This window comes from Talpa europaea (assembly GCF_964194135.1).
Source record: "Talpa europaea genome assembly, chromosome: 9".
Classification (NCBI taxonomy): domain Eukaryota; kingdom Metazoa; phylum Chordata; class Mammalia; order Eulipotyphla; family Talpidae; genus Talpa; species Talpa europaea.
The window spans coordinates 21,688,442-21,831,799 of record NC_140076.1 but is presented as its reverse complement, the minus strand read 5'-3'; the positions used below and the strand labels follow the sequence as shown (position 1 = coordinate 21,831,799).

The following is a 143,358-nucleotide window of genomic DNA, read 5'->3' as shown; positions in this document are numbered from 1 at the left end:
GACAACGTCACAGCACTGCACTCAACCCGCTGCACCACCAGGGAGGCTCAATTTAATATTTTTTAATGAAATAATGGGTGGCTTAGAAGAAACAATGGAGGAAAAAAATTAATAATTTTTTTAAACATTTATTTATGCATACAAGAGCTGGGGTATGGCCAGAGGTGCGGGAGGTGAGAGGATTCACCAGAGACAGAGTGGGGAACAGAACAGGCAGACTGACTGAGATACACTGCTGAGGGGAGCAGTGGGCGAGTCAGGAGAAGTCTACTGTGCCATGTGGGCAGCTCCCTGGCCGGGGATCAAACTAATTCATCAGTGGCTGTGGATAGCCTCATAGGTTGCTTCTTAATCCCTTGCGCCACCGGGGAAGGCCCCCCAAAATTTAATAATCTTAACGTAATGTAGGAAAGGCCTTTGACAAGACACTCAGAAGCCAAAAGCCACTGATATATTTAACTACATAAAAATCAGAAACTTCTTCACACAGAAACCACTGTTAACAAAGCCAAAAGACAGACCAAAAAAGTAGGAGAGATATCTAGTGTCTCAGAGATAAAGCATTAATCTCACACTTATATAAAAAGTTCTTACAAATCAATAAGAAGATCAATAACACAATAAAAAAATCAGCAAAGGATATAAATACAGTCCACAACGAAGGAAATAGCTCTTAAACATTTGAAAAAACACTCAACCTCACACATAATATGACAAATGCAGAATAAAACTAGCTGCTGTACCTTTTACTGATCAGATTGGCAAAAATCAAAAAGTTTACCAGTACACTGTGTGGGTAAAGATAGGACACAGAATCTCACACATTGCTACTGTTACAGTGTCTACAGAGGAGCAAGCAATTTGGCAACATCTACAAAAATCGCAAATGCATCATTACAGCAATTACATTCTTATATTGGAATTACAGTCTTATATTGCTTAAGTATATTTCATCAACAATGAACCACACATCTGACCATGGCCCCTATAGATTGCATTATATAGCCTCAGTGCCAGTAGGTTATACCATCTAGTTTCTGTGCTTACACTTTCATTACAATAAAATTACCTAAGGACACTTTTCTCAGAACATAACCCCATCATTAAGAGACACATGAGCGTGTACAAAAGGGCAAATATGAACATGGATGAATGTGCAAACTTTTCCCCTGTATTATTGTTTGAAATAGTTAGAAGAGAGGGGGCAGGAAATGAAAGAACAGTGATTGCTTATATTGTTTATCATAAATTGTGGCATATGCATGCATGAGCTCCTAAGTAACCTTTAAGAAGAATCCCACTTCTGAGCATATACCTCCCAGAATTGAGAACAGAGGTTCACACAGCAACTTGTCACCACTGTTCATGCAGCACCATTCAAAATAGCTAAAAAGTAGAAATAACCCAAACATGCATCAACTGCTAAATGGATAAACAGAAGTGCAATCTAATCTATGCAATGGAATATTATTCAGCAATAAAAAGGAATGAAGAGCATGCTACGAGGTGAACCTTGAAAACATTATGCTAAGTGAAAGAATCCAGACACAAAAGGCCCCATACTGTATGATTCCATTTATATGAAACATCAAGATCAGACAGATCCCATAGAGACAGAAAATAGATTAGTAGTCAGAGGCTGAGGGAAGAAGGGAATGGGAAGTGACTGCTAATAGGTGTGGAGTTCCTTTGGGGGTGATGGAAATGTTTCAAAATTAGAGAATGGAGATGGTGGACAACTTTGTGAATATATTAAAAACCACTGAATTTTACCTTTAAAAGGGTGAATTTTATGGTATATGATATATGAATTATACTTTTTTTTTAATGAGAGGCTCGTTCTGTTTTGCTAGGGGGTGGTCGCCAAGATAGAATGTAAAGTGATAAAACAAAGCCTGGAACCCTGTGGTTGATATGGCATTGCTTGGGGACAAAAGAGGAGCAAAGTGTTTTATAAAAATACGTGAATCCATGTTCACCTTTCTGTGCCGAGACTATCCCGAGAGGACCCACAAGAAACTGGGAACACTGCCTCATGGCAGTGACTGTGGTGACTGAGTGACTGGGGTGGGATGGGAGGGGGACTTTTCACTGCAGATACCCTTGAACCAGAAGAATTTATTACCATTTAAAGATTAAATTGAATTAAATCTTTTAAATGAAAGTGACCCTTCTGTCTGTCAGAGGTGGGCCAGAAGTAATTATAATGAATGCAGGGCTGGCACTGATGGCCGAGAGAGACAAAGCCCAGGGGCAGAGGTGTCCACCATGCTGGGCCTGACTGGTCCCCTGCAGCAAGGAAAGGGCCAGAGATGGGCAGGGGAAGGTGCTAGCAAAGTCCAAGAGAATCCACATGAGGAGAAGCGCCAGGAGACAGTGGGAAGGACTGGGGCACACAGAAGGGTCCTGTGCTTTGTCTTGGAGACAAGAGCCGGTAGCTTAGAGTGCGGGCATAGCTGTGGCCCAGGGAGAGGCAGGGAGAAATTGGGTAGGGGGAGGGGGTCCATTTGCTGAGCCAGTGGAGTCAATAATATGCAAATATTGTTTGAAAATGAACAATGATGTAAAAAAATTAAAAATTAATATAAAAATTAAATTAAAAATTAAAAAATAATAATATGCATGTGCCCACCCTTAGCAGGGCACAGGGTACAGGGAGGGATGAAACATAGCCCCTGCTTTCCAGAGCCTCTAATCCACTGATTGCTGAGGGCTGTGATCTGCTTATAGCTTGCCTGCCTATAGCTGCTAATAGGTATGGAGTTCCTTTGGGGAGTGATGGAAATGTTCCAGAACTGGAGAATGGAGATGGACAACTTGACAGAGCTAACAAAATCCCCATCCAGGGAGCTGATCCACATGGTGCAGCAGACCTCTCCCGTCTCACCCGCTGCTCCCCTCAGCAGTGTATTTCAGTAGATCCACCTGTTCTGCTCCCCACTCTGTCTCAGGTGAATCTTCTCCCCTCCCCACCTCTGGACTACACCCCAGTTCTTCTACAAAATAAATAAACATTAAAAAAAAAAAACCTTCCCACTGTCCCAGTGCCACTGACCACTTGGGGAACAGCCACGCAGCACTATTGTCCTTTGTGTTTTTGTTTCTGCTTCTGCCAAAAGCCTTATTATTTCTAGTTGGCCCAGGGCTTGGGAGAGGTTTCAGGGAGTAAAAAGCTGCCTAGCGCTGGAGGGGACCACTCAGGTAGAAGGCCTGGCATCAGGGTGGGTGCACAGGGCCCCCACACACACAGGGCTGCTGGGCTCCGGAGGCTCCTAGCCATGCTGAGAGTGCTCCTTGGCAGAGATGTTCAGCAGCTGGGGCTGTGGCAGGCCAAGGGGTTGCCACTTGTTACTGAGTTTCACCTCCACCTAGACTTGACCCTCTAGGAAGTCACAGAAACGGGGCTCTGGGCTGGTACAAGACTCCACAGCCTGCAAGCCCTGAAAGCTGTTACCACCCCAGGCCTGTCAGCACACAGGAGGGAACCCAGCGCCCTTAGTAGTCAGGAGAGGGCTGCAGGGCAGGAGCTGTGCTGTGGGCGGTCATCAACCTCAACCACATAGTAGGGAAGGAGCGGAGGGAGGGACAGTGTCTAGGGAATGGCCGTGATCCCTTCCTCCTCCCTGCCCACATTCTCACTTGCCCATCCACCCTCCCAAAGGACAAAGGAGGCCATGGAATGTCTCCACTGCTCGCAGGGCAGGCAGAGAAGGGGATTGGAGAGGCAGGCAGATGTCCAGAACATTCTCGGCCTTGTCTCTGAGCTCCAACACTCAGGCTTCTTCCTGGAACAGGAGCAAAGGCAAGCCCAGAAGGCTAGAGCCACCGGGGCTGATTCCACAGCACGCCAGCCTGGGAAGCCCGCCTTCCCCATCAGCCTGGTCACCGTGACCACAGTGACACCGCCACCCCTCCTCCGGCACTAGGACCCAGTCTCCTGACTTTTGGGACCTTTTCAAAGTCAGGAGGCAGAAAGCAAATGGCTCTCTCTGATCCCCCTGTCAATCCTCTATCTGGGCCCAGGACTTATTTTCAAACCAACCAAGCGTCAGAAAGTCACACATCAGGCTTATCTCTCCTGCCACTCATATCCGAAAGACTTTTTCCGTCCCAGTCATTCCCAGACAAATAGAATCCCTCCCCACCCCAAATACTAATAAATGTCTGAGCTCTGGGAGTAGCACCCGGCCCTGGAGAGCCCCCAGCCAACCCCCACTGTGCCCGGATAAGATAGCAGGTCCATCAGCCTCTGACTCTTCAGGCCTGGAAGAGGGGAGGATTCTATGAATGCAAACAAGTCGCCGCCCTCCCCTGGCCTGCACCCGGGACTGCCAGGCACCTGCCTCCGCCCAGCTACTCAAAGTTCCTCTCCTTCTCTGTCTACTACACGCAAAGGGACTGGGGCTGAGTTTGGGCATCTTTGACTTATGTTGTTCATTGCAAAGCTATAAGTGCGCTGACCCTGGGCCTGAGGCTTCCACTGCCTGTAAAAACCCCTCCCTCTCTGAGCTGCTTTGCCTGGACACTGTCAAGTGGCATCGGTTTGGCACCTGCCAGCAGGGAGCAAGTTTTGAATGTGGTTTCTGGTTGCAACCCTCCTCTGCTGGTGTTAGCCACGGGGCAGTCGTTTCTCCATTCTATCATGACTGTTTTAACAAACAGTCATCATTCAAGGCACAGTCCCCGGGCATTGTTTGGGGCCTGGAGACACCAGAGGGAAGAAAACAGGCAAACAGGCGAGGATGCTGCTGTCAGGGCGGGTACTCTGTGATGGGAGAGGCAGAAACCCACAAGGGGAAGACAATGTGACAAGATGGAGAAGCCTGAAGGGTAGGGGCGGGGAGCAGGGAGGGCAGGAGAGCAAAATACGTGGTCAGGGAGAGATCTTGGAGCCGGTGGCATTTGAAATAGGACCTTCAGCAGGTACCAGGATCTCATTTCCCATCCATCTTCCTGGAGATGGTACCCCAGCCAGAGGGGGAGCAGACAGATCTGAGGGCCAGAGGGCAGGGAGGAGAGGGCAGCCAGAGTACATGGTCTCAGCAGGAAGGCACCATGTGTCCTCCTCCCCCTCCCAGGCCTCAGCACTGCCCTACAAATGCCACCACCCCTGACTGACAGCAGGAAATTGGCCCCCACAAGCACATCTCAGGAGGACTGATAAACACTCATGGGATGGGGGCGGGAGGACTGGTGGAGTCCTACTAACACAAGCCCCTCTTCCTACTAGCCTGGGCCTCCCTTCTGCCTCTAGGGGAGATTCGGGGGTGCAGTCATGAGCCCACTGCCAGCTCCTCTGTCTTCATAAATGTGGGCACTCCTTTGTCCTTCTACCAACTAAAGTTTTTCATCCTTCAAGACCTCCTAGCTAGCATCAGCACCTCCTCCCAAAAGTCTGCGCGGATCCTCCCAGCCAGATGCCGGCTCCACTGCCGAGCACTTACTGTATGCCAAGTCCAATGCTCAACACTTCCATTTTTTCCAAACAAGGAAACAAACCATAATCTGCCCTGCACACAGTGAGTGTGAAGTGGGCCTTGAAGATAGCCAAACGCATCCATCTCTGACTTCTTGGGCTCAGTTACCATCCAAGGTCAGTAAGGAGACCAGCAATGCTGGGAGCAGTTCTCCATTTCTATAGGGCGATGGGGCATCGCCTGTCATGCCAGGGGCGCCAGCGGGTTGGAAGTGTACAGTGTTCACCTGCTCAAGTTCCTGAGGCACTTACAGGGCGCAAGCTGGGGCAGCCTTGGCCTCGACCTCCAGCTCCCCTGGGGAACGCTCCTGGGACTGAGCAGAAGGTGTAACTGTAAATAGCTAACACCAGGGCCCCATGCCCAGGTTGGTCACAATGTTCCGAGTCCACCGCGGTGAGGATGTCTTCTGCCGCTGGGAAGCTGCAACAGCCACATGAACTGTAGCCACGGGGGTCAGCATCTCCCAAGAGGAATCAAGCGCTGAGCCAGAGGGGCCTTCCCACTCTTAGCTCCAGAGGATGCCAGCTCCTGAGCTGCCGTGTTGCCTCTCCCAATGCTAAACATTTCATATGGTGCACTGGAGCTCAGCAATCCTCATTCCCGGAGAAGTAGAAGTTGTACCCACTCCACAGAAAAGAAAAGTAAGGCGCAGAGAAGTTAAATGACTCGCCTAAGGACCCACAGCTAGTAAGTAGGGTGAGATCTTACCTCTGAACCAGGCCCAACTGACTAAGCTTCACTACAGTGTTTTCCCACCTTGTTCTCTTGTCAGCTCACGGAGCCTCTGACACAGACCTGCTGATCGGCCCCAGGTGTGACAGGCAGCAGTACCTGCATCCTGGTAGATGCAGGTTTTCCCGGGCAGGGTCCTGTCTCACATCGCCTCCAGCCCACGGCCACAGAGGTACACAATGGGGGTTATCCATTGCGCCTTTGTGGTCTCAGCCCAACAGGTCTCAGGGCAGAGACTTCGGACTCCACCCTCTTGCCTTTCCCTGCCTCTACTCATCAAGCAGGAGCACCTGCCTGCTAAGCGTTCCTCCTGGCTTCACACTCTCCCGACAGTCTTTCCAAAATCTCTATGAGCCTTTGCATTCTAAGCAGACACGATTGTATCAGATTTCCGCGTCTTTCCAGCGGCTCAGCTCTACCCAAGTTTGATGAACTGATCTCAGTTAGATAAATCGCATCAGCTGTCGGCTTTGCTGAGACTCGGGGAATGACATTTCCCGTTTGCTTGGGTTTAATGCGAAGGCGCCGTTCCTGCGGTAAACCTTCAAGGCCAGGTGAGGCAAATAAAGAGTTTTATACAAATGGCCCTGGTCTGCCAATCCAGGGCATTCTGGCTGGCGTCTCGCTCCCCGTGGTTTCTGGAAGGCAGGGAGCCCGCAAACAGCAGACCGCGGAGGGCGCCTGGGATGAAGCCGCTCTCTTGACTTGATGGTAATTGGCAGTATTTCCATGCATTTCCATGCGGGATTATGCCATAAATTTACTTGGCTCCAAACAGGGTTGCTCACAGCAAGGAATGCAGGGGAGGAATAGATGGGGGGAGGATGGGAGGGGTGTGCCCCCAGATCTAGGGCTAAGACCTTAGGACACCTCTAGCCCTTTCACCCCAAAGCTGGCCTTCTCCCAGCCCCCAGGCAGTGGTTACTGGCTGACTCCCTGGCAGGGAGACCTGAGTTTCTGCAGCCAGAGCAGGCCTCAGCAGCAGAATTAGCCCAGTGGAACAAGAAGGGGTGGGGGCTCCAGCAGCAGGGACAGTAGCAGCATCTTCCAAACCTCAGACTGGACCCAGAGCATGGTCCTAGGAATGGGGACACTGCTGTCCCCGGAACTGCTCAGCCGACCTGGGTGGACTTTACAAAGCTGTCCTTGCCACAGGAACCCCGAGCTGGGGACACTGGGGTGGCAAAGCAACGAGGACAGCTGTGGGTTGAAAGCATGTTTCCCTGCAATTTGAGTCCATTAGGAATAATGACTTGTAAGGAGGGGAGGAATAATCTTCTTAATAGGGACCCCTGGAGATGAAGTGGACACGTGAGCACAGACACACCAGCACCACACACACTCACTCACGGACACCTTGCTCATTCATAGTCACCAAAACCCACCTGCACAAGCACGCTGCTCACATATCACAGTCACCTACACACTCACAGACAGGCACTCACAAGCACAAAGACACTCTCCCAGGTACCTACACCCACAAATGTGGCAAGGACCTGTGTTTGATTTGTATGAGTTTGGGTTTTTTTATGAATATCTTTTGCAAAACTAATTAAGAGGGATTGAAGCCCAGAGCAGAGCTAATGAGCTATTCAAATACCCTGGCATCCGCCCCATTGACGGGGTTCATGGAGCTATACTCGGAGAGAAGAGACGCCCCTCCAGGGCTCTCTCTACCGCAGAAAGACTCAACACAGTCCTGCAGCCTCCTCCAAGAGTGCTCCAGCAGAGATTGGGGGTCAGGGGGAGGGGACACCATGTGGAAGGGGTTTTGCTTTTGAGTTTGATTCTCAAATTTCAGCATCCGGAGTGCCTGGAGGGCTGGGCCCACTCCCTGGGTTTGAGTCACAAGACTGGACTGGCACCTGAAGACTTAAATTTCTTTTATCACTACTTTTTTTAATTGAAATGACATCTGTTTACAACACCATATACAGTTTAGGGGACTAGGTTCACCACTTCGGGTGCATGTTACCATACCATGTCCATTACCAAAACACCCATAATCTCCCATCACAACCCATAGGTCCCTTCCCCCTCATTGGCTCCCACCCCTCCTGCCCTATCCCTCAAGTAGCCTCAATTCTGTAGTCAGATTTCTAGGGTTTGTTTTGGTTTGGTTTTGTCTATTCTTTTATTTCTTTATATTCTACATATGACTGAACTCACCCTGGAGAACCTGTCCCTTAGAAGTATCCCACTGCAGCCGTGTCTCTGAGAAGTATCTGCCTGGGTGCAGGTAAACAAGAAATTGGTGGGGAGACAGCAAGGACCCAGATCTTCCTTGGACAAGAGGACACCCATCGCCCTAAGGAGGATTAAAACCCATGCAGGAATCCAGCAAGAAGACCCCCGATCTGCACCCTGCTGTCCTGTGCTCATGCAGCAGCCAAGCTTAGCACATCTGAACTCACCCAGCCCTGGCAGCCTGGGGTTCCCCATTTGACAGACGAGGAGACTAAGGTGCAGAGAGGTGAAGCCATGTGCCTAAGGTCACCCAGGGGGAGCAGGGGTCCCAACTCAGATCTCCGGTCTTCTCTCCAAGAAGCTTCCTCCTTGTCCCATAGGAAGGAGACGAAGCACCAACCTGGGAGGATCCCAAGACTGTAGGTTTCGCAGCACCTTATGGCTCACAAAAGGGCTACATGCGCACTGAGCTCTTCTGCTTTGTCCTTCTAAGACTCAGAACTGACAAGAAAAGACCAACTATGGCCACAGCCCCACCGTGGGGTCACATCAGGGCAGGGAGAGAGGAGGTGCTGTGTCAGCACAGTCTCCCCAGCAAACCCTGGCCATTTGCCCTCCAAGTCTCCATCTTGCCTTGTATTTACTGGTGCTGCCTGCAACACGTGTAACACACCGACCTCGCAGAACTGAACAGCTGCCTGCAGAATGCCAGCATTGCCAGGGCCAGCAGATCAGATGAACAGAGGCTGGGACATTCTGCATCTCCCTCTGGTGCATGTCAGTTGCCCATGAACTCACTGGGGACAGCAGGCAAGGGAGACTCAACGGGCCTCTCCCTTCTTGCCTGCCTGGCAGCCCTGCCTCCAGACTCAGCCTGGGACCCAGATTCTTCCATTTATAATTTATCATTATTGATTGATCAAGTCAATGAGTGCAGTGAACTGGGGCAAGAGGCGGGAAAAAATTTGAGCCCCATGAACATGTCATAGCCCACACAAGTCCAGCTGTGCTCCAAATATGGCCGGTCTTTGAGCCCCAGACTTCTGAACATGGAGGCCCCCAAATAAAAATTTTTGTTTATTATTTATTGAACACCTACTATCTACCAACCCTCTCACCCACAGCATCATTTGCTTTATTACCTCTAATTTATAAGAAAGGTAACAGACACAGACGGAGGCACTGAGCCAGGATTTGAACATAGGGCAGTCTCACTTTGAAGCCTGTATTTTCTACTTTTTTGCACTTTCCCCGTGAATTGTCTTCCTTGAGAACTCCTATTCATCCTTCAAAACCCAACATTACCCCTCTCCCAGATCTACTCACCCCAATTGATTCCCTCCAGTTTTTATTTCCTGTTCCCATAAGTCCCTGTATCCAGGGCTCTTTACCATGGCCCAGAAGGTCCCAACAATCTGGAGCCCACCACTTTTTCAGCCTCTCTTTAATGCATCCCTCTCCCCAGGCTTCATGCAGTTTTTTTTAAGGATCTTGCTCTGTTGTAGATCAGTCTTCACACATACTGTTCCCTCTGCCAGTAAAACCCTACCTGCCCTTCCCCAATACCCCTTTAGCTGGCCACTTCCTACTCATTCTTTAGGTCTCAATGTCACTTCTTGAAAGAAGCCTTTACCCTAGGCCCCCCAGGTTAAATCAGGACCCTATGTTGGTCTTAACACATCAGGATTCTGTGTGAGACCCTGACTTCTTTGTGTTCATAGCAACTACCAAAAAGTATAATGGTGGAGTTAGTAAGATAATTATTTGTCTCTTCTCTGTCTTTCCCACATGATAATCAGCTCCATGAGTGTAGGGTCTTTGTCTACCTTGTTCCTCAATGTATCCACAAGCTCAAAAAATTATTTCAAATAACAGTTACTAAACAGAAAAGTACCTGACATCAGAAACACTCTCCAACTACGGGTGATTTCCACCACCACCTCCTGACTCAACCGGCAAGCAACTCCTCACCAAACACACCTGCCATCCTACACAGGTGCTTAGTGACATGCAAACGTCCCTGCACCCGGACTCTCACAGGTACAAGTGGCACCCATGTCACACCCAGGCACACGGAGCCACGGGGTCACACACAGGCAGAGAGAACAACATAGCCCCACCAGCCCACACTAACACTTACAAGCAGAGACAGTGACGACAGCCACAGTGTCCCATGTACACATTCTCACATGTACAGTCACACAGTCACAGCCCCAGTCACACAGACACTAGCACACATGTAGCATACAGCATCACTCACACAGTCTCACACCCCTAGACACTGTCACACACACACACACAGGAAGGCACACCCCACCCCATTGCTCCCCTTCCTGCCCATGTACACACAACCACACACGCACACACTCACACACACCCCACAACAGTGATGTCTGGAGAGGGCTTCTAAAAGCCTCAGGGACAACGCTTCTCAGCAAATGAATCTCTTTTCAGGGTCTCCCAGAAGCCTCTGCTCCCTTCTATCACCCTCTACCCCTTCTCTTGGCATCTGCCCACCCATCTCACCCATCCCAGCTTCTGCACATTCAAGGCTGGAGCAGGTGTGAACGGCATGGCCAAAGCAGGCAAGGACCACTCCACAGAACTGTTTACTACTCACAACCACTGGTAATTATTTGCTCTCCTCCTTTTTTTATGCATTTCCATATAAAATTACTCTCTCTGATTCTTGGGAAGAATTTAAATGAGAAAATCGCACAATGAAGCCGGCTGGGTAATGAGAAGCCATTGTCATTTCTCAGGTTCTGAGTGATTCTCACCCCAGAAAACAGGAACTTGATTGTATAGAGAAGCCTGATTCCGGTGGCTCTGAAGAACTGGGATCAGAAAGGGACCCACGTGTGTGGGAGTGTGGTTGCACGTGTGTGAACTTCTTGCTGAATGTGCGTCTGCAAGCGTGGCGCTGTGTTGTATGTGTCTTGGTGTGAATGAGTGCCTGTGTGTGTGTCAATTCCATGTCCCTATTGCTGCATAACAAACAACCCTCAAAAATTAGTGGCTTAAAACGAAACTCATTTTCGCATTGCTCATGATTTTGTAGATCAGAAGCCAGGGCTAGGCTTACTGGGTAAGAGTCCTGTTCCATGGAGTCTGAACAGAAATAGTTATAGTGGAAGATGGACATTCTGGTGGGTTCAGAGTAGCTTCACTTACAAGTGTTGCATTGGCCGGAATGAGCAGGCTAGGTTCTTGCCAGAACATTCAACAAGAAAGCTACATGTAGCCCCTCCTGCAGGACAGACTCCGGGTAGCTCAGCGCACCCAGAGAGTTTCCTAATGGCGTGTAAACTGCAAGGATTCTTCTGGGCTGGCTTCAGAAATTTCAGAACCACATTCTATTGGCCCTGCCAGATACAAAGGAAGGGAATGAGATTCCACAGCCCTCAGCAGGAGAAGTGGTGTAAGTTTTGCAGCCATTTCTAGTGCATCTGTGTATCACATTCCAGAAGCATTGCAGGGCAGAGGAAAGTCACTGCGTTTAAAAGAGGCGGGGAGGTGTATTTGAATCCCAAAGTCTCAGAGTGCAAGCTGCATGGCCTGGGGCAGCCTGCCTCCACTGAGCCTCAGGATCCTGTTGTTGTTATAAAGTTCAGACAACAGCCAAATGCTGTTGTTATAAAGTTCAGACAACAGCATTAGTGAGCATATACCATGTGCCAGGCAGGGCACTCCACCCCGCCCTGTCCTGGGTCACACACCTCAGGGGACTTGTGGGGTGGGGCTAGGGATAGAGGGAGTAAGAGAGACACAGACACTTCTCTGAGGCCCAGACAGCCTCTTGCAGTCACATCAAGACCCCAACCCCCAGCAGCCTGCCTCCCGCCAGCTTCCTGATGATGCTGTCTATCCTCTATCCCGTGCCAAGGCCCAAGGTGAGCCCTAGAGCCTCCACCATCTGCTCCAGCTGGGCTGGCTAGAGGCGGCTTCATCAGCTCAGGGGCGTCCCTGGCTAACAATGGCGTTAATTTTTCATTTGTTTGTTTGATTTTCCACAGTGAATGAGAAATGTTGGAACAACATCTGGAACCGCCCCAGGCTGAGGCACGCAGAGCGGCAGTGGCAACAGTGACAGCTCCAAATACAACACTCGCCACAAACATACACAAACTGTGGACATGAAGGCACATCTGCACACACACACGTATGTCTACGTGCACGCAGGTGCACGTACACATTCAGAGCACCAGGTCTGGGCCAGCGCCTGGGAAGACCACAGCCCCAAGGTGGCCCCTGAGTCCTCAGCCCAGTCCTGGTGATGTGACTGTGATTGTGTGTGTAAGTGTGTCCCTCTAAGGCTGAGGGTGGGCTGCAGGGTAGCCACATTATGAGCCTCATCCCCCCAAACACCCTTAGTTTCCAATTGGATCTGCAGTCCCTACTGCCTGCTGAGTCCAAGCTCAGTGACAATCAGTACACCCCGCCCCCGGCAATACCACCCTCCCATTCCAGGTCTACACCTGCCACCCTCCCACCACGCCATGTAGGCCAGCCTTCATGCCACCTCTACCTACCTCATTCTCACCTCCTGTCCTGGCTCCACCTTCCTACACATCACCATCTAAGAACTCCCCCAGGCTGAGGGCTGTAGTGGTGCTCAGATAAGCACCAGTACCCTCCCCTCCTGTTAGGGGGAGCTACGTCCCCAAACTACAGAAGAATAGGAAGAAAGACTGCTTGCATTCATAATTCCAGTCATTGAATGTCCTTCCTTTAGATGAAGAAGGACAGTGCAAGACTGTGGGTCCTGCTCACTGTCAGGGTACAAACTTACCAGTTCAGGTCCCTACATCATTTTTGCTGTAAGACACAACAAAGGCCTTCAAAGCACATGGTCTCTCCAGCCTCAGGTTAAGACCTGGATTCCCTTGGTCTGCCAGCAATTGTGCTGACAGTGGACTATAATAGTTATCCTAACTAACATTTAGTGAGCACTTACTATGTGCCAGGCATCCTGCTAAGCACTTTATAGGCATTGTCCTATTGAGTTCTTACAGCCTCCCTATAAGGTAGGTGTTATTTTACCCAGTTTGGGGTAAGAAAATGAAGCTTAAAGATTAGGTAACTTGCCCATGGATGCCCAGCTAATTAGTGGCAGAGCCAGGGTTCAAATAGAAATTTTGTACAACTTCAGTATCAGAACCCCACATCCTCACCAAGACACACAGGTGTGATAGTGTCTGTGGTCAGGGAACAAGTGCTGAGCGTGACTGAATGGTCTGCCCTCTGTTGCCAGCAGCTGAGCACTGCAGATACCAAAAGGATGGAAGCTAACCAATGCCGACAAGAACAAAAAGGTCCAAGCTTAGTGTAGATTCTGTCTTCCCAAACTCGGTCATCCTGCACTATCTTGATCTCTGCTTCAAATCCTGTTGTCCCCAACTAAACTCTAAACCTCTGGGACACATGCATGTTTTATGCATTTCCATGGAGATTCTATGTCCTCTTTTTCACCCACATTTTGCATGGTTGTCCACTAGTTGGTTAGGTGGATGGTGAGTGAGTTGTTTGCATGGGTCATTGGTTGTTAGCTTGAATGGTGGAATGATCAATTACTTGAATGTGGATGAACTGGTTGGATGGGGTTGGCATGTAGGATGAGATTGTGGGGGTGAGGGGTGCTGATCCCTGAGTGGGAAACTTAATATAGGAATTCTAATGGGGGTTCTCTTAGGCTAGAACAACTCTCCCCAGGAGAGAAAATAGAACCCTGAAGTGCTTCTGCCTTCCTGTCTTCCCTCACCCTGCCCAGCCAGGTCAGGGCTTACAGGAGGATCCGGTTGATTCTCCTTCCCTATCCTTGGCCCTAAATGGCCCAACGAGAAGAAACCAGTCACTAGGAGGGCATTGAGAAGCCTGACATGGTCACCCCTGGAAACACATGGCTACCTGAGTGCCCTTGGTTGAATGAGTGGGCACTGAGTGGTCCTGAAGGCTGGGGTGCCACAACCGAGACAGCAGGGAGCCCATCACTTACAACAGTTCGACTCATGCTGCCCGCAAAAAAAGGTCATGTGCTCCGATATGAGTAATTAATTTTCTCCAAGCCGTGTTGAAAAGGTTAACCTGATTTATGGTACGCAATTGAGTGTAGAATGGGTTGTGTATCTTGTAAAAGGCCCATTCCAGCGTCTGCATCTATAGACTCGCCTGCGGCTGGGCATCAGCAGGGAGCTGGCCCTACCTTTGCCATTATGCAGAATTCACATGAAATCCAAAAAAGGAGCCCCACTTGGCTATGAAGCTGCTTCCTGTCCTCCAAATCCTAGCGAGGGGTCACTGGAGTATGCAAAAGCGGATGTCTTCTGCTCCTGTCACAACCCCCCATGCAATTAAAGTCTTGATCTTAATCTCCGCATCATTCAGGGTCCCAAAAAGAAAAACCCTGTACTGAGCTTGAATTCTGAGTTCAAGGTCAGGCTTCTTCACTATCTTTCTGGCCTTGGTGCTAGGCTACACAGTCTCCCAGCTTCTAAGATGGGGTAAGGATGCATTGCCTCTCGCCTTCCTGATGACTCACTAGCTGTGTGAGCCTGAACAAGATACCTAACCTCTCTGTGCCTCAGTTTCCTCATCTCAATACACATGTCAATAGTAATAGTACCTATCTCATAAACTTGTTGTGAGAATTGCATGAGTTAATAATTGTAAGATCTCAGGACAGTGTTGAGTTCATAGCAAATGGTATGTAAGGTTTATTAAATAAATGAATAAAGTCTTGCGATGAGAGATGACCAGGGGCTGAGATGTCTAGATGTCCTCAGGAGGGGGGTCAGACAAAGCCAGAGCCTGGGCAGCATGGTCACCAGAGCCTTGGCTCTCAGCTGAGGACCCTGATAGTCCTGGGCCCCCAGAATGTATTGCACTCTGGTGGGCATATAGCATGAAGATGGAAAACAGGATGTTATGACTGGGGGAATTTTTTCTTTCTCATGTCAGACTGTGCTCACCCAAATACAAACTCTGCTCCCCAGATCTGGCCTGGAGTCTGCCCATCAAACCCAAAGATGCTAGTCTAGCACCACCTAGTGGAAAGACTGAGGTCAGCATGGGGGTGTCTTCTGAGCCCCTACTTGGGGAGGGAAAAGGAGTAGAGGTGCTTACCTTTGCAGATCCGTGGTAGGTAGGTCTATACATATGTATCATGTGTGTGATTCTGAATGTCTGTGTGATTACTGAGTTAGTATGTATGAGGAACTTAGACCAGTGTTTGACATGTAGAAAGCATTTAATAAATGTTTGTTGTCATTATTCTCATATGTGTACATGAACATCTAGACAGCTGAGTGTTTATATAGTTGTGGGTGTACAGATATTTACATGCCTGTATCTGTATTTAGGATTGGTACTGACTATCTCCATTCTGCAGATGAAGAACCTGAGGCACAAAGTTAGGTAACTTGCCCAAGGTCAAAGTTAGCCAGAGGTAGAGCTGGGATTCAAACCCAGGTGGTCTGCCCCCAGTAGAGCAGGAATGGCAGCCAACATGGACGCGTTTTGTAAATAAGTATCACTATTAGTAGCTCCAGGTCTGCAGCTGCTAGAGACACTGGCTGCTCCAGACTCTCCCAACCAAGAGTCTATGCCCAGGTGAATAGTGAAGGTGAGATAGTTTCTGTCACAAAGGCTTGAGCAGAAGACCATCCCCGTTCTTTGTGGAATAAAAAGGTGAAGGGAAGGATGCAACTGAGCTGAGTTGTCAGAGACACTTAGGGTTAATTTGGTGTGTGCAGAAAATAAATCTGGGTGTGGAACTGAGAGCCAGAGCAGGGGGTCGAGAACGCGGGAACATCTGTGCATCTCGCTGTCATCTCGAATTTCATATTTACTTCTCTTGATGAGATTTCGTCATGCTCGATTACAATTCATAGACTCATGTTTCCAGATTTTATGCATCAAAATGCTCTGATTTACAGAGTCACCCTAAGCCTGACACTGGCCTCTCCCAAAGTGCTGTTTCTGAGCATGGGCTCTGAAGCTTGTCCTGGGGTCACCCGGAGGCTTCTTTCTGGGTACAGTGGCCTCTGGAGAGCCTCAGGAGGAATGCAGCCTGGCTGGCAAGAACACCAAACATCCACCTGTGGTCATGCCAGGGTGCAAAGGTTGTGGGGTGGCCACCTAGAAGCCAAGGACATACCCACGCTGACCCTACCTTCCAGCCCTCCTCCTGCCCCTCCGGGACCCTCCCATCTGGCTGTGAGACACTCTCCCTTGCTAGTCTTGAGAAAGCAAGTGTTGCTTCTAACCAATAGAACGTGGCAAAGTGACAGGATGTCACTTCTGTGATTACATTACATAAGATGGTTCTCTTGGTTAGAAGTGAGTCACAGGTCCTCAAGGAGAGGAGATTATACAAGAACATGAATTCCAAGAGGGGGATTATAGAAGCCACCTCGGCGAGTGCCTGCCACACCAGTCCTCACAGGGGCCTGTGACACTGGTGACACCACCGGCAGTTTACGACAAGAGGAGGCTGAGGCTTATCAACATCAAGGACATTGTTCAAGGTCACACAAGTAGAAAAACACTGGTCTAGGACCTGAACCCTTGTCTGTTTCCTTCTGCAACCTGAGTGCTTCCCCACAGGACAAAACCATAAAAGAGTAATCAGGTGTAAGCCCAAACCCACCTACTTGGCAAGAAATCCCTGAGGGACGTTCACATATAAACTATGTAGCACCTCAGCCTCCTCTAGGAGAAAAACCCCAGAGCTCCAGGGTAGGGGCTCTCATTGTGGCCAAGCCTATACATGGCAAATCCCCAAGCCCAGGAGGCATTTTCACCCCATTCTCAGGCTGGCATCTTGACCATGACGGCAAAGATGGACCCCTGTTAATTTTGCTGACTAGCCTTCCTCTTGCCAGCTCCTCCCAGAAACAAGATTACAAATCTATCCCTTGGCTCCTGCCTGCCCATCTGCATTTTGAGTCTCCTAGCATTCCCCTTGTCCTCTCCTGGAAAGGTTTGAGGAAATTTATGAAGGCAGGTTGCCTTGAAAGAATTGAGGGTAAGATACCTCTACTGCACACCTATTTTGTGCCTTGACACACTGATTATTTAATCCTCTCAACAACCTTCCAAGGTAGTTATTATTTCCAGGCTATGTAGAAGAAAACTGAATCTCAGGGAAAGCAACTTGACCAAAGTCATATCTAGTATATGAAAGAATTGGGGTTCACCCAGGTCTGTCTGGTCACAAGCCAGTGTACATCCCCCCAGTCAGCTCTCTTTGAAGTTCCTCTCATCTCCTTCTTGGCCTCTCCATCCAGTTTCTGGACTCCTGGTCTTTCTAACCTATTTAGGACAAGGATCAATGCTATTCTGATTTGTGGGATTCCCTCTCCCAAACCCGCCCTCCCATAAACTCGTCCATCATCGGCAGGAGCCGGAGGAGTGTCTCCATGGGACAGAATTCTTTCATGCAATACCAGAAGCCAACCAACACAAGCAGTTTATAACTGAGTCCTGGCTACCTATCATGCATCGCTGGTCTCTGACCATGGTGTTAATCTGTTATTTTTCCAATTCTCAAAGTTCAACTAAAGACTCTACTCGAACCTCACAAATGGCACAGATGTCTGTCTTGCAGCCTCCAGCACATCCGGTCTTTGGAATCTCTGCCAATCTGCCAAATCACCTGCCCGGGTCCCTGTTTGGGATCCTGATTCCGGGTGAGTTGTCTGTTTCTATGGGATCCAAGCTTCGCCTTCAGTTCCCTTCATGCCCCAAAGGGACCTACAGCACCTGTTGGCTGCTGAACTCGCAACACTTTAGCCATTGACACCTTACCACGTTTGCCCCGGGACTGGCAACTCACCTGGCTCTAGTTGACTCCATCTTGGCCATCTCCTGTGTTTTTCATCTCTTGCTTCATTTTCCCTCCCTGATCTCCTCAAATGCATTCTTATGGATCTTATCCAGTCCATATCCCTACTTCTAGCTGCTTTTTCAAAAGAGATCACCTCTCTTTGCTACACTATCCATTGCCACTATCACACTACATCCCTACCACTGCCCCCATCACCACCATTGTCATCAACAAGCTGTCACTTTCATCACAACCCCCCAAAACCATCAACACCATCACCTCTAATTCCACCATGACCTATCACCACCCCGCTTTCCTAGCATCACCTCTAATAGCATAATCCCAACACAATTCACTTTTTCATCATCCCCACTCTTACTATATCCATCACTACCATCCCCACTGCCATTGTCACTTACCAAAACCTTTATTAATCACTTAATCAGGGCTCAGATGTCTTAATTGGGAACTGAACTAAGTTAGGAAGGCATAGGTTCTATTCTCGGATTATTCATGGGCTAATGCTAATTTGTCAGGACCAAGATTGATTTGCTCGCTCTTTGCTGTCCTTATCTCCTTTGCCAACACTTCTGCAGTGCACTTCTAAGAAAATGCCTGTCCTTTCTGATGCCCAGTCACTGTCGGCCTCGTACCTTTCTGGGAAACACCATACTTCCTCCTTCCCAGAGTCTCCTCTATCTGAGTTGGAGGCCATTTCTCTACCAGGCCCTCCTGATCCCGGCTGCTACTACCACTTCCAGTCTTTCCTGGAACCCAGGAAAAGCTGTGCCTCTACCCCCACCCTGGGCAGCTAAGAGGCTGGCATTGATTACCAGCCCTATAATTACCCTGCAGGCACTAGCAGGGATTTCAAGGCTGATTGACTTCAAATGAGAAATCCATGGGGATGCAGGGAGGGCGGGGACCCTTTGCTGGAGAAGGGGTAGGGAGGAAGCTGCCCTCACCTGCATGGGCCTCTGTGTTCAGAGCCACAGCTTTAGCAAGGGACTATGTACCTGCTGTGCCAGTGCCTGGAGGCCTCCCCTGGAGGCTGTGGGATCGAAACAAGTCAGGTCCCCTGCCCTCAGGCACATAACCTTAGAAAGGCTGAGAGAAGAGGAGAGACGCTGGCGACACCTCTGGGAGCAGACACTGAGGGCCCCTCCTTCCTGGACGCACAGGGGAAAGCTAGAGAGCTAGGGTGACAGCTTGGGGGTGTGCGGCAGTTCAGCATGCCACTTAAGGCATTAAAAGAAACTGTTTCTGAACCCGGGGGATTCAGAGGTGCGGCCCCACTGGGAAATGCCTTCTGAAATGAGACACATACATAAACATACTCTGATCTCACGCCTATTTATAAGCCTGTGAATTTACTCCAGGCACCTGCACGCACACACACCCCTACGCTCATGAATTCAGATCCACAAGTTCAGAGGCAGAATCATCACAAAAGGAAGGGCGCACACACGCCAGGCCTACCTCTCTCTCACACACACACGAGCACATTCTACACTCTCATACGTCATCTTCACGCACATGTGTGCACACCTCTTCAAACACATTCTCACATACTCAGAAGTCAAATACCCAGAGAAAAAGAGATGTCACCCACGCACTCATGTGCTCCTTGAGAAATTGCGGAAAGAGGTGAACCACTTGTTCTTTTCTCCTGCTCCCCCTCGCAGAAGGGTTTTCATTTAAGAGTTGCCTGAGCCCAAGCTTTCAGATTACAGTCTAGACTATATAGGTTTCCTAAAGATAAGGCTGAGAAATTGATTTCAATTACCAAAGTGGAGAGGCTGCACTTCTCAGCCTCCAGAGCGAAGCATTAACCCTGGAGATCCGGGAGCTGGCGAAGCGGAGAGCTCCTCAGCTGGCACACGCAAGCCCAAGAACGGGTGCTAGAGTTCACGTGTGCACACCCGCATGCAAAGTCTGCCTCGCACATGCACACAGCTTGGGCAATGAGCCCAGGTCTTTGAGTCAGGAGCCCTGGGCCCTTGCCTCAGCTCTGCAAGATGCTGCGTGTGATCTTGGAAACACACCTTCCCCTCCTAGCTTCTCTTTGACTGCATTCCTGCTCCCAAGTGAGGCTCCTGGGGCCTCAGTCTCTCTCCTGGATGAGTACCCATCTCTGTCCAGACTCCAACTCCCCCAGGAGACTGAGGCAGGCACTCAGGTGCCTTCAAGCCCTGCCTCTTCTCCACGCTGCCTCAAGGCTGGGGCAGAGGTCCCACACGCCAGAAGCCAACCGGGCCTGTGTTTATCAGACATGAACAGCATCAGCTGCAGCAGCAGGCACTCTGGAATCTCAGTGGCTTCAAGGGCTTTTTCTCTTATACACAAAATCCTGTGTGCGTTCATTTTCTATTACTACCACAGCAAGTTCCCGCAGAATTAGTAGCTTTAAAAAATACCATTTAGGGCCTCCCCGGTGGCGCAGCGGTTGAGCGCTGGGTTGCAAAGCTGCCCGCGGCCTCTGCAGCGCCGGTTCGATCCCTGGCTGCTCCCCAGCCACCGGAGGAGGGTCCCACATGGCGCAGACCTCTCCTGCCGCCCGCTGCTCCCCTCAGCAGTGTACTTCGCTTCTGCCTGCTCTGCTCCTCGCTCTGGCTCTGGTGAATTCTCTCACCCTCCCGCGCTTCTGACTGTACCCAGTGCATGTATAAACAAGCAAACAAACAAATAAATAAATAAATAAAACATGCCTCTATAAAAAAAAAATAATAATTTAAAATAAATAAATAAATAAATAAAAAATACCATTTATTATCCCATGATAGACAAGATGTCCAAGCTGGGTTTGGCTGGGTCCTCTACTTAGGGTACCACAAGGCCAAAATCAAGGTATTGGCCAGAAGGGCTCTTACTGAATTCTGGGTAGAATTCTGAGAAATTCTAGGGAGAATTCTGAGAAATTCTGGGGAGATTGCTTCCAAGTTCATTCAGGCTGTTAGTGGATTATAAGACTGAGATCCCCATCTCTGTGCATCTGTGTGTGGCCAGGAGCCATTTTCAGCTTTTAGAGGCTGCCCACGCCCCTTGCTCCATGACCTCTTCCATCTTCAAAGCCAGCAATGGCACATCAAGTTCTTCCCACACTTCAAATCTAATTCCCCTCCCTCTTCTGCTTTTAAGGACTCACATGATTGCATTGAATTTACCCAGATAATCTAGGATAATCTCTTTATCTAAGGTCATCTAATTGGTAATTGTTGTTGTATCTGCAAAGTCCCTTTCACTGTGTAATTGAATATATTCATAGATATCACATCAGAAGACAAAGGTCGGGTCTCCCTGGTGGCGCAAGGGGTTAAGCACCGCACTATGAAGCAATCCGCAGCCTCTGAAGCACGAGTTCGATCCCCGGCTGGCCAGGGAGCAACCCACATGGCCCAGCAGGCCTCTCCTGTCTCACCCGCTGCTCCTCAGCAGTGTATTTCAGTCAATCTGCCTGTTCTGTTCCCCACTCTGTCTCTGGTGAATCCTCTCACCCCCCTCATCTCTGGCCTGTACCCCAGCTCTTGTATGCACAAATAAATAAATCTTTTAAAAAAAAAAAGGTCAAAGGTCATGGGGATTAAAATTCCACCTACCCCAGTCAGTCACTCGGCTCTCCTCCAGCGGGGAAGCAGGGGTCCAGGCTCCCCTGTAATACAGTCCTGCCCTCCTCAGGCTGTGGCACCCATTGTCGCCATGCAAGGCTGGGTAATTTCAAGGGTTGTCTCCAAGTGCATCCTGGAAGTCACTTGCATCAGTTCTGCCTACATCTCATTGGCTAGAACCAGTCATGTGGCCCAACCGAGCTGCAGGGAAGGCTGGGAAGCATACTGCAGCACACAGCTGTTCTCTCCCAGGGGCCAAGCTCCAAGTACTCAAAAGGCAGGGCCGTGGGAGGTAGAGACAGCCTGCTATGCTGTTTTTTATGGAGAAGCTGCAGGAATCTGCATCTCAGAACCTCGGCCTGGGGGTCTCCTTTCCAAGGCCTCTGGGGGGAGAGGGGAGGGGTTCTGCCATGAGCTGACACCCACTGACACGATCTGATGCATTGAGTTCAGGAAACGGAATGTGAAGGACTCGCAAGCTCAGAGCAATATCCAGAACACAAGACAGGATTGTGAGGCGCTCCTCAGGAGCTTCTAAAGTGGAGTTTCTGCCAAGTTCCTGAGGCGCCACCCCTGGGGAATCCAGTGGGACCTCCTCAGAGTCAGTCTAGGGGATGGTTCCATCAGCCATGCCCACTTCTCTCCTACCCACCCTTCCCCACACCCCCGTGCTCTCCCAGAGTCTTAATGAGCTTGGCCTCTGGTCTCTCCCACCCTCCCCCCACCCCTCGTGGAGGACCAGCACGAGGGCCCACGTCCCACAGCACCATGTGGACCAAATGTAGCTGACAAGGGAAATGCTTCCCTACAAACCCAGGGCTGACATTCTTTAGTAGAAGGACAGGGAGAAAAGAATGCCCAGTCTTCTTCCACCGTGGCCTGCCTGATTTTCCAGGGACATGACCATCTCAAGGAGACAAGCACCAGGATCACCACAGTGACTGCGCATGACCAAATAAGCTAGAAAACTCAAACCATCACCCAACCTGCATAGCTGAGTACAACCCATAGAGCTCTGGGGAAAACCAGGACTGTAAGCCTTGGATAGGAGCATGCAGGACCAGGAGCATGGCAGTGGCAGCTTGAAGCCAGTCAGGGCACGTGATTGGGGAAACGGAGGCAAGATTAAGACATAGAAAACCTGTTTGGAGGGTTAGGTGACCTGGGAGTGAAACCTCCAGCTTTAAGGTTCCTGGGTGGCTGTGATGGGGGAATATAATGGAGGCATCCAATGATGAGAAGACCCCGGTGGTGGTTATATTTGCAAATGGAAAGTGAAATAGGTTATCAGAGGAAAGTTAGAGCAACAGGCAAGAGACTTGCCAACAGCACTTAGGCCAGAAGATGTTTTTTTGCTGCCTAAATCAACTGAATATTTTAAAATCTTTTTCCACGGCTGCAGAAGATGTTCCAAGGCAAATCAGGAGTCGTTGCCTTGGGAAGACTCTGTACAATCACAGTTAGACAAGGGAATAAAAACCACAGGAATAAAAAAGACAGAAATGACGTGCTCTAGGCAGGGGAAGCAAATAGTCTGTATTTAAAGGAACAGTCTTGGCTTCTGCACCTCTGAGCCCCTAGTCCCTTCCCATCCCAAGAAAGTAAAGTCTGAGACAGAGGTTTACACACAGTAGTGTATTTTGGGGAAGTATCGTTGGGATAGAAATGGGCTGGAAAGAAAAATGAAAATCCAGTACAATGGTGCAGTAGCCACTGCTACAGGCAGCTTGGACTCAGCCCTGCCCAGACCCTCTGAGGAAAGGCACTGTGTAGAACACAAGGAATGATTCATCTGGAGGTGGAAGGAGGGAATATTTATCCACCAGCTCCTGATCCCCACTACTCAAGGGTTGCCCCAACAGTAGTGTCCTGGTATATCAGCTTGGGGGCAGGAGAGTCCTGATTCTTAGCAGTGGCCAATCCCCATGGTGTAAATACTACCACTGAGGCTGATTTAAGCTGCAGTGGTTTAACACCTGACTAGAAAATTCAGTGGTTTAACACCTGAATATACACAAGCGGCTCTCACGGGCTGGATGAGGTAGCTCCAGGGTATCACCCACCCACTCTCTCAGGTTGCACATGTTTGGGCACTGAGTTTGGCCACAGGAACCTGGAGCCTCAGACTGGGAGACCCTGGGGCAGGCTGGTGATGTGGCTGGTGCCCTGCACCAGGCATTGTCACTTTGCTTCCTAGGGGGTGCCAGCATTGGTCTCACTGAATTGAGTGCCCCCCAGGGTGGTACGGAAGGTCATCCTGCAAACAGTCAACTCTCCCCACTCACAGTTCCCTCAAATTTCCACCCCTGAGTCCCCATAAGGCCGGGAGGGATGGTGGGCAGTCCACAGGCCTCCCAGCCAGGCCTCCCAGCCCAGTCCACACCCAGTCCACAGGCCTCCCAGCCAGAGTGGAACTACACTGCTTCTCCTCCATCCAGGCCCCAAAACCCCTGAGAATGGCTTCTGCCCATCTACATCTGTGAGCAGATGAACCCTAGAGGTTGCCTACCACCTTGCAGTTAGGTAAAAGCCCAGAGATAGGGCAGGACTCACATTAGGAAAAGCCAGTAGCAAGGGTCACATCCAAGCCAGGGGTTGTAGAGGCCGACATTTGAACACCAGTCAAGACAGAAGGTAGCAGGAGCCAGGTGAACAACAAATACTCAAGTGTCAACTGCCAAGTTCGTAGACAACAGGGGCGCCTGGGATAGCAGAGAGGAAGGTCAGGGGGCTATATCTGAACCAGCCATAAAATTCTGGCACCAGCATCTTCAAGTGTGTGAACACATGTGTGCATGCATCTTCTCTGCTGCACTAAGGGTTGCTTTTCAGGAGCCCAAAAGAAGAGATGGCGTGGACTATGGAGTCTAGACTCTTCCTTCTGAAGAAAGGAGGGGGACCACATGGACCCTCCTAGTGAGGGACCTCCCTCCTGTAGTCATAGGGTGATAGAGCCGAGAAAGCTCTCCTGACCGGAAAGGTCACATTTTAACGGCACAGACTCAGACCCAGGAGAGGCATTTTCAGGCAGGTCTTGCTGCTTATCACTCCCCCAGCATCCACGGCCAGGTGCCTGCTTGGGATGCATGTGGACGGGCAGCAAAGGACGGGACATTTCTGATCGGAACAAGCTCCAGCTAGGGCCAGATGCCAGGGACCCCTCCAAAGTCTCATCTCCATCTTTCATCTCCAACTCTGCCTGCCCAACACGCTGAGTCTCAGTGGACGCTGCTCGCTGCCCTCCGAGGGGAGGTGGGGGAGGCGAAGGGAGAGCACAGAGCCGGGAGCATGAGTATTCCCTTTCCGCTCCTCTGCGCCTTAATTAAGTGCTTCCATTCCCTCCTTCCTCTCCACACAGGCCGGAAGAGATAAGGCATTGATCCCCTCCCAGGGGAGGGGGGAGCCGGCTGGAGGCCTGCAATTCTCTTTGTGGGACAAGACAGATGGCTTATTAGTGAGTCCTTAATTGTGTGGATTGTAACTTGGAGAAGTTCAAAAAGGAAAGAAAAGGCATCTGAGCTGGGGGCTGCCTGGAGTCCATTCCTCCCCTCAAGGAGGGTTCAGCTCTAGCTACACCCTTGACAGAAGAGCTGCGCCTTGGTCAGTCCAGCCCAGCACCTCCAAGGGAGAAGCTAGAACTCAGGAAGTTTCTGGATCAAGGACAAGGAAACCATCTCAGGGAACCAGAATGACATTCCATGTTGCCCAGTACAGCCAAGGGTACGGTCCTGAGTGCAGAGCCCAAAGCCCTGGGCTTAGGGTCCAGCTGCCACTGGGCCTTGGTCTCCCTTTTCATCAAATGAGAAGACTGACCTGCATCCACGGTGTTGAAACTATGTGTGAAGATGGTGGCCAGGAGAGGTAAATGGAGAAATCAGAGCTCCACCCTCTTCCAGGTCCATTTATCTCTCTTTGGGTCCTGGAATTTCATGTAAGCTCTGAACATGAGGCACATTATTCGGCTTCTTTGTCTCAAATGCTTCAGCTGTAAAATGGGTATACTAGGATAGTCATGCACTAATGGTTCCCCGTACAGAGCAGGAACTCAGTCATTTTTACTTCTTTTTAAAACAGGCAGCCGAGGCCTCCCTGGTGGCCTTGGGGTTAAGTCTCAGCACTATCACGCTATCTCCACTGCGGCCTGCGTTGGATCCCCGGCCAGGGAGCTGACCCATATACGGCGTAGCAGACCTCTCCTGTCTTCTCCACAGCTCCCCTTATCAGTGTATTTCAGTAGATTCGCCTATTCTGCTCCCCACTCTGTCTCTGGTGAATCCTCTCGCCCCCCGCACCTCTGGCCTCCACCCCAGTTCTTCTATGCCAAATTATAAAATAGACAGCCAAGATATGGAAACAACCAAATGCCCCAGAACAGATAAGTGGATCGAGAAGATGTGGTACATAGATACAACAGAATACTACTCAGTGATCAAAAAAGATAAATTCATGCCATTTGGATGGAGCTGGAAGCGATTATTCTAAGGGAAGTGAGCCAGAAGGAGAAAGATAAATACCGGATGGTTTCACTTGTATGTGGAATCTAGAGAAACCAAACAAAGGATCAGACAAAGACAAACTGTAAGACTGACCTGTGAAAGCACACCAATCTGAGACACTCAGGAGGGGAGCCGGGAGCAGAGAATGGCCGGGGGAGAGAGCGAGATGGCGTGTGGTGGAGGACTGTGGGTACTCTGGGGATGGGGAGCCTATGGTGACGCCACCCCAGGGGAGAAACCCTATATTGCAGAAAAATAAATAAGGATTTAAAAAAAAAAAAAGAGGCAGTTTTTTTTTTCTTAAACAAACAAACAAAAAAGATCAGATTGAACCACAAACAGCTCCAGGTCAGGTTATTGGCCCTATCTTCAGGGTAGCTTAGAGACTTAGGGAAGTTAATTATCTTGGCAACAGACACACAGCTGCCCCTTAGCAGCCCAGGGGTAAGCGCTCCTGAGCCCTCCCCTTCTGGGGTCCATAGAGAGGGGTGGTGGTCTCCCACAGGTGACTGACTCACACCACTCCCCAAGCACACACTGACCACACCCAGCCAGAGAGGAGACACTTCCCTTAGTATGTTTGCACCCCACTCCCATCCCCCACCCCCCCACCCCTTCACACACACACCCCCCATCCCCCCCACCCCTTCACACACACACCCCCCACCCCCCCCACCCCATGGAAGCTTGGTCTCTTCCTGACCCTCCCTGGTAGCCCAGGAGGGCAGGTGCCCTGACTAGGAGGAGCTGGAGAAAGCGGGTTCCCAAATCTCTGGCTGGTTTCAAAAAACTGGAGCCCAAAGCACCAAATGTTCTTTCTCAAATGCAGATGTTGAGAATCAAGACCACAGTTTCCTGCAGGGGTTTTCCAACCAAGTGCCATAGCACCCCAGGGCCGTTGAAAGGAGTTTTGAGGGTCACCCAGTATGTAAGAGTTCACAACCAGGGCTCCCCCACCTTCCCCCTCCCCCACCCCTGCTGGCCGCTCTCCAACCAGAACATCTCCACTTTCCCTACTTTCTTTGGGGGTGTCCAGATGAGATTTCACTTTCTTTTTAAAAGTTTAAAAATTCTCACTTTGTGGATTTCTCAGAGCAGGAAGTTAGAGAGTTAGGTTCCAGCCCCAGCTCTGTGCTATGGCCTTTGCACACCCTCCCTCTCTGGGTACAGACTGGACAAGGAAGTGTGTCTCCACCAGGCACTTCCACCTGTGGTCTGTGCCAGCTGGAAAAAACGGGGCTGCACCATGGAGAGGGGTGGGACCAGGTGTGGGGGGGACATCACATAGCCTGCAGCCCCCATGTGCTTCTCCCCAAAGTAACAGGAGGACTAATAAAGCCTGGCCTGGCGCTGTTTTCTTCCTCCTCTCTCTCTGGAAATATTGATACCGGTTTGCCAAGCAGGAAAAACAACTCTTCTCTGCTTACAGCGGGAGGAGGACAAGGAAAATGAGCCTGCTCATTAGCAAGACTGGCCAGAGTTGGCTCCCCCTTGTCCCCCTGTTCTTGGAAACTGGGAGTAAATCACAGATGAGAGATATTCATCTGTTTGCATTTAATTTGAGGCTGAAGTTCTTGGCTCTTGACAATGAAAGCTGCATTCCAACGTGCAGGACCAGGAGGGGGTAGGGGGTGGAGGAGTGATTACTACCTGCAAGGCGCAGTAATTATAAATCAAGGGCTTCTCTGTAATATCTGGGTCCCTTCACTGTTTCCTTGGTGATTAAAGCAGCACGGATAAGTCAGGGCAGGGTGGCTGATTTAAAGGGGCATTGGTGAGAACTGGCACTTCCCAGTCCTCTGGGAAAATCTATCTCCCATCAGTTACAGGATACAAAGCCCTTTATCAAGTGCCTACCATAAGCTAACCCTGAGCGCAGAGCATTAGAGACTTTATCTTCATAAATCCCCCAACAGCCCTGGAGGGAACATGGGGAGAGTGAAAGCTCCATTTTACATCTGTGGAAACTGAGGCTCAGAGAAGTTTCGTCATTTGCTCAAATCACAAAACTTGAGCCAGAGTCAAAGCAGACCTGCCTCACTCCAAATTCTACAGCTTCCCCCTGGTTCCTAAGTCTCCAGATAAGAACAAATGGTTCCTACCTGAGTGCTTCCTGCTGCTCTGGGTGTTTTGATCATCTTGTTTATTCCTTTTAGTGATCTATGAGGCGAGGGCTAGTCCCCATTTTACAGATGACAAACCTGAAGCAAAAGAAATGAAATCAACTCCACGATCACACACCTGTTAGAAAAGGAGCTTGAGTCATCTCCAGTTGACTCAGTTGGCTACTTCCCTTCAATGACTGTCCGGCAGCCAGAGGGCTGAGAAGGCTGAGCTGGAGCCCGGGGCAACCGAACCACAGTGGAGAGGAGGCAGCTGCCCTGGGTGGCCCTACCCAGGGCAGAGTTTGTGGGGCTTGACTGTGCAAGCATTTCTGGCAGAGTCAGAAAAGCGAAGGGCTTGGGGCCACCTTAAGTCCTGCCCAAGGTGACAGCGGGAAGAGCAAGGACTCCACAGTAGGAATCCATAGAGAGGACCCACAGAGCAGCAACTGAGGGGAGCAGAGGAGACACAGAGCAGCCCCCTAGGTTATGTTAGCGGGCAGAATGAGGAGCACCTGGAGCCCCCAAACCTTGCATACTCTAAATGGGTTCTGCCATCCTCAGTGCATAAGACCTTCAATAGAAAAGAACTTTAATAGAATTAGTGTGCAAGAGCGAGAAGAAAATAACAAATATAGTTTTCCAATAAAACACCCAAAGTTACCCATGCCCTGGTGGGTAAATGCCCAGCCAAGTAGGGTTGGCCCAAAGCAGGGCCGCTCAGGCCCGAAAGCCTGCCCCAGGTCTAAGGCACCTTCCGGTGGGGACCCATAGCAAAGGGGCAGAAGGGGCCAGGCAAGTCTGGAAGGAAAGGAGCAAAATCAAAGTACAAGCCAAAGTATAGGCTGCTATTGTCGGCCTCCCCACGGTCTCTTGCTCACGTCTCTTTCAAGTCCCTGGTGCAAGTCACATGTCTCTGCCCCACAAGGCTCCTTCAAGTCTTCTCTTTGCAGTGGTGCAGCTTCCCCTCAATTCTCAGCTCAGCCCTTCACTGAGTGAGGCAGGAACAAGGGCCCTCCCCTTTTTAGATTACACTGTTACAATTACAGAGCCTTATTCAGACTGCAGCAAGCCCTTCCCCAGCCCCCAGGGGTCAGTCCTCACAGCCACACCCACCTGTCCCCTACAGCCTGTCAGCTGCTCTGCTGGGGGCGGGAAAGATTTGACACTGAACCAATGGGGATTACTATCTGGGACAACATGCAAAGTTTTGAATTGAAACCCGCTTGATACCTAAAAATGACTTTTTTTTTTTTTAAGATTTGTTTATTTATACAAGCACTGGGTACAGTCAGAAGCACGGGAGGGTGAGAGAATTCACCAGAGCCAGAGGGGAGAGCAGAGCAGGCAGACTGATGAAGTACACTGCTGAGGGGAGCAGCGGGCGGCAGGAGAGGTCTGCGCACCATGTGGGACCCTCGCCTGGCGGCCGGGGATGGAACCTGTGCTGCAGAGGCTGCGGGCAGCTTCTCAACCCAGTGCTCAACCGCTGCACCACCAGGGAGGCCCCTAAAAATGACTTTTAATATGAACGTGTTGCTTAAAGTTGAGCCATTGAACTACAGGAGTAAAATTTAAAAGAACAACGGGAGACACCAATAAATTTGTATTTTGCTTACATTCCCATGAATTGCAATTTGCAATTTTTCAATATATTGGATTGTGGGATGAGGTATCTGAAATTACAGAGAAAAATTCTAAGGTCCAGCCCAGAGCAGAATTAAGGAAAGGATTTGTCCGCTAATGGAGCTGTGCAGATGAGCGTGAGCCCCTGGTCCAGGCTGGGAGCTCACACTTCAGGAGAAGCAAGTGTAAAGCTCTGAGAGCCTTGTGAGTAGCAGCACTCCAGGGGGCCCAGGGAGCCTGTACTGTCCCCACACTGGCCTGGCTCTGTCCTTGAGACCACTTGTCCCCCTCACAAGCCACAGGAGGCTGAGATAAAATAATTCTGGAACTTATTCTGCAGACAATTGTAAATCACTGAAAATATTTAAGCAAGAAAGTAGCTGGGACTTCACTTACTTGAGACCCCAGGAGTCAAGAGGGCAGAGAAGGAGTCTTAGGCTCTCCAGGGCATGACTTCTGGCTATATCTGGGGCACAACCACCCATCTACCCAGCCTCTGGCTCCAGGTTATATGCCTTTCCAGCTTCTCACTTTGAATGGGTCTCGATCACCCCAGGAACAGGCCCCAAGCCTTCAAGGGTGCCGTTCCTGATGCAGTTGTCCTTTCTTCTTCCAGCCCGAGACCTCCCTGGCCCAAACACCAGCATCTCCCCAAATGCCTGAGATGCCGTGTCTGCCTGGGCCTCAGGAGAGCCAGTCAGAAACCCAGTGAACCAGGAAGGTGGGAGGTCTCCCAGGTCCCAAATCCCAGATCCCTTGAGGCTCTAAGGAGAGCAAGGTAACCTTTGCATCTCCCCCCCCCCCACCCCGGGCCTGTTCACAAAGATGAGCAGAGAGTATTCCACACAGACATGTGCTCCAGCTGGCTCCCACCCACCTGACTTCAGATCTCAAGTCACCACCAGTTCCAGATTGGATCCACCTCTTGCTGTAGCTCCAGCTTCTGCTCTAGAACCAGGCTCGGGAGCCAGGCTTCTTGGATTCAAATCCTCACCTACTACTTAGTAGCTGTGTGACTTTAGGCAAGTTACTTAACCTCTCTGGTCAAACAGGCTCACCTGGTAGGCCACAGTGAGACTGAGAGTTAACAGAACAGTGGCTCCCTGGCACATCTGCTCTCCATAACTTCTTGCCCCTGGTTCTAGTGCTGATTCCAGACCTCACCTGCCTTCCTGGTTTTCTGGGCTCAGAGGGCTGATTTATTGCCCTCACCCCCCTCTCTCTCTCTCCAAGGCGGATTGCTTTGAATGCGATCTGTAATCTCCCAAAAGGCCCCAGAGGGACCCATCGGCTCCTTCTAAGGAGCATTAACTCAAACAGTAACCAGCTCTCCGTGCCTGCCAGGAGGCCAGGTCCTTGGGGAGCCCTCAGACTGCTGAAGGGGAGCTAGCAGCTAGGAGCTCCAGCCCAGGAGTGAGGCTGCAAGGTGGCCATCCCCACCATCCCATGCATGTCCAGGAGGCTGCTACCTCAGAGGCCCTGCCCTGCTGCCAGGTGAGTCCAGGGGCAGGGGAGAGGGGATGGCTGCAGGGCCCCTGGACAGGCACCACATGTGGCTCAAGCTTCCTCTCTTCCTGGGGTTGGGAGCAGCCCTCAACCTCCCAGCAAATGGATTCCCTATGGGTTAGACCACAACTTCTGCCCAGGACACCCTGCTTCTTGTCCTTCCCATGGGGTGAAAATTTAGAGTCCCCCAGTAACTAGTTCACTGAGGTCCTCCCAGAGCTCGGGGAGGGCTTGCTGGAGTAAGGAGCTGCTCACAGGAGTGAGATGCTGCTGGAGCCTGGAGCCAGCCCTCAGGGTAACAACAGGAGCTGGGCCCAGGGTGGGGCAGTGGGGTGTGGGGAGACCACCAGCTGCCAGAGCTGCCTCAGAAGTTCTCACTCTCAGCTGCAGACACTGTCCACAGCCCCAACCCCCAGGTGCTGAGATTCGTCTGGGCCCCCAGAGAGTGGGGATGATCCAGGAGAGAGGGCTGGGGCCTGGGGAGAGAAAGAAAAGTTTCTGCCATGTTGTTAACAAACAGGTACTCCTAAGGTCAGAGTTGGGGCTCCCCCCAGACTGGGCTCCTGAGGACAGAGTTCAGCATCTTTTCACACAGAGCACCTCTGGAGCCCTATCTCCAGACATTCCCCAAATCTGGGACTCTCTATGGAATGTTCCGGCCATTCCCCCATCCTCACCACCAAGCCTCTCTCCACTCCACCCCTGCCCCTTCTCTCAATCTGAACAGCCTCTGGAGTTCACTGGGAAGAGCCAGGGCTGATGGGAGTGAGGAGCCTCATCCACCCCATCCTATTCTAGCTCTGGCAGAAGAGAAGGGGGTGCTGTGATGCCTCGGGGCTCATGGGGGGGCTTTCAAAATCCCCTTCCCCTCTCTCCTATCTCCCCTGTCTACTGCCTCCTCCCCTCTGCATTTAACCAAGAGCAAGTCCCTGTGCAAAAGTACAACAAACCTCTCTCTTCACCTCTCCTGCCTCCTGTTACAGACCTGCAACTTGGAAGCGTATAGACTGGATTCTGATGGGAGTGGTCAAGGGGGCAGCCAGTATCTAGTTACACCAAGGAGTGCCCACTGTGTCCTGGCTGGAGACAAGACTTGGCAGTGGACCCTTGGCTGTCCGCTCAGCCTGGCCACTGTCCTGCTGTCCATTCCCACAGGCGAGCCACAGGGCTCAGGAAATGGAGCATAATGAACCCCCATCACGAATTCTACCCTCAGTAAGACCCGGAATCAAAGGGTGAAATAGTAGCAAACATCGGGACCCTCACATGGGCCACCCCAGGTCCCATTCGCTCCTCCCAACAAGCCTCTGGGTTCATGCCTGATTCTTATCACTCCTGTGTTACAACCGAGGCACAGAAAGTTCAGGCAGCTTCCCAAGGCAAAGGGCTAAGGAAGGCAGCATCAGGTTGGGGGTGCAGTCCCCATCTATGAAGTTCTGACTGAGCTTTCCAGGGCTTTTACAGCCTTAGCATCACTGATTCCGCAAACCTCCCTGTGCGGTGAGCGCTACTATGTCACTATAAAACAATGAAAGAGCTGAGGCGGAGGTTAAGGAACAAATTCCTATGTAAACTCCTAGAAGGCAGATATTTCTCAGTAATTCACTTCTATATCCCCAGGCTCCAAAACCTCCAAAATGGAAACGCTCAAAAAAATATTTCTTGTGCGAATGAATGAATGAACAAAAAAAACAAATGAACAATTGCTTCTAGGCTCAGGCCGTGGCCCCTTACAAGCTTGACAAATGATCTCCATCAGCCCCAACCTCCCCCAGCAGCCCCTGAGGCTGGAACACAGAGGCCCAGCCTATAACCCCAGAAGGTCTAGGAAACCAGGACACCTAGGTGTAGCTGTGGCCTCCATGAGATCTGATGAGTGCAGGGGAGACAGAAGAACATGCAGTCCCATCAGTGCCTTCAAGTCAATGCAGCAAGAAGTATTGAAAGCTGGCCCCTGAGCCCAGCTTGCTTGAGACTGGTCTGGGGCCGGGGGGGTGATCCACCAGTAGGGAGACCTATTATGCTGTCTGCCAGCCTGTCCACCAGCTCATAGGCCAGAGTCAGCCAACCCCTTGCCCAGCTCTCCACAGTGAGAGGTCACAGTCTGAACCTAGAAGCCCCCTCCAGCTAATCCCCCAGTATATGCAGACCCCCTGACCTCTTACTCCATGCCTGAGTGGGGGAACCCACTGGGCCAAGAAGGGATTGAGCCCTAGGGAGGAGAGAGAATAGAGAAAAATAAATGATTCCCTGCCCCGCCCCCTCCCGATAGGCACAGATGCAGGTTGCCACTCAAAAAGCAATCTCTCCAAACGTTTAAAAACTGCCTGCAATTTATATCTTGTGCTTGACAGAGCATCTCCAAGTCATTTCCTGGCGCAGAGAAGTATAGACTCCTGGGCCCAGGGGGCTTCTCCCCCCAAACTAGGTCACTAGGTTGGGTACCCCCATAGGGGAGGGGAGGGAACAGATAAAGAAACCCCCTTTGAGCCCCTTCCCACCTGGGAGGGAGTCAGAGGGAGATCCCGAAGGCCAATAGCTGCAACCACAGCCAAGAATCTCCCAAAGGACAGAGCCACAAACAGCTCTGTGAGTAAGCTCCCACTCGCCGCGGGAAGCAAGTGATTCTAATGCAGTGTGTCCTGTGCACTAAGACAGAGAGCATGGGGACCAGTGGCCTCGGGGCAGGGGGGTGTCAGCCTTCTCAGACTGACACAGAGGAAGTAATCTCCAAAGGAGGCACAGCTTGGGCCAAAGCACAGAGGTGTAAAAGAACCTGAACTGGAGCCTGCAAGGCCAGAGGGGCAGTAGGAGGCAGCTGGATGGGCAGGGATTGGGGCTCCTTGGCCCGGGGGCACTAGTTGTGCCTCTCATCATGTGTCCATTGGGTCTTCAAGGACTTCAAGGGATATTAATGAAGGAACAAAGAGAGACAGAGACAACCGGAAGAGGAGAGAGGCCACTCAGGAAAGAGGTAGGTCTCAGAGCAAGCTGGAGACCTGAGAGCTGGAATGTCCCTTCCTCCCTTGCCTCCCACCAGGGGCTAGGGAAGCCTTCACCCCTTATCTCCTTCCATCCTCCCCTCTAACGACACCCCCTGCATGCTCACCTTTGCCTGTCTGAAAGTTCCCTCCCCAGAACCTTTGCCCCTGCTGTTTCCTGCCTCGAATGCCCTTCCTGTGGCCCTTGGGATGGCAGTCCCTTCTCCTGACAGGGTGCCCATTCAAGGGGCCTGGAGGGCCTCCTCTGACCTCAGTATGGAACCCCTCCCCAGGCCCCACCACCCTTTCCATTGTCTTCAGGGCATTTACCATCTGAAATTAGCTTATTATAGTTTCCGTCATTATTCTTTGTCACCTGCCCAGAATGTTAAACTCCATGGGCCCAGAGCCTTTGGCTCATTCCCAGAGACAGCCCAAGCACCATGAACAGTGCCTGGTGCATAGTAAGCATTCAGTGAATACCTGCCCGCTGCACAGGCCTCACACAGCACCTGAGACACAGGCTCCCTGGGCAGGGTGGGGCTTTTCTGCCCGCACACTCCAGTCCCACTGCTATCTGTGTAGTTCCTTGTGCAATTAATCATGTTCTGTCAGTGAAACTCTCTGTGTTGTCATTGGAGGCTGCATCTCATTCATCTCTGTCTTGCCCCAGGGCCCTGCACATAGTAGGTTCTCAATCAGGGGTTCCCTGTCATTAGTCCTCCCCACCTCCCCCCTGCATGAGTGATGGGCTCCGCAGCAGACACACCTGAGGGCTGATGAGACGCCCCCTGCCACTACCCCTGTTGGCCCCTTTGAGCAAAGGGGAGGAGCTATGGGGGTGGCAGTTCAAAGAGGACACTCCTTGGCAAGGACTCACCACCTTGCCCAAGTGAAAATTCCCGGCTTGGGCAGGAAAGTAACTGTGCAGCCAGAATGACACAGGAGGTCTTGGTCTCCAAAGGACCAGCTTCCAGCTCAGGAGACAGCTTCGCCACTCAGGAGCTGGGTGACTCTGGCAAAACAACTCACTGCTCTGAACCCAGGTCTCAGGTCAGAAGAAACTCGGTGTTACATGGACACAGAGTGCCTCGCACACACTTAGCATCTGGTCAGGCTGATAACGCTAGCAATAAAGATAATAGCAGGACCAGCTAACGGAGATCAAGCCCGGCTCAGTGCTGACCACTTTCAGTGCTGTATTTAGTCTTCACAAAAGTCCTGACCTGGGGTCTCCCCGGTGGCGCAGCAGTTAAGTGCTGGGTTGTGAAGCTGCCCACAGCCTCTGCAGCGCCAGTTCGATCCCCAGCTGCTCCAGGGATACCAGAGGAGGGTCCCACATGGCACACAGACCTCTCCTGCCGCCCGCTGCTCCCCTCAGCAGTGTACTTCGGTCCTTCTGCCTGCTCTGCTCCCCGCTCTGGCTCTGGTGAATTCTCTCGCCCTCCTGTGCTTCTGACTGTATCCAGTGCTTGCATGCATAAATAAATAAACAAATAAATAAATAAATAAATCTTAAAAAAAAAAAAAAAGTCCTGACCTGGGTACCTGGGTACTTCTGAGGAACACCATGTTGCAGGTGAGCGCAGGGGGATCCTGAGAGGTTAAGTGACTTGCCCAGGGTCACTGAGCTGACAAGCAGCAGAGACAAGCTGGAAGCCAAAGAGTCTGGCTTAGGAGGCCACCCTATTACTATGGCTAAAACACCACCTAACTGAAGTAAAGCCGAGCTTTGCCTCTCCCAGCCTCAATCTCCCTGTCCATAAAATGGGTGCAGTGACTCTGCCTGCCCAGAGGGATGTCAAGAGGGGTGGGCTGGGCCGGAGAGCACCCTCCACACCCTCCACAGCCCCGCGGTGGCCTCTCCCTCTGCGCCCGGGGAGGGGGTGCAGCACGCTCCAAGCAAGCGCTCTAAGCAGAAAGCCGCCTGGAGAACAGAGCCAGCTGATAAAACAAGTATCGGCTGCTCATTTGGTAAATGGGATTTGGTTAGAAAGATGAACGCTGCCACTTCTGGCTAATGTGTCATGTAAATTCTAATGATAATACAGCTCCCGCGCCCGCGCCCGCCCCGCGCCCGCCGCCTCTGCTGCTGCCGCTCAATTATCTCCCGAGGCTCCTGGCAGAATCCATGCTTCACTGGGATCCGCGCCCCAGCCTGCCTCCCCAGCCGCAAATAATGAAAACCCGCCTCGTCCGCGAGATTGCTCACTTACATTTTCTATTAATTTTTTCCTTTCAGAGGAAAAATGAGAGGAGCTAGGGAAGAAGGCGGGAGATGGGGGTGGGGCCGAACTGCAGCCTTTCGAGGCCCTCGAGGCCCACGAGGCCGTGATCCCAGAGTGGACACGCAGACGGCCTGGGGAAGACACGGCCCCGTCGTGGCCTCCCTTGGCTATGGGGTCCTGAGACAGAGGGAACTCGCAGGTTAGAGGTTCAGCGGGTAGAACCAGGCCCTTGGGTGGGGGAAGAGGCACTGGGCTAGGGTTGGCGCTGGAGTGCCCACCCTCCACTCGCTTGCTGTGTGGCTTTGGGCAAATATCTGGTGGTGACGGGGCTGCCCCTAGAGAAAAGGTGTGGGGGTGAGAGGGACCCTCACTCTGTATTCTACACACTTCTGTTTTGTTTTTTATAGTGAGGATGTACTTCATTTGTAACAATAACAATGACTTAAAGTGCAAGAAAGGTGTAAGCTTTGTGGACTAATTCAAAATTAAGTCTAAGGGCCTCCCCAATGGCACAGTGGGTTGAGGGCGGGGCTGTGAAGCTGTCCGCAGCCTCCGCAGCATGGGTTCGATTCCCGGCTGGGCAGGGAGATACCCACATGGTGAGGCAGACCTCTCCTGTCTCGCCTGCTGCTCCCCTCAGCAGTGTATTTCAGTCAATCTGCCTATTCTGCTCCCCACTCTGCCTCTGGTGAATCCTCTCACCCCTATACCTCTGGCCTGTACCCCAGTTCTTGTATGCATAAATAAATCTTTAAAAATAAATAAATAAAATAAAAATTAAGCCTATCTGAGAGAAGTTTCCTTTGTCCTTCCTTTTTCTGGCCCAGTAACAATCCCTGCCAGGAAGTCCTCTGACACCAAACGTAAATCCTTCAAATACAAGGCTCATTCCTGGGCTGTCTCCAGGTGAGAGGGAGAAGCAGGCAGAATTCTCTGCCCAGGCCCAGCCTAAGGCTCTGGCCAGTGCTGCCTGCACCCACTGCCCTGGGAGCCGGCCCTGGGCCCCATGGAGTAGAGAGGAGGGAGACAGATTCAGTCTTGCCCCACCCTGAGGAGAGCGCCCCACTTCTAAAGAGGGATTTTCCTGGCAGAGGCAGCAGCCCCTTCAGCTCCTAGGACGCGTGGGATGCCTTCAGGCCCAACATATGTGGGATCTTCTAAAACAGGGACAGGGAAGGAGGAAAAATAAAGTCTGTTCCCCCAGATCTGTTGCCTCAACATGCAGAGGCCTCCAGAAATGCTTCCCACAAGAGGCAATGGAGGTCCATATTCAGAGACAAAGTCCCAGTGCACAGATGGGTAAACTGAGACCCACTGGGTGAGAAAGGATGGGCTCTGGCTCACCCTGCATGGTAGGTTAGAGGCAAAACCAGGACTGAAACTGGAAAGCCCTGGCTTGGAACATGAGGAGGAAACCACTGGCCTCCTCCATCCAGGGGATGAGAGAAGAGAGGTGGGGAGACCAGTAGTTGTACAGACAACAGCTGGAGAAGCTGGTACTGGGTTAAAAAAGGAAGAAGGGCTGCCCAGGCTGGCACACTAGGGGGCCATTTCAGGGCTCCCCTGTCCCAGCTGGTAGATGGTAGACATGACAGGTACTGCTCAAAAATCTTCTTCCTTCCTGCCTGGTGGTAGTATTGCACTTCCTGTAGTTGGAAATGAGGCACGCTACTATTCTGGCCACTTCTGTTAGTAGTGTGGCCACTCCTGGGCCGGAGCATTTAAGTGCCATCATATATTCCAGAGCTGTCTTGTCCTCTGCCCAACAAGTGGCAAATCCAAGATGGCAGCTGCTCTGTCGGCCAAGGGAGCAAGATAGAGTGGCAATGATGAACAGAGACTGTTGACTCTTTCTGGACATGGAGCAGAAATGAGAAAAAATCTGCTGCTTTTATCCACAGAGTCTCGGGGCTATTCGTTAAGACAGTCCAACATGGCCTGTGCTAACTGGTAGGTAATATATGAGTTTTGGAACCAGATGGTGGGGATTCAAATCCCACCCAATCCACTGACTCTCTGAATGACCTCAGGCAAGTCCTTTTCCCTCTGGCATAGAGGACCTTTTTAAATATAGAGGACCCAGGCATGAGATTCCCTCCAGCTCCCAGAATTCCAGGGACTCTCTAGCCTTATCTTAAAAATCTCCCCACCATGACCAAGGTCGCACAAGTTCCTGATGGCACCAGGAATACAGCACGTCCCTGAGGATTCTCGGAGGGACATCTTTCTGAGGCAACGGGGATTTCGAACCTTGCCCTCATGGAAATGATCCAGGAACTTTAATCATGCAGATTTCTTACCCTGATTCCCAGAAATTCCCTTGTGGTGGGTCTGAGGCAGCACCTCTGAGGCCATGTTTGGGAAGTCCCAGGCCAGCAGATCTTCCATAGATCTCCCCAAATCTGGCAAGAGGAAGGCTGGACTAAATAGGCCAAATCTAGCCTGGACCCCCAAAGAGCCCGCTGCCCTTCCTTTGTACGGGAGACACTGCCTCCACCAGGGCCCGAAGGGCCCCTCCTCAGGCGGTCCTGGCTATATTTTAGATAAAAGCGAAATGGGTACTCAATAATGCAGCTGGAACCCAGCTCACCTGCACTGCCACATGTCTCCCCAGCGGGTGCCAGCTGGATGAATCTAGCCAGGAGGCTGGCTCCTCCCACCATTTCCCTCCCTGCTCCTCCCCAGTTCCCCACTGGGCCAAGGGAAGAAAAACAACAAAGTGTGAATTTCTGATTAAAACCCAGCCTCTGCTTATCACTCTAGCTGTTCTTGCAGGAGTGGGGACAGATCCACTGGTGTGTGCATGCTCATGTGTGTTCAGGGTGTGTGTGTGTGTGTGTGTGTGTGTGTGTGTGTCACTGGTGGAGGATGCCCAAGAAGGGATATATGTGAGCGTCCCTGTGTCCCCTGGAGCCTGGGGTATAAAAGTGTGTGCCCATCTTGGGTGAGTGTATGTATCTGCGTGTATCTGTGCGTACAGAGCCCTGTGTGTGAGAGTGTGTGTGTGTGTGTGTGTGTGTGTGTGTGTGTATGCATGGATATGCTTAGGAGGGTGTGTGACAGTGAATGCATTCAGACACACACCTTCATACAGAAAAGCTGCTGGTTAAACTAATACCCTTAGTTTGCAGTAGTGGGTTAATAAAAAAAAAAATTGATTCTGGGGGAAAATCTTAAAAAAAATACAAACACCTTCACAGTGCCAACATTTTATTTCAACTCAAAGCATCTAAGTTTTTGCCTTTTTAATTATCTCTAGTGCAGGACCAAAGTCTTCCCTTTTTCTGGGTCTGCTGATGGGGGCTCTGTCATCCTTCTTGGGTAAACTAAACCCACAACACATCACTCTTGACTTCCAATTTCAATTTCTCTAAAGTGGAGCAAAAACTTAAAAGACACTCCTAAAGTGATATATGAGTGCCAAATCTTCTAGATTTCTACAATTTTGTTTCCAATCTTCTCTTACAGTTGCTTATCCACACCTAATTTGACAGCAATTTTTTTAGCAATTCACCTATACAGTCTTTCTAAAGATTCAATTTCATTTTCTAGAAAGGACAACTTTTTGTGTGTTCACAATATTTCGGTTGACTTATTTAATGAAGTTACACAACCTTAATAACAAATGCCACTGGCATAAACAAACTTGGCAGTGAAACTGATGAAACTGACCCTTTCTAAGTCCTTGATTTAGCCTGTGAGAGCAGAAGCCCTAATCTGTTAGAGAGTAGACTCTCCAAGGGGGCAAGGCATTTGTGTGTGTGTGTGTGTGTGTGTGTGCGCGCGTGCGTGCGCACGCACGCACGCTCCCACCCTGGCCGGTGTGAGTACATCTGAGTGCCCCAGCCCAGACCACTGGGAACCATGGTTATCCACTCAGTCATCTGTCCACAGCAGATGACAGTGATGGGATTAGGGCTGGGGCCTCTTCTTGAGTGATCTGCATACTGGCTGTTGGTGAAGTGAGCTGTGTCCCGGGCAGCAAGACATAGCTAGGGACAGTGCTGAGCCAGCAGGTCCTGAGTATCCACTCACTACCATTTCTTGCACTCTCCCAACAACCTATAAGACTTGAGCTTTCACCCCACAAAATGAAATAGACTCTGACAAGTGAGGGACTTCCCCTGCAGATGGGGTACAGTCTGCTGTAAACACAGGACTCTCAGGCCACCACTGGCCAGAACACCTCCCCAAAAGGTGTGATGCCACAGGCCTCCTCTGAAGCACTGTTGATCCATCATGGATACAGCTCCTCATGGGCTTCTGTAGAGCTGGGTGGAGGGTGGGTTAATAGGGAGGCACACTAGTGGTGCCAGAAGATGGGGAGGGAGGGTGCTGGGGGAAAGCTGGCACCCACTACTAACCAGACCAGGCCTTATCGGGGCAAAGTCTCTGGGTTCTTCAAAGTCACCCATATCTGGGCCTCCCCGGTGGCGCAGTGGTTGAACGCTGGGTTGTGAAGCTGCCCGCAGCCTCTGCAGCGCCAGTTCGATCCCCAGCCGCTGGGTGAGGGTCCCACATGGCCTGCAGACCTCTCCTGCCGCCCACTGCTCCCCTCAGCAGTGTACTTCGTCACTCTGCCTGTTCTACTCTCCCACTCTGGCTCTGGTGAATTCTCTCACCCTCCCACGCCTCTGACTGTACCCAGTGCTTGTATAAATAAATAAATAAATCTTTAAAAAAAAAAAAAACAAAGTCACCCACATCCACCTGGACATGACGCTCTCGTCATCCTCAGGAGGGAGGAGAAGAAATTTATCTCCTTATTTTACAGATAAGGAAACAGAGCCCAGAGAGGCCCCTTTAGCAGCGAGTGGGGATTCGCATGACCCCCCAACATCTCTGCTCTCTACCACCCCTATGCTCAATACCTGATAATTAATAAGTGCACAATAAAATGCATACTACAGATCTGGGTGGCCAGATGAACAACACAACATTTTGTGTAGTATATGCCGAATGCTGAACGGAGTATACTTATTTCATATTCAAAAATATTAGGCATCCTGTATTTTTATTGGTTAAATCTGGAATCCTATGATGACCCCCCTCCCACTGACCCACTTAAAAGACACCCAGGGAGACACTGGGAAAGGAGTGTCAGGCCCCACCCTGCCAGAAAAAGAGGTGGCCCAATGGAGAGGCCTTGGGAGGACCTAGGGGGGCCCTCACTCAGCCCGGCCTGAGCTCCTGGGTGTTCCTGCACCAGGGGTATTACTCATCAGCATTTAAAATAAGAGCACATGAAAATGCTGTGATACATGCACATGTCCAGGGAAATGCAGCCGTTTTATTATTATTATTATTATTATTATTATTACAATTCAGGTGGTAAAATTAAGGCAGAGAGAAAGAAAATGACTAGTTCAAGGCCACCAGGAACCAGTAGCAGATCAGACAGATGTCCATGCCCAGGCTTCCTATGTCCTGGCCCTGGGCACTGCCACTGTCCAGCTGCTATCTGGTTTTGTGACAAAGAGGCCGCAGCTGGCTGGGCCGTGGGGCTCAGAGATCTATCGTGAAGTTCTCCATCTCTGAGCAGCTGCTTCCTCCAGCACCCTGGGGCACAGGCAGCAACTAAGAGCCTGTGAGGGGTCTAAACTCACCCACTGCTCCCTCCTGAGTCCCCCTGTGATCTGAGAGTGTTTCCCAGCCCCCAACTCTGGATAGTCTGGATCTGTGCTGGGCTAAGGGAGCAGGGAGTGCACTTACTCCACCCAACAGCTCCAGGAGGCCAAGCCTGTGGCTCCTGGAGGGGAGGGGCCTCTCACACCTAGGTCACTGCCGGTTGCAACTGCCAGGAGAAACAGGTCCTTCTGAGCCTCTCCTGGGGTTGGGGAGCAACTGAGAGAGGGAATGTGGTGGCCCCACAAGAGACCAGCACAGCTCCTGCTGTGCCCTGCCTGAGGCTCCACAGGCGCGAGAACTCTGCCCGCCCACTGCCCCCCCTCTCTCCCCACCCCGAGCTCCCCATCTGTAACCCTAGGAGCTGCTGACAGTTCCCATCTGCTCCTCCCTGACTTCCTGGGGAAAGGGAGGGATGAGGGCAAGCCAAGAAAGGTGGAGCAGAGAGAGGAAAGTAGGTTTCTGATGTTTAGCTGCTCCCATCTCATGCAGAAGGACTACTAGTCGCTCCAGCCTACACAGGTGCCCCCTGTCCTGCTGCCAGGGACCTTCTCTGACCTGCACCTGTGGCACCACTGCTAAAGGTAGGAGGATCTTTAAGAGAAAAATTACAGCTACTTGCTGTCCTGCCTGGACTCCCAGACCTAACCACTGGAAATCTTTAGCTCCCAGAGGGACTTCCTCAAGAAAAGAAAGGACAGGGCCTCCCCGGTGGCACAGCGGTTGAGCGCTGGGTTGCGAAGCTGCCCGCGGCCTCTGCGGCACCGGTTCGATCCCCGGCTGCTCCCCGGCCACTGGAGGAGGGTCCCACATGGCGCGCAGACCTCTCCTGCCGCCCGCTGCTCCCCTCAGCAGTGTACTTCGGTCCTTCTGCCTGCTCTGCTCCCCGCTCTGGATCTGGTGAATTCTCTCACCCACCCGCGCTTCTGACTGTACCCAGTGCATGTATAAACAAAACAAACAAACCAGCAAACAAGTAAATAAAGCATGCCTCTATAAAAAAAAAAAAAAAGAAAAAAGAAAAGAAAGGACAAACCTTTCTCCCAATCCAGGAATTCCTAAGGTGCCTCCTCTGGGCAACCCACCCAACCTTCTTCCCTCTTTTTGTTCTGGGGGCGGGGGTGGGGTAGGGGGGAGCTTGAAGACCTGGGCCCAGGCCACAGCCTCAGCCCTTCCCGCCCAGCCCCCTCCTGGCACTTCCAGCTCCACTCCTGCTCGCCAATGCTGCCATCTAGAGGCAAGATTGAGCACTGCCGGGACTGGTGCGGGGGGGGGGGGGGGTGTCCAGGAGCCTCAGGGGCTCCGCACTCCCAAGCCCACTGCGAAGAATGGACCCAGGAAGGCCACGAGCAGACACTTTGTCCTGAAGGCACTGGGGGAGGTTATCTCATCCACCCCCTGCTTCCAGGCAGCTGTGCGGCCATGAGCTGTTTCCTGGCCCCTTGTCCACTGAGCAACCCCCTTCAGGAAACCCAGGCCCAAGAAGAGAACACTGAGTGCTGGGCACTCCTTGTATGTCCCCTCCTCAGAGACTCAGGCAGCGGCCGTTTGGGTGATGCTGCTCCGTGTTGCGAAGGACACAGACGCAGGTGGGCAGAGACCTCCTGCACCTCAACATGAGCAGTTTCCTGCTTTCATTTCCTGGGGCTCACTTGAGCGTCTGGAAGCTTTGCTAATGCATCATCCCTATGCTGGAGGAGCCCCTTTTGTCCAGGCAACCCAGAAACATCTCAGACTCTGCCCTTGCCCTGAGCATGCTCCCCAGGGGGGTGGGAGGAGCAGGACTCCTGGCCTGTTCCACTCATCAGGAAGTTACCCCCAAAGCATGAGCCATGAGGTCCTTGTGAGAAGTCATCACCTGTGACAGGAATATCCACAGAGTCATCCACGCCAGGCTGCACCCCCTGGAGTTCCAGCTCCTGTACTGGGGAGCTGCCAGTGAAGAGCGGGGAGAGGCCGCCACGCTCCAGTCCTCTCCTCCAGAGGACCAGCCTCTCCCAGGGCGTCTGTGCCCATCCCAGTCAGCTGACGAAGCTAGAGAACCCGCAGGGCCTGACTCACTAGAGGTGCTAGGCCTGTTTGAAGAATGAGGAAGTAAATGAATTCGGGGCTGCCTCCACCCAGGGCCAGTGAAGCTCTAGAGTAGAGGAGACCAAGAGACAAGCATTCTGGTCCCTGTTCTACTTCTCATTTGCTGTGTGACCCAAGGCAAGATTCTGCTCTCTGGGCCTCAGTTTCATGTGTGCATAAAGGGGAACTGGACTAGCCAGGATGCCTCAAAAGCAGGCAAAAGGAAGGGACTTGGTATAAGGCAGGAGGCCTAAATCCACTCAACCACCCTGACTCCCTTGCCCTTTGCAGCCTGGGTGGAAGGTGCAGCCATGAGCTGGTGCCCATGCAGACTCAGGAATCGCTGACCTCCACACTGTGTGTGACGAAGCACAATTGTGTGTACACGCAAGCTTGTACTCAGGTGCATGAAGTCACATGCACACACACGTGCATGCACAAGCACCGTGTACACACACCCGCATCTGCACACCACACACTCCAATGCACGCCCCCTGCTCAGCCCTGCAGAGCCTCAGGAACAAGTTTAGGGACGCACTGAAGTTATGAAATTGATTTCTCTGAGAACAGTTGGAATTAGTTTTAATTATCTTTATCTTTCTTCCAATTGTGCTCTCAGCCTTCTCCTTGCTGTTTAATCCATCGCTATCGACTTCCCCCGCAGGCGCCAGGGAGGGGAGTTGCGGGTGGGGTGGGCAGTGTATTTGTTTTCAGAAAAAATAAACAACAGCGACAACCACCCCTCCTAACCTCTTCCTCTGCACCAGCCTCTCCCAGGCAGTCGGCAGGGCTTTCTGCACCCAGATGCATGTGCACGCGAGCACCCCACAGCCAGACCTCATTTTCCAAGGACGCCCACTCTGGAAACCCTTCCTGACCAAGGCATGGGGGAACTGAGCTGTGATGTGTTCAGATTTCAACATCTCACAAGGTCGACCTTTGGTGGCTGAGCTTCATTCAGGAGTCTCAGATCCCTACTGAAAGCATCTCTCCACCTCACTCTCCAGGCTCCTTTCCTGAGCCCAGCCCCAGCACACAGGGCCTACCCGGTCAGGGCCTGGGTCTGACTCATCTCTGAGACTCAATATTTATTGAGTAGGTAATCAATAAATATTTAATGATGAATGAGTGGAGTGAGTGAGTGAATGAATGAAAAGCCTCTTTCATTCTTTCAACCAACGCTGAGCACCAGTAATGCTTCAGCCACTGGAGATATAGAAATTAACATGGACTCATTCATTCTAGGGGACCTCCCCACCTCGGGGGTTCAATGGTGGGCGGGTGTCCCCTACTGAGCTAGAATAAAGGGGATACCTGGGAAAGAAAAAGACAAAGGCAAATAGGCAAATCATTTTTTTTCAGGTGGGGTTGATTTCCTCTTCCTGTTCTACCTAGACCTGGGGGGACTGATCGACAGGATGCCCTGTTCTTTGGGGTTCCCCTGACTGTGCCTCAGCCTGAGCTCATTCCACAGCAGGCACCTGAGAGACCGTGCTGCCCTGAGTGTGTATGTGGAGGGGGATGTAGGCCCCCCTCCATGGACTGCTTCCCCTGGAGCCCATGAGGGGGCGGGGGGCCATCCCTCACCAGCGAGGTGCCAGCACTAAGTGCCCTGCAGCGCTAATATTTTATGATTAAAAACCATTAAGGTTTAGCCCGTGAAAATCTGAGGGACACAAAATCAATGGCCCAATATTGCTTCCCCCGGTAAGTTGTGTAAATATTGTGTCTTTTATTGTTTGGCCGATGGCAAAAGCAGAGATACAGGTACAGATTATACTAACGAATCCCCACCCATCCCAGCCCTGATCTGGTGGAATTAGCTAGGGGAGGCTTGGAGAGGTCTGGAGAAACCTGGGGAGCCCGACAAAAGGAGGTCCAGGTCAGCCCTCTGCAGGTCACCCCATAACCTTCCCCTCCTGCAGAGCCTCTCCCAGGCAGTGCAGACCCAAGTGGCCCAGGCTCCTCCTCCTCCCCATGCAGTCCCCCCACACTATCACACAGACATGCTTGCACACAGACACACACATCACATGGTGACGTGTCTCCTGACAGCCCGTCCATCACTGTGCTCCACCATCTGCTTGCATTTGCATATTTAATCAAGAGCTGTCTTTTCTCCTCTGGGGGTTCAGATGAAGGTGGGGAGGATGATTCCAGGGTTGCTCCTGTCTCTATGAGGAAGGGTATGATAAGGGGGTATCTCTCTTGTTGGAGCTGGGGTGACTGTAGAATACCTGGGGTTCCTCCTTCCTCTCTGGGTAATGCCAGGTTCTCCCCCTGACCCTGGCAGGGGACCCTCCTAGCAATAGAATGATAGTCTCTCCACCTTATTCTGGTCTGGGGTGCTGCCTCCTCCGTACTCTGTCCCTCTCAAGGAAAAGTCATGAATGACCCTGGGATTAGACACCTCAAGCCTTGTCCCTGCTTCCCGTGCAGGTGAGGGACCCACTAGCAGTGCCAGAGAAGCAGCCCTGGAGGACACTGCCCAACACATTCCTTCCTTCTGCCCCTATAAGGTGCCAGAATAGAGAACCACAAAACTGCTGCAGGGAGACAAGAGCCAGCTGAGGGGGGCAGCCGGGCTGATGTGGTGGGGGGAGATGCTCGACCCCTGTGGCCAGAAGCAGCACAGGAGACCTGAGGAGGAACAACTGGGCTGATGTTGGGGAAGAACAGCTGGTCTGTGGGGGGAGAATGGCTGAGCAGATGGGGAGGGACACCTGGACTGATGTGAGAGCAGAACCACTGGTCTGAAAAGGTAGAACATCTGGTTGACATGGGAAACATCTGGACCAATATAGGGCAACAGGAGGCAGATGTGAAAGATAAGAGCTCACGCTGGGAAGCAGCTGCGCTGCTGTGGAAGGTCATCTTTGCTCACCAGGGGAAACAGCCAGGCTTCCCGAGTGGTGGGCTGACGGGGGTACAACTGGGCTGAGAGGGGAACAGCTGTGCTGAGGGGAAGAGCAGCTGGGTTGAGGGGGAGACAGCTAGGCTGAGAAGGGAGAGTTGGGCTGAGGGGGGACACTTGAGCTAAGGGGGGGACACTTGGGTTGAGGGGGAACACAGGCTGAGGAGGCAGTTGGGCTGAGGTGGAGGACAGCTGGGCTGAGGTGGAGAGAGCAGAGCCACAGGGCAGTGTCAGTGAGATCCAGGCTGAGACCTTGGACAGAAACCCCTGTCTTCAGTCTCTGACCTAAGCCCGGCTTTCCAGAAATGCCTCAGGAAGGCCCTACCACAGAGTCACCTGGTGCCTCCAGCCATGGTCAGGGGAGGTCACAGGTGAGAAAATCCTCCCCCTGCCCTCCCCGACTTCTTCCTCTACCAGCCCCAGAACTGGGGTGGGAGGATAGATAATGGGGGGCATTCGGGTGTTGCCTACCCCTCCTCCACTCCGGAGACTCCCCGAAGACTGTGAAAGACCTTCAATTCCAGAGCCACATGGTGTCAGAAAGCAACCACAGACAGAGCCCACCCAGGCACCCTGCTGGAGCGCACTCAGCAAAAGGCCCAAGAACCCGGCCTCTGAAGGGACGGGGAGCCCCTCGTGCCAGGCCCTGTGCCGGTGCCACTCTGCTTAATCCCCCAGTAATCCTGTCTGTCAGGTGATCTTATGAGCACCATTTTTCAGACAGGGAAACAGGATCAAGTTAAGTACCTGCCCACAGCCAGACAGAGGTAGTCGGGGGCAGAGAAGGGACCAAACGCGGCTAGCCAGCTCCAGGCTCGTGGCAAGGCTGCAGTTCCAACACCTTTTGAGAACATGTCCCAAGGAGCAACACTCCGAGCCCAGCTCACTGCTGCCCTGCTTCCTGACTCATCCTACCCTTCCCTATTGGAGAAAATCAGTTCCCTGGCCACTCTCTGCCCTGACCTGGAAGACCCCAGCTGCATGATGCAGCAGCACTAGTGGCATGCAAGGAGGTCTAGGGCACACAGAGGAAGAGGCCGGGGCCAGCAGGGACGTGCTGGAGGGCGGCTGTGCTCAGGCAGGCTCCGGGAGGAGCACACATCCACTTCAGCCTCAGGACTCTGCCTTTTCCAGCCTGAGATGCCCCATACAGATGGCCACGCTGCTACCACAGGGGGAACGTCTGTGCGTACAGATGCATCGGACCTGTGACCTACAAACATAAAGGCTACATGTAATGTACTCAAGAACCTGATGGACTGGGTTCAAACTCCAGCTCTGCCGCTCCAGAGCTGTGTGACCTTGGGCAAGGCGCTTAGCTTCTCCGTGCCCAGGTCTCGCACCTAAAACTGAGACTACCTCCAAAGATTGCTGTGACGGTTTTAAAAGCTTATAAGTGGAAAGAGCCTCGCCTAGGACAGGTGTGTGACCAGGGCTGTGTTACACGCATAGGACATGCTTCATGTCTGACCTACGGTCTGCTGGTGCATCCATCACCCCGCTTGAAGCAAGGTCGCCTGATGGTAGGCACCAAGGTCCACTCTCCTGTCCAGCCCAGTGCCTGCCCTGGACACAGCAGGGAGGGTGTTCAGCCCTAATTACAGAGGGCTGAACAGAGGGAGCCGCCGTGGATGCAGGAGCATATGAGTGTGTCGACACTGTGCAAGGGTACGTGTGTGTTATGTATGGGGGTGGCAATTGCTTGTGTATGGTTGGTAGAAGCAAGCACACCTGCCAGCATCACCACACATCTGTGTCCACGAATAGAGGCCGTCGTGGGGTACGTGGGGCTTGGCTGTGGGTGCTGGTAGGGACTGGCTCTGTCTACAGAGTGCAAGTCTGTGAGTGGGTATTTATGTGTCAGTGCTGAGCGTGCGCCAGCACTGTGCAAGTGTGCCTGTGGCTGTGTGCGGCTATGTGTGTCAGCACAGTGAGTCTATAAGTAAATCAGAGCCATGAGTTTCTCTGCATTGGCACCGGAGGATGCATGTGTTGGGGGTGGGAGTGTGTGTGGTGTGTCGGTGTGGGGCGTTGTGTAGATGTGTGCCGATGGCAGGTTCATGTGTGTGACCATGTCCTTGTGTGTGGGCATCCATTGTGAGGATGTATAAGTGTCAGCCTGTGTGTGCATGCAGCAGTGCTGTGCCCGCGTTGAGTGTATACATGGGTCAATGTCAAGTATGTACGTGAGTGTGGGTGTGTAGACATGGGTCAGCTTTGGGTGCATATGTGTGTCAAGTCCCCCCTACCTCCCCCTGTCCTTTCATCTAGAAGGAGATAAGGACCCTGGTTCTGAGCCTGCAGCCCCAGGGCCCCTAGCGCCTGCACCCGCCCAGTCCCTGCCCCCACCCCAACCTCTCCCTGACTGGCACCCGAGTTAATAAGTGTTGCTTTTCTCCTATTCTACTCAGGCCTGTGATGGAAAATCCTCGGGCTGGAAGTGAGCCCCGAATCGATAGTCCATTCCATTTAACAGGGTGGCTGTCACCATAACGAGATAAAAGTGGATTAGCTTCTGCGCTGCCGCCGCGTCCACAGGGAGCCCATCTGTTCCCTGCACAGCCAGCCCGACTCAGAGCAGCCGCAGCCCAACTGGACCTGGCCACGGGGGCTCTGGCCAAGGCCTGAGATGGGCAGCGTGGCAGTCAGAGATGGCTCAAAACTGGGATCTGGATGGGGCTTGGGAGGAGGCTCAGGATGGGGTCTCCAGAGGTTCAGGGAGTTCAGGATGAACTTGGGACCAGGAGGAGCCCAGAGTGAAATGAGGGCCAGCTGTGGGCCCCTGTATCCAGGCTGAAGCCAGTGAATCCTCTGAGAAGCCTGACCCCTCCCAGAACAATGTCTGCCAAGGCTTAAATGGCCTGGCCCGGCCTGGCCTGGCCTGGACACCCCGGAAGCCACAGATAGACCTGAATCATTTTTTAAAAGGCCCTGCCCACAGGGGGTTGAGCACAGCACTATGAAGCAATCTGCAGCCTCTGTAGCATGAGTTCGATCCCTGGCTGGCCAGGGAGCAACACACATGGCGTAGCAGACCTCTCCTGTCTCGCCCGCTGCTCCCCTCAGCAGTGTACTTCAGTCAGTCTGACTGTTTTGTTCCCTGCTCTGTCTCTGGTGAATTCTCTCATCCCCTTGCACCTCTGGCCTGTACCCCCCAGCTCTTGTATGCATAAATAAATCTTTAAATAAGTAAATAAATAAACAAATAAATAAATAGGCCCTCCCACTCCCTGAAGGCCTGAAGGATACAAACGCCTCCCTTTGCAGCAAGAAGGATACAAGGTTGGACACTAGGAAGAACTTCCCAATCATGATGGACACGTTCATAAGCAGATGCCCAAATGTTTACCTTTTCAGAATTTGTTCTAACATTTGCTGAGTTTCTAATTCTAAGTGTCAGGAAAAAACTAAAATGGAGAAAACTCAAACCTTGCTCAATTTTTTTTTAACATTCTATAGGGCATTCCGCCAGTATATTTTCTCAGCTGGTCTGCTTTTTAACTTTGGGTTTTTTTTTTGTCAGTTTGTTATAGGACAGGGGGGAACCACCCTGTTACAAGTTCTCACCATCTTGTCTGTGGTTTCTTCCCTTATTTCCTTGGGAAGGCCCATCTCTCCTGAGGCAACCACCTTTATTTCTTCTAGATATTTTATGATAGCATTTCTTATTCTAACATTTTTAGCCACTTAGAGTGGGCATGTAGCAGGTATCTTTATTTTTCCCAAACAGTTAACCATTCATTGGCATTCATGACTAAACTATCTTTTTTTTTTTAATTCTAATTTGAAATGCCACTTTTATTACTTATCAGGGTCCTATTTTGGGCATTCTGGTAATTTGTTAATTCTGTGCCAACCAATACCAGATTTATTAGAGCAACTTGGTGGTCTAATTTGATGTCTGGGAATATGTTACTCTTTAACCTCAAAGCATCGGTATTATTTAATAGTTGTGAAATGCAGAGCTTTGTCCAGTGAAGGTACCAGAAAAGCTTGGTATTTGAAACCTCTGGCATCTGCTTTTGAAATGTAAATTGTACAAGCTGCTTGTATTCAGCTTTTCTGGAGGGGGATCCAGGGTCACTAGGAAGCCCTCCCTTTGCAGCTTAATGGACTAAGAATTGAAGCACTGAGGATTCTTGTACAACCCCAAAAAGAATGGGGTCAGAGGCGGGCATCTCAATGCTCCCCCAGGTCACTGCCTTGGTTGGTTGCCCTAGAAGCCAACTCTGAGATGGGCTTTAAGGGCAAGCTGTTTCTTTGGGAGGTGTACTAGGAAATCCCTGCAGGGTGGGGAGTGAGATGGGAGGCTGAGAAGCCAGATACTACAATAGGGACAGGGAGCTTCATTGCAGGGTCACTGTGGGCCCCGTTACCCTCCCCACAGGGGAAGGGGTGGAGGCATTTCTACACCAGCTCTCTGCAGTCATTGGTCCAGGAGCCTTTGCTTCCCCAGCACTTCCCGCCCACTCGCCAGTGGAAGAATCAGGCTGCAGCCCCAGAGAAATGCTGCAGAGATGAGGAAGTTAGACAGGTACCCGCAAGGATGGGAGAGTCCAAGAGGGTCACCTGGCCAGTGTATTGGCCAGTGAGGGAGGAAACAGATGCCGTGGCCTAGTAAGAGAGAAGAGACCCAGACGAGGGCAAGGGTAACAAGTGGGGAGGCGAGGGGGAGGGGAGAGCGCTTTAGGAAGAAGGGACAGAGCCTGAGAACAGTGAAAGGTCGATGCAAGAGGCCGGAATGCAAAAGCCCACCAGGAAGCCCACCTGGGGGCAGGAATGCAGAAGCCTGCCTAGAAAGTTCAGAAAATGAACCCCTCCCCGCCCTAGAATCTTTTCCTGCCCTGCAAACCCAGTCCCCACCTGACCGCTCCTCACCCTATAAAAGCCTGCTTCCCCCTGGCAACTTGCATGGCTTTACCGACCCCCACCTTGGGTCTGTGAATCCCGCCCAGGGCGCAATAAATTCTCACCCCCCTTCAAGAAATTTACCAACCGAACCTTTCAGACAGGTGGCTAGAGAGTATGGGAGGGAGGAGACTGGGGCAGTCCTCAGATTTCTGGCCTGGAAGACAGGATGGATGGTGGAGCAAGGCCCCCCCCCCCATGGGGAACTCAGAGGAAGACCAGGTTCTGTCTTTGGCGCACAGGAGAGACGATGGGGGCAGGCAGATAGGCCTGAGAGTCTGGGGCAGAGGGAGGAAGAGGAGAGTAGAGTCACCACAAAGCTAGGGAAGCCAGGGGGTGTGGGTGAGGCAGGTCACAGGAGCCAGGGCAGGACCAAGATGCTCTGTGTGGAGCCCCAGGGGACATTCCACAAATGTGCCACCGCCCTGCGAAGACTGGTGGACTCCCCTTTCCAGTGGCTGGGAGGCCCCTCCCATCCTTTTGGGGTGGGAAGTGGGACAAGGTATGGAGGGTGGGAGGGAACAGGGTGATGTGGATTCCAAAGGAGCCGACAGCTGTCAAATAATAAAAAACCTCATATGTTAATAATTCTTACAATTTTGCCAAAGACTTAATGGCTGGCCTGTCAAGAGCGGTGACAGAAGCTATTATGGAAACAAGACGGGAGTATTTTGGAGGCACCGTCGACAGCACAGCCCTTGCAGGGCCTCCAGGACCCGGAGGAAAATGGCTGGGCCTCCTGCCCGCGGCTCCCAGCACAACCACATGCTCCGCCAAAGAGGAGCTGGGTCATTGCGATTCAGGCCATTGACTGCGGATTGATCACCTCTGAGGACATTTTAATTAACCGTCAGGTCCCAGAACTGCCCCCTCCTTCCTCATCCCCACACCCTTCCTGGTCTGTAGCCACCTCCACCCTCAACACACAAATAAGAAGCCATCAGACAACAGAGGCATGGGGGTGGGAGGGGGGGTTCCGGGTTGTGGGAGGGACAGGTAAGGGGTCCTGGGACCCCTGCCGTCTGGCCTGGCTGATCTTAGATCTAAGGAAGTCTTGCATTTGTCACAGACTCAAGTCTGGGGACTTGACAGATCTGTGGCTGATGGACTAAATGAACTAGCACTAATCGCTTGGTTTTGAAATGCCTTCATTTTTCACATATAAAATGGGAACAATAGCAGAAAAAGTAAATAAAACATGTGCAGACTTGCTATGAGAGCTTCGAGATCTCAGAATCTCTGAAGCACCTTCTGCTGAATCTTGTGTAACTCCTCACTAGCTGCAAGATGGCATCGAGCCCTCCACTCTCCCTTTGGGGACGGAGAGGCAGAGGGCAGGCTGGTGGGGCAGAGCTAGGATTTGAGCCCCTGGTCTCCTCTCCAACACCAGACCCTGCCTTACTATAAGGAACTCTGAATATAAGAGATTTTTCTAAGGCTGTCGTGAGAGGTGCCACTTCTCAGTTCCCACCTAGTGCCAAGAGTTATGCAACATCAGAGCTCCTCAAACTTGACTGTGCACCAGGAACCCCTGGGCATCCTGTTGAAATGCAGATGCAGGTTCAGCAGTTCTGGGGAGACACATGAGATTCGTCTTTAACAAGCTCCCAGGAGATACAGATGCTGCCAGTCCAAAGACAGTACTTGGACTATCAAGGCGCTAAATGCTTCAACTCACCTCATTGCTGCAACATCCCTATGAAATAGGCACTACCTCTATTATCCTTGTTTTAATGAAGAAACAGGGAGATGGAGTAACTTGACCAGGTCACAGAGCTGAATGGAAGAACCAGGTGACCTGGCATTAGTCTGCCCCCTTCGGACTGCGCGCCTCCATCTGTCTAGCTCCCCAGCCTTGGCCTGCAAAGCCACACCCTGGGGAGAGGCAACAGACAGCAGGCAGAGTTGGAAGGAGTCAGGGGTCTCCAAGAGAAACCCTGGTCTCTGCGAAGAGGAACCTACACATCTGAGGCTACTCACACTCTTTCCTTCTCTTCTCCTGCCCAGAAGGGTCTTTGCCTCCCAGCCCCTCCCCATTTATCGTAACAACTGAGAAAGATCCCAAAATCTGGCTGGTCAAATGGGGAAGGCAGGGACATGGTAAGGGAGAAGTCACAGGCCCCAGAAGAGGGAGGGAAGACAAGAGCAGCACCAGTGCCGAGGCCCAGGGGTGTCAGGAGTGAGTGAGAGGCCGTGCTGGCAGATGAGCACCCAGCTCCAAAGGGCTCGGTGTCACCAGAGCTTTTTTTTTTTTTTTTTTGTGGGACCCTCGCCAGTGGCTGGGGATCGAACTGGCGCTGCAGAAGCTGCGGGCAGCCTTGCAACCCAGTGTTCAACCGCTGCGCCACCAGGGGAGGCCCTTACCAGAGCTATTTTTCAAGTGAAACTGGAAATGTAGACTTGTGAGAAAACCCACTTCTTAATCTTACCCACTACTGCCAAAATAATGTATGTGTAATATTGTGCAACCTAATAAGATGAGTCTATGAGCTAGGAGATGCCCTTGGGTGGGTCACCCTTTTGGCAACATGAGGCTGGGTTCGGAGCAGAGTTTGGGGGAGTCCTGAGAAGTTCAAGGGACAGAGCAGGCCTGTCTGGAAGATGATAGATGATGGATGGATGGATGGATGGATGGATGGACGGACAGGCAGGCAGGCAGACAGACAGGATAAATCGCAGAAACGAGAGTAATGCTCTATTGTGAATAGAATCTTCCTTAGTGTTCTTCAAAAGACTTTAGCAAACCTTCAAGAGGTTTTCCTCTTGTTGGCTCCAGACTGGTATGCCTTTGACTGTGACAACAGGCAGGCACTGGGCCACACAGCTGCTCCGTTTCTCCCAGTTTCCAAAGGGGAGACTGAGGCCTGGCAAAGTGCCAGCCATGGCTGAGGCAGGACTGGGAAGTGGCTGCCCAATGCTTTGAGCTGACACCTGGGCAGAGCAGGTGAGGCCAGGCCCTGCCTATACCACTTGCAGTGGAGGATTTCCCAGGACCCCGACAAGTACATCCTATACCTGAGCCACAGACAGCAAGGGGAAAGCAGCCACTGGTACAGAAGGCAAGTGACTGATGGAAATAGCACAGGACAGCCGTGCCCAGGTTGGGCAGGGAGTCTCCTGTTCACATGTACAGGCCTCATGGAACCAGTCTAAGCCAGCAGAGGGACAGGGTGCAGGTGGCAAAACAGCTTAATGTACCGCCACAGAGGAAGGGAGGAGGAGGAGTCAGGAGGGGAAGGGCTAACACTGGTGATCACCAGCCATGACTGAATCCTCATTTCATCCCCACAGCACCCATTGAGGTCCTTCATTTCACTACCCCCACTTTGCAGATGGGGAAACTAGGTCTGGCAAGATGAACATAATGGTCCACAGGACCTGCACCTGCTAGGAAGAGGCACAGCAGGTCTGTGACCCAGGAGCTGTCGGGTGGCAGATTCCAGGCTAACCCAGGCTCAAATCAGACTGGGGGGCCCTTTTCTGGAGTCTTAGTCAGCTCGAAAAGCTCCAACCAATGACCATAAATGAGGTGACTTAAAGAATATTTATTTCTTACCATCCTGGACAGGCCACCTCATTGTTTCCGCAAATGGCAGAAGCAGGAGGAGGAAGCAAGTTCTCCTGGGTCTCCTCTCAAAAGGGGGGTAACCCCATCACAAGCACTCCACTCCCATGACCTCATCTAACCCTCATTACTTCCCAAAGACCCTATGACATTGGAATTTAGAACCTCAAGATATGAATTTGGGGGGGCACAAGCCTTCAGTCCATAGCACCTGGTACAGGAGGTGTTTCCTGCAGGAGAGGCCCAGGGTCCACCTCCCACAAAAAAACAGAACCCTAAAGTTCCAGACAGTTGCAGCGCTCTCCTCCACCCGCAGCTGCCCCCACCACCAGCACCCGGGCCACTGGGCTGTGTGCTCACGCTGCCAGCAGCCGCCTGCCCAGAAGCATTAATTGAAAATTAATCCGCTCAGTACGTGCCGACGTGCAAATCAAAGCTAAGTGTCTCAATTAGGAAGAGAAATGGAGTCAGGCACTCTTCTCGGTCGCAGGCTTATTTATGGGGATAATATCATTTTTAATGAGGGGAGCTACTAAAAGGCACAACAAATGCAACATTTAATAGAAAAATATTACAGCATTCCATCAGCAGAACAAGACCGGGAGGGGGATTCCAGGACACATGAACACTCGGGAATCTAGCTGTTGTGTGGGCACCTGCACCAGCAACTGTGTGCACGTGTCTACCAGAACACATGTGTCCTCACGTGCACGCACACCAGAATCATGTCCATGCCTGAACATGGAACATGTATACATGTGTCTGAGTTGGAGGAGGGGTACAGATTTCCTGTACCCCCATTCAGGCTCCTGGATGGGACAAAGAAGAACTCAGGATATTAACATTAAAGGGGATCTGATCTATTTGGTGCCTGGAGAATTGTAGGTCTGTTACCCGCCTCTACGGAGGGCCATAAATGGGGGGAGACTAAGCCTCTGGGCCCCAGCCACTCTGGGCTTTCCTTGCCAAATGTGAGCCTCCATTATCTCAACAACATGACTGACAACACTAGGACAAGGCCCTCTGGAGACCACCTGGGGCACCAAGTGGCACTTAGGCCCTGGTGGCCCCTTCAGCCTTGCTGGGGCTCAAGAGCCAAGGAACTTGCTTACCAGGCTCAAGTCCAAGTTCTCACAGCACCTGCACACCCTCCACCCAGGTGCAGCTCAACTTAACATGTGAAGAAGGGGAAGCAGTTGAGGCTCAGAACCCAGCCTGACCTCCCAGGCCCCCACACAGCATGCACACACCAGCCTCATCTCTGCTCATGGGGTCCAAATCCTCCCCTTACTCCCTTGCCTGGAACAGCACCACTCCCCACCACTCCCCACAGGCAGCTTGCTAACCTCCCCACCCTCCTCAGGCTCCTCCCAGGACCTCAGAGTCCTCACCCAAAAATAAGAATAATAATAGGGCCTGACTCACTGGGAGGAGTGAAGGGAAACAAGGGGTACAGTCAGCACCCCCAGCAGCACAAGAGCCAGAACAGCTCTCAGTTAAGATGGACTTTAGTAATGGCATCAGGGGCACAACTGCCACCTCTGCCCGCATGAGTCCCGGGAGGCCCAGAGAGGTGCTTCTCCCTGTGTCTCCACAAAGGAGCCTGAAGCTCAGAGAGGTTGAGATACTTGCCTTAGGCCACACCTCGGTGCAAAATACCAGAAGGTTTGCAGAGGCTCCATAGATCACGGTTCCTGGCTCCCTTCTGGGGCCCAGATCTGGGCTCTCCCATGTCAGAGAAGCGGCGCTCCAGGCCAGGGGGTTCAATTTAACCTGGCTGTGCCTCCCACCAGTTGTGGACATTGGCCTGTACTTAACCTCTCAGTGTGTCTGTTTTTTAATCAACAATGAAAAGTATTAACAGCACCTATTTTGTGGGGTTAAATGAGCTAATACCCACAAAGCTCTAAAATAAAGTTAGACTCAGACCTTGCCTCGCATACGACACACATTCAGAATGCACTGAGGTGTTGTTGCTAATATAGGCCCCAAACCATTCTCCCCCTGGTCAGGTAGCAAGAACCATGCTTCAGTCTGCGAAGGTCCTCACGTCAGGGCCCCCCAAAACATCCAGCCCAGGAGCCAGTTCCCTTTCTGACCTGGACAGTGTGCTTCTGAGCTGCAGTCACTTTCTACACATGGGTCACACTTGAAATTTTTTCAAGTAAAATAATAATAAATCCAGCAGGGGAAGGGGTTCTTGCCCAATAGAGGGGTAGTAGCAGGACTATTGGGGGTTACTCATTTACTATCTGCCTCCTCTCTATACTCCATGGGGCAAGGATGGTGTGTATGAGCCCCCCCACCAGCACCTCTGAACTTGGGAGGTGACAGAGATCGTTGACCAGAGGCGGGCATTGCGAGTGGGCTCCTTGCTGGGTGGAGATCTGCGTCCAGGAGCTGAGACCCCCACCCCACCCCAACCCAGAGGCCAGAACAGGGGGCCCCCCCTCCGTCCCAGACCCAGGCACCACCAGACTGATGACATTTGAAAGTTAACTTCCCACAAAAGTCACTTTCCAGGATTAATATTTATTTCTTATGAAATTTAAATTTTTTAGTGTAATTAAATTTTTATTTGCCGTGAGTTATAGATAAAAATATTTATAACTTTCCCTTTCGCGCCACTGAGGATGAGGTTTGATGGAACCAATTACCCAGACCTCCTCCTGGTGCCGCTCCCAGGTCAGAGGCAGGGAGGGGGGTCAGCGGGGCTGGGGGGAGAGTCGGGGTAGGTGAAGGGGAGGACTCTGACCCACCCACCCCCGGCTTCCAACAGCAACCCAGTGGGAGGAGGGGTGGGGGTCAGGCAGATGATACCAAATAATGGTCTCGATCCCCCTTGGCCAACAAAAGGAAACAGTTTGAGGAGAAGGAAGTTGGTTTAATTTGTCAACAAATTGAGGGGGGCAGCAGATGCGTGTCTGAAAGACCACCATCCTGCTCTTTGGCAGAGGGCAGGGGTACTTATCCAGAGCTACCAGGGAATAGAAAGGGGGAGTGGGCAAGGGTTGGCATGTTTCTCCTTGGAATACAGGCAGCTGGGGCTTTGAGGGAGACTCAGGCGCCAGCTTGCTTTGCTATCACCTGGTGGACAGCAATTTCAATGCTATCTTCTTAGGGATATTCTTTTTCCCTTGGAATATAAGAAAAAACGGTTGCTAAATCTAGAGGGTCTGGTGGGACAGGAAGAGAGACATGTCCTTCTAGCACCGCATCCTTCCTGGTTCAGAAAGAGAGGTCACGGGAGCTGGAGAGGACAGGAAAATGAGGCCCGAGAATGAGGGGAAGACAGTGGGAGAGGATAGAGAAAGAGGCCCCACATCTTCCCACCCAGCATGGGACATGCTGGAACCATCTCTCCGAACAGCTCATGTTGCCAAGGACACCGTGGCTCTCAGCTCTGGGGCCCTTCATCACTTTATGCCCAGAATCATCTGGAGGAACTTCTCAGGTAAGGGGCAGACCGAAGGGCAGTGTCTCCACCACAGAGGGGAGGTACAGCTGGGGGCCAGAAGGCCACATCCCAGTCCTGGTTCTGAAGGATTGGGATGTTATGTAACCTCAGTTCCCTCATCTGTTAAATGGGAGCCTTGAAATTCACATCAGAGGATAGGAAAAGAGCCCAGCACACAAGTAGGGGTTCTGTTTAGGGCAGAGAAGCTTGAGCTTGTAAGGGGCCACCCCCTCACAAGGGTAGTCAGCTTGCCTGGAAAATCCATCTTCTCCCCAGAGCTGGACTCCTTCTGATTTCACACATATTGTTCTGGAAGACAATTCCCTCACTCACTGGGAGATCAGAATCCACAAATACCACACAGACTATCAACACGGCCTCAAATCTACCCACAAACTGGCTGCCTTCCTAGAAGGTTCCAGTGCAATCTTGTTATAATGCGCCAAACAACAGCCTTCCTCAAACAGTGAGTGTGTGAGACACACCCCAAGGGGTTACACTAATGCTCAAAGTCAGTCGGCATTTGCCACGTCCTCCTTGCCCCTGGCCCTGGACCAGGACTGGCCTCCAAAGGCCCCAGGGCAGGGCATGGGGCAGGGCACGGCTCTGCTTCCTCCTCACCTTGCTGGGGCTGCAGTTGGTGTCACTAATTAGACCTGTCGCTGGCCCTGAATCATTCCCAGGCCGGGCTGCGGAGGTCATTAAGCTGGAGATGGATAAGTGCTAAGCCGGCCCGCTCTGGAGATTTACAAGGCTCAGGCTGGGAGGATTTATAAGGTTTGTTAAATTTCTAATTGAGTTTAGAGTGCAGCGCCACGGCCTCAGTGACCAAGCCGCATGGAGGAGAATTAAAACAAGTGCATCCATCCCTCAAGCTCGAAGACGGTGCCCCACCTCCACCCACCAGCCTGCCTGCACAGGCCGCAGACTGCCAATGGACGGTATGGCCGGGTGAGTGGTCCCAGCCAGCCACTCCACACACCCCGCCAGCCCCGCCAGCCTGCAACCCCCTCCAGTTGTGGTTGGCCGGTTACCTGGATTTGGTTTTTGTTTTTTTCTTTTTTCATAGTTAATCCACTCAAATGGTTTAAAATTCAGAAAGTATAAAGGATACCCAGAATAAATCTCTCCTCTCCCACCCATCTCCCTGTCACCAGTTCCCCTCCCTGGGGAAAAAGAAAGGAATGGCATACAATTCCAGGCAGATACTTCAAGATTCACACACAAGATCAAACATATATGCCTATTCCTCCTTCCCACCCGCCTTGATAAAAACTTGTAACTTCCTTGCTTTGCTTAATGCCAGATCTTAGGATTCCAGAACCAAATGCTGACTGGTCAGCATCCAACAGATCTGGGTTCGAATCTCAGCTTTGCCCCGTGATGGTGGGAGCTGGCTCACACTTGCTCACGAGAGCCAATGGTGAGCGTTCTTTCCAACTTTAAGTTCAGTGATGTCACAATGGTAGCTTGAAATTCGGTGGGAGCATTTACACTATGGAATTTGGCAAACTCAAATCAAGGCTTATTAAACTGCTTATTAAAGCTGCTTATTAAACATTGACCAGCAAACTGCCAACTTTGTCATTTGTGAGCTGTCTGGCCTCAGGTAATTCACTTGACCTCGCTTTGTCTCAGTTTGTTCATGTCTAAAATGGATATAAAATAGTGTCAGAGTGTGGCTGATATAGTGAGATAATCTAGGTGAGTGTTTAGCGCCATACCTGGAATGTTGTGCTGCTGTTGTTTTTATGTTACCTTGCTCTGGGCAGCCCTACTGAGGAGGTAGAGGGGGGCAGGGAGTGCTGGATGAGGATCAGGGAGAGGGGATGTGGATGGCAAGCTTGACCCAAGAGATCTTTGAGAACAAAAGTAGTCTCAGGGACCCCATGCAGTGTGCCCCCACACTGTGGTGAGCCTGTCCCCATGCTGGGCATGCAGGATGCAGAAATGAATAAAGCCCCAGGCTTGCCAACCAGGAACCCCAGTCCAGCAGGACGGGGACAGTCATCTAAACAGACACTGCTATCTGGCTATGTATGATGCAGGCAGAACAGGGGACCCCAGAGGAAGAAGACTGACTCTCAGTTGGGGCAGGGAGGTAGTTTCCCAGAGGAGGTACCCCTTTTGCTGGGCATTGAAAGCTGGCCAGGAACCCTAGGCAGAAAGGCTGGGCTTGAGGGGTAGTGGTCCAGGGCCAGTCCCAGAAAGCAGAGGTCATTTCTTCCTAGTTCAGAGAAGTCACTTGCCAAAGTCACACAGCACAGAAGTAACTCAGACAAGATTCAGTTCAGGTCTTCTCAGACCTAAGCACGACTGGCCCTCCTGCTGCAGGGTGTGTGTCCACCCAGTGCCCGGCAGAGTGTTGGGAGCACACACAGTGAGGGCATGCCCTCTACAGCCCCAAGCAAGACGGGTCCCAGACACCGACAGGCGCTCACACAGGGCAGCCATGTGGTTAAGACACCCCATCCACAGGCCTAGTCTGAGTTTGGAAAAACTCCCTCTTGTTCTCTGGGCTTCAGTTTCCCTCTCTATCTGCGAGTCAATAGTAAAAACATCCCCACTTACAGACAGAATGAAATTAGTGTGAAGTGTGTGAGTCATTTGCCCAGCAGGACCTTGGGAGCCTGAGGGACAGCCCGTGGCTGGGATGGGGGCTGCCTGACCTGAGTGAGGACAGGGAAGGGAGTCAAAGGACAGGAACAGATTTGCCAGGTGTCTGACTCCATGGAGGGAACCCCAGGATAATAGGGTCATCCCGCTCGGTGATGCCAGACTTGCTTGTCCAAGCCACAAAGTGGCTTGTGGGTCCAGGACATGTGAAAAGCACTGAGCACCCTGCAGTTTCCATTCCTCTGGGCCCACTTCTTTCCTCCCCCAAAGAGACACAGATGAATTATTTCTTAGGGTCTTTCTCTGAGTGAGCAGCAGAAGCCAAGACCCCACACCTGAGCACAAAGACCGGGCTTATAGAAATACCTGCCACAACCCAAATGCATTTACACTACCTGCATACATGGTAGTGTATGGGCCACCAACCCAAGGAGAACCTTGGGCACTGAGCCGGGTCCAGAATGCAAACATCGAGCGCCCTCTGCTGGTGATCATGACAGTCCAAAGCCTGGAGCCAACAAGTGTTGAAGGAGAACATTTGGCCCAACCCTCTCCAGCAAGGTGGGAAACGGAACAGCAAAGCATCATCAGGCACAGGGCACAGAGGAGGACCGTGACTTTCAGCCAGTGCCCACTGAGAATGGACATAACCTAAGAAGCACAGGACTTGTGCACAGTCACATAGCCAAGCAGATTATTTCTAGCGTCTAAGAACACTCATTCATTCATTCAATCAATTTCATTGATCATCTACTGTTCCAGGCATAGGTAACCCAGAAACAACCAAGAAAAAGCCCCTGCCCTGTCGAAGCCTGTATTCTACTGAGGGAGAGGGACAATAGTGCATGAGCACATAAATAGGCGGGTTTCAGGCAGGGATAAGTTCTGGGATGGAAAATAGAGCAGAGCAGGGGAAGAAGCAACAGGGGTGCTATCTTAGATCAGGTCATGAAATGGATTTATGAGGAGGTGGCATTTGAACTGAGACCAAATGAAGAGTTAAGAGGGAACTATCTGGGGGAGCATTCCAGGCAATGGGAAGAGGAGTATTCCCTGAAGCAAGAGGGTTCTTGGCATGTTCCAGGAACGTGACAAGGCCAGGTGCCTGGGGTGGAGGGGGCGAGAGAGAGAGGGGAGAAGGCGTAGATGTGGTGACCCTATCTCATCTAGGGTACTGTGCACCACAATATGGACGTTGGCTTTCATTCCAAGTTGTCTTTGGAAGTCATGGCAGGTTTTGAATGTGATGGGGCTAACATCTTTGAGGGCTCACTAACTGCAGAAGGAAAACTGGAGGGGGGAAAAGAACCTGATATAGGAAAAGAATCACCATAACGCAACATTTATTCGTTATTTTTATGTGCTCAGCTTTTTTAAAAACTGAACAAATTAAGAATAGAAGGGAACTTCCTCCACCAGAAAGACATCTATCTACAAAAAACCTATAGCAACAACTACAATTAATGATTAAAAGTTGAGTACTTTCTCACTAAGATTAGGAACATGGTAAATATGTCCACTACCGCCACTTCAAATCAGTATTGTACTAGAGATTCTAGTCAGTGTAATAAAAGAAGAAAAAGAAATAAAAGCATAAAGATTGGGAGAAAGAGGTAAAATTGTCTTTATTAACAGATTACTATGTAGAAAGTCCAATGGAATCTATTTTAAAAAGTTATTAGAACGATGAAGTGAGTTAAGCAAGATTGCAGAACAAAAGAAAAAATACACCAAAATTTTTTTGATCAAGTTTGAGGAATCTCCACACATCTTTCCATAGTGGTTGGACCAGTTTGCACTCTCACCAACAGTGCAGGAGAGTTCCTTTTTCTCCACATCCTCGCCAACATTTGTTGTTGCTAGTTTTTTTAATATGTGCCATTCTCACTGGTGTAAGATGGTATCTCATTATAGTTTTGATTTGCAGTTCCCTGATTACAAGTGATGTTGAACATTTTTTCATATGCCTGTTGGCCATTTACAGTGGACTACTACTCAGCAATCAAAAAAGATAAACTCATGCAATTTGCAGCAACATGGATGAAGATGGAAGAGATCATGCTCAGTGAAATAAGCCAGAAAGAAAAAGAAAAATACCGGATGGTCTCACGCATAGCAGGAATTTAGAAAACCTAAATAAGGGACCAGGAGAAAACCTAATTATAATAAAGTAAAAATCAAAATCAATAAGCAACTATAAATCAGAGACACTTACAGGGGTGGGGAAGGAGGGAGTAGGATCAAAACAAGGAGGGTGGGAATTGTATGGGGACTATAACCAAGATGAAAATGCATACATTGTGCAAAAATGAAAAATGATGTAAAAATGTATAAAATAAAATAATAAAAATACACCAAAATTAATTATATGTTTATATAATAACTATTGGAAATTGAAATTCAAAAATCAATACCATTTACTATAGCATTTAAATTATTAACTACTTAAGGATGTTACAAAAGATGAGTTAAGACCTTTACATGAAAATACAAAATATTGCTGAGAGAAATTAAAGTGAGCCTAAATATATAGATATGCCTATTCATAGGTTGAAAGACTCAATATTGTTACAAATGGCAATCTTCCTCAAGTTGATCTATAGACTCAACACAATCACAATGAAAATCCCAGCAGAATTTTTTTGTAGAACTTGAAAAACCTATTCAAAAATTTATGAGGGAAATACAAAAGACCCAGAATAGTAAAAACAATCCTGAAAAAGAAAAGCATTGGAGTAACTACCTGGTTTCAAGACTGATTATAAAGCTATAGTAGTTAAGATAGTATAGATAAATATATAGACTCATAAAACAGAGACCAGAAGTATCTATATACCAATATCCCTCACAAGCATATAAGTACACATATATTTTCAACAAATGTTCAAAGTCAATTAAGTGAAGAAGTTCTAGTCTTTCAACCAAAAAACTAGTTTTTTGAATACCTATAAAATGAATTTTGATTCATATTCATATGGTATCAAAAAATTGACTCAAATACTATCGTAGAACTAAATGTAAAACCATAAAACTTCCAGAAGATAAGTAGGGAAAAAATTCTTTGTGACCTGGGGTTAGGCAAAGATTTCTCAATAACAAAACCAAAACACAATGTATAGGAGAAAACAACACCAAATTGAAGTTTAGAACTTCTGCTATTTGAAAGACACTTTTAAGAGAATAAAAAAAGCCACATTTGGGGCTCCCTGGTGGTGCAAGGGGTTAAGATTCATCACTATGAAGCTATAGGCAGCAACTGCAGCACAGTTTTTGATCCCCAGCCAGGGAGCTAACCACACTGTGCAGCAGACCTCTCCTGACTCACCTGCTGCTCACCTCTGCAGTGTATTTCAGTCAATCCACCTGTTCTGTTCCCCACTTTGTCTCTGGTGAGTCCTTTCACCACCACCACCATCCCCGCCCCCCGCCCCCAGCCAGCACCTCTGCTCTGTACCCCAGCTCTTATATGCATAAATCTTAAAAAAAAAAAAAAGCCACACACAGGAGGAATTGTTTGCTAAGCATATATTGGATTGAGAACTTCTATCCAGAATATATAAAGAGCTCCCAAAACTCAGTAATAACAAAATCAAACAATTTAATTAGAAAGTGGACAAAATATTGAAAGAGGCCCTTTACCAAAGTAGATACATAGTAAAGAAGCGCCCAAAACAAGATGCTTGACATCATCATTCATTCAAGAATGAAATTAAAATCACCATGAGGTAACACCACATACTTATCAGAACAGCTACATTTGAATGTGCTGCCCTCCCCACCCGCGTCCGGCCCGTGGTAAGCATGTTTAGTTTGTCATTTGCTCCACCCAGCTCACAGGGAGGCTGGTGCCACCCGTCCGTCCGGGGTTTGAGTTTCTTGTGCACCTGGGTTCTCAGAGTAGGTGGGTGGGGGACGAGTTCAAGGATGCTCCCTCCCCTAACACAGCTAGCACTCCCATCCCTCAGCTCAGCCAGCAGTTTCATAATAGCACCCCCTCTCCACAATGCTGCTAATCACTTCTCTAGTGTCTGTCTGAGCTCTGAGAGCTTCAGCCCGGCTGCTGCTCCTCCTCTTCCAGCAGGGGCCCCTCCACCCTGGCCCTGATGCTCCCAGCTTACATGCAAGGCAGGCCCAGCAGAAGCGCAGACCCCATCTGTCTCCCTCTGATGGTGTAGTCCAGCAGCTAAACATGGACTTAGAGCCCAACTACCTGGCTGTGCCTCCCAGCCAGGGACTTAGGTAGGTCACTTGACCTCTCTGTGCCTGTTTCATAGTCCATAAAATGGGGCTAAGAATGATCTCCCTTCACAGGGTTATGGTGTGGCTTGAATCAGCGAATAAACATTTGGTGCTCACAACACTGCCTGGCACCCCTAAGTGCCATGTACGTACTTGCTATTCTTGCTGTCATTGTTGTCCTTACCCAGCACATAGCCAAGCGCACAGTAGGTTTCAAGGCAGGCTTACTGAATGGATGGATAGGCAGATGGATGAATGAACCCACCAGCCTCTGAGGGTCTTAGCCCATTGGGAACTAACAATAATGGTTATGGGTTTGAAGAGCCTAGATAGTGCAAGTGCTCTGTGACTTATGTTCTAACCAGATCCTCACAACACATAAGGAAGCCACGACTCTTAAGAGGGTAATGTGCCCAAGCTCATTTTTTCTTCCCTTTAATTTTTAATAGATGACAGAAATCACTGAAGAAAAAATTTAAATAGAGAGATACACAACAAAAACAATAAGGATAAAACCAGAAGTTCCACATCCAGAAATTTCCATTGTTTGCTGATTACCGTGTATACTTTTCTCATAGATACATATATGTAGATAGATGACAGATACAGACAGACAGACAGCTTTTTAACAAAGATAGGCTCCCCTTAGGCATACGCTGCACTCCAATAGCATGTAGCTCCCTTTCCATGTCAATAAATCTACACCACCGCCAGCAGCTAGAATTCTATTGTACAGCCGAATCACAATTTATTTAACCAATTTGCTGTTGTGGGATATTTAGGCTGATCCAATTTCTCACCATTTTATGTGATGAATATCCTCCTTATCCATACAACTTTCTGGACTTGTCCAATTATTTCCTTAGGATAAATTCCTAGAAGTGAAATTTCTGAGTCAAAGACAATACACTTCTTTAGGGCTTTCATATATACATACTGCCAAATTGTTTCCCAGAAAGGTTGTAATGATTTACACTCCCACTGGTGGTGAATGAGATATGGGTCACTAATTTTGAAGCTATATTAAATAGATAAGAAATGGTGCATTAGTCAAGAGAGACGAGGCCAAGTTGCAGTGAAAAATTAACGCCAAATCTCAGTGACATAAAACAACAAAGCGCTCTTTCTGGCCCATCTTGTAGGCTAGAACTGGGTCAACAGAAGGAGGGTCCCTGCTTCCACGGTGAAGTTCAGGGACCCATCTGACAGCAAGAGACCCCTCATACAAAGACCTGTGTTGCCTGCAAGGTTGCAGGGATTGGAAGAGTGAGCACCCAGGCCTGGGCTCTGGGGCAACAGGCACCCTCTGGCTCTTTTCATTGGTTAGAACTGTCATCACACAGCCCTGTCTCACTACGCAGGGCAAGAAGAGGTCAACCTGATATGCATAAACACCAGGAGTGGCAGCTACAAATCGGGAGGGGTCAAAGTCACAGAAAGTTTCCTTTGGCAAAAGAAATCTGCACTGAATGCTCTTGTGACTTGCACTGGTGTAATTCCCCCTGCTCTGGTATGGCTATTCTTTACAAGGTTTGTCTCAGTGTAATGAAGATAATCTATGTTGGGGGTGAGGGAGTTGCCAGACTAGTCGGTTGGTGAAAAGTCCCCTCCACCTGCAAGGCAACTTACCACCAATGTTTGTCCTGGGGTCCTCACCCAGAGCCGTAAGGACCCCAGGAAGCCTGGGCTCAGACCCCCACCCCTGCAAAGGTTATGAGGTCCAGGAGAAAGCCTGCCCTTTGTAGCCCGCTCAGCCAGCGCCTGACCTGTTGGCAGTAGAAAGCAGCACGGGGTCAGCCCACCCTAAGGAAATCAGGGGACCAAAGTGGAGACAATGAGGGATCTGTGTTCCTCCAGTGCACTTCTGGGCTCCCTTTCCCCCGGCACATCACTCTTCTCCACAGCCACAGCCTATCATGGGTCCATGAGTCTTCGAGGCCAGGGGCCTGGTCCCTTTGCCCCAGAACACCAGCTGGCAGCAGGGAGAACACACAGAGCCGCCCTTAATGGGTCACTTCACACAGAAGAAAAGGGAAGAGGGACGAAAACAATGGAAAAGACAGTCTGGACACAGATTGTGTCCTTGCCTTCAGGAATAAAAACTGACCTTTCTTGAGAACTTAACTGGCAGGCACTATTCAGACTTCCAGTTTTTCTCCCAGTTCTACGGAGGAGGAAAGCGAGGCACAGAGAGGCAGATTTGTCAGCAGCCAGGGAACAAAGATGGGGTTCAGATTCAAGCACATCAGCAGAGCGCCTGAGCTCATCATCATCCTTGACCTCCTCTTGAAAGGCAGATTTCTTTTTTTTTAATATTACAGAATTGAGTTCTCCCCATCCCTCAGACAGCAGGTCAGCTTGCTAGGACACTGCACTGACCCGAGCTCATCTCCCAAGGGGCACAGTGCTGGGAACTGGTGAGTGCAGAGCCTGGATACAGAGGTAGAGATGATAAGGGGCTGTAGTATCCCCCAAGACCCAGAAGGTGGCTGTGCTCCGGGCCGATGTATCTGTTCTCTAGCTGCCTGACTTGCAGCTACCCTATGCGCTGATCTATGAACCACAGACATGACAGAAGGAACGTTGCCAGAGGGAGGGGAGGGGGAAGCACAAATAGGAGGTGTAGCTGGAAATGAGCCACTGCCCTCAGCACCGAGGATGCAGTCCCAGGGGTGCAGCTCAAGGTATCAGCAACAGGAGGCCGTGGGCCTGGAGGGGCAGTGATGTCCACATGGGCTCAGCAAGTATAGCTCCAGCTCTCCCAAAGGGACAGGAATTCTAGAAACCCTAGGCCAGGGTATAGTGCCAGCAAGGCACAGAGCAGGTTCTCGATCGATTCAGGCAAGCAGGTAAAGGAGAGTCCTGGAGCCCTCAGTGTCTTTATTCAGGCTTTAATATTCTTTCTGTGCCAAACGTAGTGAGGTAACCAGGTGCAGGCTGGCAGGCCCCCCAGCCCCCAACAAATCTGTACGCTTTCTCTTTTGTCTCTCTCTGGTGTTCTCTGTGGTCTCTTCCTCTCACAGCCATCGTTCATCCTCTTGTAACTGTTCTCTGCTGCTCTCCACTGCATTCCATCCTGTGTGACGCTGTCCTTATAGCTTCACTCTCTCAGCTCAGGTGTGCCTACTTACGCATGTCCACACCACACACCATCAGGTACATGTACCCCGAGCCCATGCTCCCAAGTGCCTCCTGCAGTCAAGGCTGGAGGTGGTAACCACAGAGGCCAGTGGCGTAAAAGCCTGAGCATCTTCACTGACCCCACACAGGAGCACGCGGTCCACTGGCATCAACAAGCCCCTGGCATATGTCCCACCTTTCAGAAACCCAGTGCTGGAGCCAGGAGAGAAGAGACCAAGGGTGTACTAGGGAACTAGAGGCAGCGAGGATGGCCCTGGAGGCCATCAATCAGGCAAATCAAATTCAAACAAGGATACAGCCAAGGCTGTCGGCCAGGCTCAGGAGGATACCCTACAGAATGAGGGCTCAGCTTTAGGTATTTGGACATAATGAGTTCGTTTAGAGAACAAGCTACCTCCGCCGTATGGTTAGGAGCAGGGGATGGTCCCTCCCAACATGCAGGTGTCTGAGTGAAGATTCCCCAGCTGATGGTGGTTACCAGTGAGGAAGAGGGAAGTGAGTGGGTGAAACAGGTAAAGGGGATCAGTTGTACAGTGGATGATGCTGTATACCCAAAGCCTAGAGGATGCTTTATACCACTGTTACTGTAATTAAAAATATACTTTAGGGGCCTCCCCAGTGGCGCAGCAGTTGAGCGCTGGGTTGCGAAGCTGCCCGCAGCCTCTGCGTGCGGCACCGGTTCGATCCCCGGCTGCTCCCCGGCCACCGGAGGAGGATCCCACATGGCGCGCAGACCTCTCCTGCCGCCCGCTGCTCCCCGCAGTGTCCTTAGGTCCTTCTGCCTGCTCTGCTCCCCGCTCTGGCTCTGGTGAATTCTCTCACCCTCCCGCGCTTCTGACTGTATCTAGTGCTTGTATAAATAAATAAATAAAAAATCTTAAAAAATATATATATACTTTAAAGAACCCACAGTTGATATATATATATATATGTATATATATATATACACACACACACCATGGAATACTATTCAGCGATCAAGAAGATAAACTCATGTCACTTGCAGCAACATGGACAGTACTAGAAGGGATTATGCTCAGTGAAATCAGTCAGAAGGAAAAAGAAAAATATCAGACAGTTTCACTTATAGGAGGAATATAGGAGAAATTTGGAAAATTCCTCTATGGATGTGACCTCAGGATGTGATCTGATTTGGAATATTCCAAAAGTCCCAATGGCCACATTAGCCAGTGTGGTGGGTGGAATCTTTTGGGACATAGTGAAATGAAGACTTCCAAATGATACTTCCATCTAGAACCCCAGGATGTGACCAGGATAGGGGTCTTTGCAGAGGTAATTTCTCCTATGAGTGGATTTTTTCTGCAATACAGGAAGAAACTGAACAAAGGGTCCAAAAAAGGGCAAAACTCACAGGCACACTACAGACCTGAGGCATACAGCAGGGGAGAGGGAAGGAGCGGGACCAAACGGGGGAGGGGCGAGTGCAAGGGACTTTGGTGATGGTTCACAGGTGATGTGGTGGTGGGAGGGTTATGGGAACAACACTGAGGGGAGAATTCAAATATTGCACAAAAAATGAACAACAATGTAAGAAAATAAAAAAAGTTTAATCAATAAAAAAAAATAAGAATCCACAGCTGAAGTGAATTAGTGACGGCCCTGGCCTCCCAGCTCAGGGCCAGGAGTTGGACTTCAGAGTTGATGGAAGAAGAGCAGAGAACAAACTAAGCCATAATAGATGTTCCCATGGAGCCCCATGGGAGCCGAGCAGAGGAGAAGTTAATCCTGCAAAGCCCTAGCAGACGCCAACGTGGATTATCAAAGAGCAAGGCTGTGAGGACTCAGAGAAGGCGTGATCGTATCTCATCCTGCAGCCTGCATTTGCTGCTCAGGCACAACCTAGCCATCAGGGAAGGCGCCAGGCTCCAGGTGAAAGGACTGCAGAGAACTTTCAACACAAATACTATGCTCTCTATGTGAAGAGAGGGGGTAAGAGGAAGAGACCTTTGATGACTGCTGTCCCGTGAAGTGCCCTCTGCTGGGTCAGGCTGTGGGTCAGCATGTGTGGCCATGGCATGGAGGAGATACCCTCCTGCTCTCTCCAGGAGAGAAAAAAAAAATTGCCCAGAGCAACAGTGCAGGTTGACAGTGATCTGAGAAGCAACGTTGGCTGCAGTCACCATGGCCCAGATGGGACGACCAGCAGAGGCCACACGGAAGTCCCAATGGGCCACGTTATCCACTGTGGGGGTGCAATAGCGACTCACAAAGGATACGTCCACCTAGAACCTCAGGATGTCACCTGATTTGGAAAAGGGGTCTTTGCAGAGGTAATTAAGGTAAAGATCTCGAGACGCGATCTCCCTGGATTAGGTGGGTCTCAAATCCAATGACAAGTATCCTCAGAAGAGACAGAAAAGGAGAAATCAGAGAGACACAAGAGAAGTTTGTGTAGAGAGAGGAAGAGATTGGATCTTCGTAGTCCCCGACCAAGGAACACCAGGGATTTTCCCCTCACCCCCAGGACAGTAAGAGGCACCAGATTCTCCCTCAGAGCCTCCAGAGGCCGCCCACACTACCCACACCTGGCTTTTGGCCCTTTGACCCACAGAACAGTGAGACAATAAATTTCTGTTGCTTCAAGCCACCCAATTTGTGGTCATATATTACCATAGATCTAGGAAACTAATACATTTCGGTTATCTGCCTCTGGGTAATACACTGCCCCAAAGCTGAGTGTTTTAAAACAAGTTATTATTTCTCTAACTCTGTGGATCAGGAATTCAAGTTAGATGGATATAGCCAAGTGTTTTTTTCTGCTCTGTACAGGCTCACCTGGGATCATATACATTCAGTTGACAAGAGAATGAGGCTGGAAAATTCAGGAAGACCTCTCTCGCCCATCTGGTCCCTCAGGACTGCTCCATGTGGCCTCGCTGCATGTGACCTCTCTCTCCAAGTGACCTACTTGGGCTTCCTCACAATATGGCTGTCTCAGAGTAGTCACACTACTTACATGGCAGCTGGCTTTCAGGAGGGACCGTCACAGATAACCCTCACCAGAGTGAAGTTTACAGCTCTTGATTTGGCCCTGGAAGTTGCACAGTATCACCTTGGCAGTTGTAAATACTGTCGGGGGACAGCTTGAATTCAAGGGGAAAGAAAACAGTCCTCCAATTTCCAGTGAGAAGAGTGGCAAGGAGTGTGTGGCGTGGCCATCTTTATCCTACCCTAGAGTCCCAGACACTTGATGGGGTCACTCTGGGCCCAAAATGGGAGTTCAAACCTCAGTCAGGGCTCTGGCAGGAAACTGACTGCTCTTAAAAAGAGTGCAAGAGAGAGTTCAATGGCTAGACTGTGCAGGGGGTGGGCAGGGCTAAAGGGGCCAACAGTTCACCACCAGAAAGAAACCTCCCCTTAGCCAGAACAAACTAGGCGTCAGAGGGGGTAGGCAGGTGATGGCCTCCATAAAGATTCTACCTCCCAGGATATAGAGGAGGATGGAGGGTGCTGGAAGCAGGGTAGGGGCATGGGGAGCCCCTAGAAGGAATGAGAGAACCTGTACTTTCCAAGCTCCTGGGCTTGCCCACCTATGTGACCAGCACTTTCTGTATGTTGTTGTCTCTTCCTGAGCATTCCTGGGCTGCAGGCTGAGGAAGGGCAGGGACAAGACAGGCCTAGAGGGGGCCAGGCTGGGGTCTGGGAGGTTGAGGAGTATAGGGACTCTGCCCAAGCTGAAGGGGGTACTGACCCTGATGCCTGGAGAGGGTTTAGGTCCCCTGCAGCCAAGTGCCCCCCCCACCCCACTGATGGGCCACCCTGTCCCAGGCCTCAGGACAAGACAGCCCCCACACACACCAGCTCCAGCCCTGGCTCCCTCCCCTAGCCAGGCCCCACCCTCACCACCTTAATGAAGTTCCCCTGCTGACACCTTGTAATTCCCCAGTGATTAACTTCCAGTGGATTAGAACCAGGACAGCTATTTAATTAACACGCATGTCTGAGATTACTCAGGACTCATTAAGACTCCATGATTGACTTGTTAACGTGCAGGAATTCAATTACTTGCCTGGCACTGAACTCCTGGCCAGCAGTGGGGGGCGGGGGGGGCGGGGGGGGCAGGCAGGGGGAAGTGAGGGGTTGCATCAACAAGATGCAACCCAGGAGCCCCAGTCTGACAGAGGAGACTCAGCTGAGCCCTGGGGTTCTCTCTGAGCAGGCAGTCTCAATTCTGTCTGCAGAAATCCCCAGACTGATGGGCAAGATACAGCCTTCATCTTCCAACATCTCCAGTTGTGAGAGGATATCATGTGTCACCCCCAAGAAACTTCCTCAGGAGGATACTCTACTCACTCCCTGGAGCCCTGGTCTAGGGAGACAACTCCTCTATTTGGGTAGACCCATTTCTGAGAGGGAGCCCCATTCTGGGGGCTTCAGTTGAGAGGAAAGTTACACTCCCTTCATTGGTGGCCCCAGTCTGAAAGGGGGAATATAGTCAAAGAGATGGGAAGTCCAGACTGAGGGGGTGTACCTGGCCCCTTCCAGAAGAGCCTCTGATATGAGACAGGAGGCAGGGTGCAAGGCCAGCATCTCCACTGGAGAGAAACCCCCAGGGAACCCTGTTTCCTCAAAGGCCGATGGGGAAAGGATGAGCAGATCAGGAAAAGGACAGGAAGAACCAATCTCAGGCACCCCATCTCCAGGCCTGGCTGCTTCATGGCCCCCCATACTCCCTGCAGCCCAGCCTGGGGTGTGAACTGCACTGTTAGAGAAGGAGTTGTAGGGAAAGTGAGGAGAGGACGGAATCCAGGTAACAAAGCAGACAAATAAGTTTGGGGTGGCCAAACTGATGATGATGGTGACTTCACCAAGCTCTTTCCACAAATCATCTTCGGTATTCTCCCCACTTTACAGACGTGGACACCGAGATGTCCAAGTCTGCACAGCAGTCAGGAGTGGAACCTCGTGGGGTAGACCCATGCCCTTCCTCAGTATACTTTATTGTCTCTCGCCCAAGCCCCAGGAGTTCTGGTGGCCTCTGGGATGGACTACTGACCCCTGCTGTTGCTGCTCCTGTGAACTGAAACTCCACAAATCTGCACTGAGGAATTCACAAGGGCAGAGCATGGGTCACACATGACTGATGCAACCCCAGGGGAAGAGGAGACCCAAGAAGAAGCTGGTATCACTCTACCAAGAAGACCTTCACTACAGGGCCGAAGCCAGGGCAGAAACTTGGTGCCATCGGAGAAACTGCAGTGCTTTACTCAGTGGGTATGACAGCACCAGCAGCAGCGTGGGGATGCCAAGGGGTGCTCTGGAGGCCATCAGGCCCAGACTCCAGGCTCAACTCTGCTTCCTCAAACTGTGACGCCTCAGGCAAGTCACTTCACCTCTTGAGCCTATTTCCTAACCTGGACACTGAAGGCGGGCCCAGGACCTTCCTTGTGAGAGTATTTGGGGAAGTAAACAACACATTGTCAAATTCACAGAGCCTGGCAGGCGGAGGGTGCCATTTTGTGGTCATAGTCGTGGGGTAACATTTCAAGAAGAAAAGAGAAGTCACCAGGAGCAAACAAAGGTTCACTTGAAAAAGTTATGTCCTGCCAACCTCCACATTCAGTAGCATCTCTGCTATTCTCTGATGAGTCAGAGAGCACTGAAGACGTTTCAGAATACACTGGGTGCTCTCCTGAGAAAACCTGACTCCTGTAAAACATGAGTGGGTAAAATACTACCCTGTGTTCATTGAAGCCAAGTGTGGATCAAATGGTTCAGAGGTCATTTCACGGGGGTGGGGGGTGTCACTGCAAAGACGCTAGAAGTTGACAAGAGGTCGGAAAGCAGGAAGGGCCAACAGGGGAATGTCAAGTGAGCCCGATAGTGCAAAACAGGCCTACAGGCCCAGACAACCGAGTGCTACAGGAAGAAGTTAGTCTGTTCTTTGAAAAGTGATGGGGAAAGGGTCTACCTTATGCTGTTTAACAAAGAAATAGAAGTGGGGGGGAAAGGGGTGAGGAGGAAAAAGTGTGTGTGGGTGTGGGTGTGTGGGGCGCACACGTACACCCACAAGGACATGTCCTTAGGGACCTTAAAATTCCCTTTAAAATCCTTTAAAATAGTCCCACTATATCTTAAAAGATCTTAAAATAGCAAAATATCTTCAAATATCTCTGTAAATATACATCAGAAATTAATTTTTCAGTCTGGGGGAGGAGAATGAAGGCTAGAGGACAGAAGTGTGGGAGGGAAATTTTCCCCTGAATAATACCCTTTTATAATTTTTAATTTTAAATCCTGGGAATGTATTGCCTATTCAAAAATTAAATTAAAGAATGTTAACACTGGTTATCTCTGGTTGCTGGGGTGATGGGTGATTTTGCTTTCTTCATATCTTCCTGTATTGTCTGAATTTTTTAATGACCGTGTATAACATTTTTAAATCAAGAAAAATAATAGAGTTATTAACATTTTCTTCAAAAGCCTGCCTTGCTTGTGTAGGCTAAGGAGCTGGCTGGACCACAAGTGATATGGCAGGAGAAAGGTTGGAAGCTGGTGGGTCCAGGGAGCGGACAGCATGGCCACCAAGGGCAGGCAGGGGTAGCCGGGGTCAGAATGGCATGTTTGCCTGGGCAGCAGCCAGAGGAACTTTCTACCAGGGCTGATCTGCAAGGAAATGAGCTCCCCGTCACTGGAAGTATGCAAAGAGAACCGAAAGTCCTTGTCAGCAGGTGACACAGAGAATGCCTGGGTGGCCAAGGAGGTGGAGAGTCTTGGAGCTATGGTGGGGTGAGGGGGAGTTTCAAGGTCTCATCTCAGGGAAATAGTTTGCTAAGCTGGAAGCCCACCTTGGAGGTTTGGGCCTTGCTCACTGCCCCTGGCTGCCTGGACCTACCTTTCATCACAGGTACAGTATCACCTGTAATGCAGCAAATGTAAAACTCAATATCCTATAATAAATGAACATAACAACAGCTCTTCTTCACTGAGCACTTGCTGTTGCCAGACGCTACCCTCAGCACTGCCCGTGGATCAGCTGCTTGAATTTTCAGAACTCCATGGAAAAGTACAATTTTTATCCCATTTTAAAAATAAAGCCAAAGACACTGAAGTAGAGCCTAGTCAAGATGTCCTCTCACACAGAGCTCTGGGCTGGAGAACTTCTCTCCCAGGGTTCTGGGAAGCAAATCTCCCATAAATGTATATGTTCAAGACCTATCCACCCCTCCCCCATCCACTCCATACTTGCAAATGTGACTGTATTTGGAGATGGGGTGTTCAAAGACATGGTGAAGATAAAACAAGGTTTTAGGGTGGGCCTTACCCAACCTGACTGGGTCCTCACAAGAAGAGGCGATTAGGACACACACGCAGAGGGGACCAGTAAAGACATGGGAAGAGACAGCTACCCAAGAGCCACAGAGAGGAGCCCTGAGGGCAATCAACCCTGCCAGCACCTTGATCATAGTCTTGCAGCTTGCAGGCCTCTGAGAATTTAATTTCTGTTGTTTCAGTCACCCAGTGTGTTTGTTATGATAGCCCTAGCAAATGACCACACCGTCTGAAGACCGGAGGGCTGTGTGCCTGTGCTGTGAGCAGGTAGGCGTGAGTGCGTGCATGGAACAGGGCCACTGCCAGGTTATGTGTGTGCGTATCCCTGCCTGGAGGTTTGTAGGTGTGTGTGCGGGTGTGTGATGACACATGTGAAACCACAGGTGAGTGGTTACCCTAGTACACCCAGGTGGGGAGAGCTGTCTGTACGCAGCTGAGTGTGTTCATTCAGCCGAGCCTGGACACATTCAGAGAGGACACTTCTGCACACACGTTTGTGTTTGTCCGCACATGCAACACCTCCCCTCCTGAGCACCCAGGGCATCTCGGTTGGTAAAGGGCTTCGGCAGCACCCTTGAGTGTGATGCCAGCCCTGAGAGGTGGCCAGTACCAGGCATATTTCCTGGCCACATTAACACTCAGTCAACATTGCTCTCAACATTATCATGTTTATCCCAATCTTACATATGAGGAACAGGTAAAATGGCCTGCTCAATGTCACATACATAATAAGTGTGTGGGAGAAATAGAAGCAAAACTCACAGAATCCAATTCTCAGCCAACTGCTTTTTCCCCCTGCTCTTTCATACACAGACCTGGACACACACCACCACGTACAGACACACGCATGCTCATCACAACACGCCCTGCACGGGTATCCATCACAGCATGCACATGCAGTGTCCATCACACACACCCAAGCAGACACCTAAACCTAACAACATAATCATAGCTCATATTTTCTCAACAATAAATTTAGCACCTTATATGCATAATCTCATTTCATACTCTCAAAAATGCCACAAACTGCCTTTTTATCTTACAGACCATGAAACCGAGGCAGGGAGTGGCTAAATTATTTACCCATAACCCACCACCAAATCCCGAGTTTTCTACCCTCTGCTCAGCACCTCCCTGCACACTCCTTCCTTCCTTCTGTCGTTACCCAGCAAAGGCATATAATTATTCCTCATACAATGGTCTGATATAAAATGAAGTTAGCAGCGACCTTGGATTGGGCAGACACTCTCAAACTTGGCTCCCTCCCGCCTTCTTTTTCAGGGAAGCCGGAGTATATCTGCATAATGGTTTCCTTTGTTTTTTTTTTTTCTTCCCATTTAAAGTGGTCAGAACACTCTGGCCTCTGTCAAATCCAGAGGCCTTCAGATGAGGGTGTCTAACACGACTGCCCATAAACAAGGCAATGGTGGTCAGTTGCCAAGGGTCTGGAATGTCCGTTTCCCTCTGCCTGGTATGCACAGTCTAGAATACTGAAATTTTCAAGTCTGACTGAGGGCCTACTTGGAAGATGAAAAGTTGAGTTAAGAGCATGGAGGAGGACAAAGAGCGAAAGTCTTAGCCACAAATTGTCTCCCCTGCCGAGGTCAGGGTGTGGAGAAGGAGATGAAACTGGCAAAGAAGTTACTGTCCCTTCAGGAAACTTTCTCCGTGAGTCAGGCTGGACTCAAGACTTTGCTGACCCTCATCCTATCGACTGTGCTACTCACAGATAAAACCCGCAGAATGTTCTGCCAGCTAAGCCACCTCGGTCTTGGTTTTTGTCATGCAAAAGGTGTTGGAAGCCAGCTATGGGACAACAGATCCTGGCATCAAAACACACTCCTGAAATGAACATTGATTGAGCAGCTGTTGTGTACCAGGAGCCAGAGATGCTGCTGCGAAGAAACCATGGTTCAACCCTCGTGGTGGTCATGGTCTTGGGGGCTCTGAATGGGAAGCACCCTACTTGCCAAGGACACATTGTGCCTGCCTAGGAAGCTAGAGTGGTTTCCTCGAGAGCTTCAGCCCCTCCTACGTAGGACTTAGCTTGGGAGAGGCGGGACAGAGAGCAGAAGCCCCCTGTGTATGTGGGACCTTGTGCGCAGAGTGAAAAGGCAGGAACATTCCCAGAAAGGACAGTGGGAAGCAAGACCCGGCTCGAGGGAAGGAAGTCTCCTAGCCATGCCCCCTCCTAGCCCGAGCCTCCTACTTCCCTTCTCCTCTCCCTCCCTTACCCCTGCACACCAGGCACACACAGACACACACACACACACACACACACACACAGCCACCTGGGAGAGTCTGGCCACTCCAAAATTAAAGGGGTGAAATAAAAAAACCAAAGTCTCCCCCACACAGTTTTCAGACCAGAGACGACCACAACCCTCCGCTAACCCACAGCTCCCACAGACGTGGTTGGGTCCTATGGGTGCTCGCGCTGCCGGCTCTCCCAGGCCTGTCCCCTTGGCCAGCACACACCCTCTATGCCCACCTGCCCCACTGCTGCTTGGGAGTAAATCTGAACAACACAGCCCTTCAGACTAATGCATTAGAACCAGGTGCTGCCTAGGAGGGCTCATGGCTTAGTGAGCAAAAGGCACCACACACTCTTAGCTGTAAGTTGCCAGGAGGAAAGGGTGTATGTAGATCACACCAAAGGGGTCAGTCATGTTGAAGATGGGACTAGGTTTTTGGTGTTGGACATAGCATAGTATATAGGTGTTAGATTATAATGTTGTACACCTCAAACCCAAGCCCATTGGTTTATAATGGTATAAACCTATGTAACTTCCAAAAAATATTTAAAGCAAAGAAATGAAAAATTAAATTTAAAAAGACATCATGTTTAGCCCTTCAGGAGAGCCCTAAACAGCGCCTGAGCTTGGTGGAAGCTATACTTCCCCAAAGCCGATCACTTTGGAACTGAGCCGGAGTTTGGAACTGAGAGATGAGGTGGAAGGAGGCACCGATGAGGTTGCAGCTAGTAAGTTAGTGGAAGGAGAATTTGAACCTAGGTTTCCAAAGTCGAGCTCATGTAAACATGAACCTGCACGCGTGCCTATTACAGACTGCCAGACACGCATCCACACGTGCAAGTTGCAGGGTCCCTGGGGCTGCTGAGGGCCACTAGCATTTCTCAAGGAGTCTCCAATCTCAGAGGAAACAGCCCCACCCTCGGTGGAGCCCCTGCAGAGAGCAGCTGTGGCCTCAAGGTCCAGCCTAAGGAAGGAAATGTAGCTCTCCTGGGGAGTTCAGCCTGGAGGGACAGACCTGGCCCTGCCCTCGGGGAGCCTCGCTAGGGGAGACCTGGGCCCACCCTCATGGGTCCAGGCTTCAGGGGAAGACGGGATTATGTCCTCAGAGAGCCTAGCCTGAGTTCACAACATGGGGGACTGGACCTAGCCCTGTTCTGGGGTGCTCCATTCTGAAGAGAATCATGAAGCAAACATAAAGGGAAGAAGCCCTGACAGGTAAGTTCTGCCCTTCACCCTTCAACAGGTATGGAAGCAGGCCCCCTCGTCTCCCTGTCTGTGGGTCAGAGGGAGCCATATCAGCCCCAGGGCCCCTTGAGGAAGAGACAGGCAGAGAGGCGGGGAGCCGGGAACAGGCTGTCACTCAGCCGCCGCAGCTCCCCAGGGAACATTTTACAACTTCACCTATTCTATGTTGCCTGCTTGACGGAGCATCCAAAGCAATTCCAGGACTATATTTCATTGTCACATTTATTTGCAAGGGGTGTCAGTCAGGCCCCAGAAGTTGGCTGCCCTGCTGCTCCTCGCTCTTTGTTACACACACTCACAGGGCACACACCTGCACATTCAGGTACGCCTGGAGATACACGGAGGACACGCAGAAACACGCAATCATGCATATGTCATGGACACACAAACAGAACCCACGAACAGTGGTTGGGGGGGACCATCACTCTTCCCACCACCAGGGGGCGCCACTCAGAGTTAATCGTGTGTAGGGTCATTATGTACACACAGCAAGGCACAGAGGTATAGCGTCCCTGTCAATGCAGGCATATGTTCACACACACACACACACACACACTCACACACACACAGAGAGAAGCACACACACACAGAGAAGCACACCCCCTCACACACAGACACCCAGAGAGCCTGAGTCTTCAGATCCAAGGCACTATACCCAGGCAGGCTGGGAAGAGACCTGCCACAGTCCCAGTCTTCTGGGCCCCTAAGATCAGGAGCCAAGGAAGGGGAGAATATCAGGGGGCTCTTTGAAGGCCCCCTTTTTTGTATTCCATGGGTTTCTGGAGCCGAGAAAGCCCTGCTACACACAGACACACACACACATACGCACACACAGCAGGAACCTCTTGAGTGGCAGAGCTGAAGCCAACCATTAGCACTAATTACCACACTTGTTGCAAAAAGGATTTAATTAACTCTCCACTAGGGCTCAGGGGGGGACTGAGGGTGCAGGGTAAGCTTGCTGAGGTTGGGTCTTTAGCCGTCCTAGGTTGTGGGGGAAGGGTGTCCAGGAAGGAAGTAGAGGGGCACACATCTGGACATCCAGAAATATACTGACACATCCTACATATTCACATGTATGCATGCAGACACAGACATACTGGGAAGCTGCCCCCACTTACAAGCAGCTTCACACCTAGAACAGATCATGATAGGCAGATGGATGATGGATGATGGATGACGGATGGATGGATGGATGGATGGATGGATGGATGGATGGATGGATGGATGGATGGATGGATGGGTGGATGGGTGGATGGATGGATGGATGGGTGGATGGGTGGATGGGTGGATGGATGGATGGACGGATGGGTGGATGGACGGTTGGGTGGATGGGTGGATGGATAGATGGACGGATGGGTGGATGGATGGATGGACGGATGGGTGATGGATGGATGGACGGATGGGTGGATGGATGGATGGATGGATGGATGGATGGATGGACGGATGGGTGTATGGACGGATGGGTGGATGGACGGATGGGTGGATGGATGGATGGATGAGTGGGTAGATGAGTGGATGGATGGGTGGATGGATGGAATATAAATATATGGCAGATGAATGGGGAGGTAGATGGAGGTGGGGAGAAGGAAGGGAGAGGGAGATGTGAGTGTGCAAGTGGATGGCCAATGGATGGATGGTTGCACAACTATAGTTACTCAGTCAAGCACACACAGCACACACAGCTGTGTACTGAACTCAGTCCTACACAGTTACACATTATAATCACTTATACTGTTCTCTCCCCACTCCCTCCCTTCTCCCCTTTATCCTTCCAGTGAAAGGAGACTTTACAGCTTAGTGGTTGATTAGTTAACTCTGGAGCTCAACTACTTGGGTTTCAACGGCTCTGCCTTTGTCTAGCCATGTGAATTTGGGCCAGTTTCTTAAGTTCCCCACACCTATGTTTCCTCTTCTATAAGATAGAGACCGTGGCACCTAGCATGCAGGGTTGGTGTAAAGGAACAAAGATGAAAAGTCCTTAAAGTACATGAAAAGTGCTTGGCAGAGTACTTTTACATAGTAAAGGCTCACTACACCCTAGTTGTTATCATCGCAATAGGTGTTTCTCCTACAGGGAATAATCTGGAAGTCCCAGAAATATGTGACTCCACCTCTCACCCTAGCCAACTTACCTCACCACACACACAACACACCCTGGAGAGCAGGGGCTAGACAGAACCCCAAGGCAGGTGGGGAGATCCCCCGGGGACCCCATATTCTCACAATCAGCAGAGAAGCCACATGTGTGGGATGGAGAGAGTCAAACCCCAAGCCATCAGCCAGGGAGAACCAGTCTCCAGGGCCCCTCAAGCCCCTAGCCCCAAACAATGATATATATTTTCAATTTTCTCAAAGATTATTATTTTTTTCCCTCCAGACGTTCATCCTGTGCTTTTTGACCAGGATAAACTAAAAAGTAATAGAATCCAGATGGGAAAGAGATAGGCATTCATCCCACACAGATTGCAATGCCTGCACCAGCGTCCCCACCCCTGGTGGGCAAGTGGTCAGGCTGCAGCAGGATGGGGGATCTGCAGGGACATCTTGTAGCTCCCGGGATGCCACAGCCCTTGCTCACAGCCTGGGGCATGGAAAGAGCCGGAGTTTGGAACTGAGACACTAAGTGACCATAACTAACTGACTGCTTCCCTCCTGGAGACTCATTTTCTTCACCTGCAAAATGGGGGGCTTAATTCCTCACTTGTCAACCCAAAGAAAAGAGGGGAGATTTATATGAGCTGTGCATGTGTGGGAAGGCTTTGTGAGATAGGCCCCCCACACACAGGCAGTGGCAGTGTCCTGAAGGGCCCTGGCTGCCCCACCCACGCTCCCAGGGCTCTGGGCCTCAGACCTGGGTCTAACGAGTGGACCTCCTTGTTTCTTCTGTATCCATCCTGCCAAGTCTCCCTGACTCCTGCACTTCCATCCCCAGCTCCCCAAGCCCCATTGGATGGATTTCCATTCTGAAAGACCATCAAAGGTGAAACATAGACCTCCATTCATCTATGTTAGTACCCAATACCTTTGGGAAGTCCTGCCCTGTGTCTAACTCAAGTCCACTTTGAGGCAATGTACTTGCATCTCTTCTTGTGGATCCAATGGGATCAAAGCCTGATTGGCCAAGATCGTCATGTTTGTTTGTCAAACAAAATCTTTTCCAACACTCCTTTCATGGAGATGAGGCTGGCAAAATGAATAAAAAGCCACTGGAGTTTGGAGTTCAGGTGCCAGCGCTGCCATTCTTTGGCTATGTGACCTTGGACAAGTTACCTGACTTTTCTGAGCCCTGATCTCCATAGAGCTCTGGAATGTGCTTTGCCTGCCTCCGTGTGCAGAGACCTGGAAGCCCTGGGTTACCAGGGATAATCCCAGCAGATTTGAGGGACACCTGCTCTCCTCTCCCACACCCCAGCTCCACCTGCCTGCAAAGGGTGAGACTTTATCTCCCGGAGCAGGAGGGAGGTGACTTGAAGGAGAGGAGAGGCTCTGCTCACTCTCGCCCAGAGTAATTGGTGGTAATCCCGCAGCCTATCGGCTCACTCCCAGCTGCGGGAAGCTGTGGCCTCATCATTCGTCATTAACCGGAGACTCTTCTGGCGGCTCAATTGTAGAACATGATTTTAATAACCCTGGCAGGAGGGGATCATTTTTCTTTTGTCACTTAACTCTGATTCTGTTGGAGAGAGACAGAGACACAAAAAGAGAGAAAGACAAGCTGACAGAGTGGCAGAGACAGACGAGTAAAAGGGAGAACTAGGGGCGGGAGGCAGGGGGAAAGGAACTAGGGGGAAGGCAGGCACCCTTTCCACCTGCGCTTCGCACTGCTGCTCACGCTCCCGTTGCCTCCTTGTCTGTGAGCGACAGGGGTGGTGTGGTCAGCATTAGTCCCCGGGGGAACCTGCCCAGGCTGCTCTCGTGAGCTGTCCCTTCCCGCTCAGCCTCGGGCCCTGCGTGGATGGACAAGGTGCTCCAGGTGGGAGGACAGTGAAAGGAAGAGGAGGCTCTTTGCTAAGAGCAGTGATTCCTCAGGGTGCAGCTACAGTGCCCTGCAGGGGTGAACACAGGGGCTAACGAGAGGGACACGGACTATGTCCCGCAGCCAAGTTATGGCAACAACATAAGTGCCCAACCACAGATGAGTGGATTGAGACGTGTCTAGCCACACAATGGTCTATAACACAGCTCTAAAAGAAAAAGATGAAATCTTGCTGTTTGTGACAATATGGATGGAACCAGAGGGGATAATAGTAAGCAAAATAAATCAGAAGGAGAAAGACAAATATTGGATGATTTCACTTGTGTAGAATACAGAGAAATAAAATAAAGGAACAGATCGAACTAAATCAAAACTTTAAAATCTCAATGTACAATTCAGGCTACCAGAGGAGTCATTGATGGGGACTAAAGAGAGGAGAGGGTCCAGTGGACCAGGGTAAAGGTCTATGGGCACCTTGGTGGCGGGTGGAGTGTGAAGGGACATGAATGCATACGCCTAAGTCATACACTGTGCAATAAACCAAAGTTACCTCAATAAAAAATAATACAAGAGCCTCCCTGGTGGCACAAGGGGTTAAGCACCACACTATGAAGTAATCCACAGGCTCTGCAGCACGATTTCAATCCCCGGCTGGCCAGGGAGCAACACACATGGCACAGCAGACCTCTCCTGTATCGCCCGCTGCTCCCCTCAGTGGTGTACTTCAGTCAGTCTGCCTGTTCTGCTCCCCGCTCTGCCTCTGGTGAGTCCTCTCACCCCCTGCATCTCTGGCCTGTACCCCAGCTCTCATATGCATAAATAAATAAATCTTTAAAAAAAATACAGTTACTTGGGCCTCCCCTGTGGCGCAGCAGTTGAGTGCTGGGTTGCGAGGCTGCCCGCGGCCTCTGCGGCGCCGGTTCGATCCCCGGCTGCTCCCCGGCCACCGGAGGAGGGTCCCGCATGGCGCGCAGACCTCCCCTGCCGCCCGCTGCTCCCCTCGGCAGTGTACTTCGGTCCTTCTGCCTGCTCTGCTCCCTGCTCTGGCTCTGGTGGATTCTCTCACCCTCCCGTGCTTCTGACTGTACCCAGTGCATGTATAAACAAAAACAAAACAAAACAAACAAATAAATAAATAAAACATGCCTCTATTAAAAAAAAAAAAAAAAATACAGTTACAAAACAACAACACAGGCATGAGTCACACAGACACCAGGCTGCAGGCCCAGTCCCGCCACACGCCGGCTGAGGAGTCTTGCTGACCTTGCCTGACCTTGATGTTCTCACCTGTACAACAGACACCTACTTCACGATGACCTGACACATGTGTCACACCCTACACGCACAACCCATAGAAATAGGAAATGGAACACCCAGGTCACAGAGAACAGGCTGCCTGGGCAGTGGAGAGGCCGCTCAGGACAGCAAAAGGGCTCTGCCGATCCTGAGAGACATCTCATTCCATCAGGAAGAGAGCCATAAAGGAGCCTTGGCAGGATTCACTGGGACCCTCCAGGGCTGCAGAAGGGACCCCAGTGAGTATAGACTGGAACTGCAGAGCCAGCGGGGCAAAGCTGGGGGCACAGCGCCACCTGCTGGCCGTGAGGGGAAAGACACAGAGACCTGCTGGGAAGGAGAGGGGCTTCTCAGCCTGAGGGGAAGTTTTGGGGGCTTGCCCAGGAAAGTACTAGACTGCATCCCTGGGTCTTTCTGCACCAGGGTCTACCCAGATCTCTCCCAGGCCCAGGAAAAGGTGGCAACCAGGTCAAAGTTCAAAGTGGGAATTACAGAAATGATAGCTCCATCATCTAAATCAGCACATTTCCCTTTAAGGCCCAGGCCCTCTATTGTTTGGGCCCAGCAGTAGGAAAGGAATATCACTAATTCATGTGTGCAAGGCTTTGCTGTAGACTAGGGGTCTTGGGGAAATCAAATCCAGTTCCTTACCTGGGGTGCTACAATTTGGGGGTGAAGAGACTGAAAGCAGAACCTATAGCAGGGTGGGGGGATATGAGGCACACAGGCTGGGGAACACACAAGCAAGGGTCTAGGGGTGAGAAATCCTGGGCTGTTGGGGAGCAAAGGGTACAGTTGGGGTTCTAGAAGTAGGGGGAATCCCACCACAACTGTCATTAATGCGGCAAGACTCAGCTAACTCTGAAGGTCAGGCCCATGGACAGGGTGACTTCAAGTTCTGTCCAGTGACCATATATGTCATATCTTCCCTGGGTCAAACAAGGAGGGTGCACCCAAGCCTAGTTCTGGGCCCAATGCACACAGCCCAACTTGCCGGTTCTGATTTCTGCTTTCTCATGTCCAGGAGGAAGCCGGGCTGCTCTGGGAGACGCTGGTAATTCCTCTTTCCCAGGAAGGGCAGGCAGCCCAGTGGTGAGCTCAGAAACTGGGCAGGAAGAGCAGCAGTGACATCTCTTGGGCCTGGGTTGACCAGGGCAGGAGGCACTGAGCACCATATGCTCAGGCCAGGAAGTCAGCCTCAGCCTGCAGACCACACGCTCCAGCCTCTTGATGGAGGAGCACGGTCAGCATGTCCTGGGACCCTGTAGAGCTTCCAGGACCATCTGAAGGACAGGCCTGTGGTCAGCCAAGGTTTTTGTCCTCAGGTTCAAACTTGGTTGGAGGCCCCTACCTTCTCTGGAGCACTTGGGCCTGGTTTCTGTAAGGACGAGATGGCGGCGCTAGGCGAAGTGGGGCGATGAAGGGAGGGGGAATGAGGAGACAGACACTTGATAGGGTGCAAGTATCTCTCGCTGAGGGTCTCAGCAGGCCTTTATTTATACATCAGAAATTCTTTATGTGATCATTACATCATGCAATCATGTGACTTCACTTTTACATTGTTTCAGAACTTTTTGATTATCAATCAGTGCCCAGCCCTTTCTTAATTTTCCCAGTATATGATTAACTTGGTTGCTTGGTTACATTAACATGGCTACCTATTTTCCTAGGTGATGTATGTTATTCAGAAAATAGAAACAGGTGCTACACACGTGATTCAAGTGGTCAAGCTAGGTAACTAAAACAAGGCTAAGCAGGCACAGTAAAATTGAGGGCGGCCTTCTATTTCCTATATAGAACCAGGGGGTCCCTGTGTCATGGAAACAGCATGTGGTGTGTTTTTCTCGGACCCCTTTGCCTCCCGGGGCATCTCAGGGGCTTTCTCTTGTGGGGGGACTTTTCCTGGGTTCGATTCTAAGAGCTCTATCAAGCGTGGCTAGAGAACTCAGTGTTACTCACAGTAACAGAATTATAAATTGGAGGACATGGAGGAATATTGGAAACCATTTCATTATCAATCATGTTGGAAGGTACATTTTTTCAAACTGCTGCGGTGTGCATTACCAAAACTGGCATTGATGCCAACACTCATTGTGTTAGTTTAAAACTTATAGAAGGGCCTCCCAGGTGGCGCAGCGGTTGAGCGCTGGGTTGCGAAGCTGCCCGCGGCCTCCGTGGCGCCGGTTCGATCCCCGGCTGCTTCCCGGCCACAGGAGGAGGGTCCCACATGGCGCGCAGACCTCTCCTGCCGCCCGCTGCTCCCCTCAGCAGTGTACTTCGGTCCTTCTGCCTGCTCTGCTCCCCACTCTGGCTCTGGTGAATTCTCTCACCCTCCCGCACTTCTGACTGTACCTAGTGCATGTATAAACAAAAAAACAAACAAACAAAAATAAATAAATAAAAACATGCCTCTATAAAAAAAAAAAACTTAAAAAAAAAAAAAACTTATAGAAAATTTCCATGGTTTCAATAACTGGCACAAACAAATGAAAGGAAGTAACAGGGGCCAGCTATGGAGCTTTCTGACTTTTCAGAAATTTCTCCCATGCCTGGACCTTGTCAGACAGCATGGGTAGCATGGCCTGTGCCACATCCCTATTGTATAGGACTGCAATGAACATAGGTGTGCATGAGCCCCTTCGAATTGGTGGTTTTGCATTCCTCAGGTCGACAACTACAAGTCGAGTTACAGGATCCTGTGACAGGTCTGTTTTTAATATTCCGAGAACCTTACAGGCGTTGGGCCAGTCTGCGTTCCCACCAACCACATTTCTGGCTCCTGTGGTATCTGGAGCAGCCTCCTTTTGTCAGATTTGCACAGAGGTGGTATGGGGCACCCCTAGGAGTGGAATGTAGCCAGAGATTCTGGGAAGAGCTTGCGGGTGTAGAAAGCTTACTTGTCAAGACCATGAGAACCTGACTTTTTTTTTTTTTTAAGATTTTTTAATTTATTTATCCATACAGAACTGGGGTGTAGGCCAGAGGTTCAGGGGATGAGACAATTCACCAGAGACAGAGTGGGGAGCAGAACAGGGGGATCTGCAAAAATACACTGCTGAGGGGAGCAGCGGGTGAGACAGGAGAGGTCTGCTGTGCATGGGGGTCAGCTTCCTGACTGGGGATCCAGCTCATGCCATGGTGGTGGGTGATAGTTTGATAGAGCTGAGACTTTAACCCCTGTGCCACCAGGGAGGCCCTGAGAACCTGACTTTTTATGCCACTGTCCACAGTAAGCCCAAGTGCCCATGGTTGGTTGTAGGAATTCAAGAAAATCTGCTGAACAGATGAAGGGAGGTGGGTGAGTGCCCTGTGGCAGGTGGATGATTGAGCAGGTGGGTGTGATGGATAGATGAGGGGCGGGCAGAAGAGTGTGTGGGTAGACAGATGGACAGGTGACTGAGGATAAATGAACAGAAGGTAAGAAGGTGGGGTTTGGGGTGGGTGAACGAATTTATTGAATAAACTAGGTGCTATAGGAAGCACAGGCGAGCAGCCTGAGAGTCTAGGTGATTCAGCAAGTACATCAGGCCTTGCCCAAGTGTTTAGACCATTCATAACAACAATTCTAGCCACAAGGAGTTAAATATATTTGTTCAAAAGCCACTAGCCCTCTGCATCCTGGTGCCCCTCAATGCAAAGATTTATCTGTGGGCAGAAGCCCCCATCCATGAGCCCTGGGTCTAGAATGATGACTCTGGGGACATTATTTTCCTCCCAGGATCCAGGTCAGGAACCCCAGAGAGCAGGCAGTATGCAGACCCCAGTCCTCATCATGGAAGTTATTGACCTACCTTCATTCTCTCTTGCCTTAAACGAGTCATTTGACTTTTCCTGGCCACTCTTCCTGGCAAAAGCTTTAGGACAAATGCTTCTGTCTTGCCCCTTCCACCTGTCTACTCCAGTGCTGTGGGGATAGGAACCAACTGCTGGGGTCCTGATCCCTTACCAAGGAAGCTCTTGATCAGGACAGAAGCCGGTCCCAGCTGCTTGGCCTGGGGAGTCTCTCCTTTATCTGACAGTCCCCCACCCGGTCTGCCAGCCACAGGGTTGCAGACAGAATAGTTTCCTCCAAGCCAAGATAAGCATCTCAGCTTTATCTCACCTCACCTGATTCCCCACACTCCTACCACCAGGACTGTACCCCTCCCCAGCCACACTATGGTGAACCGAGATAAGGCCCTCCTGGCCAGCAGACCACAAGCAGGGGGTGGGAAGGGGGTCTTCCCTTTGCCCAGCCAAAGCTAGAATTCTGCTTCCTTTCCTAGAACCAGGCCCCACGAGAGCATTTGGGCAGCCATCCCAGCCTCTTCGCAGTTCTGGGCCCTGTGTTTCACCCTCTAGTCTTCAGCATTGATTATGTCCTAATTGACTCATTTCTCATTCAGATGCACCAACCAAAAGCAGAAAATCCTGCCAACCTGACCACCAGGGAAGTAGGAGAATCTAATGCCAGCTACCACTGGGTGGGAAAGACTCCTCCAGACCTCTTGTCTGTAACCTGTTGGCCACTGAGGACCCCTCAAGTCTGAGGACCCCAGTCCCACATCCAAATTGTTAGCACCATTTCACAGACACCTCCTCCATGTCAGGCCCCAAACACGGGTGCTGGGGTCACCCATGATTCAGTCCCCGCCTTTACAGAATACCTGGGAGACCAGGAGTGTAGCACCTAACCCAGCCCAGGAAATCCAGGAGGCTTCACAGAGGAGGTAACATTTTGACTGGGTTCCAAAGGATGGAAGGGATTTCTTCAGACACAGAAATAAGGGGAGAAGCATTCCAACCAGAAGGAACAGTGTGGGCGAGGCCTGGAGCTCTGAAAAAGCAGCACATGGTCTAATGTGCTGGAAAAAGGAATGGAGGGTGAGAGGACTTGGAACATAGGACAGAGCGATGCTGGAACTTGTGGTCTGGAAGAAACCCTTGACTGAATACAAGGGCGTCATCCTAGGTATGAAGGTCGGGAGACCAGGAGGAGAGTCCAGCAGAGAAGCGATGAGGTCCTGGCTCCCGCCATGGCATTGAGAGGGAAGAGGAGGAACAGGACCCACAGGAAGGTCGACAGGCCAGGTGTGGGGTAAGAGGGATAGGGAGGAGGCCAGGCCAAATCCAGGTATCCAGACTTCATTCACCAGGACAGAAGAAGAGAGTTTCAGGAGAAAACATGAGGGAGCTCAGCTGGGAGTATATTGAGTTTGGGACATATGAGGTATCAGGGGGATATGGGAATCTGAGCAAAAGGACTATGAGTTGCTGCCCAAAGTCATACAGTCAATGTCACCTCTGAGTCTAGAATGCAGACCTGTCCCCCTTGCGTCCCCAATCTGTGCTCTCTCCTCCTACCTCTCTTCAGGTCTCTTGACACACTCTTCCCACTCCAGCCTCCGTGCCTTTCCTCCTGCTATTCCCCTGCCCAGAACCCCTTTCCCTCCTCTGTACAAATCTCACCCATCCATCAAGTTCCAGGTGGAGTCCCACCTCAACCCAGGCAGGGGCGGGAGCAAACAGCCAGGGTGAAGGAAGGGTGGGGTTCGAAAGCGAGGTGGTGATCTTGACGCAAAGTACAGAAACCTAATTTAGAGCCCAGCTCTGCCTCGAGCTGCTGTGTGACATGGGGCAAGTCACTCTCCCTCTCTGGGCCTCGGTTTCCTAATCTTTCAGAGGTAAACAAGGAAAGGTGCTGTCCTCAGGGGGCTCATAGGCTAGAAAGGCCTGTGAGGTAAAACATGATCAGTGGTTTTGGACCAAAGGCATTGAGTAAACAAATGAGGGGAAAGTTGATGGAGACAGACTCAGTGGCATTTTTGCTGAACCCTGAAGAAGGGGTAACACTTTGAGCAGTGGCGGTGGAGTGGCAGAGGGCACTCTAGGCAGAGAACAGCCTGGGCAAACGCTGGAGTGGGGGCAGAAAGTTCAGGGCGTGTTCAAGGAAGAATGAGTGTCCAGATTCTGGTTTCTTTCTGAGTCAACAGCTCAGGCACTTTTTGTAAGCAGGCAGTCAGAGCCTAGCAGCCTCCAGTAAACCCCTATTTGCACAATCAAGGTCACACACAAGGACATGTTTGCACAATGACCTGTTTGCACAATCTCAGCCGACTGGTGTATTCCAGCCAGAGCAGCCTCTGGTAGACAAGCACAACCTCTACTTCCTCTACTCAGCCTGACTGGCCCACCCAGGCCCTGCCAGGACCTCCCCAAGAACTGGCAGCCCCTGGGCACACCCAGCCACCCCACACATTAATGACAATAACAGAAACTGAAACCATCCAACACTCAGTAGGACTGCTGAGAACAGGGTGCCCTCCCCAGGCCCCCCTCACTGGGGTTTCCAGTTCACAGAGACCGCCCTATCTGATGTAGGAGGAAGCAAGGGCAGGAGGGCTAGAGGAGAAAGTATCCACAAGGCAGACACTGGGTGTGAGTGGAGGACATAACTCCACATCTGTCTTCACTGCTCAGAGTAAGCATTTACTAAGCATTTACTGTGTGCCTGGCTCTGATCCACAGCCTGATCTACATTATTTCATCCTTTACTTTTGAGAATTCCATGAAGCAAATACTATTATTATACCCACTTTAAAGATGATTAAACCAAGGCTCAATGAGCTTAAACAATTTGCCCAGGGTCACAGAGCTGGTAAGTGACAAACCCAAGTAGTCTGACTCCTCAGTCCCTGCTCTTAACCTCTCTGCACAAAAAAATGTCTCTCCCCTAAGGAAAGTTTTCCTTAAATCTAACTTTCATTTCAGCTGCTGCCCCTCCATCCCCCAATGCAGGTGCTCAGTGGAGAAGGGAACACATATGAGATCAGTAAAATCCTGTTCTGAAATACTGAGTTATGCAGGAGGCGGGGCAGGGGGAGAAAGGAATTTTACTGAACATCTACTAAGCACTAGGCTCTGTGCCTCCCTCCCATAGCTCATCTGACCCTCACAACACCCCTGAGTTGTGCCTGTGGCAGATAAGGAGGCTTAGACAGGATCAACAACTTCTCTAAGATTCTGCAGCCCTGTAGGTCTACCCTGAGTGTCCCCTTGTGCCCCACCCTGTGCTGAGGCTGCAAGCAGAGAAGATATCTCGATTGCCCTTCTTCATGTACTGATTGTATGTGGGGGTGTGGAAATGGGGGTGCAAGGAATGACTCCAGGGTACCAGGGTTGGTTGAGTTGGGGGAGTGGAGATGGTGGTATAATTTACCAAGATAGGCACGTGAGGACTGGGGTCAGGTTTGATGAAGTGGCGGAATGCGTCCATTCGATCATTCATTTAGCAAATACGTACTGAGGGCCCAAATGTGACAGGCAGTGTTGTGGACGCTGAAGACAGTTTTAAACAAAACAGACTAAAGTCCCTCCCCTTAAGGATTTCCATGCACTTCCACTGCACGGTAGTCAAAGAAGGTCTCAATGAGAAGGTAACATTGAGCAAAGATTTGTAGAAGAGGAGGCAGTGACCCATATAATTATGGGGAAGGGAGAATCCAGGCAGAAGAGACAGCAAATGCAAAAGTCCTGAGGCAGTAGGGAGCCTAACCAGCTCAAGAAACAAGGAAAACAGAATGGCAGGAACTGAATAGCAAGGAGGAGCAAATAAAGACAGGAGGGGGGGTCTCCCTAGTGGCGCAAGGGGTTAAGCTCAGCACTATGAAGCTATCCGCAGCCTCTGCAGCACAAGTTCAATCCCCGGCCAGCCAGGGGGCTACCCACATGGTGCGGCAGATCTCTCCTGACTCATCTGCTGCTCCCCTCAGCAGTGTACTTTGGTCAGTCTGCCTGTTTTGCTCCCCACTCTGCCTCTAGTGAATCCTCTCACCCCCCATACCACTGGCCTGTACCCCAGTTCTTGTATGAATAAATAAATTAAAAAAAAAAAAAGACCTCCCCAGTGGCGCAGCGGTTGAGCGCTGGGTTGTGAAGCTGCCTGCAGCCTCTGCAGCGCCGGTTTGATCCCCAGCCACGGGACGAGGGTGCCACATGGCGCGCAGACCTCTTCTGCCACCCGCTGCTCCCCTCAGCAGTGTATTTCATCAGTCTGTCTATTCTGCTCCCCACTCCGAATTCTCTCACCCTCCTGCACTTCTGACTATAGCCAGTGTTTGTATAAATAAATAAATAAATCTTTAAAAAAAAAAAAAAAAGGGAGGTCTCCCTGGTGGCGCAAGGGGTTAAGACACAGCCTGTGAAGCTGTCTGAAGCCTCTGCAGCACAAGTTCGATCCCCCTGCCTGCCAGGGAGCTACCAACATGGCGCAGCAGACCTCTCCTGACTCTCCCGCTGCTCACCTCAGCAGTGTATTTCAGTCAATCCAACTGTTCTGTTCTCCATTGTGTCTCTAGTGAATCCTCTCACCCCCCACACACACACACCTCTGGCTTGTACCCCAGTTCTTACATGCATGAATAAATAAATCTTTGGGGAAAAAAAAAGACAAGAGGGGCCAGGGAGAGAATGGGATCCGTGTGTCCCCTGTGGATCATGGAGAAGGCTTTCACTTTGACTCTAAGTAAAGGGGAGCCATAGGGAGGTGGGGCAGAGGGTGTCATCAGCTGGCTTCTATTTGATAGGTATTAGCATGAACGGGGATGACCAGATGCTGAAGGGATAACGGACAAGTGGGGGACAGGAGAGCAGGGAGGAGGCCAAGGTGAGAAACAAGGGTGCTCAGTAATGGTTTAAATGACATTTCTATTTTCAACATTTTATCATGAAAACATTCAAACACAGAGCCAAATTAGACTGTAGGGCAAAATCCTGTCTACCCAGGATTGTCGTTATATTTTGCAGGAGGACTCACTGGGACTGTCTGAGGATGCGGGGCCTCCGGGCCATCTTAGAAAAGTGGCTGCAGGGCCTCTCTGGTGGCGCAGCGGTTGAGCACTGGGTTACAAGGCTTCCTGCAGCCTCTGCAGTGCCAATTCTGTCCCTGGCTGCCAGGCAAAGGTCCCATATGGTGTGCAGACCTCTCCTGCCGTGCCCACTGCTCCCCTCAGCAGTGTACTTCATCGGTCTGCCTGTTCTGCTCTCCGCTCTGTCTCTGGTGAATTCTCTCACCCTCCCGCACTTCTGACTGTACCCAGCGCTTGCATAAATAAATAAATCTTAAAAAAAAAAAAAAAAGTGGCTGCAGACAGTTGGCTGTTTTAATCTGGAACCAGAATTGCAGCCCAGTCTGCTCCATCACACTAGACCCAGAAACCCATGTTCTCTATAAAGACTCCGATGGATAGCCCACTGGTTTGTTGGTAGCTAAACTTTAATTGGTCATAAATCCTTGTAAAGTATGAACAATCTGAACCCTCTTCAGAAAAAAAAATGTGCAGAAAATTATTTGTGAACATCAGGGAATCACGGAAGCAGATAAGAGACGCTACTCTATTTCACTCCGTCAAAAAAATGTTCAGTAAGGTAGAATTGCTGTCGGTAAGCATTAACCTCCAGTGAGCCTATGAAGACCCTGAACCTCACCAGGGCCTCTATCTGTCTTGCTCCCAGAAGCCTGGGCTGTGGGCAATAGAGGGGAGCACGTCGTGAAGAGGGGCACAGTGAGGAAGGCACTGTGTCATGAAACCCTGTAACCTATAAGATGCTCCTGAGTCCTGTGAGAATCAGGGCCCCACGCCAGTGCCAAGCCTTTAAGCTGGGGGTCTGCTCCCAGGGATGCTCCCCCAGGGCTAGGGGGCGGGGGAGACTGGGAATGGCACCCAGTCGTACTGGAGCCTGGGCCCTGCTCAGCCTCAAAGCTTTGAGGTCAGGAAATCCGGAGGCAGAGGAGGGGGACATCGTTGCCACATCCCCCAACCCCTTTAAGACCCCCAAGGCAGGAAGGCTGCCAGCTTCACCGGCTTCCCTCCAGGCTCCTTCCTGGGAGGAAGGGGCTGCCTGCGCAGCAGCAACTACAGCGCAGGGGTGGGGAGGCTGGGCAGGTGTTGCAATCCGCAGTCCCGGGTCGGAGGCGAGCCATTAACGACAGGCTGGGGAGAGAAGCCTGCTGCGGCTGTTTTCAGGAACCTTCCTCCAAGAGGAGAGCAGAGACGGGGAGGCCAGGCAGGTGCCTGGCCAGTGGCCTCCAGTGTAAGTAGGGGATCCCCAGGAAGGAGCTGAGTTTGGGTGTTGATGGGACCCTGGAGTCCCAGGTCCTCCCAGCTCTGCCAAGGGGGCTCAGCCTGGGACCAAGGCTCCTGCTGTCAGGATTTGGCTCTGGAATCAGGAGCCCTGGACACAGATTTTTTTGTTTGGTTGGTTTTTGGCAGGGGATGCATCAGAGAATTCACAGACAAATATCTGAGGCACTGAGCTGGGCTGAGGGAAGGCATGATCGCTCTCCTCATCTCTGCCTCTCAGAACCTGGGTCTCCCGTCTCCGTCCCAGCCCCTCTCTGGCTTGCCTTCCTCTGACTTTCGGTCTCAGAGTCTGTCTCTCTGGGGTCCCTTTGTCTCTTCAATCCTTGCCCCTGGGGTGTCAGTACCCCCTGGGCTCCCAACCCCCTGTCCATGCTGGCCTCTGTCTCTCAGGCTCTTTCGCCCTGTTTCCTCGGTCTCTTCATGGCTCCTCCTCAGGGAACGGCTCTCCGGTCGTGTGTCTGCGTGGCAGGCCACATTCTTACTCCCCCCTGCCTGTCTCTCCTTCTCTGAACCACATCTGGGTGGACAGCTCCCTGAGGTCCTCTACAGCCCCCTTCTCCCTCTGACCAGCGCAGAGAGCAGGGGAAAGAGGGTGTGCACGCCCTCTGGGAGAAGGGAGGGGGAGGACAGAAGGGGAGTGTGCTGGGGGGTGACGGTAGTGACTGAAGGGCAGCAGCATGTGCTTGGATTCAGTCAGGAGAGCAGAGTGGAGAAGGCTGAAGAGACTGGGGGGCCACGGGACTAGCAGTAAGGCCCCAGAAGTGAAGCAATTGCAGCCTGACTGAGATGGAAACCAGGAGGCAGTCCCCGGAGCTGGGCCCACCCCACCGCCTGTGTCAGGGAGGGGGTGTAGGCCACACAGGATTCCATGAGGCACTGCCCTGCTTGGGCACTTGAGGATCGCTGAGGGGCTGAGCGTCTGCAGGCGCCCTCAGTGGAGTGCTCTGATGGTGATGTCATTTCACCCTAAATCTGAGGAGTGAGCCCCATTGTTATTCCTCTTTCACAGATGGAGAAACTGAGGCTCCCAAAAGTGAAGTGATTTGTCCCAGGTCACCAAGCTGGTAAGTGGTAGAGCTGGGCCAGGTGGTCTGGGCCCCAAGCCTCTCTGCACAGTGGCCCTCAGAGAGGGAGGCCATGCTGTCAGGCTCCAGGGTAGGGGACAAGCAGAGCTCAGTCACCCAGGGCTGCCACAGGGGCCCTGGAACGGATGCCAAACATACAACCCAGAGGGAGAAGGTCTGGGGACTCTTGGGATTCAGTTTGGTTCCCTACTCTGGACAGGAGCCAGTGGAGCGGGATCAAGTTGTACTTTGTTGGGCACAGGCTGGGCACTCTTGCTAAGGCAGCAGGACTGGGAATGATCAAAAAGGTACAGGGAGGGGAACCAGTGTCCCAAAATCTGGGCCTAGGAGGCTTAATCTTCCCCAACAACATGCATAAGAGATAATCAGACTAGTATGCTGTAATAGGAAACGTGCCAGCCACTGATTAGCAGAGCAGGGTGCTCTGAACAGTTGCACAGGTTTCTCACTGCACAAAGCTGCCTGGTTAAGGGGCAGGTAGAGGCTGGAATCCAGGCTGTTCTCCAGTTGCCAGGTCCTAATGTGGGGTGGCATCTGTCCAGGAGATGCTTGGATGCTGCATCTTTTCTGATTCACCAAAAAAAAAAAAAAAAAAAAAAAGGTGACTTTAGATTGGCTGTCACCTGGTACCCTGATATAGCCATAAATATGGATACTGGGGCTTTGGGGAAGGCTCATGTAAGCAGGAACAGCCTTAGGTATCTGGGAAGTTCTTGTTCAACCTCCAGGCAGGGAGAGAGTGGCTTTCTCCCTCTGAGTGCAGGGGGTCAGCTGGACACCACCTACACGCAGTGTCCATGCACATACGTGCAGGCTCAGTGATTTCCACTCTCCTGCAATTACTGCTGGAGGATCAGGTATCTGGCCCCAAGACTCATGGGGAGCAGAGTGGTATTAGACCCTCTGTGTGCCCCATCTGGCATCTTCTCAGCCCCCCCTTTCCCTGCACCATCGCCATGGCAGCCAGTTTCCTCAGGTGCAGCTGACACCCCTCGCCTCAGCCGTTCTGTGGAGCTGACTCTTTCTACCAGGGAGCATTTCTGCCCCATCCAGCAGGGCTCACTGGAGAATCTGCTCGTCCTCGTGCATGTGTGACCTGGACATCCAGGGAGCTAATGCCCTACAGGACAACCCTTGACCCATAAGGGAGAGGAGTCAGAGGACAAATGCTCGTGTCCTCACTTCCAGTCAGGGGATAAATTATCCCTTGGGTGGGCAATTGTGAGGCTTGGTCTACACGGTTCCTTGGAAGGTTCTATCAGGATCGAGTCCCAGGTGTCCACAGAGGTGATCGTCAATGATGCACGCTTGCCTTGGTCCTCCCTCCAGGCCTGTTTCATCCTCCCCACGCCCTCACTCTGTTCTTGGGATCTTCCCAAGATAAGCTACCTGCAAGCAAGCCCTAATTTCTGGCTCTGCTTTCTGGGAGGAGGACAGAGGGGAGGGGGGCGAATGCTGCTCTGCGCTGCTCCTTCCCCTGTTCTCTCCCCTGGAAGGTGGGTCTAATGGTAACAGTAGATGCCCCCTCGGAGGCACTTCCTTCGTGCCAGGCACTGTGTGAAGTTCTTGACTTGCATCATCTCAAGTCTTCTTCCCAAAGCAGCAGCTGCGAAGACTGTTGTTACCTCCATTTTGCAAAGAAACTGAGGCTCAGAAAGGTTAAATAACCTGACCAAAGCCATACTGGGTCAGAGTGCGGATTTAGCTCATCTCTGATGCCAAATCCCATGACCTTAACCACCCGCCACTGCCTCCAGGTGAGCACCAACTTGGCACTATGGCAGGGCTGGGGACCTGGAGCCTGACGAGAGCTGCCCTCATCATCCTACTGCTCCCCAGAAGTAAGTGGGGGGCAGGGTGCCGTGGGGAAAGGGGAGGTACAGGGAGAGAGATCAGGGGTGGAGGAGGAAATCATTTCCCTGCATTGGCAATCTGCCCCTGGGGTTCCCAAGAATCCCAAGGGAATCAAGTCCGGGCCACAGTAGGTGGGTGGTCAGACTCCCACTCACAGACCTCTGCAGGCAAAGTGCCACCTATGAGGAATGACAAGAAGACCTAGGTTGATCAACATGGAAAAGGCCCAGGACAGGGAAGGAGCTAAGGCAAATCTCTGCCAGCCTGTCAGAAGGAAGTCCCAGGGCCCATGCAGCCTTCTTGGGCAGTGAAAGGATCGGGGCAGAACCCGCAGAAGATAGGTTTCATCCACTCCGGTTATGGAAACTCTATCTTGAGAGGGGGAGAGCCTCCCATTTCTGGGGGTATGCCAGCAGGAGCCAGGATTGTTGGCTTACTTTAATGGTGATATTTCAGCTTTCCAGGCCACAAGCAGTCCCTGTTGCAAGCTCTTATTTGGTTTTTGCTTTGTTAGTCTTTAACCTTTTAAAATGTAGAAACCAGACTTAGCTAGAGACACCGCACACAGTATAGAGCAAGTCTGGCCTGCTGAAGAGGATGCAGCACCAGGTGAAGCTTGAAAGTAAAGAGTTTTGCCAGGTCCCTTCCGGTATGAAACGCGGAGTCTCCACATCCATGTTGAGTCGTGAATGTGTTCTGTGACCTGTGTTCCCCCCTTAGGGCCTCAGCATGCCCATCAGCAAAATGGGCCAAAGGACACCTCGGGAGGAAGAAGGCCGAGGTGCAGGGCTCCCCTGTTCAGTTAGTTATTGGGTAGCTACCCGCCCAGGGCCTGCTTTGTGCCGCAAGGCACTGGAAATACAGTAATGAGCAAAAGAGCCAATGTCTCCAGCCTCACAAAACCTATGGCCTTGCTGGGGAGACAGACCAGCGAATAACCACATGGCTCTAGAATTATGAAGGGTAAGGAGAGCTTTGGGCACATTCAGGGCCCTCAGCCAGAGGGATCGCTCAGGGCATGTTCTCTTCCACCCCAGGCCTGGAGGAATGTGGGCGCATCACCCTATCAGCCCCCGTCATCTGCCTGGGGGACCCCATCACAGCCTCCTGCATCATCAGCCACAACTGCATCGAAGTGGGCCCAGAGCCACAGATTGTATGGAAATTGGGGACAGAGCTTCAACCCGGTGGGCACCAGCGCTCTCTGCCAGATGGGACCAAAGAATCCAACATCACCTTGCCCCACCTCAACCACTCCCGGGCCCTTCTCTCCTGCTACCTGAGATGGGGCAACAACAGCCTACAGATCTTGGACCAGGCTGAGCTGCAGGCAGGTTGTAAGTCTCTGTGCTCACTGTGTCCCCCAGTAACCAACAGAAGTTGTTATTTTGCTCAATTAACGCATCACCGGCATGATAACCTTCCCTACCGGTGGTTGGTGCTACTAAGCCCCATTTTGCAGGTGAGGAAACTGAGGCTCAGAGAGGGCAACTTGCTGAAGGTCACAAACTAACAAGGCTGGAGCAAGACTGACACCAGGCAGTGTAGCTCAGAAGCCTGATTCCACGAGGCTGCCAAGTCAGCCCAGCTCCCTGGCCATCAGAGGCCTCTCCAGGGAGAGCAGTCCCTACCAGCGCAGCTTGTTCCTCCCCTTGGTTTCTCCCAAGCCCAGTCCCCCACTTCCGCTCAAACTGAAAAGGGCCAAGTCGATATATAAGAAAAAACAAAGACACACCAAGGCTCTGGTTTAAGAATCACCAGCAGCAGCACTGACACTTACGTAGCACGTACTATGTACCTGTGAGCAGTGCAGGTACAGTAAGCCGTTCAGTTTTCACAAGGACCTGAGGGACAAGAATATTACCGCTACCCCATTTTGTGGGTGAGGAGACTGAGGCACAAAGCAGTTAGGTGGCTTCAAGGCCACACAGATAATGAATGACAGAATCAGCAACCCTGACACAGCACAGTCGAAGGAGGCGCAGCCAAGGGGGTGGAAGCTCTGTGATGCTTGTCCTGTACGTGCCTGAAACTTGGTTTCCCCAAGGCTGCCCCCCACCCAGGGTCACCCTGCACAGAGCCCGGAGCACAGACAAGGTGACTCCAGAGGGAACAACCCAGAGTGAGGAAGCAAAGCCAGCTGGCCCCAGTAGGGGAATTCTGGCTGGTCCTACCCAAAGCCCTCATGCTCCCCTTCTGTATGCAGACCCCCCTGCCGCACCCTACAACCTGTCCTGCCTCATGAACCTCACAATTAACAGCCTTACCTGCCAGTGGGAGCCAGGACCCAACACCCACCTGTCCACCAACTTCACCTTAAAGAGCTTCAGGTGAGTAGGGGTCGCTCCACCAGCCCTGTTTCCTTGAGTCCTGGGGCAAGGCAGGGGCAGGACAGTGGGTTCAGGGGCCCTAGAGGTAAAGATGGGTGGGCACAAGGAACCTCACTTCCTTCCTCAGCTGACAGCCTGGCCTATTGGCAGGAGCCGGAGCAACTGCCAGACCCAGGAGGACTCCATCCCGGACTGCGTGCCTGAGGAGGGGCAGGACCACTGCTCCATCCCACGGAAACACCTGCAGCTCTACCAGAAGATGGTCATCTGGGTGCAGGCAAAGAACGCGCTGGGAACCAGCGAGTCCCCACAGTTGTGCCTGATCCCCAGTGATGTCGGTAGGTGACCTGGGTGTAGGGGAGGACCAGAGGGGTGCAGAGGGGGAAACACACGGAGACCTAGGCAGAACTAGAGACAGAGACAAGTTGGAATGCAGCTGGAGACCCACAGAGACAGGGGAGAGACACAGCCAAGGAGACAGTCTTTCATCTTCCAGCAAATTTGAAGCAGCCATTGTAGACGAGGCACTATTCCAGGTGCTGGGAGTACAGCAGTGAACAAAATACCATTAACCTGGCCTCTGCCATGTTGCATTCTGGTGGGCAAAAGACAATAGAATGTCATGTGATTGGGTAATTAAAGTGGGAAAAGGGCACAATAAAGGCCCCCCCAAAAAGGTGACATGAAAAAATTCTTGGAGGAAATGAGAGAAGAAGTCACCAGATCTCTGGAGGAAAAGTCTTCCAGGCAGTAAGGACGATCAGTGCAGAGGCCCCGGGGCAAGAGTGTATACTGGAGACCTAGGGAAAACAGACATCACACAGACAGACCTGCAGAAACATGATGACACAGAGGCGAAGAGAGACAGAGACAGCCCACGGATGGAGACCCAGGAAGGAAGTGGAGCCACAAAGGGGGACAAAAGGGAGCTAAGACAGAACCCTATCAATGAGACAGAGAAAGGGTCTGACAATGCCTCTTCTTGCAGTGAAACTGGAACCCCCCACACTGTGGGGCCTGGACCCCAGTCCTGAGGTGACCCCACCCCAGCCAGGTTGCCTGAAGCTGCGCTGGGAGTCATGGAAACCAAGCATGTACATTGACCAGAAGTGTGAGCTGCGCCACCAGCCCCAGCTTGGGGAAGCCAGCTGGGCCCTGGTGAGGCACAGGCTAAGCTCACTAACCTTGGGCAGGGATGGCTGAGGGGAGGGTAAGTCAAGGTATCCCTGAAAGGCACAGGGTTCCAGGCTCAGAGCCACACCTTTCCCACCTCCCCCACCAGGTGAGCCCCCTGCCCGCCAGGACCTTCCAGCATGAGCTCTGCGGGCTCCTCCCATACACAGCCTACACCTTGCAGATGCGCTGCATCCGCTGGCCCCTGCCTGGCGACTGGAGCGACTGGAGCCCCAGCCTGGAGCTGACAACTGCACAGCAGGGCAAGTGGGGGGTGAAGGGCTGGGAGCAGCCACCAAGATCCAGCCCAGCCTCCAGGGCCCTCCCTGACTGCCACTCCCTCCTCTTGCTCCATCGGTAGCCCCCATGGTCAGACTGGACACCTGGTGGAGGCAGAGGCAGCTGGACCCCAAGACAGTGGATGTGCAGCTGTTCTGGAAGGTGACTCCCCCAAGGCCATCCTCCAACCCCTGAGACCCTCTCCAACCCAGACAGGCCCCTGCATGTTGTGGCCCAGGACCCTGGCAGGTCTGGGAGGCTTGGCTGCATTAGTATGGGATTTGCATGCACTTTGCATGAGCTCCCCTGTGGCGCAGTGGTTGAGTGCTGGGTTGCGAAGCTGCCCACAGCCTCTGCAGCGCCGGTTCGATCCCCGGCTGCTCCCTGGCCACCGGAGGAGGGTCGATCCCCGGCTGCTCCCTGGCCACCGGAGGAGGGTCCCACATGGTGTGCAGACCTCTCCTGCCGCCCACTGCCCACTGCTCCCTGGCCACCGGAGGAGGGTCCCACATGGTGCGCAGACCTCTCCTGCCGCCCACTGCTCCCCTCAGCAGTGTACTTCATCAGTCTGCTGCCTGTTTTGTTCCCCGCTCGGGCTCTGGTGAATTCTCTCACCCTCCTGTGCTTCTGACTGTACCCAGTGCTTGTATAAATAAATCTTTAAAAAAAAAAGCTGGGCTCACCTTCAGCAGAGGCAGAAATAGCTAAGTGCCTGCTGCGCACACCAGTAGGGCTCCCTCCGAGAGGAGGGAGGGAGGGGGTATGGCTCCCAGCCTGGGAGGCTCAATACCTGTGATCTATCCATACCACCCGTCTAGAAGTTCTCCCCCTACTCACGATAAGCTGTGCCTCCTCCCATCCCCCATTTTCTTCCTATGCCTTCCCAGCCAGTGCCCCTGGAGGAAGACAGCAAGCAGATCCAAGGGTACCTGGTCTCCTGGAGAGCCAAAGACCAGGCTGGGGCAGCCCCACCCCTCTGCAACACCACGGAGCTAAACTGCACCTTCCACTTGCCTTCGGAAGTCCAGGAGGTGGTGCTTGTGGCCTATAACACAGGCGGGACCTCCCAGCCCACCCTGGTGGCCTTCTTGGAGAGCAGAGGTAAAGCAGGCTGGCAGGAGGCTGAGCATGTAAATTCACAGGCCAGATTGCCTGGGTTTAAATGTAGACCCACCACTTGATAAGAGTGTGAGCTGGGCAACTTAACTTCTCTGGCCTCTTTATTCATCTAGCAAGTGGGGCACCCACAGAGCCTACTTCAGAAGGTCGCTGTGAAGATAACATGACTTAAGGCCTGTGACTGGCACAAAGTAACTGCTCAATACATGGGAGTATTATCATCATTGACCCAAGCAGGTTAAATTGGTGGTGGTGTCTACCTTCTCTCTCTCTCTCTCTCTCCATCCTGCAGAGGAAGATGGGAGAGAAAGCCTTAAGTTTTCCTAGCTAGAACATGGTCCCTGAGTTAACTGCTCATTCACAGGGGGCAGCCATCAACCCCCAAACCCCACCCCACCCAGGTCATCACAGGTGAGGTTATCAGCTATAACAATAGCCAATATTCCACTTACTAGCCACAAGTTACTTAACCTCTCTGTGTCTTGGTGTCCTGATTGAAACAACGGAGCATGGTGGTACCTCTGTCATGAGACTTGGTAGAAGCAGCGAGTAAACATATACCAAGGACTAGACCTGGCACATACCAGGAGCTACAGGGTCAGCTCTTCTTGGGACCCAGCTGGACCCAGTCTTAGGCATTAAGCTAGACTTGCTCTGTGCATCAGTTCATTTAATCTGCACCAAGGCCCTATGAGGCAGGAAATTTTATCCCCATTACCACTTTACCAGGTCCAGATGTTAACTTATCCAAGGTCATCCCACTCTTAAATCGCAAAGCCAGGATGTGAACCCAGGACCCACCTTCTTTTCACCTTCATTCCATCATTTCCCACTCTGTCTGCAGGCCCACCCGTGGCCAAACTCCACACCATGGCCCGAGACGCTCACAGCCTCTGGGTGGGCTGGGAGCCCCCCAGTCCTCAGCCTCAGAGCTATGTGATCGAGTGGGGACCGGGTCCCCCCAGCCCCAGTGACAGCAGTAAGATCTGGAGGATGGAGCATAACAGGAGCATCGTAGGAACCCTGCTGCAGGGTGAGACAGACCTGGGAGCTGGGCAAAGGGGCAGGCCTGGGGAGAGGGGGAGGCAGTGCTTGGCTGCCAGTAGGCAAGGGGCAGCCTGAACACCCAAGAGAAGCAGACTCCTCAATCCTTCTTGATCCTTCACTGTTCTCACCTCATCCTCAGAATCAGAAGTTCTTCCCATGGTCCAGCCAGATCTTCTCTACAGCCTGGAGCCTGCCACCTCTCTAGCACCCTCTTCTACTTTTCCTCCTTTACCCCCACCCCCCACCCTCCCCAAATGATCAGAAGAAGGGATGGCAGAGGCGAGCCCTACAGCAGGGGACCAGGCCATCCTTGAGTAGGGGACCAAGGTGAGCTCCTGCTTGTGAGCAGAGATCAGCCCCTAACCAGAGCACCTGGCCCCCTTTATCTCTAGAGAACATCAGGCCCTTTCAGCTCTACGAGATCACTGTGACGCCCCTGTACCCGGACTCCAGGGGACCCTCCCAGCACACCTACGCCTACTCCCAGGAGATGGGTTTGTCTGCACCAGGCTCTTTTCCAGAGTCTTCTCTCTCTCAAGGCCACCAAGTGCCGCGGACCAGGCCCTAAAATCAGGAATATGAGGGAGCATTTCCTGCCTCCCCACCCCCTGGCCCAGATGGGGGTCTCTCCCAATCCTAAGCTACCCCTGGCTTACACTGAACCCTGCAGTTGGACAGAAGTCAGGTGGTGGGAAGACAGAAAATGGACATTGAGTTTGGCAGTATTCAGGGGGTGAGTCCAGTAAAAATGGAGCAACTGCCCTGTCCCGGTGATAGAAATTAGGCAGAGGGCCTGGCATAATTTAGAAAGAGAATGGCAGCAATGAAATCGGGAGTGAGACAAAATCAGGCCAGGCAGAAGTCAGGTAGTGGAGCTGAGGTTTCACAGAGAACCAGGTTTGAATCCTGACTCAGCCACATATTAGCAGATGGAATCAAGGGAAAGCTAGGCTTGGAAAGGTGTCCCCTTGGGCTCTCTTTTCCCATTTGCCCTGCAGCATGTTTGGGTTCTTGAGTCTGGGGCTCACAAGAAGTCCATCTGGGCCCTCCATCTGGCCCTGCTCTGGGCCAGCCCTGTCTCTCTTCCGACAGCCCCCTCCCACACCCCGGAGCTGCATCTGAAGCACATTGGTAAGACCTGCGCTTGGCTGGAGTGGGTGCCCCAGGCTGCTGAGCTGGGGAGGAGGCCCCTTACCCACTACACCATCTTCTGGACCAACGCTCAGAACCAGTCCTTCTGTGAGTCTATCCTCAGCACCCCACGGCCCAGAGGGCCCAGGATGGGTTGCTCAGCAGCCTCAGAAGAAACCTCAGCATCAGGGCCCAGGCTGATCATTCTCTCTACTCCAGCCACTGTCCTGAACGCCTCCTCCCATAACTATGTCCTCTGTGGCCTGGAGCCGAGAAGCTTGTACCACGTCCACCTCATGGCCACCAGCCAGGCTTGGGCCATCAACAGTACAAGCCTCACGCTGATGACCTCCACCTTTGGTAAAGGGGGAAGGGAGCTGTTAGGACAAGGCTGTTGGGAGGGTGCTTCACCCAAAGGAGCTCTGTTTTGAGAGTAGACAGGCCTTGACTCCGTCCCCTAGTCTGAGGGAGAAGACCCAGTCCTGTCCTGGGGTCCCCATCTGAGGGAGGAGACCGGGCTTCCTCGCATGCACTCTAACCTCTTGTGGCCTTTCCCTCACCCCAGATGAGTCTGAACTGCACATCTTCCTGGGCCTCTCCAGCCTCCTGCTCTTGTTCTTCTGCCTTTGCGTGGCAGCCTGGCTCTACTGCAGACCCAGGTGAGTCATTTCAAAATGACACCCAGCTACCCTGCCCACCAGGAACTGCAGGGCTACGTGGGTCAGTCTAAATCTCCCCCAGCCTTCCCAGGCTTCAGGGTCCATGTCTGGGAGTCAGGGCTCCCACTTTCTCCTCTCTGCACGAAAGAGTTATCCCTTCAGCTACCAGAGTGAGTGGGGGAAAGGATGGAAAGATGTCAGGGCACACCTGACCCAGTCTTTACCTGCCTCCTTCTTTAGCAGGAAGAATCCCCTCTGGCCAACTGTCCCTGACCCAGCCCACAGCAGCCTGGGGTCCTGGGTGCCCACCATCACGTCAGAGGTAAGAACCCTGCAGGAAGGGGGGGGGTGTGGAGCTAGGGGTGTTGGCCCAGGCTCCAAGTGGAGGGTACACTTCTGAGGGCGAGGATGCAGGCCTTCCCAGCACTTCCTAGCAAGATCCCCTCCTTGGAGCACAGCAGACCTGAGTTCTATCCATTTCAGAGCCACAGTCATCTTACTATGAAACCAAACTAATCCCACACATAATCATTAAGGAGAATCACCGAGCCAAGTGAACAGCACATAGAATGCATCAGGAACACACTAGGTGCTTTGTAAGTGCAACCCTCTGAGTTCCAACAGAGAGCAGTCAGAATGTCCCCACAATTGCCAAAGCTCAGGAAGGGCCAGAGGTTGGGGTAGACATCTGAAATGAATCATGCCCTTACCCCAACATCCTTATGTATAGGAGATTTTCCAGCTGCCCAGCCTTCAGGACCCTGGCATGCAACCCATCACCAAAATCACAGTGCTGAAAGAGGAAGAGAAGAAGCCAGGGCTCTGGGAATCCAATGACAGCTCAGAGACCTGTGGCCTCCCCACCCTGGCCCAAGCCTATGTGCTCCAAGGGGACCCAAGAGCACCTTGTACCCAGCCTCAGCCTGAATCTGGTACCAGTGACCATGTCCTATATGGGCAGGTGCTAGGCAGTCCCACTGGCCCAGGGCCAGGGCATTACCTCCGCTGCGACTCCACTCAGCCTCTCTTAGGGGGCCTCACCCCCAGCCCCAAGTCTTACGAGAACCTCTGGTTCCACACCAGTCCCTTAGGCACCCCAGAGCCCCTAGTCCCAAACCAGGAAGACGACTGTGTCTTTGGACCACTGCTGGACTTCCCCCTCTTGCAGGGGCTCCAGGTACATGGAGTGGAGGGGCTGGAGGGCTTTTAGAGCTTCCCTTCCACCTAGGCCTACCTCTTGAAAGGAAAGAGTAGGCATGCCCACCACTATAAAAACCACCCAGCCCCAGAATAGGCATAAAGACTCTCAGTCTCCTCAATCCCTGGTCCCAGTATCCCTACCCTATCACCCCAATCTCCATGAGCTGGGCATCCCACTTTAAAGGTCAGAGAACAGGGGCCTCCCTGGTGGTATAATGGGTGAAACACCGCACTATGAAGAAATCCACAGCCTCTGCAGCACAAGTTCAATCCCCAGTGGGTCAGGGAGAAACCCACATGGCAAAGTAGACCTCTCCTAACTCGCCCACTGCTCCCCTCAGCAGTGTATTTCACTCAGTCTGCCTGTTCTGTTCCCCACTCTGTCTCTAGTGAATCCTCTCACCCCCTGCATCTCTGACCTGTACCCCAGCTCTTGTATGCATAAATAAATAAATCTTTAAAAAAAGGTCAGAGAACATTTCGTCCAGTCCTATGCACTGGTCTTTTATGATTATTTCTTGAAATTTCAGTCTCTTAATCTGATTTATGTATTTGTTTTGTTTTGAAAAACTGGAATGTGCCTGAGTCTCTGTTCTTTTATGTTAGGGCCCTAGCACTCAGGGGATACATTTCAGAATTGTCAGGTTGCTTAGTTTTTCCTCGATCCATTCATTCACTCACCTAGCATCGAGGCCCTTCACTGGCAGCTGGGATTCAAAAATGACTCAGCTCAGTCCACCCTCAAAAAACTCCCAATCTGTGGAAATTTGAAAACTGGTTACTAGGACATAATGGCCAAGATTACCTGGAGCGAGTCACAGAGTGCCACGGGACATGTGGGCCATGGGGATAGACCTCAGAAAAGACTGAGCCCTGTGGTATATATAGACAATGGAATACCGCTCAGCTGTAAAAAAGGATGAAATACTGCCATTTGTGACAATATCGATAGAACCAAAGGGGATTGTGCTAAGTGACATAAGTCAGGAAAAAGACAAATACCAGATGGCTTCGCTCATATGTGGAATATAAAAAAAACAAAAGAAAAGACAACAACAAGCCCTAGAAATCTGCCGATAGAACTGAAGCTACCAGAGAGGGAGGGAAGGGATAAAGAGTAACAGTGGAGAGGGAGCCCAGTGGACTAGAGTGGAGTACTATGGATCTTTGGGTGGTGAAGGTGGCATTGTAACATATATCTGAAGAGATGTGAATATATACTCCTAAATCATTTTCAGTGTTGTAAGTGAATGTTACCCCAATTTAAAAAATGATACAATATTTTAAAAATCTGCCAACCTAGAAAACCTCCCCACAAGGTGAGAAGAGGAAGAAGTATTATTATTGAGTGAGTGTCAAGCCAGATGTGATATAAATCACAGACAATCTGCTAAAGAGCTTACAAAGACAGAAAGAAATGTTATCCTTTCATATAACCATGTGGCTACAACTTTTGCATACATTTTCTCAAAACAGTAACCTGATAGCACCATTTGTCACAGAGTTCATCCTAAATTTACTTGGTAAATAGGGTAGACACCTCTGTTTGTGAGTTGCATTTATCTAAAGGAAAAATAAATTTCTCCTATCTTTATGAGGAGGTAGGTTGCAACTTAGAGTTCAAGTTAAGCTACTACTCTCCCACAGAAACTGAGAGATCAGGGTACGGCAGTCCTAAATGATGACATCGCAAAGACATGATTTTCAGGTCCTAGGAAAAAACATTCCTTCTCATAAAACCAGCCAGAAGGGCATTTAGCTTTTTAAAAGATTTACATTTATCTCCAAAGGACAGTTCAAGTACCCTGAAGTAAATGCTCTGAAAAATATGAGGGGGTGGACCTTCCTGGTGGTGCAGGGGAGTAAGTCCTTAACTATGAAGCAATCCGCATCCCCTGCAGCACAAGTTCGATCCCCAGTGGGCCAGGGAGAAACCCACATGGCAAAGCAGACCTCTCCTGACTCACCCGTTGCTCCCCTCAGCAGTGTATTTCAGTCATTCCTCCTGTTCTGTTCCCCACTCTGTCTCTGGTGGATCCTGTCACCCCTCACATCTCTGGCCAGTACCCCAGCTCTTGTATGCATAAAAATAAATAAATCTTTTTTAAAAAATGAGGGGGAGGAGACTTTTCCATTTTGTAGGGAAGGGAGAATTAAAATTGATTTTTCCTACGTTTAATTTGTACTTGTCCTTAAACTCGTTTCACAAATAATATCACAGCTAATATTTGTTGAACCAATGTTCACTATTCAGCAGTTGTACTGCACATAACTGCCTCAGATAATCCTCTAACACGCTAAAAGATAAAGATAGATGCTGCTATTACCATCCCCATTTGAGGGATGAAGGCACTGTGACCCAGAAAGGTTGTGACTGGTCCACAGAATTACACAATGAGTAAATTAATGGGTGAGCTATGGTACCAGCCCACGGCTGATTCATTCCAGAATCAAGGACATTAATCACCAGGCCACACGGCTGCCAGAGAGGTGGCTGAGATCCAGTAGTTCTCACAGGGCCCTTGTCTTGGACTTTGTGGGAGGAGTGGGGTGGAAATACTGGATCAGGGGTAGAAGGCTATGGAACATCCAGAAGCCCCCCAAATAACCAGAGCCAGAGACTAAGAAGTAGAGTGGAATTAAGGGCAAGATACATGCCTAAGAAAAAGCCGCACCTTAGAATGAATACAGCACCACACAGCAATGACAAGGTGCGGCAACCTCCGAGCTCCTCAATCTGCCTCAACCGCTAATTAGACCTCTCCACTCGATCTAAGCGTCATCACCGAGGCCAGCCTTCTAATCCATTCTCTCGGGCCTCATCTGCTCCGGCCTCGCAACGATACTCGATTGGTCGAGCCTGAGCCAACATGGCGGCGCCCGTGTAACCCAGTCCGTACCGCCAAGGCGACGGCGCCGAGGGCGCGGGCCCTGCGGGTGTTAGAAGTAACCATGCTGAGAGCCGCCTGGAGGGCACTGAGTTCTATTCGGACCCCTGCACGGGCCCACGCCCCAGTCCTAGGGATGCCGGCTGGAGGGTGCGCTAGGCGTCCCTCTGACCGACTGGGCCTACCCTCAACTCCTCGAGGTGAGCTGAGAAACCCAACATTATGAGCACGGAATGGGATTCAGCGGGGAGAGGATTCCGGGGGACGAGAATGGGGGAGAAGTGCAGCGGGGTGAGAGAGAAAAGGTGTTAGGTGGAGAACTAAAGCGAAGTGGAAGGCGGTTCGGAAACTATGGTGAGGCGGTTAGGCACAGAGGGGCAAAGATCATGGAAGAAATGTATTGCAAGGACTATAGGAAGGAATGGAGACTGGACTATTTAAGAAGCCGCTGGCCTCAGCCCTCTCTCTTCCTTGTAGGTCTTATGTTCCACGCCACCCGTGCATATGCCATCCAGAAACAAGGTAGGAGCTCTTGGGCTAGGACTTGGGGAGAATCTGCTTGAAAATCTTGGGGCCACGGGGACAGAGGTTGCTGATTAGTGCCACTAGATGAGCAAAGGGGTGGTCCAGAGTTCTGAGCAGAAGACCCCCACATCCACCTAATCACAAAGCTGGAGGCCTGAAACCTGCATAGGCGGCGAATGGGGAGGTGGAGTGTAGGTGTGGGAGCTTCTGCACTGTCTGGAAGTGAAGATGAGCACGCCAGAGAGAGCAGGTTGCTGGCACTCCCCAAACCTAAAGATAATAAAAGCACTCTGTGTCTGCCCTTCTCAGGTGGAGGGCATGGTTTCCCATTTCAAGGCATTCCATACATTAGTTAAGATCCCTCTTGCTGGGTAAATGATACTGGGCAAGTTACTTATTTGAGTCTCAGAAATGAGTGTGAAAATATTTGGGAGGATAAGTATTTGACTTAATGATTATACATGAAAAGTGTCCTCAGAACTGTGTACCATAAACTATAGCATGTATTTGTATCTATTGATATTGATATTATATAATATCTGAGTAGCATCTGACTGAAGACAAGTTGATCTCCCTCATGTCTCTCCCTCACCTTCAAGAGAACATAGGGATGTACACATCAAGGCTAAGGATATCCTGTCATCTCTCGTGCTTACCAAACAGGCTTCTCAGTGCCTTTATTTCACTCATGCAGCCAGCTGGCAAGTGTTTATTGAGTGTCTAGTCTATGCTGGAACATGGACCAGACTGGGGGATCCAAAGGTAGTCAAACTTAGTCCATCCACCAGAGGGATCCATCCTAGTGAGGAATCTGATAACTACAAAGTCAGACAAGTGTGTGACTACTGGAAGTAGATGGTCTTTCCCAAGACCTCATACTGTGCCTTGTCTCAAAACAGTAACTCAGTCAGATGCTGCTCTGATATTATAGAAATAATACCAATATCAATAGATACATACTATATTTTTCCAAAGGAAAAATAACCATCTACCCTATTTACCTGGTAAATTTAGGATGAACTCTTTGTGACAAATGGTGCTGTTAAGTTACTGTTTTGAGACAAGGCACAGTATGGGGTCTTGGGAAAGGCCATACTCCCAGAATGAATTATCAAGGCAGGCAGGTGTCTAAGCAGGTTGGCAGAGAAGAAAGTGAACCCAATGATATTCACTCTCTGACAAAGGTAGGGAGCACTGGAGGCACAGGGGTGAAAGTCTCAGTGCTATCAAAGCTATCGCCAGTCACTGCTACCTGAGTTCGATCCCCAGCCAAGGAGCTAAGCCACACGGTGCACCAGACCTCTCCTGTCTTACCCGCTGCTACCCTCAGCAGTGTATTTCAGTAGAGCCACCTATTCTGCTCCCCACTCTGTCTCTGGTGAATCCTCTCACCCCACACACACTTCCAGCCTACACCCCAGTTCTTGTATGCATAAATTAATAAAAATAAAACTTTTTTAAAAAAAAAGTAGAGCAGGTGGGACAGGTAGGCCCAAAGAGCTAAGTTTGGGAGGATGGGCAGTGAAAGCTGACTCTGGGTGTTTTCCATCCTTATATTTAACAGTTCAACCCAGCCGAAATGATGATCCACCCCCTTCCACACTGCTCAAAGACTACCAGAACATCCCTGGAATTGAGAAGTAAGCAGGAAGAAATCTCTTTGAGGAGGCAGAGGGCCCTGGGAGGACTGGCAAGGAGAAGGGAAAGACTGGCTGTGATTCTAGAATGAAGCTTGATTATAGAATGGGGCAGAGAACCACAGAAGCCCAGACATGGGCAGGGTGACTGGGCACAAAACAGATGAGGCTCTTTTTGTACTCTGGGTAAAGACCCTAGACCACTAGATAGCAAGGAGGGAACATGCATGCATCATGGGTCTTTGTAAAAATCTCTCATCTCTTGATCCTCACAAAAGATCTGTGAGGGAAGAAATAGTGGTCACGTTGTATAGACTGACAAGCTAGCCAATGTCAGACATTTCCAAGGAGGCAGAGCTGGGATTTGAATCCAGGATGAACAGCACAAAAGTCAAGCTCCTCTACTTAGCTCCCATCCTGCACAGGAGCTGGGTAATCCCTCCCACTGTGCAATGTGACTTGAAAAAGAAACAGTGATTATAGAATTGATGTGTCTCAAGACAGGTTAACCCATATTCTAGTGAAAATGGAAAGTCTCCCTTTGTCCTCCCTGTGATGAGTCTGGAACACTTGAGCTGACAGCCCCAATTTTCTAGGGTTATCACCTTTTTCCCTGTTCGCAGCCCAGAAAATCAGATACACATTGATTCCTGGTCCCTGGGAAATGGCTCCCCATCTCATTAATTGTAAAAGAAATCTTCATTGTTATTTTTCAAACTAAAATGAAAACAGAATTCTTGCCCTTTTCCTTCTCCTATTCTTCTTTTCTCTCATTACTATGGTTTTTCCACAGAGTTGATGATGTTGTGAAAAGACTCTTGTCTTTGGAAATGGCCAACAAGGTGAGTGGCCTGTGCCAAACCTGATTACCTCAGCCCTTTCCTCTGGGGACTCCCTCCTACCCTGGTGACATCGCCCATCCCATGCTTCCAGAGTCACATCACTTGCCCACTGTTATTCTATGTCCATTTGCCAGTACCCCCAGATTGAGCATCTCAAGGGCAGGGACAGTCTTATCCCCCAATTACCTCCCTAGCACCTGACAAACAGTAGGCTCAATAAAGATTGAAGCCTAAATGAATGAGAAGGCTTTGGGGACATTCGTCCCACAAGCCATTTCTCCTGTCAGCAGCAGCTGCCTTGGACTCACTAGATATGAATAGCTCTGTGGTTGGCTCAAGGCCATGCCTGGTGAGCGAATGAAGTCAGTCCCTGAGCTTCATGGCCTAGTTGCTGTGACTATAGCCATGACCTCGGAGGTAAGAGGGCTAGTTCTTCAAGGGTGGCAAACCTCACAAATTCTCTGTCTACTTTCAACAGAAGGAGAAGCTAAAAATCAAGCAGGAGCAGTTGATGAACAAGATCACGGCAAACCCTGAGGACAACAGATCTCTGGAGGCTCGAAGTTGGTCAAGGAGCCCTTGGGGAGTGGGGGTACAGGGGAGTTGATAACTGGTACTTGATCCAGGCCCCTTGTCTTCAGGTGCACTAGGAATTAAATGTCGCTCATTTAAAGGGTGAGACAGATAGGCCCAAGGGCAGTAAGAACCACACTCTGTGTCCTGAGCTCTGTGATGCCGGAGGTCCTACCACGCACCTCCTGTGTGAGTTCAGGCAGGCTTCCTCAGAAACCAAAGCTCGTGTCTGTCTTTCTCCACTCTGCAGCTGAGGTAGTGTGAAGGGACCATGTGGTCAGGGCCCAGATTCCCAAGGCTCACTCTACAGCACTCCCAGAACTCAGTGTGTTTTTGAGGAGGGTCTGCTGTAGCGCCAGCCTCTCCTTGGGGCCACCTGCTTTTTGCCTTTGCTGCCATTTTTGCACACAGGCAGGAATCAAACAAGAAGACACCTGAAGGAAGGGTATTCTGGGACTCTAGGAGATAAGTGATAAACTTATTTGAGCTATGGGTGGCAGCTGGAAGGAGAGTGGCACAGATCCATCTTGACTGCTGTGGAATCTCACAGCATTGGCTAGGACCTCTCACAGCATTGGCTAGAACCTTTAACTGTTAGAGCATACATCCTAGACTAATTGCTGAATTCAGTAGTTTTACTATGTTTGGGAATGAAACCTTTATAAGATTAAGGAACTTCCCTTCCTTGGACTTTGCCTTGTGAAGGAAACATAACCCGGTCATTTGAGCTCTCAAAACTCAAAGAGTGCTTTGGAAGTTGTGACCTGCTGTAAAGAGCATTGTCTATTATTATTCCTTGAGTTCTTGAACCATAACTCAGGCCTAGGCCCTTCCTTCCTCTGTGCCCAGTTCTCATCCTCTGTGGTTTGTGGTTTCAGTTATTGCCTTGACTGTCAAGATCCACAGTTATGAAGAACATATGCAGAAACATCGAAAGGTAAACCTTAGGCATCACTCACAGTTGAACACCAGCCGCCAGGGGAGAGGGCCTGGAGGTGAAGGACTCTGAGTCCAGGAGAGGGGGTCCAGTGGGAAGCCAGGTGGCCACACCCCGGCCAGCCTGCTCCTCAGCTGCAGTGGGGAAAACATTTCCCTCTTGTGTCCAGTGAAGAAATGGGGGTCTCACAGGGCTGTGTCAAGTGTCACCAGTGGAGACAACACAAGGGTACCCATAGTGTCTGGCTGTGAATGTATGAAGGGGCTCAAATTTCCCTGAATTCAAATCCCAGCTCTGCCATTTCCATTTAACTAGCTGTGTGAGGTCAGGGAATTCTTTCACATATACAAGCTTCAGTTTTCCTTTCTATAAAATGGGCGTCATAATAGTATCTGCTGACAGGGTTGTACGGGCCATATGACATAACAATATCATGCACATAATACTTGCTAAATTATCATTATCATGCACATAATACTTGCTAAATACTTGACATGCAGCAGGTCATCTAACCCTTCCACCATTTTTCTATGCCATTTCACAGCATGATAAGCTAGGCGTGGAGTAACTAAGTTATTCAGCCACCATTCAGGCATACCATGAGGGCGTGAATGCTAGGACTTGAATTAGGTGATCTTGCTCCAGGACTCATGTTCCTGACCATCAGGCCTTATCTCAGCACAGTGTTGGGCACAGAGCAGCTGTAATTATTAGGCAGTTGATGATTTTTAATAAATACAAGATTGTGAATATAGACTGGGCAGCTCCATAGCTGGCACCTCAGTGTTCCCTTGGGCTGGTGGCACCTACCTGGAGATCTAACTCGTTCATTTGGAGTGGCCTGCCAGCCCCACTGCAGAGGTCCTTCACGAAGCCGCAGCTGGCCACAGATGAGGGTCTCCAGGAAGAATACAAGGCCTTCCTCTCCACCCCAGCTGACAGTTTGCTAAGCTGAGGAGAGACTGAACAAGTGGTGTGAGAGAAATAGCATTAGTTTTAGGTCAGATCAGTAGACCCACATTCCAGACCAGACCACACACAAATTCCCCACCCAGCACCCTCCTAGGACCTTTGATGTATCAGATACATCTTTGCATCTTTATTTTCCCATCTGTAAATGGGAATAGCAGTAGTAATACCTACCTCAGAGCTGCACTAATAATTCTTGGAAAGTTTTAGTGACAGGATGAAATGACCATCCTTTGTCATTAGGAAATGGCACGCCACTTACTCTCTAGTGCTAACAGTATACCCATTCTCTTACAGGACAAAGCCCACAAGCGCTACCTACTCATGAGCCTTGACCAGAGGCAAAAGATGCTCAAAAACCTCCGCAACACCAACTATGCTGTCTTTGAGAAGACGTGCAAGGAACTAGGGATCGAGTACACCTTTCCCCCTCTGTACAACCGAAAGGCCCACCGCCGCTCGGCGGCCAAGAAGGCTCTGTGCCTTCAGGTATGAGTCTGAATTGCTGCTTTGGTCGGTGCCACCCTGGGACTGTGGCAGAGCGAGCAGCAGGAAAAGGTCATCTTTTCTGATAGAGGCATGGATCTGGCCTCAGGGTCTTGAATGGCCCCAGGTCCACCGACCCTTGAAGACAGGCTAGGGTCATCATCAGGGAGGCAGTTTCCACCCCACCAGCTCCAAATCTGAGATTTTACATAAGATGACAAAGTCCTTTCCTGTTTCCTTTCATCCCCAGGTTTTCCAGGAGACTCAAAAACTGAAGAAGCAAAGAAGGGCCTTGAAAGCTGCAGCAGCAGCACAGAAGCGAGAACAGAGGAACCCCAGCAGCCCTTCCGAAGCTGAGCCAGAGACAACCAATAAGAGCCAATAAATTCTGTTAATGTTTTTTCTGCCCTGAAGAATCATAGAAGTTGGGCCTTTGTGGCCTGAGGAGGAGGAATTCTTTCGTTCTTTCATTCAGCTCTGGGACACCAGGTTGTCTGAGCCAGTCCCTCCCTCATATCAGAAGGCACACTCATAACACAATTCCCACATCTCGCATCAACAGCTCCCTGTCATCCAGGTGGTATTTCAGTGGAGGTGAGACCGAGCGCACAGCACCCAGTGTGGCTGGCTGGCTGCTGGGTGAGGCCAGCTACAGGAGCTGCCTTCTAGACTGGGCCCTAAAGCATGAGTGGAAGTTCACTGGGCAGAGGTGAGGAGGGGAGGCGTTCCCAGCAGAAGGGACTGCAAGTACAGAGGCAAAGAGGCCCATAGGTGTGGGCTGTATTCAGAGAACAGTGAGTATCAAAAATAAACCTGGCAGATGAACTGAAGCAGGGCTGTGACAGAGTTGATATGCTAACCGGGGAGACCGTGCATTGCCCCCTGAGGAGTGGTGGGGGACAGTTAAGGTTTAAAACCAGAGGAGTAAGGAAAGCAAGACATCTGTGTTCTAGATGGTTAAGCAGCAGCAGCATGGAGGGGTGATGGGATGGAGAGAGTTCAGATCAACATATTGTTGCGTACTGGTGTTCAGCTTCAGAGCACTGGTGTTCAGCTTCAGAATCTGATCAAAGCTACAGGTTCCCCAGTTATTGCACATACACAAAACATTGCATATAAATTCTGGGAGGTGATAGACACCCCTATCCCCAAAAAGCTACCCAAATTAAGTGCCAAAACCTTTAAGCCTAAACATGCTTGGCATGTCTGAAGAGCCCAAGGAAGACTGTCTAAAACTGGAGAGCAAGAAGGGATGAGGTCAGAGAGGTAAGCAGACGCAAGGTGATAGAGCGCTTTCTGGGTGTGTTTGTCTGTTCAGGCTGCCACTAAAAAATTAAAGGACTGGGTGGCTTAAGTAGCAGATACTTACTTTCTCACAGTTCTAGAGGACAGAAATCCAAGATCAAGGTGCTGGTCAGTTTTATTTCTTCCTGGCTTGCAGCATCACTTTCTGACTCATCACATTGAAAGGGGGTTATATCACAAGGGCACTGAACCTATCCTGAGGGCCTCCCCTCATGCCCTAGTCAGGTTCTCATCACCTCCCAAAGATCCAGACTCCAAATGCCACCACATTGGGGGTTTGGGCTTCAACATAAGAATTTGTGGGAAAACATTCAGTCCGTGACAACAGAGAAAAGACCTGGCTTCATCCTGAGCAAGGAGAGCCTTTGAGGCAAGCCAAGAGGAAGAAAGATGGATCAAACTGATGTCCAAAGAGGAGGTGAAAACTTAGATTTGAAACAGTGTAAAGAGGCTTGAGCTAGAGACAGCTTAGGGGATTCTGTTAAGATGGTGATGGAAGCCATGGTTCTGAGTAAAATTACCTAGGGAAGGAGTGTAAAAGAAGAGAAATGCACCACCATCTGGAAGGGAAAGATGTTTCTGATGGTATCACCTGAGCCCTGAGGAGGAGTGGCTAAGACTGAGGGCAAGGTGAGGAGAGGACAGATCAGCACCTGAAGACTCAGAAGTGAGAGAAGTTAGAAATGAAGATGAACTATTCAGCTGTCACCTCCAGGAACAGCAAGGGAGACCTTTCATGGGGCATGACTGAATGGACACAGCTCCTAAGATAATATGCTGGAAGGTCAAGTGACAACATGTAAGGGGTTCATGGAGAAAAAGAAAAGGAACATGTTAGTGGAGAGGCTCTGCAGGAAGGTACATCAGGTGCCACCTTAGGCATATAATCTAACCATCAAAGCGACCTTTACACACACACACACACACACACAGATTGACATAATTATTTTACCATGGAAGAATTGGAGGCTCAGTGGCTAGGTAACTTGTCTGAATTCATACATTTGGTTAGAGACAGGCCTAAGATTCAAACCTATATCTGTCTTGACTCCAAAGCCCAAGTTGTGTTTACTATACCATGCTACCTAGGGGCATAAAATGGTCTGTGAAGCTATGGGAGGGATCTATACTGCAGCAAACTCAAATGCCTTTAGCAGCCAGGCAGGTAAATGCTGGGAGGCCTGATGGAAGGGATGCTAAGTTGCTTGTTACATTCCTATCCTAGGTCTGTTCCCTTCGAAAATAGTACAACCAGGCAAAATCAAGTCAAAACCTTGGCTGCCAGCTTTTAACCGGTTAAAAGGAGGACAGCATGCAGAGATGCTGGTTAAGGACCAAAAAGTCTTCATGTGAAAGTTTCACTGGGTTGGAGAGAGCTGAATCCCCATTGCAGTGAAGAGGGAAGTGAGGATGTGAAGGATATTCAGGTTGTGGATTCAGTGATGTGAATGCAGGCTACTCTGAAAAAACCCTGGCTGAGAAAGAAGGAAATGGACTAGAGAAGGTGTGGCAAGGACTTGTGCTTGTATGTCAGCCTTCACCCACCCATTGGGTGTGGCTGAGGGAGAGAATGTGATGCTCCATAGAGAGGGTGATTTACTGGTGAGGTGAGTTCAGCTAGATGGGGAGTAGGGGATAGTGAAGCTATCTGTAGAAAAAATTGGAGTACAGAGCTTTGATTGCCACGGATCTAAAAATCAAGGGACCACTCAAGGGATGTGTCGCTGACAGTAGTGCCTCTGAAATTGAGCCTAGCAGCCAGTGTGAGAGAGAAAAGAGCTGTAATATGGAGGAACACAGTAATGCAGACAGAAAAAGTAAAGGGATACATGTGAAATTTTGGAGGAAAATGTAGAATTTGGTGTTTGATGTTGAGTGACTAACGGACCCAGGGAGAGAGCTGGAAGCCGAGGCTCAGGTTTCAAGTCTGAACAGCGGGAAGGAAAGCTAACAGCGGGCTCTAGCAATATAGGTTCACAGACACAGCTACTCATGAAAGTAAAAACGGACAGCAGATGGCGGGAAGGTGATACTGGAGTTCAAGTCCGGGTCCTGCCCTCAAAACGGAGAAATGGATGGGAGGCCGCTTTACAGGAGTGACAGAGGGCACTTCCGAGAGCCCCGAGCGCGCATCTCTGGAAGGGGGCAGACACGAGAACACACCGTGTCCTCTCCAGAGGCTGAAACCCGGTGGGGCTTCACTCCAAGCGGCTTTCAGGGTGGAGACGCAAATAATTCCAGGGTTTCATGTCCTTCCCCACCTAAAACAAAAGTCGTGGCACTCTGCAAGATCTCATGGATTCCTCTCTGCACCCCTGTGCGGTGGGCGCCACCTCCACTCTGCGAAGGCACAGGCCGAGGCTCACATCACCTGCCCAAAGCCACACGGCCAGGTAGCAGCGGAGCGTGACGCAAGCCCAGGTCCGTGGGCTGCAAAGATGTCCCGCGTGAGCGTTCCTCGCTCGTGGCGCCGGGGCGCGCGGCCGGGAGGGCGAGGGCGGTCGCGTGAAGCCAGCTGGGCCGCGCGCCCCCAGCCCACTCCTCGGCCCTGAGCCCGGGCTTAAGAAACTCAAAACCCGCGCTTCCGGCCCAGGGTCTGCGGCACCCGCATTTCCCGCGCCCACCAATCAACGAAAGGGTCTCTGTCTCCCAGCCCAATAAGAGTCAGCCCCCGGACGCCTCCCAACAAACCGCCTGCTGATTGGCTGCTTTTCCCCACCGCCGCGTTGCCTTAGCAACTAAACCACAGGGACGCGGCTGCCGGGCCTCCAGGCCTCTGGCTACCAAGCCCCAGGGCTCTTCACCAACCCTGCGCGCTTCCGGCACCATGTCCTTGCGCACGCTACCGCTGCTCTTCCTGAACTTGGGCGGGGAGATGCTTTACATCCTGGACCAGCGGCTGCGAGCCCAGAACATCCCTGCAGACAAGGCCCGCAAAGGTGAGAGGCGCCCGGCCGCACAGCCAGACCCATGCCCCGCAGCCTGTCCCCCAAATTGCCTCCCTAGTCCCATAGCCAGACCTTCACAGTCAGACCCCTTTACAGAATGACCAACATCCATGCACACTGAGCTTTTATAAGCAGGGACCTTTCTCACAACGCCACAGCCTCACCACCACAGCTCCTCCATAGTCAACTCCCAAAAATATCCATTCACAGCAGAGGGACGTAACACCCCCCCCCCATGGCTATTGTTAGGTTACCTTACTCTCCCCCTCCAACCCCTACCCCTCATTTCCCCATCCCCTCGAAATGGGGGATGATTTCCCAGTGTCTCTTGATAACCAGTTCTCCCAAATGTAGGAATGCTCTGCTAGTCCCAGCATCCTCGTCCTCTCTCCCCACCCCCCAAACCAGGTACCGATTTTCTTTTCCTCTGTGTAATATTTTCTTTCATAAGCTGGAGGCCAGCCTTGCTAATTTCAGAAGGTATTTTTATAAAGCTGGGGTTCTGAAATAACATAGATAAATAAGTTATGCCATTCCTTTCACGGTTTTTGGAAGAGTGCAATCGTGGAAAAATCACATGAGAATTTCTAAAATGCAAAATGTCTCTCATTTACAGCTAATCCTCAGTGACCACCCAGAATTCTCTGCACCCTTTTCTTCTCCCTCTTTTCCTCTCTTCTCAACCAACAACCACTTTCACCAAGTTTTCACCAAGTTTCTAGGATTAAGCATGAAGGAAATATTATATTTCAAGGTAGAGGAAGATTTAAATGTAGCTGACATGGCTACTGATTAAAACATGTATCCTCTTCAACAGGCTCTGTATGCTCAATTGATGTTAAACATACATATTCAGTTGCTAAGCATACATATTCAGGTATTCACTATTGTGTCTGTGCAATTGACTCCAAGCCCATGCATAAAAAGAAAAAGAAATCCCTATAGCACGACCCCCTCAGTTCATTCTGTACACAGCTGTCAGTGAGCTTTCTAAATGCAAATCTGTCCATACTCCCCCCTACTTAGAACTCTTTGTCAGCTTTCCACTGCTGTCTGGCTGGTATCCAAGTCCATGGCAGGGCCCTTCCTGATCTGATAACTGTCCACCTCTGCAATCCCACCACTGCCTGCCTCCTGCTTTGTATCTTAATACCAAACTTGTTCATTTTTTTCATGTTGGTAATCCCCATCCTACCCAGTCCTCCCATTTTCATACTAGTAACTCTGCTTCCATTCTGCATTATTCAGCTAAAGAATCATCTTCAGGAAGTCCCCCTACTTGGGGACAGGGCCTGCACATTCTCCCATGGCTGCCCATGTGTACCTCTCTACCTTATATCACTGGCCCGAGATGCTGAAATGGTCTGTGTATGTACTTGCCTCCCCCACGTGATTGTCTTACTCACCTTTGTGTTCCAGTATCTACCATAATGCCTGACCAATATATAAATTGGGGCTCAGTAAACATCTGTTGAACTGATCATCTAAATTGGCTGTTGTATATGATGATGCTATTTCTTCCTCAAGAAGGTGGTTTTCCTTGGCTCCTGTGATGGGGTATCTGTCAGGCTGATAGCACCAGTGAGCTGACAGGTAGTTCCTGGGCCAGTAGCCTGCATCTTGGAAAGCAGTGTAAATTAGCAAGCCCTCCTGAGTCCTACAGATTCCCAACTTCAGCTTTGCCGTTTACCTAGGTGTATGACCTTGGAGCGTGATTACAAGCCTGTTATTTTTCCATAAAATGGGGAGAAGAATGATACTATACCTTACAGCAAAGTTGTAAGGATCAAATGAGTGAATGTACTTAACATGTTTAGCACAATGAGTAGTACATGTTGTTTTTCAAGAAGTCTGGGCAAGACTGGGGATCTTAGGGGACTGGCTTCTTTTGTCTTCAGGAACTATAGTCCTTCTGGGTTTGCTAGAGACAGCTTTAGGGAGTTGCAGCCATCCTTGGTAATTCACATTCATACACTCATTCCTTCCACAGTTTGGATGAGTGTCAGGTGTTCGTGTGAGAGGCCCTTCTGCACATTCACTGGCTATAGGGCTGTAGATTGGTCCAGTGCAGAAATTATTCTAAAACTGGGGGATACCGCTTCCTAATTACTACAATGACAAACACAAAGCTCTTACCATGCACCAAGGTCTTCTCTGTAATCCCCACAGCCATCCTATCATGTAGGTAATACTGCCATCCCCATTTTAGAGATAAGGAAACCAAGGCTAATCTGCACAGGGATACACAGCTGGTAAGAGGGAAGAGTAAAAGATTTGAACCCAGCTCACAGGCTCCAAAACTCTTAGCCAACATGACATTCACTAACCAAGCACTCTGCTGGCCTTCCTGGGGAGATGGTTTCAGAATCTGGAGGGCTTTGATGGGTGAGAGGGGAGAAAGAGGACTGAAAAAAATATCCATTATACCCACTGATTTTATAAAAGAAATGCCAGGATGTAGGTAGCTGGTGGGGTTGTAGAAGGCAGAGTGAGAATGCAGGGGAAAGAGAGGAGGCTTCAAAAAGTTGTGAAGCCACTGTTGTGCCACTGTTTAGAAACGGTGTAGCTGTGGGAGCAGGAGCCTTTCTGACAGATGCCTGTGCATGGAGGCCTAGAAAACACCAGACACGCAAACTAGGCCTCCTACAAGCTTTCAGTGGAATTCGTATTTCTTGTAGATGTTTTCATTACTTCACACAACTAATTGGGCTCCTAGAGCACATCTGGCTCCCTCAAGGCCACTGCCAATGTTGCAGTTTTCCCCCCCAACTCAGCCTCTCTAGCTCAGCATTCAACAGAAAGGAAGTGCTGTCTCTGTGGGGCAACTTCTGAGTGTTGCGTATTGGATGTTGTTCTACGTTTTAAGCAATAGTGAGAATAATAAAAGCTGCCTTTACCTCATTCTCCTTTTCTCACAAATACTCATAAATAAGACCCTATTTCCTTTTATTTACAGTCCTCATTTTACAGAAGGGGAAACTGAGGTATAGAACCATTAAGTGACTCCCCTACCACCCCACTCCACCCCAGTGTTGCCGATCACAGTATAGTACAACCAAATGGTGGTGAAGTTCTATTTTTCCTTTCTTAGTTACAATTAAATAGCCAGCTCCAGATAGTTTGGGCCTATCTCCCACTCAAAATACAACTAAAGTGGAATTGTCACCAACAAGTCATCTGGAGAAATAATAGAAAAACAGGGCAGGGGTTACCTTCCCCTGGATCCTCAGGAGGGTGGGGCCAGGAGCGCACAGCTCTACAGAGACCTCTGCTGGAGCTCAGCGTCATTACCGGGGAAGTGCCCGGGTACCCCTGGACACACATTACCAACTCCGTTTTGTCAACCATGGGCAATCACTGTCCCTGGGGGTAGGTGAGCACCTCTGTTCCCAACACTCCTTCCAGAGGGTAGAAACTCCATCTCTGCGAATTCCCACAAGCCTATCAGGCAAGCTACCTGGTAAATACATGGCAAAGAAAGAAAAAGATGTGGACATTATGCCAAAGAAGCTAGTATCTGCTTTAAGAAGGTCAGTCCCTCGGGGCTGCCTGCCCAATGTTTTCTCTCCAAAAGTCTGTGACTGTTGTGGAAGAACAATGGTGAACTTTCCCAGAGAAGCCTGACTTAGGTGGGAACCCTGACAGCCAGCTAGGACATGGAACTAGCTGTGCTTTCAGACTGTTCTCTTAGGGGCTGCTGTTTTTTTGCATTGAAAACACATGTTTCCTTTGAGTATAACATCTGAAATCATCAAGTGGCAAATGTTTCCAAAAGAGACCATTAAATACAAAATGTTTTTAATTATGAATGTGCATAGAACTTTTTATCTAGGGGGTGGTTTTTCCAGATTGAAATCTCCCCCAAAAAATTTAGGGAAAAAAGTTTCACCCTTTATGGATGGTGTCCGGTGTCCTGCAGCAAAGAATATGGAACTAGGAGAGAGGCCAGCTAAGTACATGATGGGTATTAATCCATTTCATCCCCACAACAACCCTTTGAGGAGGGTGCAATTGTGATCCCATTTTACCGATGAAGAATATGAGGTTAAACAAAGTGCTTGAAGTTCTATAGCTAGGAAATGGTAGAGTGGGGTCCCAACCCATAAAGGTCCTTGATTCCCACAGATTTCTCTAGCCATACACATTTTCCTTTATTTGTCATCCTCTGGCATCTCCTTAACTGCATTTGCCCTCAGGACCTTGCTTTACAGTGGTCCTGTCATTACTTCCCTCTTTCCATGAAAGTTGCACATCTATGTATGAAAAGTAAAAGCATGAACAAAGGCATTGTTTCCTTTTAATTCACACTTCAAATTTTCTGATTTGAGCACTTCCATCTAGACTCTAGAAAGGGAAATCTTGCATTAATAAAAAAGAAATCAGGGGCCTCCCTGGTGGACTAGGGGTTAAGTCTCAGCACTATCACTGTGACAGCCCACCATTGCAGCCTGAGTTCGATCCCCAGACCAGGGAGCTAACCCACCTGGCGCAGCAGACCTCTCTTGTCTCACCTGCTGCTCCCCTCAACAGTGTATTTCAGCAAATCCACCTGTTCTGATCCCCACTCTGTCTCTGGTGAATCCTCTCACCCCCTGCACCTCTGGCCTATGCCCCAGTTCTTCTAAAAAATAAATAAATATTTTTTTAATGATAATAATAAATGAAAAAATAAATCAGATTGTTCAAAAAGAAATTCCTTTCTCTGGGCTTCCCTGGTGGCGCAAGGGGTTAAAACGCAACCTATAAAGCTGTCCGCAGCCTCTGCAGCACAAGTTTGATCCCCCAGCCGGCCAGGGAGCTAACCCACATGGCACAGCAGACCTCTCCTGACTTGCCTGCTGCTCCCCTCAGCAGTGTACTTCAGTCAACCTGCCTGTTCTTTTCCCACTGTCTCTGGTGAATCCTCTCACCTCCCATACCTCTGGCCTGTACCCCAGCTCTTGTATGCATAAATAAATAAATCTTAAAAAAAAATTCCTTTCTCTACCTGGCCTGAAATTATTCTTCCTCCATGGAAGTTAAAAGTCTTGTTTTAAAGGATATCCATCCTCGTACTATTAGAGAAGATGACTTCCTGAGCCTTTCCAGAAGGATCCCAGGTACTTAGTCTTCCTGAGTTTCCTCTCCCCCTAGGCCACTCACTATAATATATAACCTCTCCAAGACTTTGTTGAATTTGTTACTCATCCGTCAACCTTTTAAGCGTTTCAAGTGGAAGGCAGAATATTTACATTTGGCATAAAAGCAAACCTGAGAAGTCAAGTTTCATGGACCAGATCATTGGAATTGGTATTTTTTAAGGCTCCTTGAAAATAATGTTCTTGCTTCATGAACTGGTGTTTTCTTTTTATATGCTTCATGTAGATGAATGGACAGAGGTGGACAGAAAACGAGGTATGCTATCTCTGGGCTGCATGAATCCAGTCTGCATCCATAGGTTCAGTCCTTTATCAGTGGGGCTTAAAGTGGGACCGCCCTAGATATTTCAAAATGTAAAACTAGGCTTGAGTTTCTCTTTAGCCAGTTAAACATTTGGCTCTTTTACTTAAATCAATACAGCATCTAAGGTGAAAACCAAGCAAATGTTGGCCAAAAGACCATCTTGTCTCCTTTCATCAGTTCCAGGCTTTGCAGAGACAGCTGGGTAGACGGTAGCTATACTTCTGGGTAGGCTGTCCTATTTGTTAGTCCTTAAGACAATTCTCCGGTAGTATTGGGTAGCCAAAGAATTAAGCTTTAACCTGAGTGACCCCTGGAGTGGTTCTCCTCAGCACACAGAGATACCAAGAAAAATGGAAGCATGTGGCTGCATGGCTGCCAAGACTGTGGGTAGAAGGCATGACATCATGCATGCAATATGGCCTTATCATGCCAATCTTCCATCTCCCCTTCACCTACCAGTAGCCGCAAACCTGAAAAAGTTGCCAATTCCTCAAAATAAAACTTGAGCCTTTCTCAGAAACCTCTAAATGTCACAAGCCCCTCCCATCGCCTGATACTTGGGTGCCCTTCATGGATGTGGCCAGTCATTATCCACAACATTTTGGTGCTCTCACCATGCCAAGGATGGCCAGGAGACCACACACATCACATGTAAGAACATAGCCGGTAGAATTCAACAGTCCCAGCCTAACTTCGACTCCACTGCCAACTGGGTATACTTGGCCTTAAGCCTCTGAGACTCAGTTGTCCTGAATAGAATAAGCCCAGCCCCGGGGGCCCAGTAAAGACTGGAAGCAAGGCAACCGTCCGGAACTAGCAGCTTGTCTCTTTCTACCCTCTTACTTTTCTGTCTCTTAACTTGCATGTTCCCACAAACAACTGGATTTACAGCTGCAGTACTTGGTTAAAACTCAGTGGCTTTCATCAAGAGAATTATTTCATCAGGCCAGACTCAAAGAAAAGCCCAATTGAAGTGCTTGATACACTTATATTTCACAACCATCCTTTTCCACTGCTCTTGAACAATTTTTGGCCCACCTCTTGACACGTGGCAGAATTTCAAGCAAAAAGTGTGCATTCTGAAGGCTTTTGGGATATGTCGTTGAGTCCCTGGAACTTACTTTAACTTAGGCATTCCAAAAAAATGAGCAGAAACCGCACTCACCACCTGACAGCGGGCTTAAAAGTCTGATAAGCTGCGAACGAGGTTCCTGACCCTCCTGATGCACCTCTGATCCCTCCCTCCCTTGGTCTCTTCCTGATGGCCTCTGGCTCCTAGTACATTCCTGCCTCGTGAAATTATGCCAAGCTCATGTGAGCACCAACAACGAACACCGACAGATGGATCTGGTTGAAGCCACTTAAATACATGACTGCCCTGGGTTTGTCTCAGGGAGATAAACTCCTCAGAGGAGGCCTCCCTCAACCAAAAGCCAGGGAAGCACACATGCCATGGAAGCCTGTTCATGTGTGCCCCCATGTTCTTTCCAAAGAGTTAAATGAGAGGTGGGAGCCCTGGATGCTGGGGCCCAACCCTAAAACTGCCATTTCCTCCTTGGGGGCATTTGTTTTCAAGGCTCTGCCCACAGAGACAGGGCCTGCTGTATTCTCTCCAATGGGAACTTTCCAGATGTTCTTGTGCAAAGCACCATGGTGATATATAACTTATTACTTCCCTGGGGGGAGAGGGGAGGCTTCATTTTGCTTTTTACTTTGCCACAGTGGCTAACAATCAACTTGGGATTTTCTTTCTTTTAGAACTGATTTATTTGGATCTATTTTCCTAGATCCTGCTCAGGGCTCAAAGACCCTAGAGAAATGACTCAGCACCTAGATGAATGGGAGTTCTTTGTAAGTGATAATATAATCAGAGCTGATGTTATTCTTTAGCCCAGAATTCTTCCCCTCTGGCACTCTTCCTTGGCCTAGATAAATCTGCAGGAAAATTCTTCAAATACTCTCCTTTGAGGCCTTACGGATGGCTTTTCAGTTGTACGTATTTTCTTGCAAATTCTACATTTTATATAGGTTGCAATAAGGAAAATGTCATTTATTCAGGTCCTTGCTTGTTTAGGCTGATAAAACAGGCCATGCAAGAGGCAGATCCAAAAGTGTTACTATGTCCTCAGGTTCCACATTGGGGAAATAGGAGTGCAGTGAAGGGGAGGTTACAGTGGACTGACATTGTTAGATGGGAGGGGTACCCTGCATTTGGTTCTTCCTCACTAATAGGATAAAATCAAGAGTAAAATCCAAATGTCAAGTGTGAATTCAACACTTGTGTAAGGAGTCAGAGTCAGTTCTTTTGTTATACAGTGTCAGGGAGGAATGTTTCTCCTATCCTCTGTCCCCCTGCCCTCTCTCTGAGGCCTTCCATTTAAGATTCAAGTACAGGGCCTCCCTGGAGATGCAGGGATTAAAGGCTAGCACTTTCAAGCTATCACCAGCCACTGAGGCCTGAGGTGGACCCCCAGCCAGGGAGCTGGCCCACGTGGCACAGCAGACCTCTCCTGTCTCACCCACTGTTCCCCTCAGCAGTGTATTTCAGTAGATCCGCCTGTCCTACTCCCCACTCTGTCTCTGGTGAATCCTCTCATCACCACCCACACAGTTCTCGTATGCATAAATAAATAAAAATAAATCTTTAAAAAAAAAAAAAAAGATTTAAGTACAGTCAGCCCTCAGCTCCCCCTTCTCCCTGAAAATGCTCTCTGAGGTGCTTTAAAATACTGGCCTGTGCCCTCAGGGTACTTCTAGCTACTATTTAAAGGTGAGAGAGTACCTGAAAGCATGACCTCACCCTCTGAGGTCCATGACCACAGCCACTCACCTGGTGCATCCTTCATGTGGCAAAAGAAAGAGGCCTGTGTATCTTTCGGGAATAACCACTCGTGTTTAATGATTAATTTTGTATAATTATCTTAAGTGACTGGTTTTCTTTCAAATTTTAATGACTGGGGTCTCCCTGGTGGCACAGGGAGTTAGATATCAGCACTATCAAGCTACCTGCAGCCACAGGGGCCTGAGTTTGATCTCCAGACAGGGAGCTGGCCTACATGGCACAGCAGACCTCTCCTGTCTTGCCCGCTGCTCCCCTCAGCAGTGCATTTCAGTGAATCCACCTGTCCTTCTCCCCACTCTATCTCTAGTGAATCCCCTCACCCCCATACCTCTGGTGTGCATCCCAGTTCTTGTATGCATAAATAAATAAAAAGTAATTTAAAAAAAATTTTAATGACTGTGAATGGGTACCCTCAGCATCTATATACCCCACCTTTACGCTCAAATATATCTGGCTGAAGTAAGAATAATCTATGTTCAACCATACCTGTTCCTTTTCCTCAACCAGGGCAAGACAATAAGTCTAGACAGATGAGTGATGAATTATAGGTACTTGGCTTGCATGCTCGTTAGGCCCTTCTCACTAGGAAAATTTCCATTTAAACAACAACACAAGACATCTTGCCATTGTCATTTCCATCTTAGAATCAAATACAGAGGGCCTCCCTGGTGGCTCAAGGGTTAAGATGCAACCTATGAAGCAACCCACAGCCACTGCAGCATGAGTTTGATCCCCTGGCCAGCCAGGGAGGAACCCACATGGCACAGCAGACCCTTCCTGACTCACCCGTTGCTCCCCTCAGCAGTGTACTTCGGTCAATCTGCCTGTTCTGTTCCCCACTCTGTCTCTGGTGGATCCTCTCACCCCCCACACCTCTGGCCTGTACCCCAGCTCTTATATGCATAAATAAATAAATCTTGAAAAAAAAAAAAAAGAAATACAGAAGTCAAGGCATTCTGGGTTGATGCTAATCTAAATACAAATCCTGTAGCAACACTAGAAATGTTTTCATCTCCAAGCAGTGGGTCAACTTGCTTATTTTCATGAAATGTTTTGCAAAAAATAAAGTTAGATATCATTATTGGTCCCATTAAATAAAATTTCATTTAGTAAAAATGTTAAAGGGGCCTCCCTGGTGGCGCAAGGGATTAAGATGAAACCTCTGAAGCTGTCCGCAGCCACTGCAGCTCGAGTTCAATCCCTGGCTGGCCAGGGAGCAACCCACATGACGCAGCAGACCTCTCCTGTCTCACCTGCTGCTCGCTGCTCCCCTCAGCAGTGTACTTTGGTCAATCTGCCTGTTCTGTTCCCCCCTCTGTCTCTGGTGAACCCTCTCACCCCTCAAACCTCTGGCTTGTACCCCAGCTCTTGTATACATAAATAAATCTTTTTATAAAGTGTTAAAGATTTGCAACCCAATCAAAGAGTGCTGCTATTTCTCATTTTAAGGTAGAGATCTCATCAAAAATGTCTTTAGGATTCTTTGTTAAAGAAAGAGAAAGATTAGCCTTTATCATCTAGTAAGATTATATATACAACAGTGGTTTGTAACTTCTGAAGCAACACACATTGTATGTTCTCACATTTATGTTTGCCCTGAGAGGGTTTCATAAAGCACTCTGGACCCTGCTTTCTACTGGGACACCTGTGCAATTCCCCCCTCTGCCCTGGGACACAGATCTCCCCAAGCACACTGGCATCCCTGCTCTGCCTGGGCCCAGCTCCTCCATCCCATTCGTACAGAGAGCGCCTGTGAATACTCCTTCCCCCAGAACCTGGCTCAGCTATGTTCTCTCTCATCTCTGCAGTTCTGAATGACATCATCTCAACCATGTTCAATCGAAAGTTTATGGAGGAATTGTTCAAACCCCAAGAGCTCTACTCCAAGAAGGCCCTGCGGACTGTCTACGACCGCCTGGCCCATGCCTCCATTATGAGACTGAACCAGGCCAGCATGGATAAGGTGAGCAGGAAGCTGCCTCTGTCCCACCCTCCCCAGCTGCATTTCTTGTATTTGGGTGGATGTTACATGAGATCCGGAGTCAAATGAAAGGACTTAGAGGATAGTGCAAAAAACAGGCCCTTGTAAATGCTAGTTGTTCTTACCAAGCTTCAGAGTTGGGAAGAATCTCCCAAGTCAACAGCACCAGGCCCTCTGTTGCTTATGTCCTTGTACCTGTCCAAAGAAATTGCTGGTTTCAATGTCTGCATTTATGAATACCTTAACCCCATGTAAGCCCCCAATCCTGAAAACCTTAATTCTGCTTTGTTCTTAACAAATCTCAGTTCTGCAAAGCAGGTGTTTTGTTTTTTTCTGTAACAAATTCAGAACTGCTCAGTCTTTTTTCTGTACACATATCTACTTCTATGGAGACAATTATTAGAGTCCGCTGATTCTGAAAGTAATAATCCCAAATAAATAAAAGGCAGAGAATAGACAAAGCTGTTCAGAAGAATTCCAAATAGTTTATGTAGAGCATAACTCCACCCCTTGAGTATAGATGGCGCTTAGTGACGTCCATGCAAATAGGAAAGTATAGAGAGGAGGCCCCTTGCAGCATGAATGTCTGAGGGACATTAATTACCTTCCGCATCTGCTTGCTCTTCTCCCTCAGTCATCATAAAGGTTAAAGTTTCCACAGAGAAAGCACACAGAATTCGGAATCAAAAAACCTGGATTCAAGTCTTTGCTCTACCGGTATCTAACGGTGAGACCCCCAACTTTCTGATTAACTATGGGCTTGCATTCCTAGTACAGTATCACAAACACAACAGGTTTGATCGTGATGGCAGAGTTCCAACTCTATGTCTCTAGTATTATACGCCCCCCATCACTTCTCGGCGTTTTGGCTAAGATCAAGTGTAGTATCTAGTATTATACGCCCCCATACACCCACAACCCCCCCACACACACATCCCCAACATGACGCAGCAGGCTGTTCCCGTTGTATGCCACGTTAAGTGCATCTTGGCTAACTGCTTGTAGGAGAAAAGGGATTGGGCAGGAGTGCTTCAGGACCCTGAGTTCGTCTCTCAGCCTGCCACTTACTACCAACTACGATGCCACATTAGGCAAATGTCCTCATTTTTTAAATTGGGGTGATACCTGCCCCATAGATTTCTTGTAAAAATGAAATGGAGTCAGAGGAGGCCTGAGTATCAGTGTGAGGGCCACAACTCGGGTGGCAGTAGTTTCTATTTTTACTGCCACCCTGCTTGTGTCTGTAACCTTTTCCCCCAAGATGGTTCCTCCTGTCCCCCACTTCTCCCGGCCTCGCTGCCCCCGTCATCAGCGTCCTCCTTTTCCTAGACACTAAGCTGAAAGTGCTGCGGTTATCTTGGATACCCTCATCTATCCAGACACTCACTACACGTGATAGCTTTTCCTTCCAAGTATTACATGATCTTCCTTTCCCTGCCTATTCCATCCTCGCCATCTTAATTCCAGGCCTTCGGTCTGGATTACCCAGAGAAAATTTCTTTCGCTCATACAATCAATAGATATTGTTGCAAACCTCTGAGGAGCCAGTACTAGTTAATCTCCCTGACTCAGGTCTCCCTGTACCTTCGCGTCGTCTCATCCCAAACTGTTTAATCACTACTTTCCTCTTGTCAGCTCAGAAAACTTTAGCTTCCTACCGCGTCTAGGCTGTTATTTTATCTGTGTTTCTAAAACCTTTAACATCCTAATCTGGCCATGCTTCCCCAAATTTTTCCCATCACCCCCAACATAAACTGTCCCTTCTATTCAGGCTGTTCCATTCTTCATTCATGCTGTTCCCTCCAGCAAGAAAGCCAGCTGCTTTCTTCCTCCGCAAAGCCTCTTTCGACCTCTTTGATTCTCAAATTCCTCATCTCTGGGTTGCTGTGCCAGGCAGGGGGCTTGTTGATACGTATTAAGTACTGGTCATCTTCCAAATTGTGCTGATGGGCCTGTGGGACTTTACACTTGCCACTTTCACACTTACCATCTCATTTGCTTCTCTAGCCCCGAAACATTGGAACACTGGGGAATATTTTTTACAGATGCAAAAATTTAGACTCAGGGTTAAGTTAGCAGCAACAGAGGGTTTGAATGCGGGTCTGCTACCTCCAGGGACCCACTGCTGCCAGTCCTGGCGCATGCGCGTAGGACTTTGTGTAAGCTGACCAGAAATCCCACTCACTGGGAATGTCCTGGCTGGCTCCTGGCCTCATTATTAACATCACCCTATTTTACTCCCAGAAGTGTCTTGGGTTGAGTGATAATGGATTTGACTGAATAACAAGCCCAAGTAAATGCTTGACTGAGTCATTGTCTGGAAGTTCTGACGCCTGCTTTCACAGCCCTATTGATTTTGTCCCTGTGTGGCTTGGCAGCTCTATGACCTGATGACAATGGCTTTCAAATATCAAGTATTGCTGTGCCCCCGTCCCAAGGATGTGTTGCTGGTCACTTTCAATCACTTAGATGCCATCAAGGGATTCATCCAAGACTCTCCGACCATCCTTCATCAAGTGGATGAGACTTTCCGGCACCTGACTGAAGTAAGAGAATCATCAGTTCACCCCCTCAGCCCCGATCCTTGCTCTCATTCCTCTGGGCTGAACAGACAGACTCTACAACAGAGAACAGGATGAGGAATAGCAAAGTCTCCCACTCTCACCGAAAACTCTAAACATCTACAGGTATCCATTTTAGTAATACAAGGCATTATAATCTTATGCCTTCTTACAGGGGCCTTCAGAACTGGAAAAGCAATAATACGGAGCCTGCCTAGGCTCCTAGCTTTTCTGAAAGGGAATCAGTGGTATATAGTTGCTAAATCTTGAGGAACAGCTGCCCCAGGCCTGTAGGCAGTAAGAGAGGAAAGTGTGCCCCTGCCCGGGTCTGGCATAGTGGGGTCTGTCCATCTGGGGAGGAGCAGGGCAGGCTCCCCTGCTGCCCATCTCGCCCTGGCAGCCAGGACTTCCCCTTGCTTGTCTGGCTCCCACCCCTAAGCACCTGCCTACCCCTGCTTGTCTGCACTTCTCATCTCACTTCTCAAAGTGAAATGCTGCTTGCTGCTTTGCCTCCGGCAGATATATGGAAGCCTCTCTGCAGGGGAGTTCCAGCTGATCCGGCAGACACTCCTCATCTTCTTCCAGGACCTGCACATCCGGGTAAGTGAATGGGCAGCCCTGGCAGCACCTAGCCACTGCCGGGTCCTGGGGAAATGAGGTACAAATCATTAGGCAGACATGGGCTGAGATTGTCCAGTTAATGATGTCCTTGGTGTTTGGCTCCATGATGATAAACTTTCTGATAATGAAGCTCTTCAGCTTTTTTTTTTTTTAATGTTTATTTATTTTTATTTTATACAAGCATTGGGTACAATCAGAAGCGCGGGAGGGTGAGAGAATTCACCAGAACCAGAGCGGGGAGCAGAGCAGGCAAAAGGACCGAAGTGCACTGCTGAGGGGAGCAGCGGGCGGCAGGAGAGGTCTGCGCGCCATGTGGGACCCTCCTCTGGTGGCCGGGGAGCAGCCGGGGATCAAACCGGTGCTGCAGAGCAGCTTCGCAACCCAGTGCTCAACCGCTGCACCACAGGGGAGGCCCTCTTCAGTTTTTTAATGGGCCAAGGAAAACACTGATGCCACCATTCCTTCCCAGTGACCCTGTGTATTTCTTTAAAATATGGATTCTTCCCTTGCTTCTCCAGGCCACCACCCTGATCTCAGTTCCAAAGCTTTTTCTCAAGCCTTTATCGTCTTGCCCTCTTAAGTCTCTGACGCTGTCAGGAGGCTGCTCTTCCACTCCATAAAACTCTCCTTTCCCAGACACTTTCAGGGCACTGTGCTGTCCCAGCCTCCCCTTGTCTAGCTCAGTGACTACCCCTACGTCTCCCTCCTTCTGCCTCTAAACCTTCTCCTTCAGCCCCTTCCCACCCCCTGCTCTTTGGGAATCGTTTTTCCTCCCTACTTTGGTGACCACCTCCTTCCCCTGAGACCTCCAAATCTAACCTCCCTCCCCTGCCATGCGGAACCAAGTCTCCACAGATGTGCTGAAACTCTCCACGAGGCTGCCCACCAATGCTCACGGCCTAAAGTCGGTAGCTAAACAAATCTCCAAAATTCAAGTCCTGCCCCAGCTTCCTGATTTTGAGGCACCACCATCCCTTCATGCCCATTGCTCAGACCCAGAGTCCCTTTGAGTCCCCTCTCTGGTCTTTATCTCACCACTTCTGAGGCCTACGGCATTTGTCTTTTCAATACCCATGCCCTCCTGTGGCCACCAGCCCAGCTCAGGCTGCATACTTCTATTGGCTATGGTCTCCCAATCATCCCTTCCCTTTCTTGTCATGCCTACTCTGCACAATTCTACACCCTAACTTGTTTTTAAGATTTATTTATTTATGCATACAAGAGCTGGGGTACAGGCCAGAGGTGTGGGGGGTGAAAGGATTCACCAGAGACAGAGCAGGGAACAGAACAGGCAGAAGGACTGAAGTACACTGCTGAGGAGAGCAGCGGGCGAGTCAGGAGAGGTCTGCTGCGCCATGTGGGTAGCTCCCTGGCTGGGGATTGAACTCGCACTGCAGTGGCTGTGGACAACTTCATAGGTTGTGTCTTAACCCCTTGCCCCCACCCTAACTTTTAACACACATTTCTGAGCTTTTGGGTTTGGGGCCTGTCATCCACAGATAGGATTTTGTACCTTCCCATAACCTAACACTCTCAGGTGACATGACAGAAGAAGCCCAGCCTTCGAGTCAAACCCTCTTGTGTTTGAGTCCCAACTCCAGCCCAGCTCTATGACCTCGGGCAAGTTAATTCCCTTGAGCCTTAGTTTATTCATCTGAAGAGTGGAAATGATAATACCTGCACTAGGAGGTATTGTTGGGAGGATTAACTGAAACAGCGTTTATAAACATACATATTTATTTATATGTGTTTAGTGTGAGGACATCTGGAAGGGTAGGCTAGAAACTGGTCACAGCAGTCACCTGCTGGGAATGGAGGGCAGCATGGAGACACATGGCAGGGGTAGGGGAGACACTTAGGCCCCACTGTATGGTCTTGAACTTTTTGAATCTTGTATATGTACATGGGTAACCTGTTCACAAAATTAAATTAAAAAAAAAAAAATAGAAGATGTTTAGTGCCTGCTTAGTTTTCCCTTTCCACAGACCAAGGAAGATAAATCGGTTTTGACTCTGATGCCAATTTTATTTTTAACCCTCATGAATAATTTTATTTGCCACGGGTGGAAAAATAACAACATCAATATAATTAAGCTCTCTAACAGTCATCGATTTAAATAAAATATATGAAAGAACAAATAGGATTAAATTTTGCATTGCTTTAAAATATTGAAAAACTCTGCATCATAGTGTTATCAGACATTATTTTATGGATTGTGGTAATATAAGCAGCAATATTGATTTCTCAGTTCTGACCAGATAAAATTCATTATAATGAAAAGACTTTCCTAATAATAAGACTATAATAAAATCATTAAAATGTATTAGCTGCAAAATATATTAGGCTTTAATTGCTAAATGAACAGGCAATGAAATAATAAATGTTCATCAAGAGAAGTAGGAATCACGTATCTTGACGATATTTAACCACTGATCTATAACATCTGGGAGGTTTTCTAGGTCTAGTCTTTAATGATATTTCTGCTCAGCTGCAATTTATAATTGCCTCAACTGATTTCTCTTTTCAAAAGTCTTGATAACTTTTAGATTTATCAGTAAAACCAACTATCTAAATCCCAAAAATACAGCTTTGATCTCCCTTGCTCATTGTTTAACAAAAGCAAATACACAACTCCTCATCCTGTGACCCATTTTCTGTAATATCAGGAAACAACATGGAGATATACATATATTTATGTCCCCACTTCTTTCTCCCTGCCTGTATTTACATCCGTGTCACAGAATTTCAAGGTTAAAAATGCCCTAAAGGTCATCAGCCAAACTCCCTCTGGTCAAACCAGTTTACTCACTATCCCCCCAACATGCCTGTTGCCTGCCCATGTCTGCTGCTGAAGTGTCTTCACATCCTCCTTCCTCCATGCCCAGCGCCAACCCAGTAACCCCCACCTACTTGCATGCCTGCAGTCCTTGTCAGTGGGCTAACGTGCATGTGAATTCAGCATCTCCTGCTTTACAACATCAGTTTTTCCATTTTACATGTGTCCTGTATCCAATTAGACTGTAATACTGAGAATATTCACTACCATTATTGAGCACTTCTTATGTGTCAGGCTCTGTAATAAGTGCTTTTTTGTCCATTACCTGGTTTAGCTATCACGCTAACCCAAGTTCCCTGTTTAACAAAGAGAAACTAATGCATGGAAAGGTGGTATGACTTACCAAAAACCCAAAGCTAGGAGGCAAGCTGGCTGAGCCAGGAGCGTGCCAGAACGAGCTTATACAGTCTTGCCACCCCGCATTTCAGCCTTACATGTAGCAGGTGCTTGTTCCTGATGATATGACTAATACAATCTTATGGAATTTTAGAATTTGAAGGGAACTTCAAGTTGTTCTCATTTTACAGATGAGGAAACTAAGACCCAATAAAACTGATTGACTACTACACTCTTTATGGCATTTAATCCGACCAAGACCTCAACACAGAATGCACAAATCAGGGAGCAGAAATAGCAGAATGTGGCGTTTTCAGTCTCATAAAAGATCTTCAAACTCACCCACCGGATCCACCCCTTCTTACAAGTTGAGCATGTGCCTAAGAGCTCAGGCTTCAGAGTCAAAAGTACAGGGTTTGGGGCCTCCCTGGTGGCACAGGGGCTACAATCTCGGTGCTGTCAAGCTACCCGCAGCCTCTGCAGCACGAGTTCAATCCCCAGCCAGCCAGGGAGCTGACCCACATGGCGCAGCAGACCTCTCCTGTCTCGCCCACTGCTCCCCTCAGCAGTGTAGTCAGTAGATCTAATTGTTCTGCTCCCCACTCTGTCTCTGGTGAATCCTCTCACCCCCCACCCCCACACCTCTGGCCTGTGCCCCAGTTCTTGCATGCATAGATAAATCTTTAAAAAAAAAAAACAGGGTTTGAGACCTCAGCTCTGCCCCTTACAAGCTGACCAGCCTGGAGAGAGTATCTTAACCCCTGAGCTGCCAATTCCTTGACTATAAATGGAGACCGTGGAGCTCATGTAGCTCCAGCCTCACAGCTGTACAGAAAGTGATCAGGGAACCACAGAATGGGGTAGAATTGGGAGGCAGCCTTGGTTTTGATTCCTGGCCCTGTTTTCTTTGGGCAAACCACTTCATCCTGTGAAGTTTAGCTTCCTCATCTTTAGAACAGGGGTCATAGAACCCCTGTGGAAGATGTGCTGTGAGTCTCAAATGAAGTTCTGTTTGAACCACATGGTAACTGTAGGTGTTAGCTGTGCTGAGTTTTCCTCTCTTCTTGTTATGGCCTTGCTGGATAGCATTCCCAAGCCATTGTACACTTTCCAGCCTCAAAATGTTTATGTCTATGAAAATATAGCAGGAAAAATGACAACAAGTATATTTTTTCCCTAGGTGTCCATATTTCTGAAGGACAAAGTTCAGAATTCTAATGGTCGCTTTGTGTTGCCAGTGTCTGGGCCTGTTCCCTGGGGAACTGAAGTTCCCGGAATCATCAGGTGAATTCCCAAGAGTAATCATCAAACCAATGTGCGGGTACCAAAAGCCGCTATGTGGACCACCACCAAAGCAGGTCCCTTCCCTCCCCTCAGTAAAGCTCAGCAGTTAGAAGGTCAGGTTCTAATCCCAGCTCTGCCACGTAGTAGACTTGAAGCAAACTTCCCAGTTCTCTAGGATTCACTTCCTCATCTACCAAATGGTTTCTGTGAGAAACAAATCAGATAGGGATGCTCTAAAATATTGACACAGGACCTGGCACACAACATTCAGTCAGTAAACATTGTTTTTCTTCTTATGTTGTTATTGCCACAACCAACATCTTTATCTTGAAGGAGTGCATGAATTCCTTTGTGTCCCATAGTCCAAAGAATAAAGAAGCCTCCCGGACTACCCAAGCTTGGAGAACATTCCATCATGTCATGCTTTGTATTGTAGAATGTTCAACCACAAAGGCGATGAAATGAAGAAGGTAGAGTTCAAGCACGGTGGAAACTATGTCAGTGCACCCAAAGAAGGTTCTTTTGAACTTTATGGAGACCGAGTTCTGCAACTGGGAACTAATATGTAAGCAAATTCTCCCTTCCTGTGAATCCAAGTCCAAGAAAGTTACTTTATCTATATATTGTGCTTGACTTGTGCTTAGAAACAATCCATGCAGAGCCCTGTCCTTTTCAAAGGGCACCTCAATGGGTTGAAAAGAGAAATAATTTTAAATAGCCACGAAAGAGAACTGGCCAAAACCTTTGTTGCACAAAGATGCAGAAAGGCTTGAACTTCATGTATCATTTGTGGGTTTTTTTCCAGTGATACACATTGCTTTGCAAAGGAGGCGTTTCCAGGCAACCTCCTCAGATAGTATTCTTTGGGAAGAAATTTGAATAGTGGACACACACTTAGAAGAATTCTGTATACCTAGTACCGTTCTGGATACTTTGTAATGTCTTAAAATAAAAGCAATGAGCTCTGTTTACAGGTTAGAAGGAAGTCGGTGTAAAAGCCTGGACTGCATTTTCACCGATTTCTGTTGACACCAGGTACAGTGTGAATCGGCCTGTAGAAACCCATATGTCTGGAGCATCAAAGAACTTAGTTTCACGAGCACAGGTGAGCTTCTGCCTCCCTTTTTCATCCTCAGAGCTTATTTCTCGATGTAAAAGTCAGGATAGGGAGAGGGGTGGGAACGCTTAGGTTTCAAAGCTAGCCAGTATTTCCCTCATTGTTTGCAATCTACCCGATTCAGCCTCGCAGGTTTTTAATTGTAGTTTCTCATGGAGACTTCCAGTGATCTGACTAATTAGGTAATTTTAGGCTTGGCTCAACCACCATAATTAAGCAGGAACCACACACTAGGACATGTGAAAACAGCATTGTACCAGTGCCATGAGGTCTACTGTTGCTGAGTCCCATGCTTGTGTGTGTTCTGATCACTAAAATAGCCCTTTTCAAAAAATAAATAAGTAAAACATCCATTTTTAATGCCTCCTAGAGAATGAGGTGGTAGCTAAATTCAAATGGAGTTTTCAATTATCTGAATTCCACGTTCACAATCCTTCACCAAACTGGCTGCCAGCCATCCATAGGACATGTCATAGAATATTCAGTTATTCAGTAGATGTTAATTGAGCTGCTTCTATGGGCTGGGTGCAAAGGGACACAAATCTGGCTTAGCTGTGGTCCCATCCCTAAGGGGCCCATAGTCCCCTAGGGAAAAGAACCACAGAGACCAATGACTCCAGGAGGTAGCAGAAGAGCTTGCTGGGTCTCCTGAACAAAGACTTGTTCTGGAAGAACACTTGTTCAGTCCAGTGGATTGGGAGACAGGGAACAGGGATCAAAAGGGCCTTCAGCAGTCTAATGGGGCTCTCAAGTAATGAGATACTAAATAGCAGAGAGGAAGACATGGGCCTGCAGCCAGAGGTGACAGTATGAGCGAAGGCACAGATGGCAAAAGAGTGTACAGTTTAGAGGGAGTCAGGAGGCAGCGTCTCTCCCGTGTGGCTGAATCATGGCATAAGCCAGTGGCCAGAGATTCCACTGGACAAGGACACTGGCTCCAACACTCTGGATTTGGTCCTTCAGGCACGAGCAGAGGGGGTTGTTTCAAGCAAGAGAAATAAGAGATGCGAACTGTATCTTAGATGTAGAGTGGCAGAGCCAGGGAAGAGCTGGGGAAGGCAGGTTAGCTGGGTTGGGAGGGGTGAAGGCTGGAGTAGGGAAAGACAGTGGGAGGAGGAAATGGATTTGGGGGCGAGTTCCTTGCCTCCACCACTGGAGGGCAGTATGGTAGCTCCGACAGCAGGAGTCCCCTCAGTGCTGGAACCTTGACTAAGGCCTTGGGTAAAGGCTGAGGGAACTAGGTTGACTGAAGAGGAAGCAAATGTTCTTCTCCTTCAAGGAGGAAGGTCACTTGAGGAGAAGGAAGATCCCTGGGGCCTTCCACTCATCTTGAAAGTGTGAAAATCACTGGTTGGCTGCCTGACTAGAGTGCCTCTGCTTCTGATGTGAATTATTTCTCTTTTTCTTATGCCTGTTTTCTATGCTTTATTTGGACCCAGTTCTTCCCAGAAATAATTTCAACAGTTATTGTTTTGCCTTGTTTTATAATACCACCCTGGGCCTCTGGGGTCTCAGCAGGAAATGTGATCACCTTCATGTGGCTAAAAATCATGAAATTGTTTCTGCAGGAAAGCATTGCTCCAAACCCTCTTGCTAAAGAAGAGCTGAATTTCTTGGCCAGGCTGATGGGAGGGATGGAGATTAAGAAACCCAGTGGTCCAGAGCCAGGATTCCGGTTGAATCTCTTTACCACTGATGAAGAAGAGGAGTATGTTTTAAACCTGTTTCTTTAAAGGCATATGTGAAAATTGTAAGCGTGATAAGAACCAAACAGTGTCAGTTATAAACCAGTGACACATACAGACAGATGTGAAGATTCAAAATGAAATACCAGCAGATTCGATATCCTAGTTAAAGAAGAATCCCCCAGCATTAAAAAGCCAGAACCTTCTGGGTTCAGTCCAAACACAGTTCCAACATTCTATTTAGCAGAGCACAGTGGAACAAGAAGTATTGGTCATGAAGATAGTCATATTAAGAATAGTCTGTTAAGAAACCAGAGGGCGCTTGGAATGTGAGGTCTTTGAGATTAATAGTCTCCCCTAAAATTCTTAATGGCAGCAATGCATCCAGATGCCTACAGTGCTTTGCAGCCCACAGAACACTTTTGATTCATTATCTCCTGTGTGCCTCCTCACAATCAAACACTTGTGGTGGGGGTGGCCTCTATTCCCCGAGCCATTGAACAGACCTCTACTGTGCACTTCTACTGTGACCCCTCCTGTGCACTACTACTATGGTGGGTGCTGGGGCCACAGAGCCAGAGCAAAAGATCTGGAGCCTGTCCTCGGGAGCTCCCCGCGGGGTGGAAGGATGAATCTGTACCTAAGTTATTCCAGTGCGGTGTCATCAGTGCACTAGTGGAGGAAACGTGGCTGGCTGATCCGAGGAGCTGGCATCCTATCTGGGTCTTGAAGGTTGCCAAGCCGAGCAGGGGGGAAAACATTCTTGGCAGGGTTTAGTAGGTGCAAAGGCATAGAGATATAAAAGAACTTGACTTTCTGGAGTCTTGAGTGTATTGGATGGGGATGGGGGAAAGTGAAAGGGAAGTAAATGGCAGAAGGTGAGACATGAAAAGACAGTTTGCCAAACTGTTAGTACCAGTTTGCTGGGCTAGCAGGGAGAAACCTTAACCTTTGACCCTTTTCTCTACCATCTCATGCAGACAAGCCGCGCTAACCAGGCCAGAAGAGTTATCCTATGAAGTTATCAACATACAGGCAACCCAGGTGTGTACAGGGAGTTAAGCGAGTGAAATCTCATTCCCCTCCCCATCTGGTTATAGCCTTGAAAGTCACAGTCCTCCCCCGGCCCTTCTCTCTAATCAATATGCAACCATGGTCCCTGTTCCAACTAACAGGCGAGAAACTGCAGCGCCTCACAGCGGTGGGATGAACGGCAGGTGCTGCTGCCCAGAGGCGGTCCTGCCCACACAGCCTTGTGCCCTGTCTCTCTCATTCCTCTAACAGGACCAGCAGAGGAACAAAGAGCTGGCTCGGATCATGGGGGAGTTTGAGATCACAGACCAACCGAAGCAGAGCACCAGCAAGGGGGATGATTTGCTTGCCATGATGGACAATTTGTAGCTGCCCTGACCAGGCGCACCTCCCTCCCTGAGGGCAGCGAGGCTGCTTGACCGGCACCCCTAGGGGGTGCCCCAGGCAGTGAAAGGTTGCTGCCGGCTTGGGACTGAGTGAAGCCGTTCCTTCATTCCTGTCTGTGTTGTAAGAAGTGTGCCTGTCCCTCAGGGGCACGTGCTCCGGGAGGTACAACAGACATGTATTTTCAGCAAAATATATTCTGCCTTTTAAATGGGACCTTTCCACCTTCTTTCTGGTTTTATGGCAACCATGCCAAACAATCTAGGCGCAGGTTCAAGCCCCTAAGTTGGTAAGGGGGTGCTGCAACTATCACTTTTAATTACAGCTTTGCTGGGGTGACCACCAGCTCACATATGTCTATGGATGTCACGAAACTTTGAAGCCTTCTGGGATGTGTTCAGTCTTGTGAGTCTGAAATTAGTGGATAGGGCAAGGACCTCAGTGGGGAGCAGTGTGGACACCCTCCTCTCTCTGGTGCACTAGGAACTGTCACCTCGGAGGTAAAGTAAGAAGGCAGTGATGAGGAGCACTCGGCACATGGGTGGGGGGGCCTGGGGGGGTCTCTCTCCAAGTGTGCTGGTAGCCTAGCCCAGACGGAGACGTGTCCCAAAGAGATATTTTTCTTTTCAGCATGATAGGGTCTCCTTCCCCTGCCACTCAGTGTACTTGCTTTCTAAAGACACCCAGCATGGTGTGTGTGACGCCTGCCTCCGTGGCTTCACCATCAGTGGCCTTGAATTGGAGACATGGGAGGCACCAG

At 50.2% G+C, this 143,358-nt stretch overlaps 3 protein-coding genes across 4 annotated transcripts; all 3 read left to right on the top strand.

The window, feature by feature from the left end:
- Window positions 1-98,337: 98,337 nt before the first annotated feature.
- CSF3R (colony stimulating factor 3 receptor) lies at window positions 98,338-107,377 on the top strand (the record flags this gene model as incomplete). The annotated part of the gene is made up of 15 exons (XM_084244256.1): window positions 98,338-98,416; window positions 99,467-99,766; window positions 100,636-100,759; window positions 100,910-101,097; window positions 101,748-101,917; window positions 102,042-102,195; window positions 102,294-102,373; window positions 103,099-103,312; window positions 104,175-104,363; window positions 104,770-104,871; window positions 105,470-105,616; window positions 105,728-105,868; window positions 106,074-106,167; window positions 106,408-106,489; window positions 106,898-107,377. The coding sequence occupies exons 1-15, from the start codon at window positions 98,353-98,355 to the stop codon at window positions 107,375-107,377; spliced, it is 2,529 nt and encodes an 842-aa protein (XP_084100382.1). The 5' UTR covers window positions 98,338-98,352.
- A 2,942-nt stretch (window positions 107,378-110,319) lies between these two features.
- Window positions 110,320-116,615, top strand: MRPS15 (mitochondrial ribosomal protein S15; the record flags this gene model as incomplete). Its single annotated transcript, XM_084241688.1, has 8 exons — window positions 110,320-110,455; window positions 110,733-110,777; window positions 112,345-112,420; window positions 113,211-113,259; window positions 113,738-113,822; window positions 114,711-114,769; window positions 116,036-116,227; window positions 116,475-116,615. The coding sequence occupies 8 exons, from the start codon at window positions 110,320-110,322 to the stop codon at window positions 116,607-116,609; spliced, it is 777 nt and encodes a 258-aa protein (XP_084097814.1). The 3' UTR covers window positions 116,610-116,615.
- Window positions 116,616-120,356: 3,741 nt separating this feature from the next.
- On the top strand, window positions 120,357-142,705 carry OSCP1 (organic solute carrier partner 1; the record flags this gene model as incomplete). Of its 2 annotated transcripts, XM_084243442.1 has the most annotated exons (11): window positions 120,357-120,468; window positions 125,842-125,871; window positions 130,570-130,724; window positions 133,121-133,288; window positions 133,823-133,903; window positions 138,277-138,380; window positions 138,817-138,945; window positions 139,416-139,485; window positions 141,066-141,205; window positions 142,163-142,226; window positions 142,467-142,705. In XM_084243442.1, 11 exons carry the CDS (start codon window positions 120,357-120,359, stop codon window positions 142,581-142,583), a joined length of 1,170 nt encoding a protein of 389 aa, XP_084099568.1. In that variant the 3' UTR covers window positions 142,584-142,705. The 2 variants fall into 2 exon arrangements, with proteins under 2 accessions (XP_084099568.1, XP_084099569.1); XM_084243443.1 differs by lacking the exon at window positions 125,842-125,871.
- Between the last annotated feature and the right edge of the window lie 653 nt (window positions 142,706-143,358).